Raw genomic sequence first — 121,896 nt, forward strand, 5'->3', positions numbered from 1 at the left:
GTCTGAGAAACAAAGTAAAGCTTTGATTACCTCAGTACTGACAGAGTCGACTGCATGTGCTTAAATACATTCAGTGGGTTAGTGGTGCCACATGTGCACTAAACAAGATGGCTACCTGTCGGCAAGAAGAAGAGCTCCTATGTTTGTTGTACTTGGGTGAGCAAGTTAAAGTCAGAGAAAGAAAATGGTTTGTGTCACAACTTAATAGAGCCATGGATGTGGAATACAGCACGTGTATACAGTACAGAACAGAAAATAAATGTTAACTTGCCCCTCGAGAGAGACCTTTCTAAAACTGTCCCTGCATTCCAAAAGCCATACTCTTTTTTTACTATAGGCGTATATTACACAATACATCTGACCATAAAAGGAACGTTGTTTGTATGCAGCAGGCATACAGTACATCTACACAGTATGATACTGTAGGTGTTTAGTGGATTGTGAGTCAGAATTGCCCAAAAAGCATGCCGATTTCCACATTGGAAATTAAGACCGGATGTTGCAGAGCATCCGGTTATTCTTCAATATGTTGCATTTGACCACATGTATTGGGAGGACAGGCTAAATCTTGTTTTGTCATACTAAATAGCAGGGAAGTACCGGTATTGGAACACAGCCTGCATATTAATGCATTGAAAGCATACTGAGTCCTTAATGCACCTTGACCTTCCACCACAACTACTGTACAGAATTATCTGCTGGACACAAAGCAGTCCCTGACTCAAGGGCACTTCAGGCCCGCAATGTCTGGCTTTTTGTATGTTGAAGAAAACTTCTTGAAAGACAGCCAATTTCTCTTAATGTTTATAAGCGGTGCAGTGCTATTCATTTTTCCATTTTACGGAGTTGTCAAAAGGATGAAAGCCAAAAGTCAAAAAGTAAACTTCTCTCCACTTAGTCCAATGCTCGTCTGTGTTTGCACGTCTTGACACACATGACATCATCCAGCCACTTTCTGGGTGAAACTCCCTGTAGTTTCAGGCCAAATGAGATTTCCAAAAGTGCCAAAAAGTTTAATCCAACCTCCAGATCCTCCAAGCCTACTATGAAAATCCTCTTTCTCTTCCCAGCTCTTTTCTCTTCCTGCCTTGGAAATGGAGTCTGCATGGGGGGAGTCTATGCCTCACTGTTAAACCCAGCTAAATTAGGAGTTCGACTGGTTGTGGGCGACGGGGATGTGGTTGTGGTGGCTTATGCTGCTGCCAAAGGGTGTGTCAGGGCAATTTATTAGCTTGCTATGTATGCGTGTGTATGAGTGTGTGCAATAGTGTGTGTTCCCAGCCTTTGGCAGCTTGCTTACCAAACTCAATGGCTGAGGCACAGCTGTACACTATTCTAATATGGAGTCATTATGACCATCCACGGTGTGCCTCCAGTTAATTCACAAATTTGACCATAACAGACCTTTTTTTATTTTTTTTTAAAACCTGGATGACTATTTTGTGGTCCATGGTTATTTAGGTTACGTTAATCGAAAGCGATAGTGTATTTTCCCTCCTTTGCCTGGTTTGCGTGTACTGCTCACACTAAGCAATACATGTAGGTAACAGGTGTTCAACATTAAAACATAGATTGGTCCCTCTGGGAGGGGGACTTTTAGTAGAAGCTGCAGTGCTGATGTTTTCTGTGTGTGTGTGTGTGTGTGTGTGTGTGTGTGTGTGTGTGTGTGTGTGTGTGTGTGTGTGTGTGTGTGTGTGTGTGTGTGTGTGTGTGTGTGTGTGTGTGTGTGTGTGTGTGTGTGTGTGTGTGTGTGTGTGTGTGTGTGTGTGTGTGTGTGTGTGTGTCTGTGTGTGTGTGTCTGTGTGTGCGAATGCTTGGTTGTATGTAATTACATGTTAATGACCCCCCTCTTGTATTCAGCTGCGTGTCGAGTAGGGTATAGCAGCAGTCTGATCAATGCTTAAACAACGGAGGAACATAGTTATAAGGTTTACTTACGGCCAGCACCTGCTCCGCTCCCAACCCCCTTCAGCTTTCTTCAGAGGCCAAAACAGATGCTAGGGGACACTTAGCCTGCAAAATGCAATCTGCAAGACATGTTCATTGTGTTTGGGGAGCGAAACAAAACAAAACAAAAAAGTACAAATAGTGTTGCTATCAGAGTCTGTAAGCACCTGCAGGTCTCGCTCACGCTGGAACATTTTAATTGACCAAGCAAAAATGCCACGGGACAGGGGAGAGCATGAACGAGTATACCCACCTTGTCGGAACCATTGCTTGCTTTTAAAGCCCCCCATCAGCAATCCTTTGCTGTAATGTGGGAGTTTTGGGGGAAATTGGGAGATGGTGTCAGTTTACCACCTCAGAGCCGTGGGTCCTGCTGTCCAAAATGTGGAATAGCGGGAGAGAGGTGCTGTCAAAACACGATAGGCGCCGACATCAGCACAAAGTTAGATAGAGGGAGTCGAAGTCGCAATGCATAGACACGCAGTTCTTTTGAGCGCCGCACAAATGAAATCTCAAGACAGTTACGAAGCAAAAGAAAACACACACTCTTACTGAGTCAGTAACAAAAGCAACACAAGACATTTTTCATTCTTTAGAAAAAAAAAGATTAAGTAAAACTTACAGCAAAGGACCACACCACAGTCGACAAAGGAACCAAAGCCCCTTGTTTGTCATTTCATTTGAAAGTACAGTCATTGCCCACCCAGGCATACTGAAAGCAATACATATTTGTAACTCTTTTATTGGAAATGTAAAACCATATACATTTTCTACCGGCTTTGAGAGTAGCTGCCCTGGGTGATAAGAGTATCATTTAAATGCCCTTTCTCTCCATTCCCCTTGTTTTCGCTCACCCATTATCGCTCTGCAGTTTGTTCCCCTTTCCCCACACCAACACAATGTTAACAAGCTCCGTTTCTGCCCTATCTACTGTGGGTGAGTCGGCTCCACTAAATGACTGGGTGAGAGGGCGTGTGTGTGTGTGTGTGTGTGTGTGTGTGTGTGTGTGTGTGTGTGTGTGTGTGTGTGTGTGTGTGTGTGTGTGTGTGTGTGTGTGTGTGTCTGTTTTTGTGCCTGTAGTTGCACTGTGCGCCATGTGTGACCACCAGCCACTGTCAGGGCTCATGTTGCTCCCGACGGTAACAATAATCTTGGGATTTGATTGCCAGTTCCCTCTAACTCCCACAATAGATGAGTCCAATATTTACTCTGTTACCTGTGAGTTGTAAACATTCATTATGGGGTCCCTCCCCAGATAGGTGAGCCGGTGGAGGAGAACGGGACAAGTCCAGCCTGCAGGGACCAGCTGTCAGTTTGACTAATGACAGAAATGAATAAAATCTCATAATTACTTTAGAAAAAAGGACAGTCTCCACCTTATCTCGGGCCAATATGCATTTTAACATTTTTGGGCGGGTTTATTAAATTCCAACCCCCACCACCACAACCTCCACTACCCAGCCCCCCCCCCCCCCCCCCTCCCATAATACATTACAGACAGAGGCAAGTTCTCAAATTTCAAATTTAATTTTCTACTCGCCATACACACACTGACTCTGTAATCTGATTGGGACATTATTGTGTTTCTATTGACATTAGCATTGTTATTATTTTGTTCTGTGTAAATATCAGTAACCGGAGCACGCCTGGTTGCATTGCCAGGAAGGGATTATTTTGTGTATTTATTTTGTCCTAATGCTCTCAAAAAATACCCTTTCAAGATGATATCTGATGCATTCTATTAACGGAGGAGATGCTGTCTCTGGATGCTATGATGCAGTATTATTTAAGGGTATAGCTGCAAATAACTAAATTAAACTGGCTACATGGAGCTTTTGTTTCTTCTTAGTATGACACCCCAAGCAGGTGACACAGCAACTACAGGGGCCTTCTGTATACTACAGGGCCAACGATTGGATATCAATGAGACACATCATATTTGGACAGAAAGCCAACACAGGTCAGTCCATGCTTTATGAGCTTATTCTTTTGTATAAATGTGTGTGTGTGTGTGTGTGTGTGTGTGTGTGTGTGTGTGTGTGTGTGTGTGTGTGTGTGTGTGTGTGTGTGTGTGTGTGTGTGTGTGTGTGTGTGTGTGTGTGTGTGTGTGTGTGTGTGTGTGTGCGTGTGTGTGTCTGTGGATAAGACTATAATAATGTGTGTGTGGGATTTTTTTAGGAACCAAGCAGCAGCAGTAGCCTCCGCGTAGGGAAGTGCAAAGCTCTCAGCCAAATCGGTCAGGATAGAGGGATGGAGGGATAGATTAATGGCAGTAAGGATGGAGGGAGAGTCCAGGAGAGGATGGGACAGATATGGGGAGAGACAGTTCAGTGATATACAGTAGGCCCTACTTAGACAAGTCGACTCCTCTGTGCCATTAGGCCTAACAGGGGGCAGACTGTGGGAGAGCCACAGTGTAGAAGTAAAAAGGGAGGACTGCTATCAAAACACACAAGAACCTCTGCCTCAGTGTGCATCTCCTGAATGTGTGTGCCAGTGTTTTTACGCATCACACGTTCATTTGTGCCAACTCTTCATTCTCTTTCAAACACAGATGCAGCTCTAAATATCAGCCAAAAGCTCCACTCAACTTAATTCTATTTGAGTAGCTATTCTATAATTTATTTATTTTTCTCAACCCGTGTCATACGGCATATACAGTATGTGTCTTATGAAAGCAGACAGCTGATCGTGTCCATTTGTCATGCTGTCAAGTTAATTACCAGATTGTAAAGGAGAATGAGATTACCCCCTCCCCTTCCAACGGACACTCACACCTCTGCACTGGCATCACGCTTGCAATGCCACAGACAAGCGAAGCACACTCACTTAAGTGTCATGAGGAAATTTTCATCATGCCATTCCAACAATCTACTGCAGTAGAGTGAACAACGTCAGAAGTTATGGGAAGAAACTGCACAAGGTCAGGCTAATGTCTTTAGCTGCGTGTGTCGGTGTGTGCATGTGTGTGCATGTGTGTGAGGGCCTTTTGTGTATATTTGAATTTCCTTCCATCACAGGAGGAGATGAAATCTTTTATAACTTTTGATGGTCTAGAGACGAAAAAAATCTTCTCTTGCTTTATTCCTGCTCTCCTGCACACTGAGAAAGAAGGTATTTTCAACAAGTGAAAAGTAACTCTCTTATGTACTTCAACCATGTTCCGTGCAAAGAACTTTTGTGTCTGTACTTGTGCATTCAAAGAGGACACAAAAAAGTGGACAGATCATTAGTGCATAATGAGCTGAAGTGCTTTGGGCAGTGAGCAGGATTTCCTCAATAAGTGTTGGCTTAAGAAGATGGCTACAAGCGAGTGAAAAAATCAGATTCTCTCAGCTGCAGACAACGTTTCTTCTCCCCAGGTGAGGCCTCTGCCTCTGTGCATGTTTGAAGAAAAGCACAGCTCAAACAAGCTGGTGAAAAATAATTAATAAAGCCTTTTGGTACCCTGAGAGCCATGTCTCCGGGTCTTGATAGTTTTTCTTGTGAAGCAGATCGCTCCTATTACGGGGACACATGCTGATGATCTGAGGTTTATGTTCAACAGGCTCCAGACATGTGAGCACAGCACCTACAAAGCCCCTCAGCCCCGACAATAATTCCATGTTGAAAAATACCCAGATATTTTTCTGTCAGCCGCTGACAAATACAGGTATCATAGGGAAGAGGAATATAGGCTTTGATGTGTACTTGTAGTAGTGGTATTGAAGGAATTGCAACACAGGACACAAGCGGGCTTGTTGCGAACTTGGAAGAGGGACAACACAGTAGCCCTCAGGAGCCAAGACAAAGAGTACAGGGATATCAAACAAATGATAAAGGGGACGGGATCCACTCTTATGAATGTGTGGAGCTTACTTATTCATTAAAAACCTTGATTAAACGCCAACTCTCTCTATCTCATCTTGACGGAGAGGAGTTCTATCCTGGAACGCGAGGTAATTTGTTGACCTGTTTCAGAACAGACCCTCTAATGTACCTATTTCACAATATACTCGCTGTTCGTGTAACTATGAATACAGTATATCTCACCCCTGCAGAGTTTTTAGAAATTCATGGATTGCTTGGTTGAGACATGATGAAGCTCTGCGACGGCCCCCAGCTGGCCAAAGGTCTGCAAGATTGGCCTCGGTTACATCACAGCAAGTGGCGCGTGACAAACCGCCAGCACGCCAGTCGCGACCCGTAAAATAATCTCCGAAAGGACGAGGACAAGGGGCCGTGTGTTTTTTTTTCACTCCCACCCACTGGACGCTCTTTTACTCAATCTTTTGCCTTCACAGGAGGGCAAGTTGGGCTTTTCGAGGAAGGTGTCAAATGCACAATGCGTATATCTCCAAAAAGGGAAGTTGCTATAACTGTCAGGTGATGACAAGTAAGTGGCAGGGGAGAAACAAATTACACATATCATCTGGAGTTTTCTCATGCTGTCAATTAGCCTCAATCAATCCCATCGTTCCTGTTTAGAGTCGTTATATCAACTCCAGTCTGTCTCCCCATCCATCAGCGCATTATAAATATGCTTCTACGATATATGTTATCTCAACCCTTCTGTCAACTGTTGGCAGTGTTTTGCAAGAAGTGTGTTGGAGAATTTCAAACAGTGCACAGCACATATTGTGTTTGTAGGGTTGGTTTTTGTGTTCAGGGCATGGTCACCAAAGTTAGAGGTTGTGATGCTTTGGGCATAGACACCACTTTTAGTGTTTAAGCATTAGGCAAAAACTGTACCAGAACAGTATGCCGTGATGTTTTATTAACAGGTGAGGATGCGCACGGTTTGCTATAGACTAAAAAGGACTTATGTGATGTTGGAGCGACAGTGTCAATCTTAGGCTTCCTCTGAGAGTCAATTAGGCAATAAACAGGACTACATGTCTTTGGCAGTTGGGAGACAGCTGAGAGGCTGTCCCATGGATGTCCTGGGGCAAGGTAAACTGACAGTACAGCTTGCCAACAGGGATATGGAGGCAGAGAGAACCATGTGAGACTGGCCCTGCCACATGAGAGAGCTGGTTATATGTGATTTTATTTCGGCATGGATGTGCATGTGTATGTACGCGCATTATGTGTGTGTGTGTGTGTGTGTGTGTGTGTGTGTGTGTATGTGTGTGTGTGTGTGTGTGTGTGTGTGTGTGTGTGTGTGTGTGTGTGTGTGTGTGTGTGTGTGTGTGTGTGTGTGTGTGTGTGTGTGTGTTGTGTGTGTTCACTTGCCTGCCCAGGTGACTGAGTTGCTAAAGAAACTGAACGTGGTAATGGTATTTCTCTCAGAAAATCGGAGTGTAAGTTAATTCTGGTGATGGTAAATGATGTTGATGGTAGTTTCCATTGTAACTGTGCTGGTAATCCTTGTGTATATATCGCTTATTCACTGTTCAGTTTGAGCACAATCGTGTTTAGACAGAGCTGCTCAACATGTACATGAATGTGTACAATGTAAATAATATACTGGGCATAAATATTTCCGTGCTGTATGCATGTGTAAATATTTGCTTGCATTGTTGTTTTTATGAGCACGAAATAGAGAATAATGATTACGCACAATTCATTCCTTATGTTACTTTTAATATAACGTTATATATAGCGTGTTTTTATATTATGGTTGCACACTTTACATTAAGTATGTAGATCCTCAGGTCATACAATGCAGCCTTTTTCATAAGAACACAAGAAATATACAGAAGCAGTTTACTGCATATGATCAGTCTGGCATTATGCGTATCCCTTGTACAGTTCACTGTGTTCCAGCAATGTATATTTAGCCAGCGTAGTAAAGCTCCTTCAGTTGAGGGAATTAAAACGTGCTCATTAAGTATATAGATATTCAGGTCATTTCGCCAACAGTGGCTTATTTCGTATAATTAAGTGTGTCAATATAATGAGATAATATTCCAATATCTTCTTTCTCCATGTAATTTCATTTACGCTCAATCCCAAACTGGAAGAAAAGGCTCAACAGATGAATTTTAATGAGAGGGTAGCCATTATTACCCTCATTATTTTCCAATTAGCAAACTGTGCACCACACCAGCACAGCAAAGAAAGATCAACTACTGTACCATACCATAAATACATTGCCTCTCTTATCTGTAAATAACAAGACTTAATATTAGGCAGTAAAAGACTCCATAAAGGATAGATCATTGCCAGTGCACTGCATGAGAAACAGTTTCAACAGGCTTGGATAAAATGCATTAAAGATAATGAAGGCTGCGGTAGTCCACACCAAGAGTCATCCAAGGCTCAGAATGTGAGAATAAAAAAATAACAGAATATCTGAATTAGTGCCATTAATTCTGCAGCATGACAGATGAAACCGAACAGGAATATCAGGAGGAAGGCAAGAGAAAACTGAGCCTGCAAGTTATTTTTTAATCTTTATAATGGCAAGGGACTGGTGAGTGTTGTCGCAGTGAATTAGCAGAGGAATGTGTTGTTGGTTTAACCAGAGAGATCTAAGTTAAAGGGCATGAGTGAACATCCCCTAACAAGGTTCACAACGTCTGAGGCATGGTCTGTATGTATGGCACTGAGGCCAAATCAAAAAACTGAACATAAAAAGAAAAGGAAAAAAATAACATACTGAGCTGAAGCCTGGCAAATCATTGAAAAAACAATATTTTAACACCAATATTCTTTCATCTTTGTTATATTTAATGCATCTCTGCAAGTCTTCGAACAGCTTTAGATCCTTGATGTGTGCGCAACGAAATGCATTTCATTTTGCATTCACAATAGAATATAGTGTCGCCTTCTCTGGTCTTCACAAACCAATAGGAGGCTGTGCATTGTCGCGTGATGGCAGTCTGTATCGTATGTATAGTAAGAGCGCCACCCATCTCTGCTTGGTGCTGTTGCAGCCATCTCCATCTCTGTAACCCCCCCCCCACACACACACACACACACACACACACACACACACACACACACACACACACACACACACACACACACACAGCAGCCATTTTCAGTTGAACCACATCTGCGTGGTGTTTGACCTATTTTTCTGCAAGTGTGCCGTGTATTTAAAAGAAAGAATACAAGGGGTGTCACTGGATTTCAGTCAGAATACAAACGGTGTCACAGGATTTCCGTCAGCTCGGTTATTTTGGGGACGAAGGAGAGCCCTTCCAGCGCATATCTAGCATGAAATGTACGTGGCGGAGGAGTGACTATGTCAGCTTATTTTCTCCACCTTGTCTTTTGGTCACAGAGCTGGTTGGCTAGACAGAGGGGGGCTCCGGGGTCATTGTATGTGTGTATGGAGAGATGCGCTGAGTGAATAACCTTCGCCGGTAACAGCTGTCAGATCCGCCAGAGCAGAGCATAAGGACAGAAGTGCTGGCCCAACCAGGCCCTATACACAGACACAGGACTGATGGGGTGGATGACAGAGGGGCGGGGCGTCGGCTAGACTGTCAGCCAGCCTACGATGCTGGCCTCAAGGCTTTTTGATGGGTGGCCACACCGAGCCTCTTGACGGGGGTCTCAGCACCCGGGCAGCTTTTTGTTTAACACATTGCTCATCTCTTTTATCCCCCCCACTCCCCCCAATGCAGATTCCATGCACAGCAGTGCAGAGCACACAGGCCCAACACTGGCCTGGGACGCCGCCTTTGTGCAGGTGTCAGTTGCCAACGCAGCGTCTCAGCATGGTTCACCACTGGGCATGACAGGGGATGCAGACCCCATGAAGGGGGATTAGCAGCCCACCTATTGTCCGAGGGCCCGGTGGTGCTGGATTTGGCTGCATGGCTATTCAACGACTGTATTTCTATTCTCTGGCACTTGACAGGGACGCTCAGTGGCTCCACTTTTGTTCCGCTGCAGTATCAGAATGTGTTGGTGTCATGCCCCCAGCCGTGACCCTTATTATCTCAGCTGACACCAAGAGGAAAAGGTGAGATGGTGGATTCTGCCACTGCTGTCTGCTGCCTGACCTGCAGGTTAGGGTGTTTTTACATGGGTTAGGTAGAAGCTTGCGTCTCATGTATAATTTACTGTTGATTCTGTTAACGCTGAAAGGAGAGTATGTTGACCGACTTAACCTACGAGGGTTTGGTCAGATTTGTTGTTATGAATACAAAATGTATGGAGTTTTTTTTTTTTGGGGGGGGAGGGGGTTGTTCCATTTGCAATCTTTTATTATTCAAATCAAATCTTTTTTTTACATGGTGTTTTGAAGAAATCATTCAAACTAGACAGATGATTCCTGTTAGTGTATTGTCATCTAGACAGTGTATTTTAAACACTTTTAAGTAGACAAATTATTATTTTAAATTTACATTTCTTTATCATTGGTCTGAGGAAAAAAATGCGACATAAATCTTGTTGCATTCCTTAAATAAAAACAGTATCCTCACTTTGCTTCTATTCAGCTAAAACCAATGTGGTTAAGGATGTTTAGTTTGCCTCAATGTGTTTGAATATTTTGCCGGGGGCCAAAAAGCTCTGCATGCAGCCCTACTCATTTCTATGTTGAGAAAACAGTTTGAGCGGTAAAGGTGCGAACACACTAAACGCGTTACCCGCGTAAGATTTACGTGCGTAACGCAGCTAAAATGTTGCTTGATCATTTTGTGTCAAAAATGGTTTTACGCGCGTAACGTGCCTAGTCTCCCTCCCGATACTGTATTTCCCCTAATCAACCATGGCTGCGATCAGACCCGACCCGACACAGCAGCGTGCATGTCCGCACAAAAACAACAACAACACGGCCAACAACTGTGCCAAAAGACAAACTGAACAGCACAAATAGCACTGTGGAAAATAGTGATGGATGAATCTTTGGTCTCTCATAGAATGGCGAAGCAGTGTAAGGTTTTTTTTATCAGGGCAGCAGCTCATAGTGGGTTTACAGTACATGTGTTTTGTCCCTGTCCCTGAAAAAGATTTTTAATAAGTCTGTACATTTCTTACATTCTTAGCATTTGTGCGCAAATTCTATTAACGCAACATGCCCTCTCCATTCAAACCCAACCGCTGCATCTTTAAAGATAACGTTTTCTATTTTACATGTTTTAATTGCCTCCGATTCTTCCTTGCTCTTGACTTCTTTTTTTCAGACAATAAACAATGAGTCACTTGGAAGATTTCCCCCTGCTCCAATACAGCAAAACACATTCACATGCAAACAAATTATGTGATCGTTCTGCAATTGTTCAAGGATTGCCAAAGCATGCTCCAATGTTGATGATACGATAAACAAAACCCCATTGTGACTTCATCCGGACTCAGAACTGAATTGCAGACATATGCTTCACTGTACACTGTCCTGGTCTGAATTTTCTTTTCTTCTTTTCTTCTTCTTCTTCCTTTTATTGAGCTACCCCCAGACAAAAAAGCCCACATAACTTCAGAAGGACCAGAAGTGCTGAAAATGATATTTCAATTACCAGCTATTACAAACACAGTTGCCTTATAACTGCTCCCACCATGCTTTTGCTTTTCTTCTTCATCTCCCCCCTCTCGTCGTAATGTTGATGTCACTTGAAGGTGAGCCACTGGGTCATAGCTAGCTCAGAGGTTGTGGAGGTTTTACTGGCCTTGATCCCTGTCAGGCAGCCCATAATGAGGAGGTTCCGCTTTCCCCATCAGCTGGGAGTAATGGCCACCATAAAGGCCTTGATTGCAGCCGCTGCAGCACACTCCTACACATGGCAGAGTGACTCTTGAAGTCCTTCAATCATCTGTCTGGCTCATATACAACGTGCCATCTCCTCAGACCGTTTTTGTCAATATATATCACTTGTGGTCCCGTTACTTCTTAAACATGCAAAGAAAAACTATAAAAAGCTTTCTTACAATGTAAAAGAAAATGTTCTCCCATGAACAGGACAGTAGGTTCCTCAACTGGTACATCATGTGCTAACAAGGTTTCACTTCCTAGGAATTCCGCTTCTTTAAATTTGACATAAAAATATCACATGCATAATACACTGTAAGGTGTGACTTTGTTGCTTGTGATTTGTTTCTGACTTTAGTGTTGGCCATGAAAATGAAAATAAAAATGCAATGCAGTAGGGACAAAAATGGGAAATGTTACTCCTTTCAAATCACACAAATGGCAGGCTTTGTGTGAAGGTTTTTCATGCTGTAACGGTAGAGTCAACCTGCTAAACATTGATCTTTCTCTAAACCGGCTGGAAAAACAGAAGAGAATACAGCACTGTGCTCATTTATTTGTTAGACAGAACATTGTGTTCTCTTGTTAAAGCCCCTGTCCATGACAGCAGAATGGATTCCCCACGTTGTAACAATGTCACTCAATCACAGGCTGTGCCTATGGAGGCATTTATGGGGGTTAAAAATATTGATTCTTTATCTATTTATTCCCTCGGATTTCATACAAATTGCAATTTGTTCATAAAACATTAGTTATATATTTTGGGATAGCTTGATGATGCTACTAAATCCAAATTAAAATGTTGCAAATGACAATTAAAAACCTTTTAATTGTCCATTATTAAAAATAGACACAGGCTTAATAAAGTCCAGCCTACCCGGTCTCTTTAAGAGGACAATGCTAGAGTGGTAAGGTTGGGTGTTTCTTCAGCGTCATATGGGCAAGCCACAACAGAGTGTGGGCGGTCACCAGACACGGCAGAAATCTGGAAGAGGTGTTCCACGCTGTTTAGGTCACTTCCAATTCACCGGTTCACCATGTTCATTTACAATCAGCCCCTTAATTAAGGGGAACCAACCCAGAAATTATCAATCAGTTAATTACTGGGAATGCTGCAAAACAAATCCAACTCCTGATTGAAGCCCACTGGCTGCCCTCACAAGATGCTGCCGTCATCTAAATGAAACCAGAAAGGTTTGGGAATTGACCGGAAAATAAACAATGCCCATTTGTCATGCAATGTGGCTGCACAGTACCTAACAGACTATATTTATCACATTATATTTATATAATTATTGTGTTTTATACGTTCATTGAAATATAATGCACATCTATTTTTAAAGCTGCATAGGTTTGGCTTACGTTTCCCTTTTTGAGCCTTTAAAATTATTTTTAGGTTGAGGTAAACTTTTAATTCACCTTTAATTTACAGTGTTGTACCAGTGGCTTGGCAACTGTCCAGGTTTAAAGCACTGATTTCTGCAGGCCTGCAGCCAGTGGCACAATAAATATGTCCCATAACATGTAACAGTAACATGTAACCAGCTATTAACTCCCCAACGACGAAGAAGTAGGGAAGTAATTCAATTGTGGAATGCCATGTTTAGTGGTTGCCTTGTGCTCAGAAATTATAGAGTAGGAAAATGCTTATGCTGAAAAAAAAGGCAAATAATCTCAAAACTCGGTTGAAAAAGCTTGGTATTTATTTCCCTTAAATTATGCATACAAAAATTGGAGGATGCATAAAAATATACCATACCCACAAATCCACACACTTATAGAATGAGAGCAGCATTATATGTTTTTCCTCACACTTCATACTCTCATTGACTCACACATTATTTTATCTAGGCCTACTAATTTAATTGTTCACATTTGAATTAAATAGAAAATAAAAATATTTTTGCTGTTTTTCTTTACAGGCAATCTGTCAAATATATATTCTATGCATTCAACACAAACATTTGTAAACACTCCTCAGCAGGAAACTCTGCAGACAACAGATCCCATTGTGATTCACTTAACTTTGTTTCCTCACATGTGGGAAAGAAAGGGACTTTTAAATTGCCTACCTTAGGACCCCTATTTCCCACCAATAAATTGTTTCATCAAAATGCATAACAAACCCCTGATAGTGTCGGCAACCTAACAGCTCATCTCGAAAGTAAATGCTGACAACAAAATTAAAGGGGGAGGTCCTATGTTTTTTGAGGGGCGAAACATTTTCATGATTTCTCTGTCAGGGAGATGTCATCACACAAGACAGAAACAGAACGGAAGAAAATTCCGCTCGGCGTGACAATATGGAGTCTTCCTAGATAGGGAGCTGTGCAATGATAGACAGTGTGTGTCCCGAACAATCTGGCTTTTATTTGTAATTATTATTTAACTATATCTAATTACGAATCGAAGACTTTTCTCATAATGAAAAATTGGCTTTTTTTAATTTTCTTTACTGTGGTTTCTCTTTAGTCATCATGTCTTGTAATTGTTTTTTTCTCATGGCTTCTCTAAGCAAACTGCAGATTTCACCGTGCCAAAGATCTGAGCTTGTTTGAAGGGACCCAGTGGATGGCGACTTAAAGAGGTTTCCTGGAGCTGCATCTAAACAGGGACCCAGCCCCGAACAGGCTCCTCGCCTGGTGGCAGGCAGGCGGAAGATTGGAATGAGACTTGAGGGGCCAATATCACCGCATCTGGGCCCAGGTTCCCTTTTGGCAGGCAGCAGTGTGAGAAATTTACAAAATGTCTTATGTTGGCTGAGCAGCTGCCTCTGAGCCTGTAGCACGCTATTGTCTGACAGTAGCTCTGGGAGAAGACAAGAGGACTGGTTGATGAAGGGGGTGGAAGAATTCAGACGTGCTGTTTTGATACCGTTTTATTTTTTAGAAAATACTGTAATGCAGATAAGATAGCTGAATTGGATGGTAAAATTGATTTTTTTTTCACTATGTGTCTTTGCTGTCGCCAAACACAAGCATACAAAAAACAAGAAAATGTTTCACTTATTTTCCCCCTTTGCTCATTTCTATCCTGTTTTCCTTTTCTGTCTCCTTGTCACAACCCTACGCCACTTACATTAACATGGCAAAAAAATAAAAAGGTGGAAGTACTGCAGCATGCATAATTTGCAGCAGGCCCCATGTTTTCTTTACAAATTGCAGTCACATATCATTTATTTTCCCTGTATTATTGCAAAGAAAAACAATCAGAAAACCTCAAATGGGGGCCACCGTACACACTGATCTCATCCCTGGCTCCGGCTTCCCTCCCAGTTCATCTCACTAACTGTCCCTGCCTCTGGCAGGATTTGCTGGAACAGATGCCTTCTTATTTTGACGGCCTGCTGCTTGCCTCAGTCAGTTGGGCAGCAGGTCACAAATGCTCACGTACCCATGAGAATACACGGGCACACACACACACACACACACACACACACACACACACACACACACACACACACACACACACTCACACACACGTAAACCCCTCTATGCTACTATTGGCTGTGAAGAATGTGTGTTTAACTTACTGATTGTTTAAGTAAGCTGAGAAGAATCCCCTCAGGTGATTAGTTCATTTGCAAGTCGTGGGCTGGTGAGGAGTGTACAGGCCCTGCTGCCCCAATCTCTGCCTTCCTCTGCTTAGCCTTTACTATCTCTTATTTATTTGTTTCTTATTCTTTTGCTAGCAGCCTTGCTTCCACCAACCTCTTCCTCTCGCCCCCTCTGTGCTCAACGGTTTGTTTCTCTGGATTGTGAGGGAGGAGAAGAAGACAGAAAGAGAGAGAGAGAGAGAGAGAGAGAGAAAGCAAGGAAAAGAAGAGGAAAAAAAACGAAGGGAGCTAAATGTTAAGCCAGCCAGAGTAATAGCACCGGCCTTTGTCCTGCACTCATTATTTTTTTGCTTTGATTACAATCTGGAGCAGCTCAAGTTACCCTTAATTCGACCGGCTGAGGCTCTGGCCTGAAATTGTGCCTTGCTGAGTGATGGTTGAATTGAAGCTGCCAGGGGGGTCAGCAGCACTGGATTGGGAGTGGAAAGTAAAAAAAATTAAAAATCCCTAATAAAGAGAATACAAGAATAAATAAAAATGCAAGACAACAAAAAAAGTGACGAAGAAAGGCACAGCAGCATCATAATAAACACAGCCCTCTGAGTACATTTACAGAGTCCTCCGGCATGGAGAGAAGATGTAAACGATGAGACCAACCGTGTAATTCCTTCAGGGACACTTTGAAGCCGACGGGATGTCTTGTTTATGCCAGGAGGACAAGATTGTTGGAGAAATGGTCTCGGTGTTTTGCGCAGCGCTGAGTAGGATGGAAGAGCAGGCAGGCAGGCAAAGCATGCTGGGATTCTCTGGCCAGTGACGGTAGAGTGCCATGGGAGGGGAATGAGAGCTCTGGACCAACCTCCACTCCACGCTAAGCACTGCAGAGGCCCAGTCCCCATGTAGCACTAATCACAACCCCCTGCTCCGTCCATCTGTTCCCCATCAGCGGTCCTTACAGTACCACAGTCCACCGTTCTACCTTTACCCTCCCTCCATCCTCTGCCCCTTCTGGCTATATACTGTAGCTCTCACTGTCTCTTCTTAACCTTCTGTAGCCATGGACTTTTTTTTGTTTTCCCCCCTCGCTGCCGTTTCCGTACTACATCTAAGGATGCAGGATTTGTTACAGCTAGCTGAGGGCAGATGCTTTAACCTTTTTCACCCCGGCTAGCAATTTCGTTTTCAAGCTTTTACAGCTCAACCCAAAACACAGAACATAGTATAGAACCTAACACCTCCATACTGCATACTTTCATTCACCCTTTTTCTTTAACCCCCCTTCCTCAATCCCACACAATTTAATTTTTGCCTTTCTTATCATATAGCACGTATTGTGGTAGAGATGGCAAAAAAGTGTCATCAGGCAGGTGTGAGTGTGTGAGTGTCTTTTTTTTTTTCGCTTCCCTTAATGATAAGATTATAGTTACTAATTAAAAAAAAAAAAAAAAGACGGAGGTGGAAAAAACAATGTTACGAGCTGCCCTAACGCTTCTCTGGGTGGTGATGAGTGAGGGCAAGTTATTATTCTTTTGAACTCCTGTGGTGTGGGGAAAAGACGGCAGACATTCAAAGCAGCATGACGTTTGCTGTTTGTTATTTCTTTTTTACTTTCTTTAATTCCTGGGCCAGAGATTTATGGCCTGATAAGTGCTTTAAAACTTTTCTTTTTCTTTTCAAATGGGGATAATTTAAATACACCTCACAGTCGGAGGGAGCCTTTCTCTCTTTTTTTCTTCCTCCTTTCTGTTCATCTGGCTCTCTGTGTCTTGCTGTGTTGCTCTGTTCTTTCCTATTCTCCCTTTTATTTCAGCCAGGGGTTTTCCCATGCTGTCTGTACCATGGATGTGATTTTTTTTTTTTTATTGGGATTTATTGTACTTCTAAAGGTTTTAAGGCAATTTGAAGTCCTATCTTTAGAAGAACCTCACCACTGTGTTTCCTTTTCTTTTAATATATTTAAACTTGTAAGTTTGGTTCATGAGCTCATGTATTCTCATTTGTCGGGGGGTGAAAAAAAACATCTCACACCGCGTTGTGGCTACAGCACACAAATGTTGTGAGTCAAGATAAACTGTAAATAATACATGTTTGAAGCCAAGAAAATGACCCACATAGCCAGACATTCTCTCCTGCTTTGCATCCAATCAATTTCACCCACTTGCCTCAGATTTTAACAACTCCGTCAGAACCTCTGGCAGGGCTGTACGCTTATTTTTTTAGGTGCTAGCACTGGTGCTAGCAAGCAAAAAAATTCAGTAGCACAAAAATAAATTTGGTAGCACACAAAGTATGATCGAAAACTTGCATAACCTTAACCCTTGCATTTCACTGTAATTACCTTTGAGCCTGTCATCTTGGTCTCAATTCTCAATTAATATTATATCCTAGTGTGTGCAGTAATAATTGTAGAAGAATGAATAGGGGTGCACTGATTGTAATTTAGACAAAATAATCTAACCTGCCAATTGCAATTTTTTGCTGATTCAGAATTATTTTTCCCCATAAAAATATAAAAATAATATCTATATCTATATATGTTTTGTATATACATATTATTATTATATTAATAATAATTAAAAAAAATCGAAAATGTCCTTGTTAATTAAAACCAAACATTAAACATAGCCTATTAATTAAATAAGTATACATATTGGTACAATTTAGGATAAATTAAATAGGTTGTTGTGAATGTGTTGGAAGTTGTTCTTCAGTGGCTTAGTTATTTCAAACTTTGTTTTTAGACTACTGTTGACTTTTCTCTGCAGCTGAATGAGTTGCCTTTCTAGCTAGAGCACTGCAGGGCTGTGAAGCGCTAACTTCCTGTTTTTACTGGCTTCAAAATAAAAGTCAACTCACGTTTGACTAGTAACAGGCTTTTAACATGAAGGCGCACAGGAAATGTTCTGTTTGCACAAGCGCTAACTTAACTGCAGTAATCTCCTTCCGGTTATTACCGTTGGTGAAGTTTTTGGTAGAATCGCTGCACGAGCACAGATCCCGGGACACATATCTTTCACCAGCCAAAGTGAAGGGTGGACTCAATAACTTACTTGCCAAAGACTACATTTACCCCCATTTGGAGTGTTAATGTAGAGCCCTCTAAGCAGTGTTGTGCATCTCTCCTCTGTGTTTCAAAGACAGCCTCTCCTCATTATCAACTAGCACTAGTGCGAATGGACTTGTATTCATCATCGCACGTGATCAATTTCAGTAGCAAATGCGATCAAAACTGTCGCACTGTACAGCCCTGTCTGGACATTTCCTTTTTTTTATGTATGTCAGAAATGTTTCGGTCAGAAAATTGTGGAAGGAATATATTTTCTAATACATGTTCCACATCTCGCCCAGAAGCTTCCTGTGGTGTTTGCCCTCCCAAACTATAGGAGCACTTCACTTCCTCATTCAGCCATTACATCATTTGTTTTTTATTTCCTGTCAAGCGTGACTGCTCGACAGCCCATCCGTATAATTAAAACGACCTTTAAGCAATTTGCTGCTGAGTTTCTAATATTTTTAGCCTGGTCATTATTCACCGATGCGCAGATGTGGCATGTCAAGGAGGGAACGAGGGGCTGACAGCATCTCGCTCCTATTGTTCATTTGGGGAAAAATTTGGGTATTGGTAGTCAGGTTGGTGATGGAGCTATTGCCCAATTTATTCATTCAAGTGTCAGTTATACAGACAAATATGTGTAGCGCCAATGTGGGGCTGAATTCTGGAGCTGTTACAGCCTGTCAACACAGCGAGAGCGCAGTCATTAATCACCATACATTTGATCAGAATGCAGCAAACCTCTACTGTTTCCTGTGATGGAAGGACAATGGAAGGCTGTGTTAGATCTTGTTCCACTAATTGGGTTAGTCCAGCTAATGGCCATTTAGATGGTGGATAACAGGGAGGCATTTTACTACACAAATGTGGTGATGGAAGCAGAAGATATCATGTATTTGAATTACACTCGAGATAAGAAAAATAAAAACGATTTTCTTTTGGTAAAGCTTGCTTCAGACTTCTTGGATTATAATGTGAGTATATTGTGGGAAAATTGCAGCATGCGCCGGTGGCTTGGTTGCCAGGTAATTATTTTTAAAGTGTACTTTGCCACAGCAGAAAAACACTCTGCAGGTATTAGCTGTCTATATTCCGTCTAATTCTCACTGCCCATATGTGACAGGTTTGACAGTTTCTTAAAAGGTGTGCAAGAAAAGGACTAGAGTTGAAATCCGGAAATGCCACAAGTGGTTTATGGATACACAGGAGTGGGGAAGCATTTTGCTCAAATTATAAACCGTTTATAATTTGAGCAAAATGCTTCCCCACTCCTGTGTTTGTTACAGTTTGTGCTTTTTCAACAACAACAAAAATCAAGAGAAATATAACCTCAAACTCGTTTGAAAAGAACAACAGACCACTGTACAGGAACGTGGGAATTGAGAAGGGACTTAAAATTCCAATACCTGCATGCCCAGCTGCACAACTCAAATTGCCCGGTTACTGTATATGCTTCTCTGCGCAATATCCTGCCATTGAGCTCTGTGCAAGGCACGCTCATAATGAAGCCTACTCTGGCATAAGGATTTCCGTGGGCAGGTCTTGAAAATTGAAATACAATGAACATATTTGTGACTGTACCGATCTAAATGGGCTAAGGGCCTTGCTATTCCCCAACCAGTCACCGCTACTGTTTTTGTGGTGGCCAGTGGAAATGATTGCCCAGTTGCCGTGAACACATGGCCAGCTTTGAAACTGTTAAGAGTAGTTTCAAAAAGTGAAATAACCCCTGTATTATAGAGGCTTCTACACAGTCATTTTAGTGTTACTATAAAACAAAGGGCGGGGGGTGGGGGGGGGCAACAAAGACTGGCTGGCCTCTCTGGGCACAGTTTCTGTATAGATGCCAGCTCAGTTTCTGGCCCGGTTATTTTGGTCCAAATGAGAAAGAACCGTTGTTTGGTCCCCACCATGAACGAGCGGCTGAGATGAGGAATAGGCCCACTGCTTCACACTGACAAACGTGACAGGATGCATGACATCACTTAGCCAAAATGGATTGCCACTTCAGAATGGGACAGTTCTGCCCAGTGTTATCTGGGTTCTCAATGGAATCAAATGATTGACTGTGAAATGTATTCAATGTGTTTCCATTTTGTTTCATTTCTGGCATCAGAGTTTTGTTTTCTTGAGGGTGGAAAAGATGAGGTTGCAGCATTTAGGATGGTAAGATGGCCTAAAGGAAAGGTGGCCGACCAGTAACCGTGAGGTCGCTGGTTCGATCCCCGGCACCGGATAGGAGGCTGTTAGTTGTAAAACTAGCAGAGGCTGGTATTACGTCTACGGTGCCCACCATCTCTACCATTGTGTCCTTGAGAAAGACACTTAACCCCAAAACTGCTCCAGGGGCGCTGTACTGCGGCTGACCCTGCGCTCTGACCCCCTCCGAAGTGTGGTAACTTGAGAGGGGATACGCGAAAAGACAACTTTCAATGTGACTAATAAATTAACTTAACTTAACTTATTTGGTATCTTAAGTCTTGAATTTGTATGGGGAAAATTAATTAAAGACAAACGTCCTAATTAGAGCTGTTGACAGTATTTCATGGCGTCCTATTGTTTGTTCAATAACTAACATTCAGCTGTATTTTCCAGGTATGATATAGGGGAGAACAGGGTAATCTGAGCCACTTTTTACATTTGCTCCCCTCTAAGCGAGCTAAAATGATTTATCACTCAAATTTACACATTTCCCATTAATTCAGGATGTTTCCTAGAAATGGGCATTAGCAGAATTTTGAAAAAGACAAGGGGCAGTGAAAATATGATTGTTTAAAAAAAAGTTGTCATGTGGCTCACTTTACCCCAGCTGTGGGGTAAACTGATCCACTTACTTTTTCCACTCTGAAACTACCATAACAACACATATTGTAACAGTAAGAATCATGAAAGCTAGCCACACATTCCAGAACTAATGTCGGACAAGTAAAATAATGATGGGGTTTGGTCAACTAAGCAAAGCAAATTTTCTAAACACTTGAAAGTAACTCTGAACAAAATCAAATACAACATATTATAATTCAAAAGGTTTTAATAAGATTCAAATGAAAGATAGAACCAGTTACATTAGAACACAGTCTGGGGGTCAGAACACAGGACCCTTAGAGCCAGCTAGTGTCTGGGGGTCAAAGCATAGGAAAATCAGAACCAGCGAGAACAGCCTGGGACTCAGAACACAGGAGAAGACCCATCTGGATTATAACATCAGCCTGTCATACTCTACAACTAGGCATATTCCAGCCCTGAAGGTAACAGGGAAAGATGAGAAGGTGCTCTTTCCGTGTGGTTGCCCCAGGTCGTCTTCCTGGTGTATTTCCTTGGCATGATGGCTTTTCTACAATGTGTATGACATTAAAATAAAACACATGTCATGTAATATTCCATTAAAATATGTTTAAGACTAAACTTAACTTGTGCCTCGTGGTGGGGGAAAGTGAGACAGTGGCTCACTTTCCCCCACAGCATTTGGCTCACTTTCCCCCACCACCACAATTTGAGAAAAAACTACCTCTCTTAGCATTTCAGGCTAATCTTCAGTTATCAGCATCACATGGTTTCATATGTTGGTAGTTCATCAACACGTATGATAGAAGTTTTTCTACGTGAATACATTTGCTTTGGCACAACAGTTGATTAAGTTGACAGCAAGAAAATGTACTTTTACATGCAATTACCTATTTTGGTGAAAAAAACATGCTTACCACAGCACCATGAGGTCCTCTCTTTCAGGGCCATGGGGAAATGAGAGGGGCTTGAAAACATATATCTCACATGACCACAAATGTTTTCCGTTGCCTAGATACAGGGGGTGGCTCACATTACCCGATGCCTCAGATTCCCCCGTTCTCCCCTATATCTTGTGAAAATTACCTTGTGGACTCCCACAAGAAACAAGTTAAAAAGATCACAGACATAGATATAATCCCACTAACATCAAGCCTTGCAGTTGGTCTTGGTTTAAATAGCTGAGGTTTTGAGATACAGTAGTTGCTGCTTAGACTTCTGCCATCATCTGTGTGTTTTTCCAGAGAACAATGTCCTCGTAACCTCATATAATCCAAAAACTCTGCTGTTTTCAGTGGTTTTGTTTTGCTAGTGCTGTGCAATTTGCTAGTGAGTTTCTCAACGGGTGACATCTCAATATATTGGCAAATGAAACCGTAAATATCTGACGGTCTAGTGTCTCTTGGGAAAAGTGGGGAAATATGTTTTTTAAATGTGTTTATTGTGCGTGTTTTTTTCCTAATATCAACGTGAAAAATAAAAAGCAAATAGTAGGGGAAGGGAGGGAGCAAGTTCATCCAGTCTGCAAACCTTTTTCGGGGGATTCATATTAGTCAGATCAAATGTTAAATGCACATATCTGTTTTCCCAAGAGTGTTTGGGAGTGTGTGTGCGTGTGTGTGTGTGTGTGTGTGTGTGTGTGCGTGTGTGCGTGTGTGATCCTCCCACCCCCAATTCCACTTTCGCTGAGGTGACCTGTGCACCGCTCACGCCCTGGGGGCTCAGGCACACACATGGCCTGATCTGCGACTCCCAAAACACTTGGTATTTCACTCCAGCCATTGACTGCAGATACCCATGCACAGGAAAAACACACACATATTCTCACAGCAAAAGCACATCTGGTTTTCAGGATGGCTCTTGTGAATGCAGACCTTTTAGCAGACGGGACAGGCAGGCCGCTGGTGTTAATGACTGGGGCATACCTCGGGCCCCCGGGATGAAAATGGGAAGAGGATGCAAAACAGAGGCAGCCGTCGCTTTTAAGGGGTAACCCAATCCATCCAAAAGGAGTTATGTGTATGCTTTTGTGCGTGTGTGTGTGTGTGTGTGTGTGTGTGTGTGTGTGTGTGTGTGTGTGTGTGTGTGTGTGTGTGTGTGTGTGTGTGTGTGTGTGTGTGTGTGTGTGTGTGTGTGTGTGTGAATGAATGGTCAAAAGGGAGTAACCAAGCTAAAGGTCCTCAGGGTCAGAAAAGACTGCCACAGCACCCGGTACGTATGTGTCCAGGTCTGGCTTCCTCCCCCAAAAAGTGCAAGAGAGGTCACAGCAATTTCCCCAATTTACCCACAGCAAAGTCAGGAGTGGGTCAGGGTCCCACTTCCCTTACATATCAGTCACTGAAGGATATGGAGTCGAGCACGAGGCATGCACTTTGTAGAATTACCTCCCCTAATCCCCAATGTGTGTCAGTAGTGCGTGTACACTGTTGGGTGGGCGGGGCGACGTGAGGTTATGTGAGGGGAAATGTGAACGCGGCGGAGCCTGCATTTTTTTTGTCTGCAAAAAATGTAATTATTCTATTCCTAATGGGTGGGGGAATTCCCTCACAGGTGTCATTATCTTTCTGGCTATTGGCACAGTCCCGCTATGCGATTCCATTAAGTTCTTCTTTTAACGGCAGCACGTCACCTCACCTCACTTGGCAGCAGTAAGTGAACGGGGGATGCTTTGCACAGGAACTGAATGTGAATACATTAAGGGTAGAAAGTAAAAACCTTGCCCCCCGAAAAGAGCTCAATAATGATTTTAAGTAGGTAGTTTGCGGCAGAAAGGATTATATTACAAATTCATTTCCTTGACCCAAATAGCAGCTCCCACTCTCTCTCTCTTTCTCTGACTCTTCACTGCTCACTTGCTCTCTACCCCGTTAGCTTTTCATTCTTGGATGAACAGTCCAAACACACTTTGTATTCATTGTGCAGTGTGGTCATTTAGTGGGTTGCTTTGAATACCCCCCCCCCCCCTCCCCAAATAAATAAATAAATAAAATACACACACACACTTCCACTCCAACAAATTACCACCTGTGTCAAGTTAATGGACCAGGGCTGCTCACCCAAACCAGCCACAGACAATGTTGAGGGAGTTTATGTAAGAGACTCAAGACTAATACTATAACTACATCAAATAGCTTATCCCAGAGTTCCTCTGTTTTGAATTCAAAATGCATTTGGGGCTGGGGAGCTTTCTGTAGACCACTGTTATGATTAACTATAATACAAAATATAGATCTCTTGTAAGTATGACTGACTGTCAGCCCTGTCTGTAAAGTTTGCCTGGCATGGGAAGAAGACAGCCAATATTAGCTCATCAAAACGGACTAGTAATTGGTGACCCTCCAGTGATGAGTATTGTGAATTGAAAATAACCTATTGGAGCAGGTTTTTTTTAATATCTCAGAGAGGAATGCAACTCAAGTTGAGCATTCACAGATCTCATACTCTTGGCCAAAGACAGCTCAATTAACATTTGGGGAAACAAGCTTCCGTCGAGCTAAAAGATTTTTTATTTTTATTCAAGAAGTATCCTGTAGTCTGAAGTCCTGAAGTCTCCCTTGATATTCGCTTAATTTTTATTTGAGTTTATTTTGAAATTTGCCACACAGCATTTCATGTTCTGGCAACAACCTTATGATTTTACCATGCACTCAACCAGCCCATGTCATTGACAATTTAGAAGTATTTTATTTTCACGTGTAAAAAAACACACAAAAAACAAACGATAAAACTGTTTCCAGGGATAGATAGTAATGTGGTCTGTCACCTTGACATAGACTGATGATCAAAACTCATCTGAGCTCTATCCTCTCCATCTGAGCTCACAGCACTGCCTGTTCTTTTACAAATGCTAATTCCCAACAGAAGAAAGTTCAAATTAAAGTTTAGATTTTTTTTTGGCTCATCTTGAAAATTCTCATAAACAGTGAATTAAATGCATCAAAAAAGCAAAATAATTGAAGTGCCCTCGTCCATGCAATAACGCATTAGAATGGATGCATGACTTCACATCTGAAAGCACGACCCGGCCACCCCGGACGCTACCACAAATACGCATGCCTGCATGGCACTCGAGCTGTTGATAACAAAAGCCATCGCCCTGTGCACCGCTAAGCAGTTACCACATGATTTTATGAGAGCCATGCTCATTTACGAGTGCAATCAGTTGCAACCCAATGCCCCATAGGATGTCAGTGTTAGCGCCGCTCTTTGTCCTATGATGATGGACTGTCGGTTCAATGGCGTTATTGTAGCTGTAGTGGCCATCCAGGGAGTAATACATTGATAACATTATCAGCTCATGAAGATGAGCTGTTGCAAAAAAGGTCACTGCCTTCCTCGCCCGTACTGTATCCCCCCCCCCCCCTGTCTCCCCCCTCCCAAAGTCTCACAATTGCACTCTCGCCCTCTCTCTCTTTTAGCCTGTGTCTCTCTATCTCACTCGCCGGGGTGACGACGGCTGGCCCTTGGTGTGTAAGGAAGCTGGAATGTCATGTTTTAACTGGAGTTAGAGGTATGTTGACAGGCCAGACAGAGGGAACAGATGGCAACGTGACATGCCCAAGGTCATCTGGCATGCCACTGTCGGGAGCGCTGGATTTGAAACCCAACACTTTTTCGCCTGCTTCCTTTTTCTTTCCATAGGGCTTCACCTCTTTCCCTTCTCCCTCCTTCCATATTTCATTCTTTCTTTCACCTCTACATCACACCTCTTCATCACCTCCTCCTTTCTCTGTCTTTCATCCCAATCCCTGCTCTGCTTGCCCAGTCTCAAACTTGTTTCCTCTGTTTATCAATCCTTTCCAATTCAATGTAGGTCACAAATCCTCCTGCACAGGATGCTGCCTAACTCTGCCTAAACACACTGACCCCTAGCCAGGGCTGTACAGTGCGACAGTTTTGATCGCATTTGCTACTGAAATTGATCACGTGCGATGATGAATACGAATCTATTAGCACTCGTGCGACAGGTTGATAATGAGGAGAGGCTTTCTTTGAAACACAGAGGAGAGATGCACAACACTGCTTAGAGGGCTCTACATTAACACTGCGGGTAAATGAGTCTTAGGAAAGTAAGTTATTGAGTCCACCCTCCACTTTGGCTGGTGAAAGATGTGTGCTCGGGATCTGTGCTCGTGCAGGGATTCTAGGTATAAAAACTTCACGGCTTCAACGGCAATTACCGGAAAGAGACGGCACCGCAGTTAAGTTAGCGCGTGCACAAACAGAACATTTCCTGTGCGCCTTCACATTAAAAGCCTGTTACTAGCCAAACGTGAGTTGACTTTTATTTTGAAGCCGGTAAGAACAAGAAGTTGGCGCTTTTTTCTAGCTTGAAAGGCAACTCCTTCAGCTGCAGAGAGCAGTAGCCTAGTCTATTTAAACAAAGTTTTAAATAAGCCACAGAAAAGCTACTCCCAACACATTCACAACAACCTATTTAATTTATCCTAAATTGTACCAATATGTATACTTATTTATTTAATAGGCTATGTTTAATGTTTTAAAGTTTGGTTTTAATTAACAAAGGACATTATAATAATAATTCTGAATCAGCAAAAGATTGCAATTGGCAGGTTAGATTATTTTTTCTAAATTGCTATCAGTGCACCCCTATTCATTTTTCTACAATTATTACTGCACACACTAGGATATCATATTAATTGTGAATCTCAAATGAGACCAGGATGACAGGCTCAAAGGTAATTAGAGCAAAATGCAAGGGTTAAGGTTATGCAAGTTTTCAATCATAGCCTACTTTGTGTGCTACCAAATTTATTTTTGTGCTACTGAATTTTTTTGCTTGCTAGCACCAGTGCTACCACCTAAAAAAATAAGCGTACAGCCCTGCCCCTAGCTCTCCTGGCTGCTGCCACATTTTGACCACATTTTTTAAGTAACATGGTGGTAACGTCCTTGATCAAGTAGTGCAATTTCATTAATAAAGGTTACTTTTTCCAAATAATGTCTGCAGTTCAAGCATAGCAGAGCTTTCCGCTGCGGTCTGAAAAATAAAACTGCTAGGTTTCAGTAAGTGACGCCACCACCCTACAAGGACGTGTGAGTAGCTAACAAGAGCACCTTGTATGATGGTGATATCACAGCCCACCTCTGCTGCAGGGGAAAACATACGTGCAAACTTTAGGTTACCTGATAATAAGATGTCTCAGGATGAGGGCAGAGAGGGATTCTTCATGTACATATCTCTAGAAATAAAAGGGTTTTATTGAAACAATATGGAAAACATTGCGTGATCAGTTGCTTACCTAACCCAAACCATAGCCAACCAAGCTAGCCATTACAATTCAGTCCAGTCTGGAAACACCAACTAGATAGGTTACTATAAAAATGACATTAGTTTGGTCAACATTATTTGCTTGAAATTTATGTCCATAATAGCTACTAGTAGCTAAAGAGCGGGCTTCATAAAAAATACCACTTTTTATTATGCCAATTGGATGGATGGATGGATGGATGGATGGATGGATGGATGGATGGATGGACACACAAACAATGAGGTAGGTGAAAGAAACAAAGGCTGGATTATATACAATAATAAATAGACTATCATGAAATATCAAAGGAAAATATAGAATAGATTAAACTAGAATAGAAACTATAGTGAACTGTATCTATTATAGCTGAGTATACACTCAAATAGCTTATTTCATTTGTTGTATTGTTCTATAGCTTATTATATGTTAACATTAACATAATATATTCTGCCAGTATTTCTTGCTGTTTAATTGATCACTGAGATAGCACTGATTTGGAATAAAGTTGGTTTAATCAAAAAAAAATAGCTTTTGTATAGTTAGCTGCTCTTGCTATGCTGCTGTAGCTTATTTCTCTGTGGGTTAGCTTCATTTAATGTAGGATACCTGGTACCTTAGCTCACTACACTTTCCAAATAGCTTGCCCAACACTGACTGCACACACAAAAACAGCTCATTGAACATCCATATTCTGTCTGCTTTGAGTCACATCGGTTCCATTCTCCATGAAGATATGCTAAGCTCGCATTGTCTCATGAGGTCTCGCCCCAAACAGCCCTGTCAGCAGAGATGTAGAAGGAATCCAAATGAGTTTTAATTACCTGTGCAGAAGCAATGCCTGGAAGGTCGTGCATCGGAAATTCCAACCACACCGGTACAGTAAGCATGCCATGTCACAACACATGGCTTCTTTGTCTTCCAGCTAATTTCCAACAGAAGCATAAAGTAGAAAGAGAGGGGTAACACTGTGGGAAAATGAGCAATAGTGAGAGAGGAGCAAAGGGAGGAAACTGCTATTTCTGATTGTTGCCTTACCATCTTCGCTGAATGTTTTTGAGACTCGTAGCGAAATCCCCAAAAAGCAAAAAAAAAAAAAAAACATGTCTTCACTTTACCCAAATCCTATTAGAAGTGCTCAATTCAGTTCAGCAGGCAGAGCCGTTTGTCACAAAACAACCCTGGCTTTTTTTCGGTGATATAGAAAACTTTGCGATATTGATGCAAAACGCAGGTTTTGATGGTGAAAAAAGTTAAGGAGGAAATACATTTTCAATAATTTAATTTACACTTTGTGAATAGCTATTGCTCCATATAGCATAGTTTGAGATTTGCTTGTATATATCAAGCATGTCAAACGGCGCTAGCCCATCATCCTGCCCAGAACTGGTAACCTCTCATTATATTTTGAATGTTCCCCGGTGAGACTCCTTCAGGTGCTTTAGCTCCATTTGCAGCTCTCACAGGCTGCTCTCTGCAGCACAAAGACTGGCCCCAACCAATCCTAACGAGGTGAGAAGGACACCATGACAACAGCGGCTGCTCCAGGTGACATTTCCTCGACATGAGCAGCACTGACAAATAAATGCACAAATTTGCTATAGAGACACAGACCTCGAAACAGTCAGTGTTGTGTTTATTAGCGTGCGTTTCTGCAGTTGGTAGGCCTATTTGTATTCATCGGGGCTGTGTTTTTGTTGCTGTTGCTCAGGCTCTTTGATTATGCCTGTCGATTTTTTTTATATTATCAACATAACAATGCTGGGGCTGATTAGGCTTGAACACAGCATAGATGGCGGATCCCTATCTGGGTTGAGGCAGCAGTAAAACCATGCGGAGAGAGAGACTGAGAGAGAGAGGGGAAGGAAGCACAGAAAAAGGGAGAGGGAGGCAGGGAAAAACGTTTCAAATCGTCTCATCTACAAAGGTTATTTTCTGAATAGTAAGTCTTTTAGCATAAAACCGCATGTTTTTCCTTGAATAGAAATATGCATAGCCACAAACAGAGAGCATATGGATGTATTTATGTCACCGCTTTGTTCTTGTAGCGTTGAATGTGTAATGTTGAGACTTTAAAAAGCCTCTTTTCATCTCTTGCTTTTTCCTACTTGCCCTTGCTTTTTCAAAAAGGGCCTTCTACTCTGAAGAATGGAATTACAAGGTATATTACAAGTAAACGCGAGTATAATTTGTCGCAATTACACCTTATAAAACTACTCCTTGACCGGCACTCTTGAAGTTTTTTCTTTCGGTTGTGGGAATGTAGAACATTTGCTATTTAAAAAAATAAAGAAAAAAGAAGAATAAGAAGAGAGGTTCTGGACAAATACAAAAAAAACTGGGTTCAGCAAAAGCCAATGGCAGTCAAAGTTGGGTCCGGATCGACGTCTCGGGGAGAAATTTGATTTTGTGAGCAGATCCAAAGTTGTTGCTTTGGCCATTAATCACCCGTCTCTGGAGAGGGAGAGTCAGTGGAGCACAGGGCCTCTCTGTGTTGTCACGACAGACAGAAAGCCAAACCCAGCGTTCTTGAACAATAGACGCCCCGACGTGACACCATTTTGTTACAGTGTGTGGGTGCAAGTGTTTGTGGGGGCAGGACGGATTCTTGAAAGTACAGAGACACCTAAAGGCCTAATCCTATAGGCCTTCTCCGTCTTGCTCACAGACACTTGAGTCAAGGACATGGTGAATTTTGAAGAAAAACTGATGAGTTTTCACTTTTGCTGCACTTGATAGTTCCAAGCGCTTGTACAGGGCATTAAATTCCTCTCCTAATGACATGCCTGGGGCTGCCTGCAGGAGAAGTGGCATTTTCATCTCCCAACCTGAGCATCGGGTGAGAGAGAGAAAAAAGAAAAAAAGATGTTAGTGCAACTGGAACTGCAACAGGAGCCACAGACACTGTAAGGCAGTGTCTATGGCTCCTGTTGTTATGCCCTTGAAACAATCTTTTTGTTTCTGTGTGTGTGTGTGTCTTTCTTATTTTCAAATGTTTGTCCAGATACCTTGTGTGAGTATTTAGAAAACGCTTTTTTGTTTTTGTACAATATGCCCAGGAATGTACTGGAATTAAACAGAATGTCTTAATATTTTATTAGAATTTACTTCAATCAACAAACATGAACAAAAAAAAGCCAGAAAATGAACATAAGCTTAACAAAATAAAATATCTTCCTAATTAAGTCATATTAGTTTTTCAAGTTTTCATAAATGAGTATGAGATACCTCAATGCGCCCAACTGAAGGCCATATTTTATCTACATTTTTATATCCCTCTACATTACTTATATATGTATTCTCTCTCTGCGTTGTTTTGTTTCCAAGCTAATACTATTTTAGAGTGCAGAGCGGCACACACCCACATAAACACACATTCCCCAGCTGAACAGTACCACTGTAGTGGTGAGCTCCTCACTGGGCAGCCCTTTGATCTCACATCGTCTCTTGTGTCTGCTTTCACGGCCAGCGCTGCATGCAGAGACTGTTTTTAATATGGCAGCGCACCCCGGGTCCCAGAGTAACAATAAACTTTACCTTCAACTGTCAGCAGGTCTTAATCACTGGGATTACTGCCGCACTAAATGTTGAATTCCTGTTAATATTCCTGCCGGAGAAAAAGGTAAACAGACCCAGAGAGATAAATATCGCCCACCCCTCAACAGAAATATCCATTGGAGTTCCCAGTCTCATTTTCATCACTTGCAAATATGGCAGAGAGTCGAAAAGGGGAGTGAATATAGGCCTCAGTTTCGATGAATGTGGACAATCACAATAGAAGTCTTTTTCAGCAGCGGGCTTTCTCCCACAAATGTACATGTCGGCCTCTCAAAGAGCTTTCAGCTGAGCTGTTATGTGTTGTCCTGTGAGGCTCCAGAGCTGGAGCTCACCAAGCCAACTAATGGAGCTTCAGAGGCCTGCAAATGGCGGGCAGTAGCCTCTGTGGGCAAAACGGATTATGATATTAGGTTTAGTTTCCCTGCGGAATGAAGAAAAAACAAGCCAGATATTACAAAAACTAAAATTATTATGAATAATAATATTACCATTATTATAATTGTATTATTAGCATTATGTGCAGTGGCTCACAGGCTGCAGTATTTAAGAATAGTAACTGAATGAGTAGAAAAAATAATTTATTTAAAAAAATACTTAACAGTATACAATATTTTTACATATACTGTATACAATGTTTGCAATAGTACAACTAGCAGCAATATTGCACTCTCAGGGTAATTATGTTTTTTGTTAAATTATTTCAATATATATTTTGTATTATCAATAAAACTAGGATTCCTTGCACTTGGTGAGTAAGTGTTTTGTTCAGACTCAAAATTGTATCTCATTGTGTACATTTTCCATACATTTTCCCTGACAGGGGAAACCTATTTGAGATGAGCCCAATCCCAATTTGACGAAAGGCAATTTTATTCTTATATTCACACACCCTAAAAATGGCGTCTAGTGGAGTGGAGCGTGCTGCTTCAGAGGCTAAATCCGTGCGTTGCTGGGTCCAAATATTTTACCATAGCTTAGCTGCTCCACTAAAATCTGCACTTGTGTGCACTCCATTTCCCCTTCATCTTGCTTTGAAAACACCACTGGATTAGAGGCCATTGTCTCAGGACTCAGGCGGCTTGACTCCTTAGCGACACAGGTCTAATGCCTGTGTCATGTTGCGGGAACAGTCGACAGACAGAGAGAGAGAGAGAGAGAGAGAGAGAGAGAGAGAGGGAGAGGGACTTAAACAATTCAAGAGTACAGTCTCTTCAGGGAAGAACCACTGCAGCTTCTGAAAGGCTGGGCCTGTGAACAAGTGTTCATGCATTTTCAACAGTGATATCATTTGCAGGGAATGCAATTCATGTTGGTTTGAATGAATATTTTAGGTAACAAGGGCCACCATTTATTTAGATTGTGCTGTATAGTCAATGTTAAGGCTGTGCAAGGCTGCACTCTGGTTACACAAGCCAAATGGCTTTGTGTGTATGTGGGTTTTTTTGTATCAGTTTTTTATCCTCATTCATTCAATTGTATTCCATGGATGTGACCCTACCTTGTTTTTTTTAAACAGATTTGAATGTATGAATAAAGCCATACAATCACATGCTTGTGAGATCCCCACACCTAAACCCACATGAATATTTTCAGATATTCTTATATATTCAGATATAACTTGTGCTTCACTTGAAAAGCAGGGTTTTTTCACACATTTGTCAATTGTTTTTTTTTTCAAAGCAAAGCTTGGCGAGTAAAGCAAATATTATCAGGGGGAGACATATCCACCACCCTATTCCTTTTACTTAATTGAATTGCTATGAATCCTGCTATCACAGGGTTTGCACCAGGGATATATGATGGCAGTTTCTATTGAAATTATTTCCATGGGTGTTTGTCTCACTCCTGGCTCTGCGTCAGGCTTTTAGGGAGAGAAAGAGGTGGGGAGAGACATGGGGGAAAGGCAATATGAAATTGATTAGTTAGCTGGGATGGAAAATAAAGACTTCATCAGGATCACTTTGTGCAGTCCTCACAATCAGCTGTGAAAAAATGCAGCCTCCCTAATGAGGTCACAAAGGCAGGGGCTGTGTGTGCATCTGTGTACCTGCATGGTACTTGTGTGCCTGTGTGTCTGTTTTCGCTTGTGTTGTGCCGCTGGAACTGACATAAAAATGATCAGAAAGAGAGAGTACGTATAGACGGGGTTTGTGTCACATTCACTCAGATCCTCCAAATCTTCATTAAGAGTTATTTTTTTAATCAAATGGTCTACATCACCTTTCCTGCAACTATGTTGTCAAAGAACCAAATTAATCTCCTTTTTTAAATTCTCACTTAGTGCTGTTGAATTAAATTTCTCAAGTCTCATCAAACATGAGAAGTTTTATTGCGCATATTTATCATGATGATGGATTCTATCCACACAGAGAACACCATAACCCTTTGGATTGACAACAAATGCATGGTTGAGTTTATGTTAAAAAAAGACAATATACAGAGTTTTTTTTCTTTTGAATTGAATTGAATTTTTTTTAATTATGTAAAAAAATAAGGTTTTAGAAAAAATGTATACTATTTGCAATTTGGTTGTTAATACATTCCCAGTCAACAGTACATAATAAATATGTGTTATATCTTTGAAAAATATTGTTAGTCCTTTGGTAGCAAAGACTAAAAAACAGACATTAAAAGTTAAGAAAATAAATAACTCATTTCAATGAGCTACCATCGTTACTCTCAGGTCCAGGTTGGTGATGATGTGATGAGCATTATTCAGAAAATTATATAATTCACCACAATAATTGATGCTTCTAAAAGAAAAGGAAAGGTTTTTCCATCTCTTTATTCTGAAATACCCAAATATGGTGATACCGTCTAAACTATTACAATATTTACAAAAAAAAATATATAGCCTAGAAATATGTTTAAAATCTCACACTAAAAATTTCTTCTTTAGAAAAAACAGTTATCGGAAAGCAAACCGTCTATATTTCTGTCTTGGTTAAGCAGTTACTGTTGCTGGTTGATGTTTATCATCATCATGACACCTCAACATTATGTATTCAGTACGCTGCCAGAGGAACACTAACAACAGACCTACTACTCTGTATACCTGAAAACCCACTGAAAAACATTCAATAACACCGCAGTGGAGGCATGACAGAGACGCGCAGCAGATACAAGACATTGCACACTAAAGTAATAATATATCTTCCTCTCTCTCTCACAGTGCAAATGCACATAAATAAAAATAAATTTACAAAGCAATAACACCCAAACAAAATAAAACACTATTCTCAATTTTTCTAAATTTGCCCCATATAGCGCCATATGCTCACAATCAGGGTGCCAAAAGCTCTGCGACACATTGTATTCACAACACTTCAATACACAAGACCGTCATCTATAGGCTAATTGTGAAGTTCTTATTATCAATACCATGGACAGTTTTTAGATTCATCAAACTCAAGTCTCCAACCATAAAGGGAAAAGATACGCACCAAACTGGGGCACGTTGATACAACCAATCAAGACAGAGGCACCGACAAGCAGGCGTCCTATCATGAGCCTGCTCCGGGTCATGCTGACGAATCACTCCAAACTTTGTTCGTCCCCCCCCCCTCCTCCCCTCTCTCTGTCTCTCTCTCTCTCCATTCTCCTCTCCTTACTTATGTGCTGCTCGAGTATATTGACTGAATGTGAAAATGGCTGTATTACCACAGTGTTGCTCTCACACTCTCCCCTCCCCTGGTTATTTTGGTAAGCTAGAGAAACTGAGGCTGACTCCTTGAAGAAACCCTCTGGCGACTGCTATTTATAGGGAAGGGACACGGTCACATTTGCATCTGGAGCTTTATGAGAGACAGAAAGAGAGAATTAGAGAGAAGCATGAAGGATACAGTAAACATTTTTAAATACATCATTTCCAGGACAAATAAATGAAGAAAGAGGAGGAATAAGGGAGCGGACCAGATGGAATGTGGAATTTGTTTAGATTACCTTGTGGTGTTTTTTCTTTTGTTGTTTTTTCATTTTTTTTCTTTCATTCTTTTGCCCATAATTGAAAAAAAAACCCACCTTGAAATAAGACAGGCTGACCCAAATTGAATTGAATCGATTTGGATTCTCCTGAGCCTGCGTTTTTCCACAGTGTACACAGTATTATCCTCCATTTCCTGTGACAGTGTCATGGGCAGTATGCATTACTCAGCTCCTTATGAAAATCCTCCGGAGCTACAGTATCGATTCTTGCGCTTCAATAATTGAGCCGCCAATGCAGAACAATGACGTCCCCCTTGTTCCCATTTGGTGCCGTTGAAAGTGCCTCACCCTTAAGGCCCGCTCGGTGGGTGGGTGGGGGGGGGAGGGGAGCTGAGCAGCCTGTAAGCAAAGGGACATTCACCATTAGATCAGCAAAATATGTACGGGTTCTGACTCAAACCCCCCAGGGCCTAAATGCTGATCCTGAGATATAGAACCTGGATATTATCAGCAAACCACCTTGTATGGCCTAAACACAATGTATGTGTTGGGTTAATTTGCTGTGTTCTGAAGTTGCATTTAGAGCTCAGGTGGGATCCAAATGAGGCTCACAATGTGCAACGGTACAACATGAGATGGCGCAAACGAAAAGGCGTTGCTAGTTACTGAGTCACTGAGGGTGAACTAGAGAAGTGCAGCAGGTTAGGCCTCTCAGACAGAACACAGCACCCATATGTCCCTCCACAGATGCACACACCACGCGAGACTGAGCAAGGGAGATTGTGTGTGAGTTCATTTTTCAGTGTGTGTACGAGCTCTCTACAGCCTTAAAACATCCAAGTGACCAGTTCTAGAGAAGAACGCTGGGCATGCCAGAGTTCACCGACACATTAGGACGGCATAATTAAAGAGTGCCGTTGAAGTGTGAAAGGAGTTGTGTTCTCAAGGCTTTCAAATGAGCCCATTTACATTGGCGTTGATGTAGAAGAAGAAAAAAATGTTGATGGGGGTTCAAGATATAAATATGTTAATGTGTGTTTACCCCTATTCACGGGCGCATTGAGTGTGGTGGAGCCATGGGTGGAGCACGCAGTGGTGTGGTGGAAAGGGGATTGAATGGGGAGAGAGTTAAGGGAGAGAGGCAGAGGGAGACATGGGGATAAAAGAATGGAGGAAGGGGTGGCGTATACATTATTAACTACGACTTCATCACATGTTCGCAGTTTCTTGGGGACTTATTATTCTGAGGCGCTTTAATGAATAACAAGAAGAGAGGGCAGAGGGAGAGAAAGCAAAAGAGAGTGATTGATGAAGCGAGTGCAGACACCGCCACCAGCTGGCGGGCTCCAGTACTGCTCCACACACAGGAATAGCAGGGATAGGTACAGTTTTTTTTTAAATAGACACAGAGCAACAACCCCTAAAGTGTCCCTGGCATTAGCATTTGACAAGGTCCCCGCCTGCCCCGCTGCATATAGATTAGGATTTGCTTTGTCAAGGATACTTGTCAAGCGGACGCATGACAGCCAGATTTCATGAGCTTCATGCGCAACAGCCAGGTTGGACATAGAGGCGGGCACTCTGCAAAGCCTCACAGCGGGTGTTTGCGCGTGTGTGTGTGTGTGTGTGTGTGTGTGTGTGTGTGTGTGTGTGTGTGTGTGTGTGTGTGTGTGTGTGTGTGTGTGTGTGTGTGTGTGTGTGTGTGTGTGTGTGTGTGTGTGTGTGTGTGTGTTTGTGTCTGTGTCTAAATAAAGTATATTTGAGTCATGGCTTTGTGCTTGAGTGTGTTTGTGTTTGCAGGTGTGTACCGGTGTCCATACATGTTTGTGTGATTGCAAAAGAAAATTGGAAGGTAAGCTTTGCTGTAGCCAAGGTGACCGCTACCTTTTTTTCCTTTTTCCTCCCTTCTAGGAGTGGGTGGGGGCATTTCTGATCACCATCGTCCTACTTTCCAAAAGTTTATCTTCTCACGTAAGAAACGCTGACATTTCTGTGTAATTCCCAGCCATATTACTCACTGTCGGCTGGTCATTACCAATGCAGACAGAGAAATAGAAAGAAAGAAATGAAGAAAGAGACATAAGTGAGAGGGGAGAACAAGCTTTCTTATTAGATGACCATGTTTCTTGCAACCTTTGGCCATGTAGATAGGTAGTGCTTATAAATTGCCTTTTAGTGCTGGCTATGTTGTCTTTTCTTTGATAGTATTACCATCCTGCATATCTGTTTTTTTATACGGAATCTCATAGAGAGTTGCTACTAAGCAGCTTGCACTCATTGCAGGGCCTGAGAAAGAAAAACGGAGGGAGAGTGAGTGAGCGTGGGGAAAGTGAGGACCTTCCATGGAAGCGGAAAACAAAGAGGATTTGTATCATGTATGGTTCTCAGGTCCGAGTGGTGTGATTAAGCCCTGTGGGCTCTCTGTCATTTTTGACTCAAAGGGAAAAGTGCAGTATGTGTGTGGAGGACTGTTGGAGGGGAACTCCAGAGAGAAGAACAGCTTTTACAGATTTACCTGATAACTTCATCTGTCTAGTTACACCAGACTTTTTTTTAAACATTCTCTGTCCAACATTTTTTTTCTTAGTCGCAAAAGAGGAAGTTTAAACATCAGGAACGTTAGCATTGAGAAACGACAGGGTGCATTAATGAGGTTTCAGTGGTTTCTCAGTCGTCGCCTCAGTCTTGATGCCACTCCAGATCAGAAGCAATGTCGATGGCAAAAGTTAGTGAAAGGTGACGTCTTGTCAAAACTTGAAAAAGCAGCCCCTCTCTAATGGCTGTACAACTTCGACAGTCAGTCTCCCTCAAATGACCACAGTCTGGCCTGGTCCTCGTCATCTTTATTTTGTAACCCTAACCCCATCTGCAGCTGTTTTCGCACCCCTTTGATTTTTCCTTTTTCTTCTCAACAATCATCTGGCCAACTGGTACGGCGTTGCACCAAAGGGCTCCCTACTTGCCCTCTCTGATGTGCGACAGCTTAACTGTTTCTCTGTTTTGGCAAAGACGGAGCGCAGCAAACAAGCAGCAAAGACCCAGGGATTCAGCTGGTGACTACCGACAGCCAGACTTCACACAAGTGGCTAACCGTGTTTATTACATGGGGTCAGGGGTCGCGCAGTGCCTAATAACCTCAGACTGGGGCACGCCGTCGCGGCTGGCTGGCTGGCTGGCTGGAGAGAAAAGGCCCGACAGGAGCGGCTGTCACACTTGTTGTTTCCTCAGAAGAAGAAGAAGGGGGGGGGGGGGAAGGGTATAAGGTAGAGGCTGAGTTTTTAAGAGTTTTGGGAATTGGGTGGGGTCTAACACCTGTAACCCGTCACTCAAAGCCTGTCAACGCAGAAACTCAGCCATTCATCATGTTCTTAAAATCATTAATCTCATTCCTCCTCACGGAGCAGCTGGTTGCAGATGGTATCCATCCCTGTCTTGTTCCCTGGCTAAGCGATACCCTCATCGGTTACTTCTTGGTATTGAGGAAGCTTAGATCCACACTGAAATCAATGTCACAATCTGAAATTAAAGCCTGTAGTCACTGTTGTAAAATCTCCTCTCTTTGGTCTTGCGGTTGTAGCACGCGACCGCAATAAGCAGCGACATATAAACGTGCCAGAGGGTTCTCCAGGTGATGAAAGACTAAATCATCTATCATGTTGTCATACAAGACCGGACAGAAAGATCCCACAAGCGAACCAGAAAGCAATGGGTTTGTACACTGGCTGCAATCTCCCAAGACTCCCAAGGCTTTATTGCTTCTCTCAGCCCTTAAAATGATGTTAGGACATTGGGCTGCTTCTGTGTGTCGGGCTCCATCTCCCCAGCCAGCCTCCATTTGGCTTTGAGGAAGAAGTCAATATTGGCCAAACTGGAAATGCATTGAAACTTCTACTAACAGGTTAAAGAAGAGGTAAGTGATATTTTGTGTTGATATGCGTGTTAAATCACTCTATATTCATACAGCAATCACTTAAACAGTATATGCAGTTCATAACACAGGTGCAGTAAAAAAACTCAGGAGACAGAGCGCTATAAAGAGGTCTCTGTGCCCGTGAACAATGACTCGCTGCTCTCCGTCGCAGTACTATCTGATGAAGACCTCTGCATGTTCATCTGGTGGTGACATAGGGACTAGGGAGAGGACTGCTTACGGGATTCACTGAACGGAAGTTGGCTAAAAGGAACATATCAATTACTTACTTTTCCTTTAAATCTATAGTTTACACTGCACAGAAACATACACACAGACAGGGGCGTAGCACCAAATTCTGGGCCCCTATACAAAAAGTCCTGATGGGCCCCCTGAAAGGCGGTCTTACAATACACACGGCTCTCTGAGCCAGACAACTCCACAATATTTAATTTGATGAATGACCAAATCATTACTTTTAGCAGTGTTTGTCCCAGAAAATGTGTTAATGAAGGTGGTCACTGGCCAGTGTGACAGGAGCCGCGGCAAAAATGTTGGGGGTATTTTGCTCAAAGATGCCAATGTGCACGATAAAAATAAACAACTGTTTATTTGAATACGAAAATACAACACACACTGACCTTACAGTTGTGAATGGCCATCACTCTCATGCATTCATCAGACTTTTCTCTGCGCTGTCTGAGCTGATAGATAGGTTGAGGTGCAACAGTGATGTAGAGTCTTAAACTGTTCTAGCTTTGCCAGCTAAATATCCCCATAGAAACATCGCTGCATTTATTTTCGCCACCAGTTCAATTAATTGTCGGCTTGCTCCTGCTTATTCTCCCGCACACATGCCTTAGTCATGCGCAGGCCCCTGGGCCCCCCTCTGCCTTGGCCCCCCCTCCCCCCCACGACTGTCGCACTTTCCCCCGCAGTCCGTCGGCCCTGCACACAGACATACACACACAATGGGGGTGCGTAGACAAATACACTCAAGAACATTCTGTATTTCTTTACATAGCCTTTCATCAATTATATATTTAGATGTGTTAAAACATCTTAAAATACATCCGTCCTAATGTTGCTTTAAGATTAAAAAAATAAATAAGTCAAATATTAAAACCCAGTTCTGAATGTTTTTTTATGGCTGCACGATTACATACAATTTTAATTTTCCAGATGTATAGTGCATCATTTAAAACACATTTCTTCCAAATTCCTCCTGACATATCTATATTTAGTATCTTTGGAAACTTTTGGAAACTGCTAGAATTTAAGATAAAGTTATGTGGTTCTGAAAAATGTGTTGGCTGCCCAGCATGAGTTTGTAATAACAGACTGCTGCTTGTTAAACTGTTCAGAGTATACAGTATGAGCTTAGACTGAAGGAAAACTCAAACTTTTTGGTTTGTAACATTGGTCTTATTTTTATTTATTTTTTCTCTCTCCTGTGTCTGCAGCCATTTTTCCCAGAAGTTGTAACAACATTGTGCTTCCCAAAGCAATTGCTCAGATCGGGGACTAGGGCAACCTCATAACAACACAGTCCAAGATAACAAGAGACGCTGGCAGTCAAATGATCAGACTGGCTGAAAACAAGAAACCAGCTAACAAAACTATAAATCTTCAAAAACTCCTTCACGGCACAGGAAAACAATGCACATACAACTTTGGCCAATACAGTTGGTCAAAGTTGAGTCTGTACATTGGAAGATGCTTCTATTCACTAAAGTGAAGTTGTACAGATGTTTGTATTGCTGTTCTTTTACACTTGTTTGTTTGTAACCTACCCACAAACCCTGAACCTGGGTCAACATATTGAGCTTTGATTCCAGCCTATATTTTTTTGGTAACACTTTACAATTAATTAACTAATTAACTGTTAGTGTATGCTTAGTAAATGCATACTAAACATTCACTCATCATTAACTAACCATAACTAAATGCTTAGGAAATGCTTAATAAGCCTTAAAGCTGGGGTATATGATTTTGGGAGAAAATAGCAGTTGGGATAGAGAATCGAATACAAATACCTCAACCGCTCCACTTGTTCTCTTTGGTCCGTCCCCTATGGTCCCTCCCTGACACGCTCTACTACACCAACAACGTCGGTGCCAAAGTGAATGGACAGTCCCAACAGAGAATCGTATTTTTCTATTTTTTATTTTTTAATCTGAGCCTCGCTCTGATTGGTCAAAGTGTGCCGCTCATGTGCACTTTGACCAATCAGAAATCATATACCCCAGCTTTAACTAAGCATTAACTAAGCATTATGCTTAGATTAGTAAACTAAGCATAGTTAATGCCTGACCAAACATTAACTCACTGTTACTAACTAAACATTAAACCGTTAGTTTATGCTTAATAAGCATTAACTAAGCATTAATTAACAGTTAATTAATGTACCTTCATTGTAAAGTTTTACATGTTATATTTATTTTCATCATGGACAGTTGGAGTAAACATTTTACAGGTAACCTCCATTTTCCCTTACGAATATGTTTGTTTAAACCAGGGAGTTTGTTTAAAATCCATTGGAGCATCTCACCACTCATGTTTGTTTGCCCTTTCAAACTGGTTTTCAACTAGGTCACCATGTTCCCAGATCTCAGCAATCACTTTGTGAACGCGAACCTATTATTGCAGCCAGGAATGATGATTAAAACTAGGAAAATAAGACCCCGGTTTTATGGAACAGGAATTTCCCTTTAATTACATTGTGAGTTTAGGTGAATGTGGGACAGAATGGGTGTAAAGGTGTTTCAGTGCACGTTACTGTTGCCAAACAACATCAAATAAAATACATGATGCAATTACTTAAAAGGCACTACATCCCTCTCCCAAATTGTGCAGAGCTTTGACCGTGTGTGTCTGCATTTGTGTGTGGCCGCCCGTTCACATCGCGCTCTCCTGAATTTATCATGTCACATAAACTCAAAGATGCTTAACTCTACGGGGGGGGGCTTTTAAAGTGCACACACACACACTCTCTCTCCCACAAAATATAATAACAAACACACTCTGAGCTCTGCTTTCAGGGTTCAACAGTTCACACGGTCACCTTGTGAACTATACCTCAACCTTCGTTAGACATCGGTGGCCTCTCTACTCTCCAGAGCAAAGGGAGGACTTAAATGAAATAATAAATATCCGCAGTATGGCTCCCACTCGCTCCCACCAGGCCACTCTGGCCCCTCTCAAGACCTCCTAAACCCAGGCAGGAAAAGCCAGCGAGGGCCAGGGAGATGGGGGGCTGCACGCTGCTTAGGTGACCCAGGAAATGCCTGGGAAAGGCTGGGCACCATCTGAGTGTTTCAGCCCGGGCCCTCGACGGTTCAGCGGTGGTCAACAGAAAAGCTGGAGCCGGTGACTGAGCTGTCGTGAGCCCAAGCTAAGCCAGGCAGCTGGCAGACATCACAGAAAATTTGTTTGTGTGCTCTGGACAGGGTAGGTCAGGAGAGCTACACACAATCCAGGGAGGGAGAGGGGATGGAAGAAGCAATGAAATAAGGAGATACAAAAGAAAAAATAGTGGAAAAAGCAACAGAAGGGGGGATTTTAAACATAGTGTATTAAGCTATACAGAGATTAATAAAACCGAATTAAATGTGTCCAACAGACACTCCCTGCTTTTTTAATAACATTAGTTGTTTTAATTGTTGTAGACTTTTGGACCTGAACTCATTCAACTCAATACTCTAACATATAAGTACTGTAGAAACCAAGCCATTTTCTACAGCTCTGGGAAATCGTAGACGTGCCTCGTAAAGCTTGAACCATCTCCCCCCATCCTATTACGTTATCCCTCATTCATCTACTCCTTGTATATTATCTTTAACAAGTGATATATGTCGACTCTTTTTTGATCCTCCAATGTGTCCTTGACCCCAAACAGGACACCACAGGAGTGACGTCCATGGGCCCAGATGCTGCAGCGGCCTGTGAAAACACGGTGTGGGCGAGCCCCCTCTCTCTCTCTCTCTCTCTCTCTCTCTCTCTCTCTCCAAGGGCTCCAGTTCAGAGCTGTTATAACATGAGAGGACAGCAGGATTAGCTGAAAACCTACAGCTGTGGCTGAAGTTTGTGAGAGGGGGAGAGAAAAGGATACAAAAGATTAAAGGATGGCGTAGTAGATCGAAGGATGGAAATATCCTGTTGGATACTCGTATGCAAGGAGGTGCATGTCTGCCATAGATGTAGAAGTATGGAGGGGCGTCGAGTATGTTACAAAAGATGACCGGGAAGCTTTCAGACATCAATGTGTAGAAGTGTGAATGTAAATCTTAGTGTTGGATGAGGGCAATCGTACTAAGGTGACTTTCACTTTTTATGATTACAGGTCTGCGTGAAATATATAGAAAAATACATATACAAATACACAGGCCTATTTGGATTTACATGTGTGCGTGCAAACCCACACGTAAATTCAAACAGACGTTCCGACTAAAGCTGTCCAAACAAAGTGATCAAAGTCGCAAATTGCTTACTTTACTATTTGAATACTAAATACATTTTGATTTAATTTTGCCATACTTTACTGTATTCACCAAGCTCCTTCTGCAAGGCAATATAATACTTAAGACATCTTTTAGAGGGTGTATGTCCTCATGAAGATAGAACACGGGTTGGAATGTTATATACTATCTATGGTTGGAATGAGAAAAAGAAAAAAGTTATTGTTAAACAACAATCAAACAGCAGAAAACATAGAAGTGGTTTCAAATGGTCCATATCCTGAACTGATTCCAAGCCCAGCTGTTTGCCAAAACCCATGCCAAGAAACCAACTATCCAACTATTTCACTTACACAGTTGAAATCAACCGACGTCCAAACATAGGAAGCAAAATCACTCATGAATTGTTGCTACAAAGTGGGCTAATTCAAGCACAGGAAACGCACTGCTGTGTTTTTCTTGTCTGGCATCATAGTGGGGTTTTATGAAAGCATTTTTGATAGTTAACGTAACATGAACTGTTGGATCACATTTGTGATCCCTGATTAAAAAAACACTTTTTCATTTACTCCAGCTATCAGGGCCCATCTGTTTTCTTACAGTATCTGTCTTTTCCTCTCTCTCCCTCCAAGAGGCATTCGGGACATGCTTCAGTACGGTGCATTTCTAAACAGCCTGTCAATGGGGGGTTCGTTTGTTTTACTGTCCCAGCAGGAGGGCTGATGGGAGTCAACCGGGGTCAGGGCAGGCTGAGACTTCATAACATCACTTTGACAGAGGGGCGTAGCCTCTTCAGACCCCACAGATTGCTGGTTCAATAATGGCGCCAAGCACCGCTCTCGGGCAGTTTGTGTACCCTTTATAGAGGACACCTCTAATCAACCATGGTTGAGCGGTTTGTGTTATTGTTTTAAAGGAGTGGTAAGTTGTTCTTTTTCTAACCTGTGTCAGGTTTTCATTTAGGTATGATGAGAATGCAGTTGGCCTTAAAGCTTTCCACCATTTATGGCCTCCACACGAGAAATGGAGGAAAACTTCTAATATGATGGAGCTAGTTTTTAATTTGGAGGTTAAACAAAAAACTTTCCTGATCCATATGGAGAATGGTAATGAAAATGAGGATGTTATTAAAAATTCAAGCAGCATGCCACTCTAGCACAGATAAAGCTTTTATTTTTTTTGCGTTTGGGTATCTATTGAGGCCATAGCTTTTACCAGCCGTCGCCATCGTCGTCTTGCATTGTGATGTCCCGCCCCTGGAGGATGCGTGAGAGGAGTTTACGGGCACGGCGAACAGCTCTTGGCAGATGTGAGCAGCTGTGCTCTGCAGAAGGGGTTACGTGAAGAGGCCTTACAGGTGCTGTAATGAGCAGGTTTTTAAAATCCCCCACTGCCACCCTCCTAATCAGCCTCGGGGCTATTTATACCAACCTCTACGGGCCCGTCGGGCTCATCTACTTGTCTGAAAAGGAAGGTTGTTCTCACACACAAAGTGACGCACAGCACATACACTTATGTAAATGCAAAGCTAGTACAGCCCCCGAGAGCAGAAATGTATAGCTTAAACCCAACCATTTGTAGAGGTTTTGAAATCTGACAAGGCAAATGTTTTAAATGTAATAAACACTCTGCTCGACCTTCTCAATGACCCCTTAGGACTCTTACTTAAACTTTTCAAGCATTCTTTCTTTCTCCCTTCTAGACATTTCTGGGTGCCCGTTTCACAGTCAGTGCGTTTACATGCAGACTCACAATCGGATAACTAAACGAATAAGACCTCAACAGGACTTTTAAACTGCATGTAAACACCTTTATCCGATCTACTTCGGACACAAATCGGCACAATAACGGACAAGAGAAGTCGGATAAGAACACCTAGATAATTTGTTCATTGTCGGCTTTCTCTCTGCATGTATACAGGGATCGGATATCGCATATCGGACTTCTCGTTCTGTGCTTGTGTGCCTGCGTGTGATAGGCTACACCATGGGTTATTGACGGAAGGGAACCGGACGTGGCTCTAAAACCACTTGTTGAAAGCATGGTTGAAAGGGCTACAGCGCCACCTAGCATAGTGGAGACAGCCATGCATCGGACATTTATCCGATTTCTGAAAGGCCATGTATACTCAGACAAGTGACACGGTTCGTTCGAGTGTCTTGTTCGATATATGTGATAATCCAATCTAGTTGTGCCATGTAACCGCGAGTGATTCAGCCTGATTTTGAAGAACGAGATATTGACTGGTTTTCTGGTTGATGACATGATTTTTTAACATGACACAGCAAAGTGGAGTTTAATGTTCAGAGTCTGTTGCTGGCATCAACATTGAGGTACTTATGGTTATTACTTGTGTTTTCTCACCCCCCCCCCCCCCCCCCCATCTGTCTCTCGGTCTGTCTGTCTGTCAGAGAAAGCCAACTGTTTCTCTCTGTGTTCTTCCCTGAGTTTAGCATTTAGTCATTCACAGAGATGTGGAAAAAGAGAAAGAAGTACATTAGAAAAGCACAGTTCAAGGTTCAAGTCTCTCTTTTTTTGCCTTCAACACCATTTGGAGAATTTCAAGCCCATGCAAACCTCAGATCATCTCTAACGTTTTAATCTGAACGAGGACTTTGAAATGATTGCTCAGCGCATTTTAAAATGGAGACGGAATCTTTCCCTTTGCATTATTTTTTTAAGTTATTTTTCTCTCGTCGTATGCGTTTGAAGTTCTGCGCTACGGTGTAGATGTGCCTACACGTCGTCTCTCTGATTCACAGACCAGGGCTATCACTTCCTAGTGCTGCTGAGCCTATAGTCCAAGTGCATATATTCCTCGACGACCAAAGGGAACAGAAATAGGTTATTAATCCGGTCATTCATCCTCCAGTGACAGACTCATGCACGAAATCCGCACCTACAGTTGATAGAGGCTCATTCCAAAAGCCTGCAGGCTCTAGTTGTTCCGACAGTATTATCCATTAGCTTGGTATCCACCTGGATTCCTGAATTACTAAGTACATTTATAGACTTACTTATCTCAAAACATTTAGGAACAGCTATGGTACAGTATTTATTATACAGTATTTATCTTTTTCATTAAAACAGTGTTAGGCAAGTTGTATTTGTTACAAATATCAAAAATGTTACCCAGTGCAACAGCGTGGTTATTTGAATACTTTTGCACAAATAAAACAATGGAGCTACTATATGGCACAGGGGAATAAATTATATCAGGTTGTGCCAAAACAGAAAATAATTATTAGTAGGATCAAACCAATGTTGGTTTTGGTCTTCTCGCTGGATTTGTTGGCAATGAGAACATTATGGAACATTACCAGGCTTATCCTTTAATACTTGTGCATGTGTTGCATCTGCTTTCGCTCTCACTAAGCTGTAGTTTCACTTTTTGTAGTGTGAAATATTCACCCACAAAATAGCAATGTTGATAATGTATTAGCTTAATTATAAATTTCAGTGTGTGTTCATTTGAAGGCTAAAATACAGCCTGTACCCATTATGTCTGTAATTAACACATATCACAGTGCTCAAGTGTTGTTGATGTTGTTGAAAAGATCGCCTCAAGAGTAATTATACTGATAGGTGTATTGCGAATCCTTGAATGGGTAGATTTAAACTAAACAGAACTAAGAAGTACTTATTATCAGTGTTATTGTGTCTGTGAATGCCTGTATATTTATGGTCCAACAACACTTTATTGCAGAATGGGTTTGAACAGTGTCAGGAGACATTAAGAGCATTTACTGCACAGCTGCAGTAACATAAAGACTAAGAATTCAATTAAATACAAAGCAGCTGCTCATCTTATAAAATATCCTGCATTGTTTAGATTCAAATTAGCTACATAGAGTAGTTCAAATTACTTTACTTCAAGCTACTACAACTATAAAGTACTACATACAGGTTAATACATCAAATACAATGAGACCATTATATAAAAATGACATAACAAACTCAGAGAAGTAACCAGGAGGTTACACAGTTCTACGTCCTGCATCATCAGAACCCATGTAGACATTTTTTTCTGGCGAATGACAGTGGGTCGTGTAGCACTTCAGTGCTTATAATGTTCATTATTTAAGTTCTCTGGTGTCACAAAGAGCCTAAGAAGATTTATTAAAATCAAGAAATCAATTGCATGTTATGTTATGAAAAATGACTAATCAAGTAGACACAGGAAGGAATTGTCAAGGAGTGTATTACTGTGGGATCGCTATGAACTGCCAAAACTCATGGAGTATAGGATTCACAGCAGACAGCAGCAAGCTTGTGCTGACGAGTTACCATGGCTACCAACTGATGAATTTATCAGTAGTGAGTAGCTTTTGAAATCATGTTAAAATCTTGTATTGACCATCAACAAATATTATGGTTGGTCCATTAGCTTTCAGAACTGAGACAGACAGAGAGTCCAAACGGAACCAGAATTAGACTCTCATTTCCCAAGCATTCCTATTTCAGTTCTTGGGTTCATGCTAAACAATTTAATAGACAGCTCTTAAGCACCATAGACACGAATAATGTTTTTAAAAAACCTTGAGTTCTTAAAATGGACCAAGTTAGGAGCGAAAATCCCTGGGCCCCAAAATAATACATTAAAAACCTAGTAGTAGGTCAGTTTGTTAGCTTTTCTTCACTTGTAATTCTATTCCTACGTTTTGCAACCAGTTTTCAACAAGTTGTTTTGGCCCAAGAATAAATATAAAGTAAACTTGGGAATGCAGTATGATTTTTATTTGCAAAGGAGTATCTTTTATTATATTATCTTTATCTTGCTATTTGTGTTACTTAAATAAATGTAGCAGAGTAAAAAGTACAATCCCTCAGAAATGTAATGGAGTGGAAGAATAAAGAAATATGCAAAATAAAAACTCAAGTACAATTATGAAATTCTTGGTTATTTTCCACTACTGGGTATGAGTCCATCAGGTTCAAGGACGAGGCTGTACAGTCTGAGAGCTGCAGACACACCAGCAGTCTGAGCAGCCAATTATTTCCAGTTTCAGAGTCTGTGAGAATGCTCCACTAATTATTGAAAAACTGAGCTTGTTCAGTTGTTGAAAAGCGGCAGATACTCTAGAACAATTTACTCCCATCGAATACCTACGTATATAAGCTAATTAACGTCAGCCTTACATTTGAGGGAACGTTTGTTTTTTAGTCGTTCGTCTACGTAAGCCACTTTGATGTACCTTCCACCGTTAAATTCTTAATGATTTTGTGCAGCTGCAACATGAGTTTGGACATCCTCTGAAAGGAAACGAAGTTTGAGGGACCTTGAGTGGTGCGCCATGTGTAAGTATATTTAAAATATCAGCTTCAATAGACTGGCTTTGTGAGACAAAATAGGAGCAAAAATAACAGTTATATTTACTAAAATTATTTCATGCTAAATTACCACACTGCCAGTGAAAAACAAACACTGATTTTCCATGATACCCTATACACTCAGTAAGCACCACACCATTATTTGACAAACAATGTCCCACTAAATCTGGTACTCCTAATCTCCCCAAAACATGCAATTTAGCATTAAGCAGAATACGACTGCAGACAAATACACCGGTGTTACATCTCTGGAATAACTGGATATGGGGAGCCTTAACAAAGACAGACATGTGAGGTGGAGTCACAAAGGGAAAAAGGTGGAATGCTGACGTAGGAGGGGAACAAATGTGAAGCTTTAAGAGGTTCACATTTGGGTCGCAGGGTCACCATTTTTACATTCCTAATTTTTTCTACAAAACGATGAGGTCCCAGTCACGGCTGTTTTATCCATCTAAGAGGGATTCAAAATGGCTCCTGGCTCCAGAGACTGAGCTGTGGTTTTTTGTCGAGGAGTTTCTCCAGTTTCCTTCGTGCAGCATCTGAGAGCAGGTCTGCCAGCAATCTGTCCCTGTGAATCATCAAGGTTGAAGTGAAGATTGGGAATGATTTGGCATTTGCGTAGTTGGCAGCAGCAAGAGGGAAAGCTAAAAAACTGACCCAAGGTCGAGCATTAGACAGTATCTCAGTGGTAAGTGATGCATCTATTACCCAACAATCCTCATTGGGCCCATATTTTATATATAACAGCTTGCTGAAATATGTATTCTCATTCATTTACATCAGAATCTTTCTATTTGGTCGAACATGTTGGAATAGACAGTGCAGTGTATTCACAGTGGGTGTATGAAAGTGGAAAGCTGTAGAAAAATCCCTTGCAAAATCCCTTTTCAACTGAAACCTCACGTTGAGTTCTTTGGCTTCCATTCAACACGTGGACTGTTTCAGCTATAGAAATGCAAATACAAGGTCAGCCCCCTCATTACACAAATGGAATATCAAACGACATTTGAAACAAAGTGTAGATGGACTTTTGAAAATACAGCGGACTGACACTGACGCGAGATCCGGCGAAAAGTGTTCCCTGTGAAACAAAGAACTGGGCCACATGTAATTACAGGAGTGGGCAGCACGCTGCGAGTGTAGGCGCACCTTGGCAGAGTCAAAGGCAGGGGACTGAAGAAGAAAATAAACGGGGTAATGGTGTGAAGATTATGGAGAGATCTGTGAGAGAAAGAGCAGGGCCAGAGGAGGGACAGTCAATTAGAGGTTGAAGAAGGAGGAAACAAACAAAGTGAAAGGAGGCCGATCAGAGAGACAGAGAGGAGGACGACACAAAGATGGAGGACTGTTTGGCAGCGGCTCCAGTTAAAGCAGCTGTTCCCCCTAACAACGACGCTCAGCAGTAGACTAATAGGCAGAGTGAGTCAGTGGCTCACTGTCTCCTGTCTCCCAGCCTGCCTGGAGGGCCTGTATTGATAATATCCCAGCCTGCGAGGCTCAATCCATCCCCTGGGGCATTCGGCAGCAAGTGGATGAAGAGTCCCCGGACGGTCTTTTGGCTCCACAGCTAGACACTGCAGCAAGAAGGAAGAGATCTGAACATGATAGAAGGCAGGTACATGCCTGCACAGACACAGACACAGACACAGACACAGACACACACACACACACACACACTGCCCGAACCGCCTTACCCTACACCCCATTTATTCTCATTTTGAGTTACTCCTCTCACACTCACTGCAGAGTGAGGGGCAGAGAGCAGCGATCACAGAGAAGGCAAGGAGATGTATGAGGTGGTGGGGGGCAGTGGAGAGAGACGGGGGTGGAAGGAAAGAGGAGAGAGAATGACAGCTAACGCAGAGGATGGTCCTCGTCTCTTCTCTCCCATCAGAAGTGTTAATGCAGGCGCTCACCTGCCTGCTCCTCTCCATCTTGTTAGAGGCCAGATGGAGAGAGAAAGTGACTTTTCTGCTGCTGTACTTCCACCACTGGGCTCGTTCCCTCACATTAATGCCTTTACCGCTCGGCTCCATTTGTTACACGCACTGAAGACGCACACTCAGTGAGAGCCCAGGGCTCTGAATGATGGCCATATGCAGAACCGTGCTCATCTATAACCCCCTGTGGCTGGAACAAAGTACAGTAGGCTCCTTGAGTGTTAAAACCCAAGGTTAACATTTAGGAGTGGTGCAGTGCGGGTCTGATTCAGTGGCTCTGCATATAAGTACACTGCGGCCCAGGCCGACAAGTTCCTAAAGGTTACCAAAGTGGGTTTAGTCAAGGTGGCTTGACTGAATTTAAATTTTTATTGTGTGTGTGGGTGTGCGTGCGTGCGTGTGTGTGTGTGTGTGTGTGTGTGTGTTTAAAAATTTGGCAGAGAGAGTAAACGAGTAATTCAGTCCCAACTGTGAGATGACATGTGACGGCTGTGCAGCAAGCGGTCACTGCACAGCCCCCAGGTGTGAGAGTGCATTAATATCTGAATGGGAAACAAAGCTGGAAAAACATGCATGCTCAGCACAACCCTTCCCCTGATAAATAGAGGGGGAAAAACATAAGATGGCTGATGTGTGGATCAAAGATGAAGACAGTGGGGGACTCGCAACACAAACCAACAGCAGCATACCATTACAATTCATACAGGGCAAACCAAGGGTAGGAAGTGTGATTCACAATGATTGGTTGTGTGTGAGTGTGTGAGTGTGTGTGTGTGTGTGTGTGTGTGTGTGTGTGTGTGTGTGTGTGTGTGTGTGTGTGTGTGTGTGTGTGTGTGTCTGTGTGTGTGTGTGTGTGTGTGTGTGTGTGTGTGTGTGTGTGTGTTTGTTTATGACCATGAAACTAAATAATGAAAGATTATTCTTTTCCATTTCACAGGATGCGACATTTGCTGGTTAGTTTGTTGATTAATGTTGCCTTTTGTGCTTGTTGTAGAAATACAAAAACATGATGACCTCTGCATGAATAAACACAAATCACCTTGAATTAGCTCCATGACAAGCAGTTTCTGTTTGAGTGTGTGTGTGTGTGTGTGTGTGTGTGTGTGTGTGTGTGCGTGCGTGTGTGTGTGTGCGTGTGTGTGTGTGTGTGTCTGTGTGTGTGTGTGTTTGTATGTCTTGTGTGCGTGTGCAAAGCTTAAAATGGGCGATGAGTGCGGAAGTAACATGTTTCATCAGGAAGTAGTTTTACAAGTTATGAATGATTGTTCAGGCTTAGAGAAAAAAATAATAATTACAAAAGAAAAACTTTGTGAGACCTTTCAATAGCTTATTTGAAAACAACGGCACCCTGTCACGGTGAGTTTTCGGGTGCCCTGCAACTGTTGGAACCTCTGGTCAAGCTACAACAAGCTAACAATCCAACCAACAAACATTGTCAGCAAAAAAACTATACTATACCTTGTATAGCTGAAACATTCATTTTAACCATTTTACTACTGAATTAACAAACTCATAATTTTGGCACTCATTAACAAAACATTATTCCTATCTAATGAGTGTAATTAAAATACATCATGGCCTCCATGTGAACAAACAAATAAATATCAACCAGAAATTAGATTAGAATCATTTTACTGCGATGTTCACTCATTAGCAACAAATATTTTAGTTGAAGCTGGAAAATAACATGTTGCAGGGAAACAGAATGTGTGTACAGTAAATAACCCGAACCACTGGGACAAGCTGAGAGGAACCAGCCTCCTCAGCATGCACGTGTTTATCTGTTGGTTTATATGTTGGTTACAGACAGGACCCCTGCTGAGAGCAAAGATGTTCTAAACTAGGAACCGCAGATAATGTATTGCAGCGGGTGTCATTGAACGCATCCCTTTGAGAATACCCATAAAACACACAAACACACAAAAATGTCAGAGCACAGAGAACATATGTGAACATGCTATACACACACACACACATACGGTGTACATGCAGGCATTGGACACACACATAGCAGGAGGGGTAGAAATGCTACATAATCACCACGCACACACGTGCACGCACACACACACACACACACACACACACACACACACACACACACACACACACACACACACACACACACACACACACACACACACACACACACACACACACACACTTTATGATACACAGGCTGTACACAGACAGTGTTTGCCTGATATGAAAGGTCACATTTGTCATTTGAAAGCCTACAACCCACTGCAGGCTCTACTTTTAAAGCTCCAAAAGCAAAAGGAGGGCATCCGTGCCTCTGGACCCCTCAGTCAGGCCATTATAATTATAGAACAAATCACACTGTTATTTGAAAGAGTGGATTAAGAGTGTCTGTGTGTGTCTGCTTCCTTATCGCATCCGAACCATCCACCTCTCACACAGCTCCCAATCGCATTTTTTTCCTTATTTTTTTCCACTCTCCGAGCTGGAGAGGTCGGCTCAGGGCCCCAAAGTGGGTCATGTGGGTGTTGGTTGGTTTAAAGAAGGCTGGACGCAGGCTGCAAAAGCTGTCTGGACCACGTACAGGTAGGGAAGAGGAGGATCGGTAAATCGTCGGGATGGGGCCAAGGAGAGTGATGAGTTAGAAAGGTCAGGACAGAACAGCACAGCCCCATTGTCGAGGGAGATATTTTTGGACAGCACGCCAGGGTCGCAGCGCCAGACTGTCAGCCTCTGCTCTGCTGCGGCCAAGGCGCAGGACAGAGAGCCTCAAGGTCACGGCCTGCACCTCTTCTGCTGACAGAAAGAGGAAGAACAGTGGAGGGAGGGAGGGAGGGAGGGAGGGAGGGAGGGAGGGAGGGAGGGAGGGAGGGGTGGAAAGGTCACAAGAACCTGGACGCCACGGTGCTGGTACACATCTAAATAAAACTCACTTTGTTCTTTTTGTGTGTAGCTTTGAGCAACCGCGCACACACACACACACACATGCATTAGGGCGTGGAAGCTTGCAGGTCAAGATAGAACAAGAAAGGGCTTCTGGGTACACACACTCATTCCAGAGGCGAGTGACAGTTCAGGAGTGTCACCTGTCCACTGGGACCTCTGGTGTGAAACGCGAGATCACTCGCAGGCTGACCCACATAGCCCGAGAGCTTCTCGGGTAATGGATATCAGCCGGACAGGATGTTGTGGAAAGCCATTAGTGTTCAGCAGCACCTACATTCAATGTTTATAATTAGTTCCACTTGATTTTGCCTACTTATTTGTTTCACAGTTCCTACGTCAATTGGTACTATCTCAGGTATGTCATTGTTTAAAAGAATTACACTGAAAAATATTGAAGTTGTCCCAAAGAGCTGATTGCTGATTTGTGAAGAAAATATCATCAAATAAACTAGATGCATTATGAGGTGCGCAAACGTCCAGACCTGCACCGCAGATGGGGAACTTCCTATCTCAAAAAGTGTGACCATGGACTGCTAAGAATAATGTTTAATTCAGCAAAAATGCCAAATAATAATTCTAAAATGTATATAGGCTTAAATAGGCTTTTGAAGAAGGTACCTCGAACGTGGCTTAGCAAATGCTGCATTTGCACATGCAATCAACACACACCAAATAACAGTACAACTGATATTCCTAATATCAGTTATTAAATATAAGACATATTATTACCACAATCTTTTTGGTTCAGTTCAAGCCAGGGAGACGTGTTGCCCGACTCTTTATTTGTGCTAAGGGTGATATGCCTCAAAGTCTTAAAATAGAGTCATTAAAATACTGATCAAAGAAAGTAAGGCGTAACTTTTGTCTGTGTTCTCCTTCATAACCATTCTTCGTCTCTTTCTGTAATGTTCTTACTCAAAATTGAGGCTTATTTAAGTTTATAGAGGATAGATAGAGAGCAATTGGCAAAATGATCAATAGACAAACTGTAAAGTAGGTTCAGGAACACTGATTTCCACCAGACAAATGACATCAAGAGAAAATGTGATAGTTTAAACATTTTATTGCTATGTAAAATTAAAAATCTCATACCTCTGATGAAAAAGTACTACTCTTAAAAAAAATCAGGCAAAATAAAAAAAATATTTGGCATTGGCGATTTGATGTTCAGTTGTGTGGGGAGAATTCAATTTGAACAGATTAAGCACAGTCTGAATAGATGTTATAAAACGCAGTTTGCTGACAGACTACCATCTTCAAAAATCTAGTCAATGTATCATCTCATGGGCTAGTACACTGAGCCAAGTCAAATACTAAACATATAACACTGTGTTTCTTCTCTATGCACATTAAATACTGTGTTTAACTGAGGTCCTACAGTAGTTTCAAGACATATTAACTTGAAATAAAACCCAACTGAACACATGAAGTAGATGTGCTTATTATTGGCACATCCATGATATCCCTGGCACTTATACCTAGAGTGTGTTGAGTAAAAAGGCTGCAGCTGCTCGTCCCAAGCAAACCACAGCTGTTACAGTACAGTACATTTGGCCTGATGAGCTGAGTCATTCAACGTGCTGCACAATCTCTAACATCCCCATTATCTTTAACATATCCGTACTCGAGGCCACAAATCTAAAAGTGAAGTATCTTCAGCCGATACAAAGACACAATAATTGATGACAACACAAAACTTCAAGTATTTCAAATGCAGCTCCTACAATCTGGGTGAGGGACTAAAGTCTAAGCATGCAAACACTACTGCAATGTGCACCCACTGTCTCGTTCTGTGACAAACTGCAATGTGCATATTCGGAATTGGGTGCTCTGAAACTTAAGTGTGGCTATTTGCGCTGTGGCGTCAAAGTCAGCCCGTTCTCTAAAGGCCAGGACACACCAGCCCGATAATCGCCGTCGTCAAAAAAAATGGAGTCGGCCGTTTCAGGAAGCTCCAGCTTCCCGTCGCTGCTAAAGAACACACCGAGACGACTGTTTATTTTCCGTACGCTCGCGGGACGTAATGTCTCCACAACAGCAGGCGGCGCTAATCTGTATTGTGTCCCGAAAAAATACGAAAGCCGGAAATGATTGGACATCTCTCTAGAGCATAAACATAGATAGAAATACGTATTTATATTTATGGACCATAAGAGCACAATTTTTAGCAGAGAGTGTCGAGCATGGTGTCGAGCAGTCAACAAGGGTTGATGCATGTGAGTACTCTCAAAACGAAACGAACAAACACATTAAAACGATGGCTAGCTGTTGTTAGCTGTTTGTGCTACCCGCCTCACTTCCGGGCTTCACTGATTCGCTAGCCCTCCACCAATCAAATTGCTCCAAATGAAAGACGGTCGGCCGCCGATTGAACACGTTCAATCGGCGGCCGACAGGCTCAAAACAAGCCCGACGACCTCTACGTCGGCCGACGTCACGGCACACACCAAACAGATTCGTCTTTTTTTTTGACGACGGCGATTATCGGGCTGGTGTGTCCTGGCCTTAAGAGGATAGGAGGCTCGGCTTTACGGCACGGACATTCTAAACATTTTGTTGCTAAATAGTGCTGCAGTTGATATCATAAAAGGTAAAACATGAAGCATTCGCATTCAAAAGTTAAACATTTTCAGTTCCCTGGGCACCACCTCTTTTACTGTACTCTGAACTTCAAAAATGAAAACATATAGAGTATATAAACATAAAACCTCTGATATAAGTTATGAAATAAATTAAATTCTGAAATAAAATAAAAGACAGCTAAAATAAGCTTTTTGTTGTTGTTTTTTACATCCGCTTGCTCCAACAAGGGATAGCTTTGCTAATATCATTCCATATCTGCATTCTGCATCAGCATTTACTGCATTCATGGAATACCTTACAAAATAAGCAGGTACATAAATAAATAATCCTTGCATTGTTTAGTATTTGTTATTCTGTCCTTTTACAGTACCATGATTTGTAACTGTACAGTGAGTGGGTAGAATACAGCAGGTACACTGAGAAAAGAAGGGGAAACTCATTGTCTGGTGTTACTGGGGCTCATGGTAGGGATCGAGCGTACCTCCAGTCTGTTGGTCTGGGTAGGTCCAAACTAATCTACACTAAACAAAGCCCCTTCCCAACTTCCAAAACAGCCTGTCTTTGTTGATGTTCTACAGGGGGATTTGGCCATGGTGGAGGCTACGTCCTGTGTCCAGAGCTGCCCCAAATTCAGGTCCATAAAGGACTTGGAGAGATTAGAGTTTGGCAGGGTGAGAGTTAGGAAAGGGAGGTTGAGGTCAAGAGAGGAGGTGTCAGAAGCCAAGGTTGCCACGGTGACCTCAGAAGTGGCCCATCCTGGCAGCTAAGAGGCTGCGCGAGCGTGGCATGGCCGAGGAGATGCGGCCAAAGCTGGACGAAGGCCATTTCATGATGAACTGGGAGGTCACTGGCAGCAGATACCTGGGCAGAGGGACAAGAGTGACGGATGGAGGGATTAGGGGAAAGGATGAATATAATGAGAGGATTAGATATGCAAAGGTCACATTTTAGAGGTCGAGGCGCATCAGTGCTCAGCACTGAGATCACATATTGCCCACTGTTCGTATATTGATTCTACCATTTATGGTCATGGCTCCAATTGTACAATTCAACTTGGATAATGGCCTAGTGATTTCAAGATATTAATACATCACCATCCCTTTGAAAACAAAGAAAAAGTAAGAAAAAGGCTGTGGTTGAAATTGCGAGATCTATTTGATCTGGTGTATTCAGTTTGGGGCTGCAACAAAAACTTATTTTCATTATCAACTTATTTTTGGATTATTTTCCTGATTGATCTATAAATTGCTTAGTCTATAAAACTTCCAAAAAGTATGAATACATCTTATTACTTCCCACAGACCAAGGTGACATCTTCAAATGTCTTGTTTTATTTGACCAGTAGAACAAAACCCAAATGTATTCAGTTTGTCGAGGAAAAGCATAAATTCTTCATATTTTAGAAGCTGGAACCAACATATGTTTTGCATTTTTGCTAGTGATTATTGCATTATCAAAATTGTTAGAGAATTATTTTCTGATTATGTTCAATTGATCGTTGCAGCTTTAATTTTATGTAACGCACCCAATCTAAAATGCCATATACACAGTGTCATCAGTTCCAGTCCTGGTAGGTTGTATGCAGTATTTATGTATCTGCTTGTAGGGTAATACATTATGGACCTTATTCTGATAGAGGCAGACTTTTTCTCTTTCGGGTACAACCTACTTTTTCAACTTTGACATCATGAACAGAAAATCCTCACCTATCATTCCGAGGCATAGACGTCAGAACCTTTCTAAGACTTTTCTATGACACCTTCCACCGAGACAGAGCAGTGAGGCAGCTCCTGCTAACAGCGTTCCAGTACCTGAGAATGAGACCAGCGTCAGGTTGAGATAGAGTCAGGAAGGGCACAACCCTGCTCCCTTCTTCCTTAGTTGCTGGAAATGAGTCAGATATGGTTGTCAGAGCAATGTCAGATGAAATGATCAAATCCTGGACAAGGTTAACTGTAGGTTATGCAAATGTCGGGGAACTGTTCTGAAGACATGAGACAGGGGAAGTTTGAATTCTTCCAGACTGATCAGTTGGAGGAATGACTTACATATCTGGGAAAGATATTTAGCTAATAACAAACGAGTACAACGGTCAAAAGAAATAGTCCTTGTGGACGTGTTTAAGATACGACAATGTTATCAAAAGGGGATGGGGATTACAGAGTGAAGAAATATTATCTTCTTTCAAGCTTGTGCAGAGATAGCACACGTTTTCTCACACAGCTCTCTCTCCTTGTGAAATAGCTCGCTGACAAATTAGCTGATCAGCTTCTTCTAAAAGGGGACCAGAAAGAAGAAGAAATTGTATGTTGCTGAGGGCGTCTGCTTCAACACGGCCCCAGACCCAGGAGAGTAAGGAGGGATTCAAATTAACTTCATTTTGTCCAACAAAATGTCATTGAAACAGCTTCAAGTGGGCCGTATGTATCCCTCCAGCACATCTTCTGCTCCAACTGGACTTGGTGAACAAGGGCTCTGTTCAGCACTTCTTAAAACTCCTCCATTCAAATCCCAGAGAACAGGAGGGCAGGATGTGCTTTGCCTTTAGCATTTCCCATTTGTTCTTCTGTAAGGTAGTTTCAACTGCAGAATTCGAAGTGACATTCAGTGATTTAATAACATGATTTTGTGTCACCCATGGATTCATTTCTTCAACATTTCTTCTGGTTCTCTTCCCCCCGGTCAGCACCTTATCACCATCTATATGAGATTTACCCAACATCCATTGGGATTCTGTTCATGGATTTTATGGTGTGATTTCTCCTTTCTCATTTTAATTCACATAAGGTTTTCACTGAAAACCCTAGGCCCAAGCATGGAAATGGCAAGAATAAGGGAGAGAAAATCAAATATTGAACATTTATCAGGGCCTGAATGCGTTCTTCTTCAGAGATCCTCTGCTATTCACTTTGAGAATATTCCGCTCATAGAAAGGAATCACGGTGGTGGTAATGGCAAGGGGTGGGGTAGGGGGGCCTTCTCACGTCCAAGCGGGCGCTGTCTCCGCAGGCTGTATTTAATTGGACCCTCATTCGGCATCTTCCAGGTTCGTCCTCCTTTTGATCATGGAGAAGGCCTTGGCAACAGCATGCCTGCTTGAAAGCCAGGGGGAGGGTTGTTCAAGCACTTGTGCTTAGCTTCAATCCATCAGTGGACCGAGAGACAGAAAGATAGCCTCCTGCTCCGTTTCTTACATGTAAAGCTACAATCTACCACTACTGCTGCTACTGACAGGCCTTCCACTCTACTCCTAAGTCCTTTATGGAGAAGCAACTGCACCAGCGTATTGAGAGGAGGTAAGACAAAATGAAATGCCATGACTAAGAATGGAGGGGAAATTGCCACGATAGCTGACGCAATCACAAACCAAGAGGTACAAAGAGGATTGAAGGTTATCTGCAGCCCACATTCAGCTCAACACCCCAATTAACCCTAATTACTGCCACACTTTTCAGACAGACGAAAATTAATAGAATCTGAAACTTTTGTCATCATGGGAAAATTGTCTTTGGCTAGTGACAATAATTCCAGGCTTAACAAGAAAGTCATTAGTGGAGCTATTTGGTGACTTCCTCTCATCTGCCCACACAGACTGAAGGACTTTTCTTGGACCCATGAGGCTGTTGACACACAGAGGAAGGATGCTTGAACAAGAGTGGGCAGGTGTGGTCAACTATGGAGACCTCGGAGCCTCACTTTGACATGTGTTGAAGGCTGCCGAAAGTTCTGCTAGTGTATGTGTTATGCATGTGTGTGTACATGCACAGAAGACAGTGTAGCGTTTAATTCAAAGGAGCCATTTCCCCTTCAAACGTGATTTTTGATTTCAATGTGTGAAATAGTTTTGATAGTCAGAATGTGGCATAATAAGACAAATATTCTCTGTGTATTCATCCTTTGCGAAATGTCAAGAATGGTTGTGATCTTAATCATGGCCAAACCCTAGCTGGTAAGTTATGACGCATTTCCTAGTTGTTTTTTATCTTTGGATAAACACAAACTCATCTAGTAGAAATACATTCTTGACTCACTATTTGTCCAGTGCTCTGCCTGACAGTAATTTATTTCATTTCATGATTTTAACTTGATAAAATAAAGTAATTATGACGAATAATTTGTGTTACAAAATGATTCACTAACATGTTTTAATTAAATGATAGGTTCACAAATTCTAAGCATTGAAAATTAACATATGACCATATGTACATTGAAAGTTTGTGGTTGAAGTGATTATTACTTTACCTGTACTCATGCAATCATATATAAGAGATGGGGGCAGAACCCCTTTCCATGAACAATGCATTATGTGACTTCAGCAGCTTGAGTTAGAGAAGTGGGTATCTTCTTTTTAGTACCAATTCACCCTTTGTGTTTCCCTCGCCATTGAAGAACAGTGTTAACGTTTTGTGGAAATCAAAAAGGTGTTTCTATGTACACACTGTATATGCATGCAAGTTTGTATACGAGACAGAAATAATACTATCCTTTAAATTGGCTCGTCAATTGCATGTGGACAGCTTAATAGAAATAGTTGAGGTAAGCTGAATGTGCGGATGACCATTGCCTGACATTCACGTGACGTGCATGCATGCGCAAGCACACACACACACACACACACACACACACACACACACACACACACACACACACACACACACACACACACACACACACACACACACACACACACACACACACACACACACACACACACACACACACACACACACACACACACACACAAACTCTCTCTCTCTCTCTCTCTCTCTCTCTCTCAAACACACACACAGACAATTAACCCTCTCATATAAAGCTTTTGCATCAATGAGTAAATAATCCTAATTGCCTCTCAGCTGAAGTGGCAGCGGTTGCAACTGTTTCCCTGCATGCTTGATGGAGAGATGTGAGCCATTTGTGTTGTGAAACTGCAAACCCCACGATCCAAGCCAAGCCATTTTCTGTCTTCTTGTGACAAGAAGAGAGCAGTTCCCCACTCAGGCTAATTGTAATGAAAATGATGCTCTTGATAAAAGCCTAGGAGCATTAAGTGAAGGGCATTTAGCATGTGGCAGCAGAGGGATTGCCTGTTGATGGACAGCAAGTTGCCCGAAACGTAGCTGTGTTGGAAAAAAACGTGCTCTAAACAGTCTTAATATGCGTCCTTCTCCTATCACTTTCCTTTTCCAATATATATCCTTGACAGTTTTGGGCTAAATAAATATATTTGGATAATATGAAACAAATCCCATTCTCATTAAAGATAAATGAATCTAAACAATCAGTCATTTGAGGGAAAGGAGAAAAGGGCATGTAAGACTGTTGATCGTAACCATCATTGGGCAGGTGGTGGGACCAAGCCTTTTTAGTTACAGCTGTGAGGTGGTGTGGGAGTAGCAGGAAGCGGGGAATACGGACAGAGCTGAACGATGAGGGGAGCGGGGGGTTTAGCAGAACTAAACCAAGCAGAGACCTGCGTCGAGCGGTGAGGAGACGGAGGAAGAGGAAGAAGAAGCGGCAGCCACAGCGACAGCAGGTGTGGCGCCATGGGTTGAGGCTGGTCCAGCAGCAAATGGTAAGCTTTTTTACACAAGACATATATAGACACAAAATAAATAAGAAGAGACACACACACACCAATGCATGCTTAAATGGGCTCTTAGGGATGCCTATTGCAAAACAAAACCTAAAAAAACATGGATACATCATTGTATTATTGTGTGCATGCGCAAGTAGTTAAATCCAATTACAGATACAGGGCTGTACAGTGCGACAGTTTTGATCGCATTTGCTACTGAAATTGATCACGTGCGATGATGAATACGAATCCATTCGCACTCATGCGACAGGTTGATAATGAGGAGAGGCTGTCTTTGAAACACAGAGGAGAGATGCACAACACTGCTTAGAGGGCTCTACATTAACACTGCGGGTAAATGAGTCTTAGGTAAGTAAGTTATTGAGTCCACCCTCCACTTTGGCTGGTGAAAGATGTGTGCTCGGGATCTGTGCTCGTGCAGCGATTCTAGGTATAAAAACTTCACGGCTTCAACGGCAATTACCAGAAGGAGACGGCACATTAAGTTAAGTTAGCGCGTGTACAAACAGAACATTTCCTGTGCGCCTTCACATTAAAAGCCTGTTACTACCCAAACGTGAGTTGACTTTTATTTTGAAGCCGGTAAGAACAGGAAGTTAGCGCTTTTTTCTAGCTTGAAAGGCAACTCATTCAGCTGCAGAGAGCAGTCAACAGTAGCCTAGTCTATTTAAACAAAGTTTTAAATAAGCCACTGAAAAGCTACTCCCAACACATTCACAACAACCTATTTAATGTATCCTAAATTGTACCAATATGTATACTTATTTATTTAATAGGCTATGTTTAATGTTTTAAAGTTTGGTTTTAATTACCGTACTTTTCGGCCTACAAGCCGCAACTTTTCCCCCGTTTTTCGACCCTGTTATTACACAGCACAGTATATATTCTGTAGCTACTGGGGATGGGCGTTAGTAATCGAGTTCTCGAGTACTCCTCCTTTCAAATGATCTCGATTGGTGGATGAGGAAAATCGTTTTTTTTTTTTTTTTTTTTTTGTGTTTGTAGCCTTTAGGCCGGCCGGCGGGCCGCCCCTATTTTAAAATGTTATATACGTGTACAAAACGGCACAAAACGGATATAAAGTTTAACAAAATTAAATATTTTGATCCAAGTTAAATAAACTAAGCGTTGTGTCAAACAGAAACCGCAAATAACTGCCACCTCCGTGCAGCGCAGCCAGTGTGTGGTCTCCACAGCACCGCGGAGCTGAATGCGGTGCTGGAAAACTTGGAAAGTCACGTAAGCCAGGCTGACTTCGGGCACATTCGAGCAAACAACATTTAAGAAGCCTTTATTATGGAATATAGGATTGAGATTCAAAAGCCGACGGTGTAACGTTCCGTTAACGAGGAATTGGTCGCGGTAATTAGTCACGGACAGGAGTGAGCATTACGCGGTTGGATTAGCCTACTACTTCTACTAGGGCTGCACAATATATCGAATTTTCATCGCGATGACGATATTGGCTTCCCACGATGACGTGTACATGAATGTGCGATATTTTAAATGTGTGCTCAGCTGCGAAGCAAATCAATCCCTCCCCAAACCACTCGCTGATCATGTGCCTGTTCATGCTCCAACCTGGCAACCCCAGGTTCCCCGAGAGCTGTCAATCAAAGTCCAGTGGCTCCGCCCCCAAAGTGTGAACAATTTTCTGCCCGCATAGACAGAAAGCACTCCAAGAGCCGCGCGAAGAAGCAAGCTGCTGCTGCTTATCGCGCGAGCGAGAGCAGACATCTGCGCTTGTAAAATCACATACATCCCCTTGTTAGTCTCTTTTTTTGTGTGGGACCGGATTTATAACCCATTATTACATGACACTTTGCCAGGTCTGTTATCCAGCCAGACAGACCGCTGTCAAGAGTATAATGTATAGCGAACGGGTCACCTAAGGACCTACGTCATAGTTTTGATGGATAGACGTCCACAAACAGGGCTACTCGTTCAGAAAACAATGGAATACTTTTTCAACACGTCTTTGCATGTATCAGGAGAGCAGGGAACACAGGAGTCATGGTTAATGTCCGACAGGACTCCAGCAAGACGACGTGAGTATGTTTTGCTTCAGGCTGCAGCCCGCCATGTAAATGTTCGGCAGTCATTTTCTCCGTGAATTGTTATAGATTTTGGGGAATAATGCTTTGTTAGCTAGATGGAGCTCTGGTTAAGCATGTTGGCCGATTACATTTACTGTTTGTACAGTGTGCGAGTCTTGAGTTGTGTTAGCAAAACAGTAGCTCTGTGGCTTACAGCTGAAGCAGTCTAGCTGGGCGAGTAGACTATTCCACCGTTGCTAGTTCGTATCCTTGGTCGTTCCTATTTGCTGGCGTATTGAACTACGTTTTCATTACATAAGAACCTAGTGGGTTTGCAATGACTATTCCAGTTATTAGACAAGCTCCCAGGGTTGCTAATAACTCCATACAGTCAGTGCCTCAGCGTACACACGACCTGAAGCGAAGATGAAACCTCGCGTTGGGAGTAAAGGCATGAGAGGCAGCAACATTTAACTAACGTGTTGCTGAGTGTTACCTGCCACTTCCCATCTCCGTCCTTTCAAATTAAATTCCGACATAGTAGAGCCATATAGGTTGTGATTTATTTTGACAGGGCGCAGCTCATAATATACTTATTTTAGTTATACATTGTGGGCACAATTTTATTTAGTTCAAAATCAAGTTTTATACACATCCATCATGCAGGTACAATGAATGGAGTAAAATATTTTATATTTTTGCTTTTAGGAGATGCAATGAGGTCAGGTGAGGAAACAAAGATGTGTTATTCAACAGAAATGTAGCACAAGGAAAAGTTAAAGCAGTGCTCTGTTGATTTGATTTTGAGTAAAGTTTTGGTGCAATATTTTGATTTATATTTTCTTTGTGGAAATGCATTGACTTCAGGTAAATATTTATTATATTTATGCAAATATATGTACATTATCAGTAATATTGCATAGCCGATCACATGGATATGAAAGCGCTGTTATGTTTACGTGACAATCCAATAAAAATATTTTACTCACTACAATTACTGAATAATCGTGGTAAAATATCGTGATATCAATATTGACCAAAATAATCGTGATAATCATTTTGGGCAATATCGTGCAGCCCTAACTTCTACTGCTTTGGTGAGTTATTTAGCCTATCTATGTGTTTAAATTGTAGGACAATAATTTTATTGTATTTGCTGCCCTTTTTATTTTAAATGTCTATTTTGAATGTTAGCCAACTACAGCCCATGCTTTTTTTCTCTCTGTTTTTTTCTCTCTCCACCGCAGACCTACTCGATCGGTTTAAATTGTGGCCCGCTTATTTAATTACTTTCAGTTAGGAAAATGTGTTTTAAACTTGTGGAAAATAAATCCTTAATATCATATGGCAACTGTGACTGTTTGACATAAGCATTGAGCGCTTTATTGCGGTCAACCGTTGTTCTGTAGACAGATGCGTTGCGTCCTAAAAATAGAAAAAAGTTTAACGAGGAATCGATTGATCCTCGAGGAATGCAAGCGATCACACGAGTAGCGAAAACACTCGTGCCCATCCCTAATAGCTACTATTGCACAAAATGGTAACACTTACGTACGTTATGCAAATATGCAACTTGTTTGTTGAAATGTGGGAGCTTCCTCAAGCAGCCATCTCTTTCCCGACAATCCCCTCTGTGCACAAACTCTTACATATGGTAATTAAACATTATAACACCTGCGGCTTATTGTCCAGTGCGGCATATAGTACGGAAAGTACGGTAACAGAAGGACATTATAATAATAATTCTGAATCAGCAAAAAATTGCAATTGGCAGGTTAGATTCTTTTTTCTAAATTGCAATCAGTGCACCCCTATTAATTTTTCTACAATTATTACTGCACACACTAGGATATCATATTAATTGTGAATCTCAAATGAGACCAGGATGACATGCTCAAAGGTAATTAGAGCAAAATGCAAGGGTTAAGGTTATGCAAGTTTTCAATCATAGCCTACTTTGTGTGCTACCAAATTTATTGTTGTGCTACTGAAATGTTTTGCTTGCTAGCACCAGTGCTACCACCTAAAAAAATAAGCGTACAGCCCTGAGATATATCTTCTTTAAATCCTCAAACAATCTACTGATAAAGCTCTTATTATTGAATCCATACTTAAGACAAATGTGCTCAAGCTAAAACTATCAATACCAAACAACATCAGATCAGTCAAAATATAATTAGCTCCACAGCCGTGCACAAAACCCAGCATTTTTTCATCAGCTGAAGTTTTCATACTATATGCGAAAAGTGATAGCCTGTTAAAATATTCGCAGGAGTTATGAATCATGTAAAGCGAGGCCCCCGGAAAAAGGAGCTCTCTCTCTCTCTCTCTCTCTCTCTCTCTCGTAAGGTCATTTGCTGCAGAGGCTCATCTGGGCTCTAATTGAATTAAGCAGGCCTCAGGGGGCCCCGGGCTAAAATGAGCGCTAATCTGTGGGCCATTATTTCCTGTTAACAGCACACTTCTTCACCCCCCCCCCCCTCTCCACACTGTCTGCCAGCCCAAAGCATATGTGCCTTAAAAATTTGCTCACTCACAAACCTGAACTGCTGTCTCCTGCGGTCATCAACCTTAAAAATAGAGTGAGGCAGATTTTGTTGTTTGTTTTTATCTGGGTTTATGTGATGAAGATGATTGCTCTGAGGCTCCGAGGAGTACAGAGAGGAGGAAATGTTTCCTGAGAAAGGTATTATAATGATGGCTGTTTAAATTTTTAGATCAAAGTTTTCTTGCCTGTAATGTCAAGGTGTGGTAATTTTTTTTCCTACTTAATGTAGGTCTTTTTTTCAAAGCTGAGTTTGACAAAGTTTATTATGAGGCATCGCTGTTGTATATTTTTTTATTTAATATTCTAAAGACCAGGTTCAGTTTCCTGGTTGGCTTATCTTTCTGCCCCTGATATGAAGTGTGTTGTGTTGTCTTCTGGTGTTTTGATACTGTTAAGGCTAGCCTGGCACCGCCCGCCTACGTACTTCCGCTGAATTTTCATTTCTCTTCAGAAGTCAGTCTGGGCCTGCGGTATATTCTTAGGTTTTTGCCGGCCAGATTTTTGACGGTCTAATCAGCGAACAGAGGGAGTGGCTCAGAAGCTGGCACATGACAGACGTCACGACCAAACATTATGTGATTTGTTGGCAGATCTAGAATGGCACTGGGCAGATCCAATAGTTTTAAACTTCAACAGACACCCGCCTTCAAGTGAGTTAACGTTTGTCAATTGAGCGATTCCAGACCTTCTATGCAAATTAAATAAAGTACGATGGTCTGGTAGGACCAGGCTAAGTCAAGACCATATATTGCACTAGTTTAATATGCGTCTTTCTTGTTTGCTACATACAAATCTGCTATCCTCACTCTCTTGGAATACCTTTAACAACTGTTTACATTTGCTTTTTTGGGGGGGGGATTTGGATTCATGCTCCTTCAAGAGCAAGGGCACAACATTTTGCACAAGAACACTGAGCAGCACAGCTTTAACCTGGGACCTGCCAGTAGACTCTTGATGAGATCATCGTATCCTTGAATCTTATCCAGCCGCCCTTCTGTGTAATAATAATCTATCTATCAAGGCAGGAATGCTAGAAGAATATTTGGAAAATAAAGAGCTCAGTAGGGGAGGCATCAAAGGGCTGCATAAAGGTGACTCCTTCTCACCTGGTGTCGTCCCATTCGGGGCTGAGTCCGGTCAAAGAGCCACGGGACTCGGAGACAAACTTGTAGACGACCAACAGGCAGTCTCTACACAGCTGGACAAGCCGCCGGCAGCACTGCAGCTCCTGGGGTGACACCACCTCACTGCCCTTACTGAAGACGCTCTCCCACGATGAACTGGAGAAGGCATACACATACACATTCTATTTCAGCGATGTCTAGTTATGCATCTTCAGTGCATGCAAGTGATGAAAGCAGATCAGATTAAGTACAATACATTCATATACCGTATATGGGAATATTTCTGGTGGTCTTCTTTTTACACACTTGATCTCATGCATGCAGACATGCAGGAAGACAGACAGACACACAGAGAGGAAGGAGGATGAAACAAATCCAGTACAGTTAACCCCCTTTACAGCCCCGGACATACCCCTGACTGTGAGAGCTTCAACAACTGAGACACACAACTCCAGGGGGTACGTTTGATGTCTTCCGCTCTTTCACTCCTTGTGTGGCGGGGGGTGCTTCCTCTGAAAGGTTTCAAAACTGTGTGTGCTTCCATTCTTTTCCCTCCTAAGTCGTTTACAATGCCTGTTGAATTCATCGCCCACATTAGCCGCAAGGCTGCTTGATTGTTGTTAAGTCCCTTAGATAAAATATCAAACAAGAGACAGAGAAGAAACCGCTTCACTGTTACTGTGTAACCCCTGTTGGGTTTAGCCATATTTGGGCCATAGCATGTTGCAGAGAGGGGTCGGACAATAGGCTAAGTTGCCTGGATCATCCAGGGCATGCTATGATTATTAGATAAAAGCTGAATGGGGTGCAGCGTGATAGATGCGGCTAGGCTAGGCTAGGATATTCCTCACGGACCCTCTTCCAACGCATCCCATCTCTCCTACTCCAAGCTATGTTCTGCGCTTTTTCTTCTGCCCATCACCCCCTTCTTCTCTATCACCCGCTCACTCCAAGGAGGTAAGGGAAGAGGGAAATGGAGAGCTGAAGGCAGCGACTTCAGTTTCACCCTTTGAGCCCTCTGTGTCAGGGGAAACACGGACGACTAACAACTGTACTGTAAAGAATATGGAGGGGAGGAGATGCGAGAAGGTCACATCTTTATCACTGATGAGTTGAAAAGCTACCAGCCATGCAGCTGTCTGCCTGTCAGGGATGTATATTTTTGCATGTGAGTGCTAATGTGTGAAGAAAAAACTGTGGAATCCAAAGTCCCTCTGTGTGTGTCTTTCTGTGAGAGAAGCTAAATATATATGTAAGACAAGTCAAAGTATTAGGAAACAGTAGTTTTCTGTATGTGTGTGTGTGTCTTATTTAAAGTGGCCGGCCACCGCAGTGACTCATCTCATAGAAAGCCACTTTCTGTCGCATCATAATGTAGGAAAAATAATTAATAAAAATAAACCGACTGAAAACCTCTAAGAATCTGATAACAAACCAAAGTCAAATAATTTCTTTCATCTAGTTCCTGCTTATGTCCCTCCCTTCTCTTTTTCCTGCTCTCACCTGTGAAAAAGGCCTGATTAACAACCCAGATTTGTGACCTAAATTTGCACCCTGTATCCACAGGGCAGGATGCTTCTTTCATCCCTGAGAGCTTTCAGCAAAGTGCTGCGGGGTCTGGTTGGTCTGTCACTCATCTTCTGCCATTCAGCTGCCACCATACTGAATGAAAATGGCAAATTGTCGCCTGCTGTCACTAAAACTGATATATTGACGAACACATGGCTTGAGGACATGCCGGGATTGCAGAGGGCTTCGACTATGGAGATGGAAGAGTGGTGTCATGTAATAAATAGAGTGGTAATTGGCCTGCAGTGTGATCATCTATTTGTGTTGTTTCAGAAGGAAATGTTTCCAGGAACATATCGGTTCATTCAGTGGTTTTCTTATTGATATATTTCAATATCTCTGATGATTTTCTTTTTTTTTTGCTCAAGGTTACATTATATGTATTAAGGTTGCTTTCATTCAAGAGTTGCTTAGATGAGTACATTTTTAGCTGATTGTAATTTTTGCAATATTTCTTAATATGTGTTATGAGCGCAGAGCTAATAGTGAAAATTAAAAAATGCATTGGAAAATAAATTGGAAATGGCAGCGGCTAAAATAATTTGTTCATCTCCACTGTAGCACAGCCTCATGTAGGCCTACTAGTTGGCTTGTTGAACAGCATCTGATCCCCCTCACCCCACACCTTTCTGACATCGCAATTGAAAGTGGCTGCATCTGACTATTTTTGTATCCTTCTGAAACCGACAACTCCTACCTCATGCATATTGGCCTGTTGTGCCGAGAGCGTCACTCTCAAGCTATTTCGCACTCTTCACAGTTTCTTCTGTCACTTTTTTTGTTTTTTGTATGCCTTTGATGAGAGGCTGGCCAAAAGTGTGCACCCTTGTCCCCATTTGTACTACCCATCCAGCCATTCCTCTCTCCATGATGGCAGGCTTTTTGTCCCAACTCAGATTGTGACAAAGTCATTTCAAGCATACCCCAGCCAGCCATTACATCCTCATGGTAACCCAGCACACAGCCTTGCTCAGCTTGCCTACCCAGTGTTAGAGTAGCAGTTCCACAAGCCTTGGCCATGACTCCAGAGCAGGCGGTTGAAGACGCGGTTAAAGAGCCGGTACAGGTGGAGACTCTCCACGTCCGGCTCCCTCCAGATCCGCTGCAGCACCGAGCGCACATTGGTGCGTACAATGTCCAACACCTGAGTGACAGAGACAGTGAGAGGGAGATACAAAGCACGTGAGAATGAATTTTTCCGCAAGACAAAGGGTGCATTTTAAATGATATACTGTACGTGAGTTGGCATCTATTCAAACGCTAACAGTTCTTCCTATTTATTTTTCTTATCTTGCCCTTAAATGAGTAATCACAGAGGCTAATGCGTTCACTCAGTACCAGAGAGAATTTAGGAATAAGCAGACAGCTGCATGCACACTCACAAGAACCCCGACACATTCAGTAATTGCACAAACACACACTGAAAACTAATTTGATCAGACCTTGCACACATACAGGGAGGATTTGAGAATTCATGTTAAAAGCATGCACAGACAGAGAGCCTGTGTGTAGTGTGTGTGTGTGTGTGTGTGTGTGTGTGTGTGTGTGTGTGTGTGTGTGTGTGTGTGTGTGTGTGTGTGTGTGTGTGTGTGTGTGTGTGTGTGTGTGTGTGTGTGGCTGTTGTATGGAAGGACAAAAAGTGCTGGGGCAGACAGTGGAGAGCATAGGAGAGGACTAATTGCTGCACGAACGTCAGTCTTGGAGAGAAGGTGTCAGAAGTTCCTAGGCGGTCTGAGGACACCTGCGCCAGCCTTCCATCTTCCCTTCTTTGTTTTCCCATCTCTCGCCACCTCCCTGCTTTCTCTCACTCCCCTTTTTCTCTCCCTTTTCACCCCGCTCAGAGTGCAGCGCTGTGGCCCTTTTGACTTTGATTCCTCGCTCCTCATTACTGACGTGCCCGTCTGACTGTGGATGTGTGCGTGTGTGTTTGCGATGCGAAGAAGAGGCAAGATTTCCCCACAGCAATGTGAGGCAGGCGAGACACGCAAACACACTCAGAAAAACATGATAGATGAGTAAAAAAAAACACACACACACACACAAACAGATATGTTTTGGTATGGTAATCAGATAGCAGAGCGGTGGGCGCTACATTCCTGACCTCTGCCTGCTGCTCATTAGGCTGCTCCACTCCAAATAAAACATCAGCTCGCACTGTCACAGCTCACAACACAGCCGCGCGCAGTTGTGCAGAAAGCGGTGGCTGAGAGATCACATCATTACTGACACGCCTACTGGATGCCATTTCACGTCTTGTACCCTCTTCTGTTTAGTTTACATCCTATTTGGTGTCTCTACCTCTGTTACTGTCTGCCATGATAATGATCTTTATACTTATCATATCTTTTTTTCCCCCCTGATATTGACTTGGGGATTATTTTTTATGTGTTAAAAAGTATTTCAAAGTCATTCCAAAGGAATAGGTAGAAGCAGTGACATTTTGCAATATCCACTGGTTTTAACAACGTCTATTTTTGACAAGGTGAGGGTATAGACTGTGTAGCAGCAGGGGTGTAGGCAGCACATTTATACAGGTGTCAAAAGATAAATGTGGCCCATTTTGAAGACTGTCAGAATGAACATGTCCAAAACTGAGGTACTATCTCTGACAATAGTGTCTGGAAACTTCACTGTTTTTAATTGTTATCAAGTTATCAAAGGGGTGACTACTAGACAAAGCACTTTTTTCACTCACCTATTCAAGCTCTTAGTCTTCTATAAAACACTCACAATACCCACAGTTGAGGACATGTTAAGCAACAGCTGTCCTTCAAATCAATAGATTACAACTTTAGATATATATTTTTTCGCCTCATTGTTATGTTGTGGTCCTTTTATGAAGCAGTGACGTTTAAAATGATCTCGTGGCCGTATGCATATCTTGAAGCAGTCAAGGCCGGGTGTGCATATTTTTCAACGATATTCTACTGAACATGTGGCAACTGAATACCTGATGCAATTGGTTTCCAGCAATAAACTCACCTTCCGTTGTTTGGTAGAGTCCAGTTTCACTAGCCAATAGGAGGCCACCTTTGATTTATGGTATTTCCAGTTGTCGTGTATCTGAGAAAGAAAGTCAGGGTTAAAAATGTTTTTGATTTTAATATGTATCATGAACAGAGAGGAACACCACAAGTGTTCCATTGTATCACATATGCTCTAACCCTGCAATATTCCATCAGAATCCGGGATTACTATCGTATGCTCACAGGGCCGTCATTGTGCTGAGCAGTTCAATCACTGCAAAAAACGAATACACCTTTCAAGCTGGCCTTGGTCAAAGGTATTCTAAAGAGGTTTCTGGCACAGATCATGATGTTCTACAGAAACTATAAAGAATGTGTCAAAAATGGGAAAAGAAAATGCGGAGAAAGTCAAGAGCTCATTCCCACCGTCACACACTGATACTTTCTTTCGCATTTCAGCCCAGACATTGAATGTGTAAGATTGCTGGGGTTATCCGTGTTAACTTAATGCCTTTTTTGGCTGTCACACATGTCTCCATTATAGAAGAGGTCAATGTTGGAACATGACGGAAACCTTTACGGACAGAGATGCAATGTTTGTGTCGTATCCGTTATTTGGCAGGTGATATTAGGCAACACAGGAAATATAACATAGGGGAAACATTGTTAACGGCAGCACATCACTACATTCTCTTGTTACTTTGTATTTCAGACCAATTTCCAGCCATTTTCACAAAATTGTGTTGCAAAAGCCGGTCTTCAGCGTCAAACTCAGGCTTCTCGATGATTTCCAGGATCAAGGCGGAGAATTTGAAACATCAGTCCGATATTTCTCATGACTGCTTAAGGTGCTTTACAAAAACCATTTTTGAACTCTTAAAGGAGCATGACGACTTTTTTTTTTCTAATGTTAATTTCAGTACGTCTAAGCAGGCAGACTGCTGTTTATGGAAAGGTGACTTGAGGGCATTTTCAAACATGATACCAAGATTGTGGCAAGCAGAACACTGGGGTATGTACCAGTGTGGTATCTTATTGTAGGTGAATTTAAATACAGCACAACTCAGTGATAATAGAAATGAAGTCGTGATCTTTGGATCTTTAGCAGAGAGGACCCTCTGTTGTGTGCAGATGTGTTAAAAAATCCTTGGGGCATGTGTCGTTATGCTCAAGAGCTGTGCTGGATACTCCCATGCTCTGACTCCTAGTGCCAACATCACTGTGTACCTACAGGCACTGCATTGTTCCTCTGTTGACTCCGTCTACATCTCCACCACTGGTGCACATACACTTCTCACGTAGCATGCTAGATCCCCTGCAAACCATGCTCCCATTGGGAAGCTCCAGTGTAAACTTTGTTTGCTCACACACAGGAAAAACAAGCTAAGCTATACAGTGAGCATTTTTTCTTTTCCCTTTTCCTGAATGTGACTTGCTTGTATGCTTGTTTAGTGTTCTCTCTCAATTTAGAACCTGTTGAACCTTGTCTGATGCACTCTCATTTTGTCAAATGTCTTTCATACACAAACAGATTACTCTCAATTAAAGCAACAACAAAAGGCCCTTGATGCATTTCACCTTTCAATGGCTCCCACCACGACAAGAAAGAAGGTTTCGAGTGAAAGATAAAGGAGGCAATGCAAACACATCATTAGCCCAATTAGACCTCAACTTTAAATCATGGAAAACATAAATTGCCTAAGATTCTTTTCATGCGGAGTGAACACTCCTTCTCTCCGGAGGCAAGGAGTGAACAGTACAGGTGCAGTTGCTCATCTGCAGCTCCATGGTGCTCTCATTAGGTTTGTTAACAGTACAGGTGTGGTGGTAATTGTCTCTCACGACCACGGCACACAGAGATGTCACACACACACACACACACACACACACACACACACACACACACACACACACACACACACACACACAAAATACTTGGTGGCATGCACTTACTTTACTTTAATTATAATAACCCTTACATAATCCGGCTGGGCCTGAATTGACCTGACATTTCCCTAATAAAATCAATATTAAGGATCCTATGTGCTTTACAACACATGTAATAATGTGACAGTATGTCTTGAAGATTTTAGGGTTGCCCACTTAACATTGATAGCTCTGAATCATCAGTGGAAATGCTCCCATCCCATTATATCGTAAGCCCCGGCTGACAGATTGGTCTAAAATATACAACTTCGATTTTCTTCCAATATACTTCTTATGTAGCCTTCTTTTTTCTTTTTTTTTGTCCATTGAACATGTTGTTTTGGTGGTATTTTTATGTCATTGTGATTAGTCTGGTCTGCTGCTGTACTTTCAGCGCCTGCTTCGGAGGACAGCGACGGCCATAATGGAGGTCAGAGTCGCTGTGGATTGGACAGATGGTTGCTTTCATAGTACTTTGGTGCTGCTGATGTGTTGCTTGCTCCTGGTGTGAATTCAAGGTGAGGCTCTGCCTCTCTTTGAGCATTTTTTTCTTTTTATATTGCTTTAAGACAATGCAGTATCTACTTCAGCTTTTCTATTGTAAAAAAACAAAACAAAAAAAAACATGAACAAAACAAGGAAGTTCGAGGGTGCAAGAATGAAAATGAAACAGTTTGTGTTTCTGTGCAATTCAGAATAATATATTTGAAGAAGCTTAAGGTGGTGTGTTGGCAGTGGGGTTTGTTAGTTAGCTAATACCGTTTGTTGAATTCTTGGATAATAAATGCATAATAAACCTTATTTACAACCATAGGCTCCAGGTTACGACTGTATCAGCCCATATAAGCCAATGTTTCTATTTTTTTACATTGATATCTTACAAAAAGTAATCAATATTTTTTGTTTATAAACAAACACGCACATACTGTAGATGCACCAAATACAAGGACACAGAGATCTGACCAGAAATAGAATAGTCACTGTTTGATACAAAGGAGCAGTGGGGAACAGTACACGGCTTCCCCCTGAAAGACAGGTTGTCCCTGGGGTCATTTGAAAGACAATGGGAGCCCAAGCAAGAGCCCAAGCAAGAGCGGACAGGCTATTGTGGAGGGAGGCGAAGAGGTCTGCAGAGTGGCCGCACCTGGCCACAGAGGGGTCTCTGGGAATACAGCTCAACACTAGTGCTCTATGTTCCCTCCAACTTCTCCTCCCTGTTTTGTTTTTCAGGGTTTTCTTATTTGTATGTATTTGTATATCTATTCTAAATTTCCCTTATGCTACTTTGTTACATATTTAAGATCTGATTTCGGCTTCTTAATCTGAAACCCCTTTGACACGCTTTATTGCATGAGGTAATGCACACACAAATACCCTAAAACATAGTAATGTGCACCCACCTCATCCAACACAGCCTCAGCCTCTTCCTCAGTTTTGCCTGGAAACCTGATCCTCATGGTGGAGAGCGCGGCCAGAGTCTGCCGCACCAGCTCGGCCTCTTGCTCTTTACTCCTCAGGTTTATAAGTGGATCACCCTGCACACACAAGGAGAAGGAAACCAACTGAGTACACACATATACATTGATACTGTATAAGTAAATTGGTCAATTCAACACCGTAATATGATATCACATTATACACCATAGCTCCTAGATTATGGACATTATTATCAGGGTTATCAGGACAATTCAGGTATTGAAGTGAAGTTCCCTTAGTAGATGAAGTAACTTAAAAGGCAGCTTATTATTTTCATCATGAATTACTTATACATTTATTTATTAAGCACTTTTTTTTGTGTCAAATAGCAGTTGATCAATTCCCTCACGTCAGCACTTTCGTGTGAGTGTTTGTTAACATGTCCAAACAATGTGTATAGGGTGTAAAGTGGTATAACTCTATTATGTAAATGATTCATTATTATTTCAAATAACAGGTGCATGTGACAGGCTATTTTATGAACAGGCATTTCTATCGCGTATTATTGTTTTTTATGCACACATCAGTGTCACTACCATGCATTATGCCAAGTATTAAAGAAAATATACAATTTGAGATTTCCTGTACCAGCATGCACTTATCCACACGTGTGCAGGAGGTATAAAAAAAATAGATGAAAATTATTCTGTCGTCTTGTATACGTCAGGGCACAAGCATACAACCACTGCACTCACTCAATGGCTTTTTTCTCTTTAAAAGGTTCTCCTTTAGTCCTATTCTCAATGTTAAAGAGGCATTCTTCGCCATTTTATTTTGTTCCACTGTCTCCAAAGGTTACCAGCATACTTGTAAAGACAGGAAGGGGAATGGAGGCGGCAGGCAGAAAGCAACAGATGTCCACATAATAGAAGGTCATTGTGGTCAGCTACAGTAGGCCTATACAGTATTCAGGGTGCCGCTTAAGAAAGTCCTATTGGGCCAGGATACAATACAGTACGGTATATGTCTAAGGAGGAGAAAAGCAAAGGGGAAAGCTGCTGTGGCAGAACAAGTAAATGTGTGCATCAGACTTTGGTAGCATCGGAAAAGTAATGCTTGATTGTTTTCTTTTAACTTGCTTGGAGTAGTATATCCGCAAAGGACTGCCACATTGAGCCATATGACAGCCTGGCAGTTTGAAAATGAATTGTCCTTTTTTTTGTGACACCTCCTCTAACACGTTCTGAAGGGCAAAGAGTTCCATCATTCTTACCATGTTGGAGTGGATGGTCCCCAGGCTGTTGCTGTGAGGCACGCGGTGGGCGGAGCCACTACGGCTTAGCGAATGAGAGCGCAGCGTGGCGGAGGTGGGCCGGACGAGGGGCGTGGCCATGGGAACAGTGGGAGAAGGCCTGGTGGAAAACGGACGCAGCTCATTGGGCGACATGAGGGAAGCGATGGAGCGAGGGCAGGAGATAGAGCGTCTGATTGGACCAGAGAGTGTCGGGGAGGCAGACGAGGCGGGGCTGCTTTTCACAGGCTTTGCCGGAGGTTTCCAGTGCATGCGACCTGTAGAGAAAAATTACACAAGAGATGGAGATGTGGGGGGAGAGCGACTCACTGTCACACTTCAATTTCTTTTCTTCCCTGATCCTGTCTCAGTAGCCCCAGTCACTGTCAAGCTCTCCTCTGCTTTCCATCCAGCGCATGGTGGCACTGGAGACCAATTGTGGCATTAAAACTTCCATTGCTGCACTCAGGCCCGCTAGCCAAGTGTGTGTATGTTATTAGTGACCGCGGCATGTGTTGTTTGAAACCAGAAACTAAACAGTAGTCGTGTCTGGTTTTGGAATGACTTAAAGAGCAGCTCTTGTTCTCTGTCTCAGACACACGCATGTGCACAACACACACACACACACACACACACACACACACACACACACACACACACACACACACAACAATTGAATGTGTATGTGTCTATGTGTGTGCGTGTGGCTTCTGAACCTTCTGAGGTTTGCCCATTGCCAAATGAGAGCATTATGGGGCTTAGTCCCAGCAGCTCTCTGGTGGATTGGTATGGAGTAGGACTTGGCAGGGTTGCTGTCACCACTTCGCACACACACACACACAGACAGACAGACAGACATACAAAGTACAGAAGTTGGGCGTTTTCATGGGTTAGTCCCTTTTTTGTGACAAATAGAATGAGCTCTTGCAAGGGTCCTCTCTATTGAACAGTAAACCAGTGCACAATTTAACTTGAGAGTTTTTTCTTTTTCCAAGGTCGGCAAATATACTGCTATGAAATGCGCCCTCTTTCTCATTTCTGAGAGCTGAAAGTGAGTTGATGTATCTGACTTTATGTTAAATGTGTGGAAATGCTTGACTCTTATCACTCCTACGATAAAACAGGGAATATTTCAGCATTAAATTCAAGGAGTTTTCAAGGTAAACAACGAAAGGGCTCTTTCTTCTCCCTTTCAATCAAATACCTTCTTCTCTACCTTCACCTTCCATTCACTGGATAATTTTTTTCCTCAAGTGCTTTTCAGTGCCTCAACATTTCTGTGTGTGTGTGTGTGTGTGTGTGTGTGTGTGTGTGTGTGTGTGTGTGTGTGTGTGTGTGTGTGTGTGTGTGTGTGTGTGTGTGTGTGTGTGTAGGTATCACTGTGTAGGTGTGTGTGTGTGTGTGTGTGTGTGTGTGTGTGTGTGTGTGTGTGTGTGTGTGTGTGTGTGTGTGTGTGTGTGTGTGTAGGTGTCAGTGTGTAGGTGTGTGTGTAGGTGTCAGTGTGTAGGTGTGTGTGTGTAGATGTCAGTAAAGCAAAATTCTCTACATTTGTATTTTAAAAAATGTGTTTGCATGTAAATGGAAATTGGATCCGTACTATGAATATTTTTCAAACTGCATAAATGTGGAAAGTGGACCAGGCTTGAGTGTAAATCATGTGCTTGCAGGATTTCCTTATTGCACCATTATATACATTCATACTCGCTACCTCTCCTGTCTGAACTTTGTCCAATGTTGCAGTCAGATAAAAAAAAATGGAAATGGAGACGTGAATGCCAAAACAGTAATCTTAGAAAATGTGTATACTGTATGTAGGTGTCTGACAAAGACAATTTTTTTCAATTAATCATACAGTATGAAAGGTTCTGGCTAAAAAAATAAAGGGTTAAAAAAAAGGAAAAATAAAATACAAAAACAACCAAGGCCGCAGGAAGACAGAACAAGCCACAGTGAGGAGAAAAGTGGGCTAGCAAAAAACATAGTAAACGAGAAGCAAGAAAGAAAAACTGCAATGTTACAAGGTCCTTGTCAAAAACGTTACAGGCTTGCTTCCTATTTAAGACATTCTTATATACATCCTGCCGATTTACCTGAGCGCTCAGCCAAGTTCTTCTCCTTGCTCTCCCCAAGGTCGTAAGAAACTTTCTTCTCCCTTTTCTCTCCTCTTCCTCCTCCTGCCTTCCTCCTCTCCTCCTCTTGTTCATCTGAGGAAGAGCAGGAGTTATCAGCACTGCTGCCGCTGCTGAAGTCAGCCAGGTAGTCTGGTCGTTGACGTCTCGGGGTCTGACTGCATTCTGGCATGGCGGAAAGGGGCTGACAGACACAGACACAGACACACGCGTAAGGCAAATACGCATATATGCAGAAGCCATACACATACTATAGTTAAGATTAGAATGTGCACACATTGATGGGGTTTGTTTGTGCACAGGTACACAGACCAAAAAGAAAATGATGATAATACATGTTCCCTTTCTTTCTGTTACACACACACACACACACACACACACACACACACACAAACAAACATCGTTTCACCTTAGACCACACAGGACCTTCTACTTACTGCATGCATTCACAAAAGATTCCTCCTTCCAAAGGACTCAAACTTCTTAAAAGCCTCTCACAGGTACATAAGCACAATAATGTTCACACACACACACACACACACACACACACACACACACACACACACACACACACACACACACACACACACACACACACACACACACACACACACACACACACACACACACACACACACACACACACACACACACACACACACACACACACACACACACGGCTGACTTTTGCACACATGATTATTCATTATTTGCTTGAGCTCTAAATGACAAACATAAACCCATGTTCTTTTTGTTATGGGGTTCATAAAGTTGAGAGTCTATTGCACATCCTGAAAGGGCGGGGGAAACATTCATTAATAATAGCATTAATAAAGCATTTATATGTCTGTTATTCAACGGTTAGCTCGAGCAGCACTGTCAGGCCAGTGAGGCCGCCCAACATGAATGGGCAGGAAGTGCTCACAGTGCTTACACAGTCAGCGTGTGTGTGAGTGAGGGGAGAGACAAAGAGAGATGAGAGAGGACAATGAAAGGGAAGATGGGGACATCAGATTGATTGGGGACAGAACTAAAGACGAGGACAAGGTGAATGTGAGCATGGAACATACATGAATAGACTCGGAGAACGGAAATGAACACACAGACAGAGAGAAAATGAGACAGGAAGAGACGTTGGATAAACAGTGGAGTGCAAGACATAGTAAGAAGGCCAGACACTGAACAGATGAGGACGAGAGTGAGAGTGGATGGGTAAAGTCAAGCAAAAGCATTGAGCAGAGATGAACGGTGGGGAAGCGACCACCACAAGAAACTAAAGTGAATAGGGTATAAACTAAAAAGGGGGAGTTGATAAGAGAGACAAGAAATGGAATTAAAGTTAGAGTCTGCAATTGTGGAGAAAGCTTGTTCTCAAACCTCTTCTTCATCTCCTCGTGGTCCGCTACCTGTACGTAACGTGCGCGCAATGAAAAAACCCAGTGTTTATACACAGCCTAGGCTTTGTTGCCAGCTATGGTGGGCACGCTTTGTTTACACATCCTTTGTTTACAGAGCCTAGACTGAGTATAAATACCAGATCTTTTTTTTTGCCGATATCCACAGTACATAGCCTACAGGTAGTGGATCGTCAGGGGATATTCACTGATTTTGAAAAAAAATAATATTTTGACAAGAATAGTTCTCCAGAATCGCGGACTCCACCTTTGAAGGCAATTGGAAATGAAAACCTGAAGGCACTTGCAAGCTCTCCCACTTTTCACCACTTCGCTTCCTGCCTTCCTTGCTTTGCCTCAGAACATTTTCCCTTGGAGATAAAAACAACCATAGCTGCCCTTCCTTCCCCTCAAAAATCATGTCTGTAATTCCTGGGCCTCAATCGGTTCAGCTTCAACAGCTGGCCTGTGACTGAGCCCTGCAACCTCCGAGGAGTGAATCTATCTGTCACAGCTCTCTCTTGCCCCTGTTCTCCGTGTGTCTCACTCCAGGCGCACACTCAGCGACATCGAAACTGACGGGGCCCAAATTAATTTGGACAACAGTGATTGTGTCTGAACAAGTCCTCATTCCTCGGCTTAGGCCCTCTCTAATGCAGCGCTGAACTGCCCTGTCGAGTCCCTTAACATACTCTTTGAGAGTTCCAGCCAATTTAGCCCTGGAGTGAGTGAGGGATGGATGTAGATGTGCAGGGAGAGAAGAGTAATGGAGAGGTGAAGAGGGAGGGGGGGGGGGTGAGTGAAGCAAAGTGATGGAGGGAGTAATGTGCTGTCGTGAGAAATAGAGGGGGAGTACAGGTGTATGTGACAGAGAGAGAGAGGGATAAAGAGAGGGAGATGGACAGAAAGAAAGATAGCACGGAGGGAGCTAGAGAGACAGCCTGACAGCTGTCCCCTAGGGGGTTTGGGTCTTTTCTTTGGGCCTCTTTCTGATTCTTTTCTTTCTCCCCTAACCCGCTACCCCCCTTTTATTTTTCTGAAACATGTCCTATGTGCCTTCCGTGGGCGTTAGCTCCAGGCATCTGCCTACCTGCCTCACCCCCGACTCCCTTTTTCTCTCCCTCTCTTGACACTCTTCTTTGCACTTTTTCTTTGGTCCCTTGAGGCATGTGGCTCTCTCTCTCTCCTCTCTCTCTCTATCTCTCTCTATCACCTTTGGGCCACGTTGCCTGGAGGATTTGCCCATCAGCTTCTCGTCGTCCAGTTCACATTGCTCCAGCAGGTCCAATATGTCCTCCTCCTGCACACCAACACATATAGATAAAGACATAAACACAATGTCCATGAGAATATGCAAACGATGATGACATGAGCAGAGACTAACAGGGTTGTTCAATCTTGATGATACACTGATAAGGAATAACCTGTACAGGCTGGATTTTGGGAATCCATTCACTGGATATATCGCCAATATGGTGGAGCCTTGGCTATTTGGCTGTAGCTGAAATACAGGCAAGGGTGATTAATGTATCTTTACGTGCATGTGTGTGTCCATGCGTGAGTGTGTGTTTTTGTGTGTTTATGAACATTTTAGGGTGAACTTTGCCTAGAAACTCAGATTATCATATTAATAAAAAAAAACAACACTGCAATTTTAGTTTGGTCATTACTGAGCAATTCAAAATCTACATGTGGCGAGTTAAAGTTTTCATAACTGCGGTATTAAGGAATGTGTACTTTCTGTTGAAAATGAGTATGCCAGCTGTTTACTGCAATATTCATCCCTAAGATTGTAGCTGCTAATATGTCTCTCGAGAACCCCCTTCTTCTCGAAAAGGGGGTGAGGGGACCACTGTGCGCAGTAGTTCGTTAAGATAGGATGCCATAACATATCATGCACTAAATGGATTGTATAAGTGTTCCTAAGGAGCTAACAAACCAAATTTTGATTTTCTTTATGTTAATTGAATTTGATCATTCAAAACGATATGAAGACAGTATTTAGCTGTGCATTAAAAGATTTTATTCTGAAATTTAAGACAGTTTTACACAGCAGTATGACTCTGCCAACTCAATAATCTTTCATGAGGTGAAGGCTTCCCCACCCTCAGTGGCTGGAAAAAACACTGGAGGTCCATTTCCTTGTTAAATTGCACCAAAACAAATAACATAGATGTTTTAACATGCCTACAGCATGGCAGGAAAACTTGACATACAGAAATTACAGATGAACAGAAAGGTATTGACTTTTTCCGAAGTGAAAGTGTTTCTAATACACTGGGTTGCTGGCTACACCGTCACTCATACGCATTTCCCCAATTGCTCAGATCATTTTTAATCATCACTTTACGAATTAAACTCTTTATACCCTCTGTGTCCGTCAGCCCACATAATATGTTGCTGCCTCTTACATTACCTTGCTTTCGCCAGCTCATAAACTATGTTATTCAAACCAAGTACTTTTTTGGCACCAGAGGACCAGAGGAAGTGTATAGGGCTGTTTGGGGATCTTCAGAGCAAGCTTTTGTTGTATTTTTATACATTTTTGTTGAAAAAGCAATATTTCTCTTCTATTGCTGGCAGTTTCTCCACTTGCCCTTCTCTGACTCCATATTTCTTGGCTGTTTGACAGATGACCCTGTCTCGTCCATTTCTGTGGTAATGTAGTCAGAAGACGCTTTCCACTGGTTAGGAATTTATTTCCTCTATGGTAAAACACACACACACACACACACACACACACACCGATACCCCTGAGTCAGCAAAAAAAAACATATGTGGGTAAAAATGGCTTATTCCTTCAGACAAATAAAACCTGTTCAGGACATCTGCCTGAAGTGCCACATTATCAGCAGCTCTCTGGGTTTTCTTATTATTTTTTTCTCTTTACGCTCTTTTACTGTAAGTACATTTTACACTATCCTCACCAAGAGTACCTTGTTAACCGTAAAACAGCAGCAGAAACACGACGTCTTGATTCACTAGAACATAAAATTCAACTGCAAGTCGATGGGCTATCTAATCTTTTTAAACAACACTACTCCTTCTAAAAAGCAGGGGTGTTTAAGGTGGACATTTTTCAAAAACAAATAACGCTAAGATCTTCTTAATATCCTTCGGCTTAGTGTACAATTTCAGCACTTGCAGACCACTTTGATGTGACCGTGACGTGCACCTAGACAAGACTTGAGGTCTATGTACTCAATGTGCATGCACACCTGCTCCCCGTTTTCCTTTTCTATTTGCAGTATTCAGGTGAGAAAAAAGGAGGAATGGGAAAACATAGATCGCTAACAACAGAAATAACTACTTGAGGCATACCTGTCAATGTGACTGTAATGGAAGTGGGGAGGAGGGTGATGCAAACCCTGCAGAAACAGGTGTAACTCGTGGCCGCTTGTGTAGCACAGCAATGAAGGCAGGAAGGGTGCTCCACAGTGTGTGTGCATGTTATCACTGGGATTACAAAACACGATTTATTTTCTTTTATGGTGTGTCAATGCATGACATTTTTCAATTCATGAGCCTGAGAACCCGCTAAAAGCAGCAAACGCATGTTTTGCAGGTACAATGTTTTTCTGACTTGATGGATATGTTGATGGCATGCAGGCAAATGAAGTCTGGCCCCTTGCAACAGGTAAAACCAGTCAGATGATGAATAATGGATACCACAAGGGTTATAGGCCACAGCACTGTTACCAATGCAATACATAAGAGGTTTTAATTTATCATGATTTTTAGCTTAAAGTAAAAACCTTTGAGTTTCTTAGGTTTAGTTACAAGTTTAAAATTGTTATATTAAGGTTAAGATAAGAGATGGGTGAGATAAGTTAAAACAGGAAACTTGAACAGCAACTAAATACATTATTCAAATGCTGGAATATTGACAATCGTGCAGCCTATAAAGGAGCTTAACGGTGTCTCCACCATCAATGTGTGCAGTCAACGACAAAGACTAAAAAACACACAAACAAAAGCCAATATTTTATTAAAATGTGTGATATGTGGTCAGCTGGATATCATATTCAGATTTAGGAACATCCTTTCTTTACTACAAATTGCCAAGATTGGTATCGCACACGCTGTCCCTTAATAAGGCCGGCCCAGATATCACTCATGATCATGTTGTTAGATAGCAGAGTGTAGAGCGTCCTTTGTTCTTATTATCTCTCTGCCTTCCCCACTTTGACCGAGAGCCGCATCTCTGTGTGCCAACTAAATTAAACTTACCTTGGGCCCGGTGTTTCCATGCTGCATGATCTTTGATTGACATTCTCTATCAAAATGATCTGCAGAGAATCAACTCTTGAAAGGACACACAATAACTTTCTTAAAAAAAAACTGCAAAGGCTGCTGAGGAAAGTTTGTTCATACATTAGCTGCAATGGTTGCAATATGACATCTCCTCCCAGTGCTTTGATTTGAATTTCTAAAGTCAATTTTACTGTCAAAAAAATCCAGATTCAGTATTCACTATGACTATTCAGTTGTCAAAAGAAGCTAAGGGTTTTTTGTTTAATCTGCATCTTTTCCTTCCCTCCATGTCTTTTAATATCCCACAGTGCCTTCCCCTGTGTCTTTTTGTTTCATTGATGTCTTCTTCCTGAAAACATAACCAGACTTTAAAGACATAAAATTGCTTCTTTGTTTTCCTTTTGTTTGTTTTTTTTACTCTACTCAAGTCATCCTAATTCAAAGTGATCATAATGGATGCCTGTAACAATACTTCAAAAATCATTAAAAAAAAATATAAAAAGTGACAAAATAACTTAATCTATCAGCATCTTACCATCTCATTTACACTCCTTTCTCGCTCTCTCTCCTGTGTTGTGTGGTATGGAGATAAACTTCAGTTCTTTCTCTCTTCAAGGTCTCTCTATACCTTACTTATCTCTATATCTTACTTTCAACGTTTAGCTGAAAACACTTCACTCCTGCTTCCAGACAGGCGTTTGCATTTCCATACATACAATGACTGCTATCCCTATTCAAACATGCACATATCTTATAGTGCATGGCCACACCGGCTTCTGTGGCATGTTTGTTAGCATTAAGATGTACAGTATATGCCTAAATGTGTATCTCTGAATATTTGTGATAAAAATGAATTAAGGAAAGTTCATTTCAATATGTATGCAGCGACTGTTATCAACGTCAAAGACTCCACCCGACTAACATTGACAGAAAGTTAGTGTAAAGAAACAAAAAGGACATTGTGTGGAATTTGATTTGCTTTAAAATCTCATGTACACAGAACAATAAATATCTGCGAAGTGACAGAATGAATGACAGTGGGAAAGCTAGGACATTCTCTGTCAGACGTTCTTACAAATGTGAAGGACTGCAACACACTTTCCGCATTATTTGCGCAGCCTTCTTTCTGTCTCTTTGGGCAGAATCTTAATAGAAATGTGTGTGCGTTTGTTTTCTCTGGCAAGTGCTTGTCCACAGGTTTCTGCATACTGTGTGGATTTGTTTGTGTATGGGTCTTTGCAGGCTTCTATGATGTGTGTGTGTGTGTGTGTGTGTGTGTGTGTGTGTGTGTGTGTGTGTGTGTGTGTGTGTGTGTGTGTGTGTGTGTGTGTGTGTGTGTGTGTGTGTGTGTGTGTGTGTGTGCGCATGTGTGCGCATGTGTGCGCATGTGTGCATGCGTGTGTGCGTGCCACTGACGTACGTGCCTTCATTCGTTTCAGAGGATTATTCATTTCCTTTTGAAGTGAGGCAGCGCGCCCGGCGAGGAAGGTCTGAAAGGCGGACGAAAGCAGGCTTTCATACTTCTCCAACAGCAGCTTGTCGTCTGGGGGGTAAATACGTCTGTAGTCCGCAGAGACGCAGCAAGAAAAACCAAGGAGAATGAGGGAGGAGTGGAAAAAGAAAAGGAGAATTAGGAGGGTCATCAATGTTCAAAGCCCTTTTATTTGTCATCATAAAAAAAATCCAGTGTCAATACACAGCTGGGTCCCGTTGTTGACATACACATTGTGTATAGGCTGTGTGTTAACACTGGATTTATTTTTTCAGCGCACCCACAGTACAAACAGGTAGCGCATCGTTCAGAGATATTCAACAATTTTGACATAATGTGTTCTCCAGAATTGCTGACTCCACCTTTGTGGGAGTTCAAGTACAGACTTCTTTCTTGAAAACATAAAAGATATAAAGTTGGATGTAATGTTCATGCAACAGCAGGAAATTGTTAACCATGGCAACCCAAGATGATAGAAGATATGGTAAATGTAAATAACAGCATCTGAATAGAATTTTTTAGTGCAAGGACAACGCCGTATAAAGTTGAACATTGCACCATAACCATAAACACTTTTACTGCACCCCATCTGCCAGTTAACAGTTTAACGCAGAGATGCTGTTCTGGGTACAACATTTCCATACTGTTGAGAAATTGACCCAATTCTACGCATTGCTTTAAATCTGGTTCAAATCAAGCAACTACTGAAGGTTGGGATACATCCCTTGAGATCCCTTTGTATACTTTTCTTGGCACATTCCTATATGAGATTGGATAACTGCAATGTGTTTTAACCATCTTTAAAAGGTGACATATATTTCTCATTTTCAGGCACCAAATTGGAGGAATCCACTAGAATTTCTTTGCATGGTTTATTGTTAAAAAAACACACAAATTGTTCCATTTTAGCGCCTGTCTCTTTAAACCAGTCACAAATACAAACAGTTTGTCAAAAATATTTTCTGACTGACAGCTCAAAAGAAACTGACTGGTTGTCTTACTGTATATCTGCGTTTGTGAGTTGGTAGGCAAGCCAGATACCCAAATGTAATGTATTTGCACAAGCACTGAAAAAAATAATCGTTTTTCATAATATGCAGTTATTCTCTTAAATGTGGAAAAAGTATCTTAACATAACAGCCAGATAAACCAGATTGAAATGAGAATATATGAGAAGAGTCAGAAGTTGTCAGTCCTTGAAGAGCAACATAAATCACTTAACGGAAAACCAGAAGGTCAACAATTAAATAGTGGGTGTTAACTGCTCCGTCTTTTTGGCACCCTCCATTTCTGAACATATGGACATTTTATTTGCCGGTGACACCACCAGTATTTTTCAAACTAAATGTTCATGCTGGGGCTTATTTCCTCACACATATTCCAAAAACAAATGTATATATTCCATTTGGATCAGTTTAGAACAATATTTTGCTTTTGTCAACAGTGTCTCTCAAGCCTCCAGATTCCAAGTTCTTAAATTATTTTAAATAAACAACATCAACAAAGGCCATTCGCCAGCTGGGTCTGACGCCACAGGGCCCTGGCTTCTCTGTGCCTGATGCGAAAGTTTCATCTACTAGCCGAATGTGAGTGAGTTCAACAACAATTTGCGAGGGATAAGCGACAAAGCTGAACCCAGTGTTGCTGTGTCACGCTCTAAGGTGGATCTGCTCCGTGTGTATGAGGGGACTATTAAAAATTGAAACGCTTGGTGTGTTCCAAACTCCCTGCTGGAGTTACATGAGGAAAGAATAGAGTTGTAGGGGGGCGAGATGGAAAACAGCTTGTAGTTTAGGGTAGGACAATTTGAATTTCTGAAATGCCGAAAAGGTAATACTGCGCATGGAGCGGCAACAATTTCAACAGTGGCATTACAACACAATTCCTCTGATTTCCTCTCTCCCTTTCTATTTGACATATATTCTCTTAATTCTTCCGTCCAACGCTCTCTTAACATTGGGTGTTTTTCTTTTGTTTGCTCTCTTTGCAGCAGCATTATTTATTCTCCTGAGAGCTTGAAGCTCTGCAGATGACCCCCATAAAGGTAAGCGGAGCTGGCAACGGTACAGTGGGGTGGAGAATCCTGGAGTGAGAGATGACCACCCCCCCTCCTTTTGTTCCCTCTGCTGTTTGCTTCTTCCTTACCTGTAGTTCCCCAGATGTTGCTTCTCATGCTCCTCCCTGGAGATCTGCTTGCGGACCTGTGCCAGTCGCTCTTTCTAGAAAGAGGAGAAAAAACCAAAAGGAAAAGGGACTAAGTCTCTCTCAGGTAAAAGTCATTGCCAGCCCCCCTTATCGTATACATAAATAAAGAATGGAGTCAAACTAGACAAAAAAAAACAAGCAAAAAAAAAACTGTCTCTCATAAATGACTCATAAAAAAAGAAGCATTGTTCCATCTACTCTTTTATTAATAAGTTACAAAGGTATAATTATGGATCTCAGTTGTCCAATTTGGCATAAAGCAGCGAAAGATGAGCTCACTCTACAGCTGGCACAGCAGTATCCTTGAGCTCTAAAGCGACATGTGACTTTAATAGACCTGAACCTGGTCTGGCACTTCAGCCCTAACATCACTTCAAGATGAAGTAGTGGCCCTTTTACCAAATCGTGTCTCAACCCTGTGTCTTCTTATTCCTGCTGATTACTGCTGTGGCTAATCAAAAGGCTAATCAGAGAGGATGGGATGCGTAAAGTACAAGTAGCTGCCACTTTTCCTGACATAGATGAGAAAAGCTCCCCTGACTGCTTCAATTCTAAGCAGGAATAATTAAATGGTTCTTCTTGTCTCTGAAAAAGTTTACTCTTCGGCATTTAGTAAGAAGTGAGTGACACGGAGTTAGTTTCAACTTTTCTCGCTTCTATCCTCCTGAAGAAAAAGATAAAAACATGAACACAATGATGTATTGTTTGGTTGTTTACTGGACATCTATAAATCTATAAAAATAATAATTTCTCATCTTTTTTTTTTTACTCAGCGATTGAGTTTATTAAATTGTCTCCGATATCTCTGAATGCATTTCTGATGAGCGCCCTAAACCTGAATGGCTGAAGCCAAACCACCTTTTGTGCTCATTCTGGTGTGACCTTTAAGCAGCTCCGAGTAACATTTAAATATATTTTAAACAGCCTCATGTTTCCTCTCATAATCATAAATTACCTTTAACAGCAAACGAGACCATCAGTGCAAAGAAAGACGTTTTTATATAGTTTTTATTACTGCATTTGGTCTGGTCGCACACCCAGTCCGATTTTCGGTTCACGTGTGCATGCTCTATGGTCACATATCCGTATTGGTCGCAGATTTCAGTGTGGCGCAGCAACGTGATTTGAAAAGCCTATCCCTCCGGGTGAGGGAAGGGGAGCGGGAGCCTTGTTTGAGACAGTTATTTGTCGTCATAATGACTGATAACGGGGCTGAACCATCAAAGAAAAAAAAGAAAATGCAATGAATAAAAGCTAAAAGGGAGAGTGATAGGCGGGCGGGAGGGCGTTGCCAAGCAACGTATACAATTTCAAGGTAGCGAACTAGACTGCATTGTTTACTCCTAAATGAATGAGCGGTAGCCTACTACAACAAAGTTTACTTTGCCTCACCAGCATCATCAGATGACCATTATTCATCTGAAATAGTCATTATTTACAACAACATAAACACATTACCTCATCGTGATCCATACTAACTGCCGTCTCTCGTTCATTCGCTTTGTGTGAGGACACGTAATCTTTCAGCTCCGTGAGAGAGAGAGAGAGTAGTTAGGTGACACTGCTGCATCAACTCATTGCAATCAGGTGTGTGTAGCACTGACTGGCATTAGTTGATGCTGTGTCACTAACCACTCTCACGGAGCCGAAAAGAGTCCGGTGCCCTCACACTTTCAACACACGGACATGCACTATATTGCTTCCTGATCATTTGAATCTCGCACGCCTGGCACGAGCTAGAAAACACAGTCACGACAGCTGGCGTCGTAAAAATATTACCGCTTTTGTCCAAAAGGGCCGCCAACGTGCCATGTTACTCGTAGTGGCTTTAATGCGTAAAAGGGTGTCCCATGACTTGTGTTCTGGGCTCATGACTGAAGCCATTGTTTAAGTCCCTCGGCCGCTTTTGAAAGTCTGGGTGGGGGGAAAAAAAGAATGAGTTTCGCTGTTAGCTTCCCTGACCATAGTCACAGTGCACCGCCCTGTACCGGTGCCTGGCTACCCCGGATGCTCAATGCTGCATTTGGGCGGTTTCCAGCAAAGAGAATTATGTTTTTTTTCCCAGTTGGGAATATGTGTAACCGTAACAAGCAGATCTTTTCGCAGTGAGTTTAAAAAGGTTTTACACCAAACGTTATAGTTGAATTTATTTATTTATGCCTACCAGCTCTTCTCTCCTCCGCTCCAGTGTGTGACGTTGTTTCTCCCAGTCCGAGGAGGCAGCCGAGAGTTTCTTCATGGAGCCGTGTCCATACAGCCGTCTCTGAGCCTCTGCCTTCTGCTGTGCCAGGTTGCGTTTCTTATCACTGGCTCTGAATCAACACAAAACCATCTAGAGTCAAGAGAATGCACTTTTTAAAAACACAAGGAAAGGAGAGCAGCACATTGCAGGTGCTTTTTTCCCCCACAACTACACAGTGCATTTTGGGTACTTTTCCAATGAAGACAACTTTTACTGTTTTCCTTTGATTCGTTTTCTGTCCCGGGTTTAAGCTGCTGTCAAGGAACAAATGCACTTTGACTGAAATCCATTATTTCCCTTTTTCCCATCCAGTTCTGCGAAACCACATACTGTAAAAGAATGATGGTACCTACACTCAGTTAAGAACAGATGTTATCAGCAGAAAAAAGGGGTTTCACAAAAAACTACAATGATGTTTGACAGCATGCAGGATTCATCCCTATGTGATGGATTGACCTGAATTTGCCTTTCGATCACCCCACTGCAAGTGCAAGTTAAGAGAGAGAAAAAAAACTCACAAAACATTTAACAATACAGACAGAGACACAAACACACAAGCCAACAACCCCAGGATCAACAGGACCAGACAGCTAATTCTGAACAAGTGGGCCATTGCGGTCTGGAGAAAGGGCAATTCATTTTAGGCAATCGCTGGCCCTTTAAATTGGATATTGAGTGCTGTTGGGCGGCTGAGGTTTATCAATGTCCATGCCCGGCCGGGTCTGAATTGATCCCACGTTGATACAGTTGGTGTTGTGAGCAGAGTTGAGAGCCGACCCTTCCTCTACACACCACCAACCCCTCCCTTTTGGGAAGCAAAGCCATTACTATATAAGGATCGAGTGAGCGGGGTAGAACAAAGCCCTCATTCACTCCTGCGTGAACATAAGCAGTTTGTCCGGTGTAAGGAGCTCCCCGCTGCCTCTCAAGGCCTCCTACCATTTATTTGTCACGAAATAATCAAATCAAATCTCCCCTTTTAATCTGTGGGAACACAACCAACATCAGCCGTGAAACAAATCATTTTGACAAGAGATTTGTTTGTGCCGACGGAAAGCTGGGAGGTCGGGTGGATGGAGTGACTTTTTATGTAGGATGGCTGCACTATGCTCCACACTTGGCCAAACGAGATCTAAGATGCGTCTTGTAATTGATCTATTATGTGTGCGTGCGTGTGTGTGTGTGTGTGTGTGTGTGTGTGTGTGTGTGTGTGTGTGTGTGTGTGTGTGTGTGTGTGTGTGTGTGTGTGTGCGTGCGTGCGCGTGTGCATGCGTGCGTGTGTGTGACTAGTAAAGTTGAAACTATATTTAGAACAGTAAGAGAAAGACTAGAACTCAGAGAGAAACAGAAAAAGAGAGCAGAGATCCAGAGGTCTGGTGTACGATGATCAATCAGTAGACAGACTCACTGTAGCCAGGGGACAGAAAAGCATGCCAGCAAAAACACACGCACGCACACACACACACACACACACACACACACACACACACACACACACACACACACGCATGCACACACACACACTCACACACAAAAAATACTTTACACAATAAGGATGATTGCATGCATAAAGTAAACACAGGCAAACAAATACACGCACAAAGCATAGTAAAAGGGCAACAGAGGGCACATATGTAAATGTACTGGGCAGAGGTAAACAATATAGGCTCTGAAATACAGATAGCATGGCTTACTGTTATCCTGTTCCTATCACACTCACACACACAGAGAAAGCGTGTCTGATTGAAGGGTGCACAAAGCGCAACAATAGAAGTATAGCTTTGCACCTCGGCCATTATATGTCTTTGTATACTATCCACCATAGCAGCACCAACACACACATTTACAAGTACAGCAATTGTTTTTGTCCACAGTCACAAACCTCCTGTTAAAACTGGGGGAATCAATTGAAATCTTCAGATCCCTCTAAAATTAAGTTTGACGTGAGCTTCGCTTACCTCAACACATGAAACATAATAGGTCCTAGATGCAAGCACACGTGTGTGTGTGTGTGTGTGTGTGTGTGTGTGTATGTGTATGTAACGTTAGTGGAGAACAGTACCGTATATTGAGCAGTTTGAGAGCATTGAGCAGCACCCCTTTCTTCACATCGTAATCAATCTTCTGATCGGTCCCGAAGCTTGGAGCTCGATTGATCTGTCAGAGAGAAAAGGAGAGAAACAATCAAAGAACATACTGGAGTTTTTTCAACTCAGTGGACAGAAATGATATGCCATTATAGTAGTGCATTTAGGGCACCTTTGGAAAAAAAATCTGTTCTCACATGAAGAATAGAGGGGAGGAGGAGGGGAGAATGAGATGGGAAAGGAGTGTATTCTTCTCTTTCAAGGACATTTTGGAGCCCTTAGCCTTTGCTTGGGCATAAATCCTGTCTGACACTGATTGTGTATGCTTCTACATGAAGAAGAGCCTACGTGTGTGTGTGTGTGTGTGTGCGTGTGTGTGCGTGTGCGTGTGTGCGTGTGCGTGTGTGTGTGTGCGTGTCTGGAGGTGCTCGCATATGAACACTTTGTGTAGGTATACACCTCAGTTCTTTACAGTAAACGACAGCAAGCGTTCCATGAGTCTGTAAACTAAGTATGCCAGGCACTGTACGACCTATCCATTCCATACCACTGTTGGCTGTAATCTCTTTGCGGCTCAGCTCAATGCCATCATATACAATCAGGAGCGCTCAGAGTCAACTGGGCGAGAACAGAATAAACCACCTGTGATTTGAGGTACAAAAGCCAGTACAACCCAGGGAAAAATTCAACAGCTGCTTACTTTTCCTCTCTTATAAATTCCAGCACCGGTGCAAGGTATTCAGATATCAGTTATTATACCCAACACAACAAATCAATTCTCCCCTTGTACTCATTGTTATCTTCCCCCCTTTCTCTCCCAAGATGTGAAAGAGATTGTTTGAGACAACAAAAGGACCACCAAATGGAGAGAAGAGCGGAGGGGGAGTAGGGGGGGGGGGTGAATGAACTGGCAACCGTGATTAGAAAGGTGCCTTCCTATGAGGTGACTTCAAACGGGAATGCAATAGATGCCCACCGAAAGACTGGCCCGTGTTGATAAACCTTCATTATCGAGATAAGTCAGGTCTCCTCCTAACACCTCAAAGCGTTTTCTTTTTCATGTGGGAACAAGAGACTTGTTTGGCACCTTTTGATGTCAATAGATTTGTAATAGCTATAATAATGGCATATATTTGTCAAAGGAGTGCAAGTAAGTGAATGTGAGAATTGTCAATGTATTCTCTTCCAGCAACAAGGGATATCTGACTTAAAGGGATATGTGTACAATGAATTACAAGAAAACCTATCCCATTAGGACTATTATTATATATTATGCAGTATAGAGAGCTTTACTTTTTCATTATTAATGATAAACATTGGTTTAAATAATTTTAGTATAGGGGAAGGTGGGGTGATTTGTGCATTTTGGAAGTTGCAAAACCCATTGTTTCTAGAAAACCGTGGAAGAAATTGGAAATGTGACCACATATTTAAGAAGAGCCATCCATTTGACTCATCCTGTAAAGAAGGGAGACACAAGGAATAAGATATAAGCACATTTAAGCTCAAAAAACTGTGTTTTGCCTTTCAAAGTAAAATTTCCATGATCAAGGTTTTTTGATTATTGTGTCTGAACAATTATAGACACGTTTGAAAACATTTGACACATGTTTTAGTGCTTTGGTATGCTACACTTTGAGTCTATATAATTAGCACAATGTCAACCCTAAATTGCTGCATCATGCCTATTATCCAAAATTCTGGGGATGGGGTGATTTGTGCGCAAGGGCCTGGGTGAGTTATAAGTAAGTAAGTAAGTAAAATGTATTTATAAAAGCACATTTATGACAGTTTGCACTGTCCAAAGTGCTGTACATAGTGCATTCAGTAGGTAAACAATGAAGGTAAAATAACAATAACCAAAATAAAAGACGTAAAGCCCATACATCCACATAAACACAGATAGTAGTGCAGAGGTAAGTAAGTAGTGCAGAGGTTAATGGGGAGGAAACACCAGGGTGTACATATGGGTTTTGAGCCTTGATTTAAAGGCAGAAATGTAGGGGGAATCACATTTGTCAGGTGGCAGTTGGTTCCACAAGCACGGAGCAACTAGTGCAAAGTACATTTCTGAGAGTTGTGCCAGTGGCATGGCTGTATACGCTGGTCACCAAAAGAAAGTGATTGTCTACAGTAGCTCAGAAGAGAGTGACATCTCAATTCCACTTAACGACACCACTGATGAGAGTTCAGATGGCCAGAAAGATGATGATGGTGACTTTGTCATTGTGACACAATGACGCACAAATCACCCCACGTAGTGGGGTGATTTGTGCGACAAGACAACTTTTTTTCCGAAAGCTATATTTCTTAAACAGTTTATTCCAGATCCAAAGTTTTTATTGCCAGGGATGCACAACATCCTGAAATATATGTACATATTTGAGTTGGAGACATAACTGTCAAGGCCTCACTTTAAAATCACTTTGAGTAAAAAGTTGCACAAATCACCCCACCTTCCCCTATATATTAATACATAAAATATATATAAATACTGATTACAAAGACATAGGGGTAAATATACAGTGGAAATGAGCCACTGTTTACTTTCATTCTGTGATAACTTGTTAACTACTGCTAATAGTCAGCTGGAAAACCATCCTTCCCCAATTAATCTGCAGTTAAAGTGAGTATTTGTGTTGCTAACTTCATTCGTCCTGTTCCTATCTTCCTTTTTTAAGAAAGCAGTTGGATACAGTTGAATCCATGGGAGCATCACAGCAGCCAATCACAAAATTGTGACTTCAGCGACAAAGCAACAAGGAGCCAATCAGAGGTTTTCGAGCTTGTCATTCAGCCACCAGGTCCACCAATCAGGAACTTGAGTAGAGAATAGTGAAAGAGGCCAATCAGAAATCAGAGCTCTGTGTGACATCAGGCCATTTGGAACCATACATTTTTTTCGGGCTGAAAATGTGAAACAAAACCTGAATGCTCTTCCACGTCGATGTGCAAAGTATCTCAAAAGGTTGCGACGGTACTACCCATCTTCTACACTAACCATAGTTAAGCCTGATACAAAGATGCTAACTGCTGTGCGGCACATTTGGGAACAGTGCTGTAAGGAATTATTAACATCACAACCACGCTCCAAGGAACAGAGAAGCGAGCCAGAGTGTTGGCTGTTTTTGCCAGCCTTAGGGTAGGTAGTCCAAAATCATAAAAGAGCCCATTTGGATCGTGAGTCAGCTGTAGTAAAAATAAAATAAATAAAATAAAAATAATATATTTAAAAAAAATATATATATATATATACACACACACACAGTTTATATATATATATCTATATCCTGGGCAGCGTTCCCCTTCATCTACAGCTACCACCCCAAATTGTCCTTCAGCAACATGCCTAAACTCCTACGACGCATTATGTGTACTGTTGTAAAAGGAAGCTTCTGTGTAAAAATGCCAGTAGTAAAAAATGCAAAAGAGAACACAAGGTGATCACTGCCAGAGGCTACTCCGACTAGCTCACAGGATAGATCCACAAACACCACAACTGAGCTACTAAATCTACACCAACATGATGTGGGTTTGTACAGGCACGCCTTTCGTAAGTGTGTGCGCACACCGACATGTGCGATTTTCTTTCTCCATGGCAACCATTTATCAGAAGGAGAAGTGGTCTAGGTGATGAATGTCCCCCCAGCTCAAAGAGAAGAAAAGGAACAGAGACCCTATCCAACTCTTTCACTCAATAGAGTGAAGTCTACAATACATTCCTCTGTGTGCTGAGAAGGACAGAGCTCCACTTCAAAACTACAGTACCTTTAAAAAAAAATACATTTAAACTCTACAAAAGAAAAAGACGGAAGAAGTCTGTTTTCATTTAGAGAGCACTCTTCGATATGACAGGCCGCAATGAAAAACGTATGGCTTAAGAGCACCATAGCCTATAGGTAACACAGCCCAGACTGGCAGTGATCCTGGGGACGCTTGTCTCGTTACTTGTCTTCATTTCTTAGTTTGATTTGTGGTGTCAAGCTGTCAGTGGAGTAGACTGGCACCACGGCATTAGCTGTCTCCCTTTGCTCTCCCTCTCAATCTTTGGTCTCTCTCTCTACCTCTATACCCCTCAAGTCTGTACGTAGCACTCTCTTCTTCTGGTTATTTTCTTCTCCCACTCGCTGTGTCTCGCCCCGCTCTCTGTCTGGTCACTCATTCCCCCCCATCTGTTCGTTTTACCTTTACTCCTTCATTCTCTGTCTGTGTTCCTGTGTTCTCGTCCTTCCTCTGTGGCTGAGGAAGTTGGTGCAGTCTGGTCCTAATGAACCCCTGCAGGCTCCCAAAACCCAGCGCTCTGATTTCCTTAAGTGACTCTGGCAGGGTCTTGAAAAGGAGCGCTCAGTCGCTCCGAGACGCATTCAATAAAAACGTCAGATGAAAAGATTAGAACAATTCCTTTTTACTCCTGCTTTGATTCTGTTCAGCGTCGGCATCGCATCGCCACAGCCCAGATATCACTTTGCCAAACATCGGAATGAGCAGAGTGTAGAGAAAAAAAGAATATATCAGTTTGTAATTTTTCACAGGACAGGTCAGATCCTCATCTGATCATCCGATTTAAAAAACATACACAGATCAGAGGGTAAAGCTGCAAACTGTTGTTTGTATATGTTACTCTTTTATTTTCTGCACCTGGGAGGTGTGTCACAGATGACGACACGTAACCTGCAATTTTTTTATGAGGGTAGTTGTGGAGTAAAGCTTGGGTTAGAAGGGAGCTTTTATTTTTATTTTATTTTATAAATATCCTTTTGGCTTGAATTTATCTGCAAGCCTGTCTACCGATCTTTATTGCAGGTCCTGAAGTAAAAACGGAGAGGTGGAAGTGCAACCAGCCAATTTTAAACACTTTATTTGGTTTGATACACTGTAGTTTATTCATTTCCAAGAGGGAAATAAATTCTCTATACCCTCTAGGTCTACACACATACAGAGAATTAACTCAATATCAGTTCACTCTATGTTATGACAAGTACTCAGACTGCATGTCCATTCAATTCAAATAAGAGTAAATACAGTAAGCCTATAATAAAATAAAAAAACGTTCTATGATTATATGACTCACTCATTGTTGAAAATGTAGTGGGCATCAAAACAGTTTGCTCCTTTGGCATCTGCTGTGTCACAGTGACCCTAATAACATAGCAACAGCAATGGATCAACAACAATCAACTGCTCTCTTTCCACAACAAATTGCTTCCCCGCATCGAAATCTATTCTTTGTCTGGAATACTCGTCAAACAATTGCAAGGGACTACTAGTGATTAATCGGTTCAGAAAAACTACCCCCTCTTATTAATCCTGGCAGAGTGTAAACAACCACTGCTTTGACAAGCCTCCCATTCTGCCCCGCACACTCGAGGGTATCGGCACAGTTCAACCGCTGTCAGAATGGAGTGTTTGTTGCCGCACAATGGTGGAATGACACAGGGCGGCAGAGAGGGAGAGTGAGGGAGAGCATGAGTAGCAGAGCGACAGAAAGACAGACAGCTGGCCGCCATGTTAAGTCGCTCTCTTGTTTCAGCCGTCTTATCAATCACTGGTTTGTTCTTTTTGTGGCGTTTTTAGTGGTCCAGTCGGACACGGGGAAATTCTAGCCGTGCATGCTGAGCTGTTGGTAAAGGTCCTGGGAGTGAGTAGGCAAACGCTTAGATTAGCCACCACTCCACCAGACCCTGTTGGCTGGCTGTCTGTCTGGTTGGCTGCAGGGATTTTGGGCTTTTTAAAATGTTTTTTGTTTCGAGATTAAATTAGTCAAAACCACACAAAGCAAAAATGTGCTTCGAAGGAGACAAAAAAGGTGAGAATGAACATAGTCACACTTATGAGTACGCAAACCTAATACCCACCTCAGTAATTACGAATATGTAAGAATATATACATATCAGGAAAACAGACCTACGATCAATAACTTTTAGTCATAAATATGCAAAAGAAATATATTCCTGTATGCTGTCTTACACACACCAAAGTTCCATATGTCACTCATCCACATGCAATATATCTTCGCTCTAAATCACACGCATTCACATCAGTACAGAGACACATACACAAACACACAAACATACACATACACACACACAGTCGCACTGTCACCGGTACTGCCATGCCTGATGATAAATGACTAAATGTTGGGGGGGATTTTCAACTGCCCCACATACGAGGCCTGTGCGCTCCTAATTTGATACTTATTCCATGAAATAGTCATGTTGGGGGAAAATGGATGTGGATAGAGACAGACAGTCCCATACATCATTCTAATTATTCTTTAATAAACCTCTTATGAGCCAAGGAGCAGCTGGTAGGTTACTACTGCCACCTAGGGTTGACAGGCAGAAAGACATCCCCTCAGAGCAAGATCCATGGACGAGATCCATGGACATTTAAATAAGAATGAGTCTTACTAATTGCCTAAGATAAATCAAAGGCAAAAGGAGAAGGATGAAAGGTAGAAAAGGTGCTAGAGAGAGAGAGAGATAATTGAGTATATCAAGCTGTAGTGATCCTACTCAATAATTTTTCAGCTTTGAAAACTAATTCATGAGGGGATGAAAATTATTTGGAGAGCACAGGTAGCAAGTAAAGTCCTACTTAATCACGCCGTGTTCACAATAATGTCCGACCCAGCTGTTGAAGGGGTTTTCCAAAAAACAATTTTCTAAATTATTGGAGGAAATATCTGAGAGTCAGTATAACCACTAAATCCTGTTTTCTAAAACTCGTAGGGAAACAGCTATTCTTGAAAAGGCTACTCATTAGACTTTGACAAAAAGCAAAAGGCACATGAAATCTCATTCAGCATAGATACATTATTCATTCCACACAGGAAATTAACAGTTTTTTCCGCAGTTGCACTTTGTTTGCAGTGTGTGTGTGTGTGTGTGTGTGTGTGTGTGTGTGTGTGTGTGCGTGTGTGTGTGTGTTGGGGACGTGGGTGTTTGAAAAGATATCCATGCGTTTGTTTCTATGTGTATGTGTGTGTGTGTGTGTGTGTGTGTATCGTGGCATCTGTTTACACTTGCCGGGCCCAGATTACTCCCCACAAACACACCCCCAATGCAAACACACACACACATATATACTTGCACTCAAAAGAGAAGGAAGTCTGGATTATGTTGGCTCTGAGGGATGGACAGGCAAAACCAAACTCATCTTGAAACAATCAGGGACGGAGCAGAGAAAGGGAGGAAAGTTGTAGGAAGGAGGTGAAGGGAGGGAGGTGAGGGCAGGGAGGGGAAGAATCACTGCCTTAAGGGGAGCCGGCCAGCTGCAGTGTGTTGGTCTGTTGTCGTAATGCCCATTCTCACACACACACACACACACACACACACACACACACACACGCACACACACACGCACACACACACACACACACACACACACACACAAACACACAAACAAACCCGTGCCATGGTTGACCTAACCATGCCTGCCTCATTAGCTGCCAATCACTCTGCACAACCCGTCTGGGAGAATGGGAAAGAGATGGATGGAGGAGACGGTAGTTAGGTTGCGGCCATCAATAATCAAGCGGGTTACGCTCATCTGTGCAGTGGCATCTTTATATTGAACAGTGACATGTCAAATACCAGGAGAGTTGGCAGACAGAAGTTTCCACATTCTGTCTTTATTCTGTTACTAACTGAATTGGTCTGTTCTTGTGTTTTAAGCGAAATACCTCCCTGTCTCTCCGACAGGATTAAAAGACAGACTGTGGGCTGGAACACACACACACACAGGACAAGATGAGCTATTCCACAGGGACAAAGACTACACATCCAGATTCACACACATTCACAAGAAACCGAGAGTACCCTCAGTTGCATGCAGTGGCTTCCATAGTGCATATGTTTGTTTATAGTGCAGACAAACACATATACAGCATCTACAGTATGCACTCATTCATACACCACACACACTTAAACAGCACATATCTCACTTATTTGTTACACACACAAAGTCCTGGAGACTGACAGGAGAAACAGCTTTGCACAGACCGGACAGATTTCTAATTATTCATGCTCACTACAAAAACTTGTTTTTTTTTCTATTTAGAGTTGACCATATGGAGCTTTTTTTCTGCTGTATGTAGGGGAGCATCCAAAAAAAAGAAAAAAAGAGAGTAAGCTAGATCCAGTAATGAGACTGGGCCTCAATCCTCTCGTCCTCGTGTTGGGGTCCATGGACACCAATCAGGATCTGATGAGAACGATAAATTGGTTTCTTTCTCAGGATCTGTTCAAACATAACAGTTGGAGAATGTTAAGGAATCATTTTTTTGTATTCCCAAACAACCACAATTTTCTTCTACAATTTCCTCATTCAGTTTGACATTATTTGTCATGTTGGCTTTAAGCACATGCATGGGACCTGGTCTGGATAAACTGGAGAAAAGAGGGCGGTGCAGGGCTACTAATGTGGTTCCACTGCCATATTTTGTCTTTGTGTAAATGCACTCCTTTTGACTCACACTAGAGTTTGACATGCCTGCTGTTCAATAACTGTTCAAAATTATTTTAAGGTAATGCCTGTGTCATAACTAGCTACACCGAATGTGTGTGCATTTTTTCTGATATGTTTTACCTTTTTTTTAAACACACATAACACCTTCAATGAGGCCTTTCAAGCTAATCCATTGGCATTGAAGATACAGTCCAAGCAGACATAATATGGGAATGTACTTAGTGTGTGTGTGTGCGTGTGTGTGTGCGTGCGTGCATGTGTGTGAAGTAAAGTGAAGATCACGACTCAATGAAACGCCTTTTCCTATACAGGAAGGCACAGATGCTGTCTGGGCTGGTTTAATGAAAGTGAACGTCTCGGGTTACGCCATTTGAACAAGTGTGTGTGTGTGTGTGTGTGTCTGTGTGTATGTGTGTCCGCCTATGAAGTGCTGGTGTTTTGAATGTCAATAGGAGGTAAAGCTTGTGTTGAAACCCTCTGAATTAAAATAAGGGTCACACAAAAGCCTGTCTGTCTTTTTACCTTCCCTTCTCCCCTTTCCATACTTACTCTGAGCACAATGCGCCTGTTTGATACCTGTCCTGGCTTTGAGAGAGCATCACTCTTTTCTTCTTTCCTTCTCTGTTTTCACCCCTGTGACAAGCTATTTAGCAGGTGTGCACTGGTCTGTGGGTTGTTCCTCTTGAGTATCCGTATTTGTTATCAGTATATTTGCAATGATTTGTCTTTGAGCCTGTCTGCCCACAAAGAGCCCTATCATTCACAGGGGTTTTCTTGCAATAGCAAGAGGCAAACGGGTCCTCCAATCACAGGAGTTTGGAGTTGCACTGTTTTGAATGCCTTGTCCGAAAGAAAAAAAAACAGTGGCTATTTTCTGGCAGTGTAATTGGAGGATGTGAGATGTAATCATGTTCCTTTTTCCCCTGCCCAGGCTCCTACACGCACACAAAACGGCAGACTAAAATACAAATACAAAAGGGCAGAACTAATGTTATCTGACAGTTTCTTATACATGATACCATCTAGCTTTCAGGTACCCGACGGGCTTTGAGTTTACACAGGTTGAACCTTCATTTCCTGACTGGGAGCTTGCATGTTCAACAACCAACTTTGACGTTTTAAAGAGTAAGAGAGGAAGACGTTGTCGGAACAGCGGTCTGGGTAAAGCCCCAACGAGGCGTGGCATGTGTAATTCACAGTGACACCAATAAAGGAAAGTCCGCAAATTCAAAACAAACCTGAAAGACCTAGATTGTGTTTCAAATCCTGACACAACTTTTAAATTTTTGGGACTCGGGAGGGGTGACAAAAATTAAGAAAAATAAAGAATGGTGAAACAGAATGAAACAGATTTTATTTTCCACACACTGTTGCAAAGTGATCTGCTGAAAAATTGAAATTTGGACCTGAGGGCTTGCCATAGGGTACCGTTTGTGGCAATCAGCCTATGGGCCCGGCTGCGTGTTTCGTCCCTGCTGAATAGGAAGGAACATCGACCGACTTAGAAGTGGTAATAAAGTTATTTTCAGGCTTGATAGCGTACTCAGTGAGGATTTGAGAAGCCTTGCAACTATCCCCTGACAAATCAGTTGAATTTGGGAAATAAATGATTGTTGCTGTAAATGTTGCATGAAAGAGAGGAACGGCTGTGTAAGTAAGTAGTGTGTGTGTGTGTGTGTGTGTGTGTGTGTGTGTGTGTGTGTGTGTGTGTGTGTGTGTGTGTGTGTGTGTGTGTGTGTGTGTGTGTGTGTGTGTGTGTGTGTGCATGAAATGCTAATTGATGAGAGTTATAGAGAGCTGCTAGTAGCACAGGGGGCATCATTACTGCTGGAGTGGAACAACTGCATTCACGGCTGTTTGCCATGTCTCATACATATCTACACATACACACACACACACACACACACACACACACACACACACACACACAAAATGCACATATACTGTCACAGTGCACCAGCAGTCAAAAGGAACACCAGCCACTTGCTCTTTCGAACATCCTTTTGTCATATAGCAGCGCTGCTCCACCACACAAAAGGAGTCAGATAGGGTAATTATAACACCCTTATTCCACAATGACTCTCCTAAATGACACCAGCCAACTATCAAATGTCACTCTCTTCCCCCCCAAAAAATGAGAGACTTTTGGAAATCTCAAGATATATTTGGGGTTGGCATAATGGGGAAAAACAAGCAATTATCCCAGAAGCATTTCCCATATTTGAGTCAATTTGAGGGAAAGGGGGAGGGGGGGGGGGGGGGGTTATGGCGCGCAGCCACTTTAGGTTAAAGGATTTAGGTCACCCTTTAACTGCCTGGCTGACATCAGAACAGTGAGAAATAAATCCTGGGGTGGATTCTAAACTCAAATCCATCTCCCGGATAACTGACACTTTTGAGGGATAGACACTGAGAGAATGCGGGGCGGGTGTCTTGCTAGTCAACCTGCCGACCTGACCTATATTTATACTGTGTGTGTGTGCATGCCTTTGTACGGGGGAGAGGTGTCTTTGTCTTGTCTTGCATGCCGCCGTGTATGCAGACATTCCTAGTTGTATGGTTGGGTGTGTATGAATGCACACAGGCATGTAATTGCGTGTGTATGTTTGTGGTTGTGTACGTCCCTTTCATTTTACATGATGTTACAAATGTGTCTCTGCCTTTGTTCCGAGGTGCATAAATACGTCCTTGAGACTGTGCCTGTGTTTGTGTGTGTTTCTGCGCACCAGGGTCGAGAGTGTGTAAGCAAAATCAGTGTGTGTTTATGCCTCCTATCAGTGTGGGGCAACGTCTCCCTCTCTCCTGCCGATGCCACATTATTTCAGTTTAGGAGCCACTGTCACTTTGGTAGCAGAAACGACAGGTGAGACTCCACAGACAGCAGCCCTCCTCATTCTGACAAACAATGCCCTGGATATAATGTTTTTTCTTAAATCACAGTAGTACATCTACTATTCTTTTATTATTTTTCACTTTGTTTTAAAAACATTATTATTGTACACACTATTATTAATATTATAATTTACTCGAAAATGGTCTCGAAATTTAAACGTACCAAATTAATAAATTAAACGATGTAGGAAATACACTATTTGAATATAGGTTTTTTTCTTTTTTTATGTAATTGAAAATGCAGTTTTGTCAGCAAGGGCAAGTACAAATGAATACCATATAACTACCCATTAATCACAGACACAAAGACACACATAAGGAGCTGTACCTCCAGTAGCCAGGGTTTGAGTTTGCGGTCCAGGATGATGTCAAAGCCTAGGACTTCAAAGCAGACGCTGTCGCTCCCTGGTGGCTGACCGGGGCGACACATGCGGTAGGCGTGCAGCACATGGGGCTCAGCTACTATCAAGGTCTTCACCACCAGCTCCTGGGAGGACACACACACACACACACACAAAGAGAATCACCAAGTTAATCTGACAAAAGGACACAAATCTTGAGTCTTTGTCAGTTGTTAAAACGCCATAGGAAGCAATTTTTATAACAGTTGATTAAAAAGGAAAATGAAAAGGAAATACTAATTACACTGAACATGGTGCAATTAGTAGTCCCGCTTTAATTGCAGGTTGAAACAGCAGACAAGTGCTTGCCTTGAACCTTTTCGATTTAGGACTTGACACTGACAATGGAGTAATCACGACACATACTAAACTTCTTCAAAGAGGTAGGAATACAATCCATATTGATCCTCAATTCTCCTGTCAGTTTAAAAGCCAAGGAGACACAGAAAGTGTTCCTGAATCTGCACTGAATCTTTTGAATTTCACTCACACAGACTTTTCCCAATGTTGGTGGTGGTCAATCTGTATTGCTTGCAGCTCCCAATCTGTGTTCACTTTGTTGGTTGGTGTGTGTGTGTGTGTGTGTGTGTGTGTGTGTGTGTGTGTGTGTGTGTGTGTGTGTGTGTGTGTGTGTGTGTGTGTGTGTGTGTGTGTGTGTGTGTGTGTGTGTGTGTGTGTGTGTGTGTGTGTGTGTGTGTGTGTGTGTGTGTGTGTGTGTGTGTGTGTGTGTGTGTGTGTGTTCCGTACATATGTTTGTTGGCTGCTACCTGCCTGCCTACTCCCACTGTGGAACATGGGTAAACGTGCCCACTCACACACACATGCACGCACGCACACTACGCACAAAGCTTCCCTTCACCAGTAAAGCCCCTCACAGTGCTGCTGGCCTGCCTTTTGCCCAGTCTGACTGCTGGGTGCAGAAGAGGGGTATGGTGGCCTGGCCATGGCCTGATAAGATGGCAGCCCCCGTCCCTTTTCTATGTGTCTGTCACTCACAAACACCTCCATCCTTCTGTCCATCCATTCACCCGTCTGACCCACAGGCTGCCCAGCAAAAACACCTGCTCCCTCTATCACAGTTTATGCCCCGAGTCCCCAGTACTGGCTGGTGTGTGTAGTAAGTAGTGTTTAGTGTTTAGTGTGTAGTGTATAGTGTGTAGTGTGTAGGTGTGTGTGTGTGTGTGTGTGTGTGTGTGTGTGTGTGTGTGTGTGTGTGTGTGTGTGTGTGTGTGTGTGTGTGTGTGTGTGTGTGTGTGTGTGTGTGTGTGTGTGTGTGTGTGTGTGTGTGTGTGTGTTCCTTATCCTAAGCCCCCAGCATTGGCCACTGCTTAGCACTGTGGATGTGTGGCTGTGTTAGGTAAGCTTTTGGACTTGATCTTTTCATTTGCTTATCCCATATACGTATATATTACTTCATCCTATTTTATCTGCATTAGTGTATTATTTTTTTAAACCTAATTCACATTGTTTAAAAAGCGTCACTTCTCTTCTTTAGCTGAATGTAGTAGAGACAGCAGGATGTCCAGGAGGTTTTTCCCAATGGTTGGTTCTGTTCAGTTGACACTATGGTAAAACTAAAAAGATATTAAAGCTACAGGCAGGATCAAACTAAAATGATAAAAAACCAAACAATTTAAAGCCATTGGTAGGAATAAACATTTATGTGCCAACATTTCTCATCAGTCACTAAAGTGATGTATTAGTCTGTCAATATAAATGTATGCTCAATATATCCCCTGATACTCTGTATTTTTGGTTAGCTATGTCTACTGTTGTATAAAGATGATCATTTGGGGAATAAAGTGTATCAAAGTGTCATAAAAGCTCTAACATTTATTCTTTGTGAATGTCAACCAAAAAAATGTAATAGCCTTAACTGGTAAGAAAAGGAGAATGAGAGTCCCATCCGTCCGTGTGGACTAATTTTATTTCATTGTACTCACTACTACGTGCACACTCTGACACACGCACACACACCCTTAAACATCATCAGTCAAGCTCTACGCAGTGCTGTCGGCCTGCAGTTTTTCCATAACTAGCCCATTTGTAGTCAGTCACTGCTCTCAAAATTACAAACACATAAAAAAGAAGCAGCTTTGCTGGTCAAACCTTGGACACTTGGCCTCAGGTAGCGCATCAATAATACCTCAATATAAAAGAGATGTTAGTGTTGCACATGCACATAAAAAAACAACATGATATTCTGAACCACTACATCGAATCTTTTGGGAAAACAATCTCTCTGACTATCTGACCGTGACTGGTCGCGGTAAGAGTCAGTGCAGCAAGGTCTGTGTGGGTACAAAATGTAGGATGAGAGATGAAAAAAACAAGAAACAAGAGGAGAGTGAAAACACAGTGTGTGAGTGTGAATGGATGGCCCTAACACCAAAGGAGAGCAACTTCTGAAGAAAGCGCAAAGAAAAAGAAAAATGGTGAGAGAGCAAGAGGAGATGAGCACAGTCTGGCTGAGCCAGAGGGTGACACTCTGGTGTGTCACTGGGGGACAAGAAAGATGAGAGAAAAAGAAACAAAAGAGAAAAAGAAAGGGGAACTTCAATGTTTTGACATCATGGAGAGATTACACAGGATGTATAAGAGACAAGTATAAAGAAAATGAAACATTACTTAAACAAGAACTTTGCAAAACAGATAAAGCACTCCCCATAATACTTATTATAGTGTCAAAGGCCAATTTCTTTAACATGAGCAAAAAGAAAAGTGAAAGAAGAAAGAAGAAGTAATAAAATATTGCCTTGAGGGGAGCATAATAACCAATGGGATTTGATAAATGCTGGTGGCGTGATGAATGCTGGTGGCGTGAGAACAGATAGTAAAACTGAGAATAAGCACTGAGGGACCCTGCAACTGGAATGACTCAGACTTAGGGACAAAAAGTCAAGGTCATTAATAGAATAGAAAACAGAATCACAGAACTAGGGCAAAAGAAGTGAAAAAAAGAAAGGCGTAACTTAAAGAGACTTAAAGAGGACCTATTCTATTCATCTTTTCTGACTTATGAATGCTGTTATAATGTTATAAAGTCATGCTAAATGATACCAAAGTGTCAGATAATGACATACATGCATTTTAGACAAATTCCCTGCTTTCTGTCTGGGGTGGCTGCAGGTGGCTGTGCACAGCCTCAACACTCCGATGCCGTTGGCGGCAGCCTAGCTGCCTAGTTTCCGGATTTTATCTACGCAGATAAAGCGGATTTTCCATGTATGGTCATGCTGCTGCACGCTCAGACATGTCCCTGTCCCCCGCTCACCACTCACACTGCAGTCAAACTAGGGGTTGTGCCTGTTGCTATGCAGTTACCGGCCTTCGCTGCTTTCAATGAGCTCTTCCTGGAGTTAAAGAGGACCTATTATACTACTTTTCTGGTCTTAATTTCTTGTTTTACACTGCTATAGAGCAACCTGACACGAATCACATCACAAAAAACTATGTAGATTTTCGGGAAGCTCTTTCTCTTATTTTGGCGATCCAGCACGTCCTGTCGACACTTGAGTGTGTGTGCTTCGGCAATCTCCGCTCCCTCCGCCTGTGCATCGGCCATCTCCGCTACCCTCCCCCCCCTCCTGCAAACCCCACTCCGTTGTGATTGGTTACCTTCCTTCCGGAACACTTTCAGTGGCGGGAAGCGCGAGCATGGACCTATAAGGGCGCGAGGCAGACGCGAACAGGGAAGTGACAGCATTACCATACATGGAAACATCCGCGTGGTCACGTCACAAATTTTTATGCGACGTCACAAATTATGAAAGGGTAGACCGCTTTGAAGACGTGACTTCTCGACTGGCTAGAATAGTGTTTAGTGCTCTGCACAGACACCCCAGACGGTCAGCAGGGAATACGTCGAAATGCATGTAAGTCATTATTTGATAATTTAGTATGGTTAAGCATGACTATGAATCATCATAACAACGTTTATAGGTCATACAAGTCAAAAAGCATCATAGGTCCTCTTTAAACAAAACTCTGAAGCTCACTGAATTGCTGCCATAACAAATCATATCAAATTGACGCTGGTACGCCTGTGTCTTGTTTGCAACATGTGTTGGTTAGTAACAAGCCAGCGTGTATAAACAGTATATTTGAGGAAGTACACGGAAGTATGCCTGTGTTGTTTGCATTTGTGGTGAGTTTTGTTATCACCCGTTCTTTTATGGAAAATACAGGTCTGCCACAACGTGTCTGCAAGTGCTGTATCTGTGTGTGAGTGTGAGTGTGAGTGTGAGTGTGAGTGTGAGTGTGAGTGTGAGTGTGAGTGTGAGTGTGAGTGTGAGTGTGTGTGTGTGTGTGTGTGTGTGTGTGTGTGTGTGTGTGTGTGTGTGTGTGTGTGTGTGTGTGTGTGTGTGTGTGTGTGTGTGTGTGTGTGTGTGTGTGTGTGTGGACTACCCACGTACAGAGACGTCTCCCCAGAACTTTGCCACGTCGTAGTCGTTGGTGCGGAGGAACTCGGTGAACCAACTGATGGACCTCTTACTGCCTTTGTCCACCGTCTCATCTCGCTCAAAGTTCTCATTGTGTTTGTTGACCGAGTAGTTGGTCAGATGCATGTAGAGCTGGCTCTGTGGGGACAAAAGTAGGTTAGGAGGGCCTTCATGCATTGGACATACACATTGGCATGTTTACAATTAGTCTCTTGCTAATGTTTCCAACATTATTCAAATGGGTAGCAGTGTGTGACAGCTAGATGAGATGCAGAATTCAACAGGCTGAATATACTACTGACACTTGAAACATGACAAACAAGGCTAATAATGCAATGTAATAACTATTACCAGATGTGGTTGATTTTTAATACAGAAGAACTGTGGTGCACTTGTAAAACAAAAACAATTTCATATTATAAGATCTGACAACATTCAAAAATCTAATGTCATGGCAACAGCAGATCATATTTTGAGCCAGATGCTTGTTGTTGCATTCAAATTGTTCTCCACTTCTTCCCCCTGATTTCCTTTGTTTGTTTTACTGAGCAAATAAAAAAGTAAGCCATGTTTTTCGCCTGCTTAATACTCCCAGTTTAGATGAGTGAGTTGTCCAATACAACCACGGCCTGATGCTAAAGGCTACAATCACCTCCACTGCAGGAAGAGGGGTGGCAGTGCAATTGTAAATAGAATGAAATGTTATTTACATGGTTGCTGTGATAGATATGGTACCTATGACAGTTATTTTTAGTGTAATTATACCTTTCTCAGTGATGATAATCATCCCTGCAGAGCACATACCTACGTTGTAATTTTAAACATTTCCTTCAAGTAATATGAGTAGACAAGAATAACCGAGCAAGCAAAAACTTCACAAACTAGCCCGCTGGCAACAAGATGTTGTGAAATGGTGCGGTAAAAAAAAGAGGAAAGAATAGCTTGCTGTGTGATATAAGGCCTTTTCCAGCTTTATTATAATGGTTCATATGGGATTGACTGATAATGCAGCAGCAGATAAAGATGACCAAAATCGCACCAAGCAATCAGGGATGAGGAATCAGAGCCCCACAGTTGCCACCATGTCTGGTTAAAATGTGTAAAGAGTGGAGACTATAACTAGCCATGGTCTTACCCTTGTTGTATCCCTCTCTTTAAACGCTATCCCTCAAATTTGAAGACAATACATCCTCGTCTTTAACCTACATGGTAATAAAGCTGTGGCTGCAAACCACTCCTGCTTGTGATGGCTGTCTGGGAGCCACTCTCTGTGGGATTGAACATCCATCTCTATGGCATGACTCACTCCATCATGTGTCACAGACTGGGTAAGACAATACACACTGGTGTCACAGGAGGGGTCCAGCGTGTGTGTGTGTGTGTGTGTGTGTGTGTGTGTGTGTGTGTGTGTGTGTGTGTGTGTGTGTGTGTGTGTGTGTGTGTGTGTGTGTGTGTGTGTGTGTGTGTGTGTGTGTGTGTGTGTGTGTGTGTGTGTGTGTGTGTGTGTGTGTGTGTGTGTGTGTGTGTGTGTACATCCCATCATCAGCCTGTGCTTCAGCAGGTGCAAAACCTCAAGGCAAATATGAGCAGCTTGATATTACAGAAGGCATCTGGCATGTGAACATTTATGATCAGCTGTGTGCCTACAGTATTCCTGCACATTGTGTGTGTGTTTTGTGTGTGTGTGTGTGTGTGTTCACAATATCAGCTTTACAGTTGTCTGCACTGTTGATCGTGTATATGAGTACATGCGTGTTTTTGTGATCCTACGGAGATTACACTCTGCCCTCCTGTGTATTTGTGTGTCTAATTTGATTATGTTGAGTTGCACAAGCCCAATTCTCCAGTTCATGGGAGTGCATTGTGATTACATTGTTTTTTTGAGTCTGCATGTACTTTCTAATACAAATCCCTAGTTGTGTGTGTATATAGTTTTGCACATCTACACCTCACCATACTGGCCTTTGAGCACAGACAGTACACAGATAAATGCATATTATAATTAGTGCAGGGTATGTGTCTACGCCCATTTGTGTTTCCAAATATATGCGTAGCTTCTGTGAGGCACTTTGTAACCAGTGTTGGGAAGGTTACTTTGAAAAAGTAATTAGTTATAGTTACTCACTACTTGTTCCAAAAAGTAACTGAGTTAGTAACTGAATTACTTTACAATAGAAGTAATTAGTTACCAGGGAAAGTAACTATTTGCGTTAGCCTAGTGTAAAAAAAAAAAAAAAAAAAGTTGTCAATTTGGATTTTTCTGAGCAGTTTTCACAAGTCAGTTGAAATGAGTAGAACAGACAGGTAGGCCTACTTGTAGGCTACATAACCTTCAATATTTATTGCACATCAACAGACAGCAAGAGGTTTAGGCCTATCCTGCACTTCAAGTAGGCCTATTTTGTTCTCAACAAAAGTAGTAGAGGAAACTGCTGGATGTACCGTGCTGATCTGCTAATATCACTGGATTCACTTCAGGGGTGTCGGCTAAAACAGCCAAAAACGTCAGACTATGAAGCATGAGACGATGAGAGGAGGAGAGGATTTATCCTGTTTATTTCCTTCTTTAACATGCACAGCAGCATACAGATCCCAGGAAAAGAACAATAGCAATATTCGGCTCGTGATGACACGCTAAACAGCTGATGCAACCGGCGAATCGCGGCCGTTTAATAACGTGCATAAATTACAATTTATAGAGATCGGGAAACTCCATGCACTTACTCACAAGGGCGATGCAAACAAACTCAGGGAGAGCACGTTTCAACCGTGGATTGATAGGTGGTTAGTGCGGCAACGTGCAAGCTCACACAACAGAGAGAGAAAGAAAAAGAAACTTCACTTAACAGGCGCTCCGGCTGACTGACGTGACGGCGCTAACTGACAGTTATAATGTCATCCACACTGAATAAAACACACCGGTCTCCTCACTAGCAGTTTGTGTAGTATGGAGCCAGGGGTGCGTTCGGATTACACAGTTTATTCAATCAATTCATAGTAACGCACCGCATTTAACGTTCAGTAACGATAACGGCGTTGTAACGACGGAAAAAGTAATTAGTTAGATTACCCCGTTACTGAAAAAAGAACGGCGTTACCTAACGCCGTTATTTTAAACGGCGTTATTCCCAACACTGTTTGTAACAATGTTTTTCCGAAAGGATACACAAATAAAGGCTATTATTATTATCATGGTGATTATTAAGAGTAGTATTGCCTATGACTCACCAGGTTGGCTTCACTTGGAGCATGGTATTTCTCAGTGCCCATGCGGACCAGGCCGTCGTTGTAGAGAAAAATGCGCAGTGGGTCGCAGGAAGTGACGAGGATGTAGATGCGCAGGTCAAACTTGTAGCCCTCCATCAGGAATGGCTTGTCCAGGTACTCCTGAACAATAAAGTGCTCCTGGGCTGGCAGCTTCTCACAGTTACGGATAAGCGAGATCCTGGATAGACAGAAGCTTTATTAATACTAGCAGGGTGGAAATTGGGGTGTCGTCACCAGCTTAATAAAATATGGTATACTAAAGACAAAAAGATAATTAAAAAATGATGGATGGCAGCATAGCAGTTGCCGTGAACATGACTGATGACATTGGCACTGTCTTATAAACGTGATGAAGCAACCACAAACAACAACAAAAAAGAATTGAGCCGAACAGTGTACAGATTTTATGGCTTCCATCATAATATTTCATTTTCAAAGTAATCAGGAAAAAGTTCTTGTGTGCAACATCTGTCTCTTAAGGTGATACTTTATCTTCACGTCCAAGATTACCTTTACATTGCTACTGTTTTGCTTCAAAGAAGGCAAAATGATGTCCTTACTGTGCATGGAATGACTCTTCCATTTAAAATGAGGACGTTTAGCCCAGAGGAGTAAAAGGGTCAGAGCCTCTTGGTAATAATTTGACCTTCCACTGCTACAGAACCTTCACTGAAAACATACTGTATGTAAATGAATGCGCTCGGCATCCCTCAGATCTATAGCTTGAGCAGGACAAGCTGTTTGGCTCTGTGGAGCATTGAACATTCCAAAACTTTTGTTACTCCCGTTCATTACCTGGCCATCTAAATAAAACAGCTGAAATATAAAAAAGGTCAAACACAAACGCTTGTTTGTCTGAGAAAAACTCTGGGAACATCTGGAGAACATTGTGATTTTCTAAGGCCAAACTCCACTCATCAAATACTGTACCAGGGTCTTTTTGCTGTGGGCATGTTAATAGGAGCAGACATTGCACTCCGTTTCGACCTCCACTCTAATTTATTTGCTTTGGTCTCATGTCACTGGCACTCAGGCCTTAAAGAACACAGGCCATGGCTAGCTAGACTCAAGAGTGAATTGTGTTAGTATGTGTGTGCATCCACGTGGTTGGCACACAAGGGTAAGTGGTAATATCTTCAAAACTGTGTCAACGCAAAAGTGTGTATGTCTGTTTTGTACGTGTGCGGGTGTATGCATGTGGGCAAGGAGGGTGAGGGGTCGTTTTTAAACAATCACCCACTATGTACAAGCATCGCAACTGAAATAAATCACCATCACTCATAGTCGAGGCAGACTTAAAATGCTTACATTCACAGCCTGGAAGGCTCCATTATACACACGAAATTGACCGAGATGTAAAGACTTGATTGTTCAAAACTAAGGGTTTGAGGCATTGAGATATTGTGCTACCAATGCACCAGAGGGCAAACACTGTTCTGCTCTGTGGCTTCTGTAATCACCGCCACAACATACATTGTCTTGGGAACAGTCCGGTCCATGTTGTTTTAAAATAAACCTGCTCGACTTACGATGAGCAGTCCTCCCTTTAGACGTTTGATAAAAACCTTCCCAGCTTGTAGAACTGCCTTAGCATAATGTTGTTGCTTTCATGCACATCAGTCATTCCTCATCACCCCGTGCTACCACCGACTAAAACACTGCCCTATTATTAGACAAGCACTTGTTAAGCCTGCTTATCATGGTACTTGAAGAGAAAAGAACAAGGAGAAGTTGACGGGAGCCTGACCGACGATGTGAGGGGCCCGTCAAACAGGCAGACAGCCAGCTGAATGATGAGGACAGGGTTAACGCTGTTAGTTAGTCGAGGAGGAGTAGCTGAGGAGGAGACCGCATGATTGATGAGCTGGGGTGTCAGATAATCACGGCCCACTCTCCCCTGCCTATTTAATTTGGCACCAGAGGGGATCTCGCCTTTTAAAGCCCTGCACGCAATTTTATTTTGTTTCCCTTATAACAAGCTGCGCTTCAGACACAAACAATAACTTAATTTAGTTGGCCGTCGGAAAAATAAATTACAGGGGGGGTAGATATAACTTAATTTCCTGCCGCGTCACACCATGCAAAAAGAAAAGAGAGAAAAATCTAATCTTGTGGAGCTGCCCCGCCGTTGAGTGGACGAGCTAAACTCATCATCTTTCATATTCTTAATGTATTGCAATAATTCAGCCTTTGCTGCATTTTATTTTTTAATAAATAAGGGCTTAGTGCAGCACGGAGTTATAAGTAATAACTCACATTATACCAGAAAGGACAAATTCAAAGGGAATTAGAGGGAGAGGTGAAGCCCACTGAGCTATTTGTACTTCAATATCCCCACCTATTGGTGCCGGTGATGAATGCACTCCAAAGTATTTCTTCATACATGAACTTCAGGGGTCCCGTTTTCCAAAAAATAAGAATTCAAACAGAATCATTAATACATGTTTCGCAATCTGAGCATTTTCAACATATTGTCTAAGTACTGCAAAGAAAAAATCATTACTTTCCAAATCATAATATTCACAGTTTGGCCTCGCTTGTGTTTCATATTCACATTATTACTGCACTTGAGTCTTTGAACTTGAAACCACTTGAAATTTCCCCTCTCTTTAGACTTGTCCTTGAACTCCACACCGTTGAATTATCAACTGAATAGAATATTGTTTTGAGTCCCAAATGATTTGGTTTGGCTCATACATAGAACATTATAATCAGTTACTGATTTAAGCCCCTATCTCACTGGGCTGCGACTGTTTGCGACAAGTTGGAGACTGCATTCGCAAACGAGTCTCTAAACTGTCTCCAAACGTTCGCGGAGGTCTCAATTTCCTCGCATGAGTCGCAGAGCCGCGCAGTCCTGTCGCATGAATTTTGAACATGTTCAAAAAAAGTGTGCGACAAATCTAGTCTCAAAATAGTCTCAGAGTCGTCGCAGGTGTCTCAAACGCGTTGCAAACCCTTCTCAATTTAGTTTCCGCGAGTCAGAAAGTGCGAGCAATGTCAGACAATTTTGCGAGGGGTTGGCGACATATGAAACTAAATTGTGACTGATTTGAGACAAAAATGAGACTGACATTCCGTTCGTGCGAGGCTCGCCAGACGTTCGCCAGACATAAATGCGAGCTCCTGGCAAGTGTTGGGCAGGACATTTCGCAAATGTGTCGTGAGGAACCAACTCAGTGAGACTGCAAGTGAAAATTGTCGCTAATTCGCATATTTTGTCGCAATTTTGTGTCTCCAACTTGTCGCACACTGTCGCAGCCGAGTGAGATAGGGGCTTTATTTTAGAGGCTATTTAGAATACTTGAGATACTTCTGAAAAGTTAACTGAATTTAGCATCTATTCATGTTTGAGTGACTAATCATGGTCAGTGCAGTGATTACAAAGGAGTCTGAGCAACGAAGCCCAAATGTTCCTGTCCTCCGGTTGCATCCTAATTGTAATAAACTGGGTGTTGTGGCTAGTCACCAGGATCTGGAACTCCTCCAAGAGCCAAATAACTAGCTGCCCAACGTAGCTCTCAACAGACTCTTCTTGAAGCAAAGGGGCTTTAAAATCACACAAAGCCAGGCGTAGAATGTTCAATCTGATTTACTCTGTGTCAAACAAAAGTCAATTAATCTCTTTGGTTAAGAAAAAAAGCAAGATTTTGTCCAACTCTAAACATATACCATAGACATATCGCATCACAACCTGAGATAGCCCATGGGACTGAAAGTATGAAATGTGCATTCAGGTACCACAGCCAGCTCATCTTTTGATAAAGAGATTCTATTGAGAGACAGAGTCCCCTCCAGCAGCCATATTGGTCCATTGTCTAGTCTGACTGGTCTCTGCTGATGGTACCTCATAAAGGAATTCAATAATCACATGCAGAGACCTTCAGGGAAGGAACTACAGTAACGGCCAGGGACCGTGTGCGTGTGTGTGTGTCTGCGAGCGTGTGTATGCAAGTGTGTGTAGCCTCCAATTGGAGCGATAACCTCGGATTTATGGAGAGTGTGTCTATCGAGGACAATAAGGCCAAACATTGAGATGCACCACACACTCTCAGCGCAAACACTCAATCTGTTCCCAGCCATAATTCCATTTCCATAGACACCCGTGTCAGGGTCACAAACCTCTTATTGCCTTGTTTTGTTGTGCTCGTCCCCTATTTACTCAGCTGCTAATTTCCTCCTCTATCACGCGCTATCTTGCTCCCTATCCTCTTGCGCTTCGGTAACTCTCCCTCTCTTTGTGGCCCTGCTGACCCCCTCTGTCTAGTCTTATAGTCACTGTGTTAGATTCCTCTGACCTACCCGTGACCCATAGCTCCGTTGGCAGGTTTGACGATAAAGGTTTTCTGCTTGCGCCTCCTGCGTAGCTCCTTCACATAGTTCTGGAACTGAGTGTACTCGGCGGGGAAGATCCAGGTTTTGGGTACGAAGCTGTACTCGTGAGACTGGCACTTGATCATTCTGGAAAAAAACAAAGAAAGGGTCTATGTGTGAATAAGCTCACAACATTTTACTTGTACTTTTTAAAATTCAAAAAACAATGGTTGGCTTTTTTATGTAATGGCAGAGCTCCACAAGTACCCATTTGTAAATAGAGTGCCAGCTGGATGATCACTGAGCTTTTAATGCTCTTGTTCTTGCACATCTGCAACAGAACCAAAAGCACTTTCATGATACGCGTTAAGAGAGACAAAGCAAACTTACTTGGACATGTTCCTTGCTAGGCAGTCTTTCCGGCAGATTTCACCCATGCCAGGGAAATGGTTAATTCTCTGCAGAGGGACAAGAAGACATAATAATGTTGTTAGGGCCATTACGCCACTCAATTCCACCCCCGCCCCTTCATAAAAATGAGCACATTAAAGGCAGCAACCTGAAGTGAGCTTACAATGTTCTGACATTTATGCCCAATTACGGACTCAAAACAAAAAGGTGATGCTGAGACCTTTCTCAACCCTTATTTAGTTTACTGAGGTTTTTTTTTAAACTATTTAAAGGTTTGGGAGGGAAGAGGCGAGAGGAAAAAAAAACGATCAATCTCAACTCCGAGGGGCCGAGGTAATTGGTTCTGCATCGCGAGCTCCTGCAGTGACAGTTGAATGAATTGCTTTGAATGCGCCGAAAAGGAAGTGGGGGGGTAAAGGAAAAACTCTGGGTTTTCTGTATTCTTTGACCAAATGAGCCTGAACAGAGGCGTTAATTAGGCTCATATGAACTGAAACTTGACAGCAAACTCTCACAGTACATCACTAAAGAGAAAAAAAGCTCAAATTAAAAGAGAGAGAGAGAGATGGTGGGGGGACGCACAGTGTAAAAGGATCTTGTGATTATTATCCAAACGAGACAGACGTAATTAGGGATTCAGAAAGAGATTTGCACAATTGTGCCAATGCCGCGAGACGACGAGGCATGTTAGGTGGAATCAAAACCAATTGTTTAGGGACTTCTCCTTTCCTACTGAGAAATGATCTCATGAAGCGACACGACAGCGCGCACCAGAGCAAGTGAAGACAATTGACAGCAAATCACCGGTTCTGTGGGTGAAACATTAGCCACATTTTGCTACACATTAAGCTGTTACAGTATTTTGTAATATTCAATCTACTTAGCTTGAACTCTCGCTGCCCCAGTCCTCCTAACAAGCCATACTCTTTCTAGCCTGTGTGATTTAATCAATCATTAGTGCCCAGTCTAATCAAATAAGCACTCAGGAAGATGGATCGCTAATGCTCGGAGCTGAGGGCGAGCGGCAGCAGCCAAGTTCACTTAGTAAGACAGGGAGGTCAAACAGAGGTAAGATCACAGTCAGACTAGTACACACAACTCAGAGCAACCCTTGTTGTTGAGGTCTGTCTTCTCAACATCACTACTGACATCAAAAACTTGACCCCTCTCTCTCTCTCTCTCTCTCTCTCTCTCTCTCTCTCTCTCTCTCTCTCTCTCTCTCTCTCTCTCTCTCTCTCTCTCTCTCTCTCTCTCTCTCTCTCTCTCTCTCTCTCTCTCTCTCTCTCTCTCTCTCCATGAGATGTGTAGTATTGATGATAATAAATACATTTGACTTCACTTGCCTTATTAACTGCCCCTCAAAAACTCATTATCTCCCCCTCAGGATTAAATCACATTGTACTGCAATATATTCAAAGGCTTTTGAGGGGACCTTGCATCACAGTGGTTTAGTGGGTTTGTTCTCTCTAGAGAGAATGTCAAAAATGTACTTAGCAATGCTTTGTGCTGAAATAAGTTCAAAAGATCTGGAGAAATGGTGTCATGTTTAACAATTGTAACCAAATGAGTATTTGAAAGAATAGCTTGGCTTTGATTAAAAAGGAAAATCATTTAGATAGAAAAAGTCCAAGCACAGGAGAGTCAAAGTGCCTGTCAGGCTGGCAGCTTATTTTGTTTTCAACATTTGTTTTACCTTCAAAGTCCACTGAAAATATATTATCTTTTTTCAGTCGCCTCTCAAGACTTTTGCATTTCCCAAAGTTGCATACAAGCTCTGGGAGCTAACCCTAACACTGCTGCCTTTATTGGAGCATACTGTTAAGGTCAAGAACTAGATTTTCCTGTTCAGCGTAGCAATTGGATGAGACACCTTATTCTTAAACTCTCCTCTCTCTGCCTAAGGCTACCATACTAGGTGTGCTGACTTGACATGATAGCCATACAGCGTACCTGATAATTCCTGAGCTCAGCGATTTTCTCGTGCTGTACGGCCGAGTCACTCCAGATGAGGTTGGCTGTCTCGTCGTCATCCCGGGTCTTGATGAAGTCTACCTCGTTGATGACTATACGAACTGGCGAAAACGCTCATGTTAGATTGTATTCAATTAAAGACATAATCATATAAATAACCTTTAAACACTGACTTTGGGAAAATAGCCCGAGAGGACTGAGTCGACATACATGATGTATAGCAGGGGTGTCAAACTCATTTTCACAAAGGGCCGAATTACGACATGATAATCACACTAAGGGCCAGACATGTCGCTTACTGACATGCCTTCTTTTTAATCCAAAAATCAAACAACATATCTAGGTATATAACCTGTGTACATACAGGGGCATAGGCTAGGTTTTGTTTACATACTTTGGAGGACAAATTATAGGTGGGGTGTATGGGGGTGCTCCCCCAGAAATGTTTGCGCGCCAAACACTTAATTTCCTGCATTCTGGTGGATTTTTCTGTTTCGGTTTTCTGTGCCTTATCTCCGTCAATTTATTGTGGAAATGTCTTTATTTTTGTAAAGGAACAGACAACATTCAAGTTCCTGGTGAAACAATTATAAGGAATATAATGCAGTAACGGCCTCTGCACACATCCTGCGTCTACCTCTGTATTTTTTTCTGAGAGCCGCGTGTCTCTCTCGGGTCTCTCTGCTTTAACTGAAAGAGAAATACTCAGTCATATTGACTTCATACCGGCAGCTTTCGCTGTAGTTTCACCATTTCCTGGTGTGTCCCTTTCAAAATAAAACTTCCAACAAGCGAAAATGTGACACAAAAGAAAAAGAAAAAAAAGGCAATGGGGCGCACGGATTACTGTCCAGACTCAATATTAGACTCAATATGAATCATATGTATCATAAATGACACGAAAGAACTTCCTTTTTAATGGGAATTATCTATGAAAACTCTATGTAGAAAGATAGGGCTTTTAGAAGCAGCGCTGCAGCAGCAGCAGCTGCTGAGACGTTCGATGTGTGTTCGAGAAAAGTCCGAGAGATGCAGCAGTAAGGTAAGGCGACGCGCTCCAGAGGTAGACGCAGGATGTGTGCAGAGGCCGTTAGGCCCGGCGTTTATATCCCTCAACAGTGGGTGTAAAGAAAATCTAAAACACCATATTTCGTGACCTTTCATCTTCATCTGTAAAACCATCAATTCTAAATTTAACAACAAAAACTGCTGCAGAAAAGGTAATATGAGGTTAAAATGAGCTTTCCATTTGGACCTTAGTGTTAATTTTCTTTTTAAATAGCCCTGCCCTACCCACGGAATGGCCACTGTGAGGGTCTCGTCACAGCAAGCAAACTGACTCACACAGCTAGACTCCCATCTACCCACAGGATCCCAGCAGCCTCCGACTTCTACTCGCTGCTGCTGACTCCTTAGTTTCATAGGTTGTAGTTCACCCCCGAGAGCTGTGCTTCCACCAAAAACTGAACATGAGAGGAGTGCTTACTCTGCTCTTTCGGCCCTTCTCAAAAAAAAAAAAAAAAACTCACTGCCCAGTTAGGTTACCTCAATAAAGATGTATACTATATGTGTGTAAGGAGCTGTCTCTGTGTGAACTGTTGGCTGGACTACAACTCTATTGGATTTCATTTAGGACACTACATAACAACAGCCTCCTTCTAACAATCCACCACGGCAAATTAGATTTTATTGAAGAGGTGACATTGTGATTGGATTTCGTGTTTTCAAAATGAATATAGAATGCACTATCTCACAGTAAATGAATCTTACCTGCAGGACCACCCGAAATGTTGGCCGTGCTGGCTCATGAAATTTTCAGGTTCAAATCTGAGGCTTTGTATTACTGTATGCAACTATAGCTGACTTAGATAGCCTATCAGACAAGACTAATGATCCTTTAATGAGTGTTCAATATGGTAACAGTTCATCGAACATGTCTATGTAAGTAATATACAAAGAAAATAATAACTGGAGTTACTACAGTACTCATTTTGCAACAAAAACTAGAAAATGTACAAAAAAAAACCTCAATAAATGGAAAAAATCCATCAAAGAAAGGAAATCATCACATACTCAGAAAGAAAGCCTTTTTTCATCCTTCCCCACCATCTCTGTTGAGACAAACTCTGTTCCAAACATATTACATATTTGCAGACTGACATGTAGTGTTTATGCATGTTTTGTGTCATGACATTTTGTTACTGTCATTTTAAAAGCGTTTCAATATCATCAGTAATAGGTTTCCGTACCAATCTCATATTTGGTGCCAGCGACATTGGCGGTGATGGTGCCTTTCTTCTTCTTGTTGCGCGCCTTCCTCTTCCCAGCGCTCTGGTAGGAGCCCACAGATGGCCCATTCATGGGGGACGCTCCTTGATCCTCTGGAGGACGAGACAGCATACAACACAACTAGATTCAGTCACAGCTTGTGCTCATGGCTGGGGGGGGGAGCAGGAGTTGCTGGAGTATACTTATGTGTTACTCATTTCTGCAGGGGATTTAGTGGTTTTTGTTTATGTCTAGTTTGTCATAGCTGCATGCATCATTATCCTTTTATCATCAGTATGTGTGTGTGTGTGTGTGTGTGTGTGTGTGTGTGTGTGTGTGTGTGTGTGTGTGTGTGTGTGTGTGTGTGTGTGTGTGTGTGTGTGTGTGTGTGTGTGTGTGTGTGTGTGTGTGTGTGTGTGTGTGTGTGTGTGTGTGTGTGTGTGTGTGTGTGTGTCGTTTATTTATTTTGTATAAAAGCAGGTGGCCAGGTGTTTGTATTTATGTGTGCCACAGCATACGTATAAACATATTCAAGCCGACTAGCCATCAAACAGAATAACCCTGTCAGTCCCAGGCAGGGGGAGAGCTCTGTTACTCACCTCCTTCATTGAGAGGAGAGGGCATTTCAGGGGCTGAAGGGGAGAGCCAAGCTTTCTGCCAGGCTCGGCGGGCGGGCGGGCAGGCCTCGCAGCACCCTCCAGGGGCTTTCTCACACTCCTCACACTAGTTAGTCTTCCCTGTCTTGGGCCGTATGGACGATGTGGTTGAGGCTTGCCCAATGGATCATCTGAGCATCTCTATGGCGCCTCTGAGCAGCATGAAGAGCAACTGCGGAGTCCGAGTGGGATTTGGAAAGGGGGAAGAAAGAGGGAGGGGGGAGGTTCTCTCAAGGGTCCAAACAGGCCCAGCTTCTTTACAGCCCCAAGAGAAGAGAAGAGAAGAGAAGAGAAGAGAAGAGAAGAGAAGAGAAGAGGGGGAGGGAGGAAGGAAGGTGGACAGAGCTATGGATAGTAATGCCTGTAGAGGAGAAGAAGAAGAAGAAGAAGAAGAAGAAATACATTTATTTTATTGCTGCAAAGGAGTAGCAGTAGGCTGGATTTATGTGTATTTTCTCACTGGACTCAGCGCATTGGACATGCGTTTGATGTAAAGCAGCGGCAACAGCAGCACGGAGGCCAATCACAGGTTACATCAGTCAGTGTGACGCTGAGCCTAACAGTTCAGTGAGAGTGCTGTACAGCTCTGACACTGCAGCACCACCAATATAATATAAAGTAATCTAAAGCTGTGTGATGTCCACTGGACTAATTGGTATTCAATGGAACTCT

At 42.3% G+C, this 121,896-nt stretch overlaps 1 protein-coding gene across 1 annotated transcript; it reads right to left on the reverse strand.

The window, feature by feature from the left end:
- Positions 1–56,598: 56,598 nt before the first annotated feature.
- Positions 56,599–121,192, reverse strand: ttll7 (tubulin tyrosine ligase-like family, member 7; the record flags this gene model as incomplete). Its single annotated transcript, XM_080032243.1, has 22 exons — positions 56,599–56,719; positions 57,594–57,669; positions 61,329–61,435; positions 67,145–67,318; positions 69,715–69,875; positions 71,714–71,794; positions 75,024–75,158; positions 76,313–76,608; positions 78,421–78,643; positions 81,067–81,153; positions 85,532–85,667; positions 87,745–87,818; positions 89,969–90,116; positions 92,109–92,203; positions 103,823–103,981; positions 108,311–108,475; positions 111,566–111,782; positions 115,907–116,065; positions 116,309–116,376; positions 118,280–118,401; positions 120,550–120,681; positions 121,168–121,192. The coding sequence occupies 22 exons, from the start codon at positions 121,190–121,192 to the stop codon at positions 56,599–56,601; spliced, it is 2,961 nt and encodes a 986-aa protein (XP_079888369.1).
- Between the last annotated feature and the right edge of the window lie 704 nt (positions 121,193–121,896).

This window comes from Ammodytes marinus (genome assembly GCF_949987685.1).
Source record: "Ammodytes marinus genome assembly, chromosome: 8".
Lineage (NCBI taxonomy): Eukaryota > Metazoa > Chordata > Actinopteri > Uranoscopiformes > Ammodytidae > Ammodytes > Ammodytes marinus.